The sequence below is a fragment of the Lygodium microphyllum genome, chromosome 14 (genome assembly GCF_053477565.2).
Source record: "Lygodium microphyllum isolate KBCC chromosome 14, Lygodium_microphyllum_v1.1.10, whole genome shotgun sequence".
Lineage (NCBI taxonomy): Eukaryota > Viridiplantae > Streptophyta > Polypodiopsida > Schizaeales > Lygodiaceae > Lygodium > Lygodium microphyllum.
In genome coordinates, this window is record NC_141148.1 from 95262475 (window position 1) to 95406653 (window position 144179).

General features: G+C 41.4%; 1 protein-coding gene across 3 annotated transcripts; it reads right to left on the minus strand.

Annotated features, from left to right (window-relative positions):
* Positions 1-3024: 3024 nt before the first annotated feature.
* Positions 3025-114065, minus strand: LOC148025873 (uncharacterized). 3 transcript variants are annotated; one of them, XM_087693130.1, is made up of 24 exons: positions 113925-114065; positions 112249-113220; positions 111944-112065; positions 107536-107630; positions 107281-107412; positions 97239-97521; positions 97073-97121; positions 96789-96913; positions 86816-86904; positions 86516-86713; positions 53609-53641; positions 37964-38062; positions 37734-37823; positions 37571-37646; positions 28515-28608; positions 28345-28414; positions 28079-28255; positions 6478-6600; positions 6255-6338; positions 5980-6164; positions 5435-5573; positions 5283-5342; positions 4062-4105; positions 3025-3918 (listed from the first exon to the last, which is right to left on the minus strand). In XM_087693130.1, the coding sequence occupies exons 2-24, from the start codon at positions 112962-112964 to the stop codon at positions 3915-3917; spliced, it is 3087 nt and encodes a 1028-aa protein (XP_087549256.1). In that variant the 5' UTR covers positions 112965-113220; positions 113925-114065; the 3' UTR covers positions 3025-3914. The 3 variants fall into 3 exon arrangements, with proteins under 3 accessions (XP_087549256.1, XP_087549255.1, XP_087549257.1); XM_087693129.1 differs by having other exon boundaries at positions 4062-4124; XM_087693131.1 differs by lacking the exons at positions 111944-112065; positions 112249-113220 and having other exon boundaries at positions 4062-4124; positions 113925-113944.
* Positions 114066-144179: the final 30114 nt, after the last annotated feature.

Sequence of the window (144179 nt, forward strand, 5' to 3'; positions counted from 1 at the left end):
TAGTCAAAGGAATAGGGGATTTTGAAGGTGGAACAAGCTCCATCAATGGAGTTGTTGAAGTTGAAGTAGAGACCAATCTTAGTCGCATCCGCTCTCTTCGAGCAATCATGTTAACTGCATTAGTAACATCTGTCCATGCAGTCTTGTCTTGATTTGGAGGTAGCATCTTCTAGGCAATCAGCAAGCTTTTCTTGTAGAATGGGATCTGTAGCCTTAAGGAATAATTCAATCTTCTAACCTTCCATACTTTGTTGGTCTTTAGCATCAAGTTGTCCAAATTTACTTTCAAATTCACGGTATAGAGCTATTGCAGCTAAACCTTTGTTGGGTTTTTCAACCCATTCACTGAAACATTTCTTCGTCATAAGGCTAGAGTCTTCTAAGAAGAATTCTTCGCGTAGGGCTTTTTTGAATGCAACCCAATCCGCATCCTATTAGAAAAGGCCATGGGTTCTTTCTTGAAGACCATGCTTGACTAGTCTGGAAAAATAACGTCTCCATGCATGTTGCGGTACGCCAAAGAAGAGCATTTTCTCAACATACAAACGAATGAAAACAGAGACATTTTGACTATTAAATTATTTTAATTCATGCCCAACTTCTTCTAGGACCTTGATAGTTGTGCAATCAATCTTCTCTTCTTCTCGCCTTTGTTGTTATTGTTGCAACATTTCGATTTGTTGTTGTTGAGTCTACTACAGTATGCGCACCAATTGTTATAGAGTATCTCGTGAAGAATTCCCCATCTTGGAGTTCTCTTACACCGACCTTCACATCGGGTTTACTAAATCCCACTCTAAGGATAGAGAGAAGGAAAGCATCCCACAATGATGTAGTTGCCCATAAAAGAATCTATTTTTCAAAACAAACACATAAACATGGCAATCAATTAGTAACACCAAAAAATTTTGGATCAACATCAAATATCAATTTGTACCCTCCACATATGACAAATACATAAAATGCAAACACCAATAGGTGAAAAGTCAAGCCCAATGAATAGCATCGACATCAAATATCACAACCCTCTTGTGAGAAGTACATGTGGAAGACTTGATTTATAACTCATTTGCCTTCAATAACCCCCCTCATGCCAACAATTAGACCAAGAAAAAATACTATCATATAAGGGAACCTTTGTGTATATTATTCTTAGATAAATTAATCAACTAAATGAGGAACATATTATTGTCCTTCCCTACACAATTATCTATTGAGAGTTCTAAATATTTTTTGACGTTAGTTCGTATTTTACTTAATTAATAAACTCAATTACTCCAATTTTAAATGCTCTACATAGTCTTGTGACTATCTAATAAACCATGGTTTGCACTTTTCAAATGAGCATTGTCCAATGTGGATATCAAGATAAGCCTCAACATATTATATATCAAAAACTTAATTTGAGTCATCATGCCTGATACTCCATGTACAATTTACATCCCACCTTTTTGTGCAAAGCTTCTTTACAAGGAATACTCAACCCTATGTGCACCACCAATATGTACCCAAAATGCATAAGCATTGGCATCCAAGCTAGTCTTTCTAGCCATAGCTATCTCAAGAGTACCATATCATACTCAACATTAAGTAAACACTATGACCCTACCAATCCCTTCAACTTTGAGGCATTGCACAATCACCATAAGCATACACACATTTGAGAAGTCCCCTAACATTCATCTATGTCCCAATGTTCTAACTAAAATATTGTTCATTGCATTGATTCTAACTAGCGTTTTATAAGAATAAGAATTTTAGAACCATCAAATTCAAAGCAACAAAGAAACCTATTTCTTTGATTTTGAAACTTATAAATGTTTCTTCAAACAACATATTTTTTATAATAAATAACAAGAGTTTTTTTATTTCACTGTTTGCAACCAAAAGGCATCTTTTTTTACAGAAGTGTTGAGCAATCTTAAACATGATGATGATGATGATGAATCGAAGTAGTAGCTCATTAGAATTTTTAGATTTTGGATGAGACTTTCTCGAATTTTGTTTAGTTATTGAACTCTATTACTCTAATGTCTATTCTTGCTTCTAAAGTCCATTACTACAAAACTTCTCATTTATAAGTTGTCTATGACAGATTATGCTCCATTTTGGATTAACACTTTGTCAATCTGTCTTTAAAAGAGAATCTTGTTATTACAACTTGAGCCATTCCATATTATACATGGGTTATTAACATGTTTATCTCAATTTTCTGTGTGATACATACAAATCATAATGCTACTATCTAAACCATAATATAGCTTGTCCAAAGGCTAACTTTGACACGAGTTAATAATGGATCACAAATGTGTAACATATTGCCATCAATTCACTCTCACGTAGTATTAGTCATGCTTAATTAGCCTTTCTTATTTTAAGAGAATGTACCATAGAGATATAAAATCTCTTTCCCTAGTTAAAACTATAAAAAATCCCTTTATAAATAGACTTGCTTTCTTATTATACTCCTTGTTGAAGGAAACTGGAGGAACATGTTTTTATGTTTTGTTTCTTACCATTTCTTGCTGCTATGATCCATTTCACCAAAGTAACATCCACCTCTCTCTCTCTCTCTCTTTATTTATTTATTTATTTGTTTATGAGAAAATCGTACCTACCCAATTATGAACATGTGGCATCCAAGTGTCAGGATACTGTGTTTGAATTGAAGCTTTTAGGAGTCTCAGCAAATGCCTAGGATAGAATTAATGCTAACGGGGTTAGTAAAAAGTGAGGTTTGCTTGCATGCAATCGCACAAAACAAGGCACTCGCAGAGTAAGGAATGAACTGTCAAAACATCTATTAACCAAACTGCGACAAGCCAAAAGATCACTCTCTCTCAATTATGATTCTGGCCACTATTTTTATCCTTGAACCTTATTCCCAATGCCAGACCAGAATTTGCTTCCAACACAGAAACCTGGAGTCTTTTTAGAAACAAAAGCGACTGCCAAACCAGACTCTTTAACTTCAACTTACGAAGGTCACTCAGGAATTCCTCGCTTTACATGCGAGACCGAAACCTTGAAACGTGTGGAGGAAGCCATGTTGTATAGTGAAAAGTGTCGCAAGTTTACATGGTTCAAATGATAAGCGCTTGCCTTGTTTCTGCCTATGCTAAGCAGGGGTGCCTTGAGTGGGTAGCTAAAATATGCTGACATCTTTTTGCTTTACTGTCTCTTTACAAATCCCTTTGATATCACCATTTTGCAAAGCAGTCCCCCCAAAAAAATGATTTAATCTCTTCACATTCAAGGTTCCTATGCCCTTCTCATTTAATCCTTTCTCATTTATACCTTCACATTTATAAACTGTGCCCTTCTGTAACTTCTCTTTGGGCAAAGTTAGAGATGCAATACTCAGTTTCTAGAGTTTCAAGGCAAACTGGTAAGCTATTTCACGTGCGGAGGGCCCTCTAGCACCATAGTATTCCATTTGTGCAAGACTTCCATCAGTGAGGGCAATCAGAACAAGGAACTGTACAGAGCCATTGTGACTTCATTATTGAAACACGGTTTCTCTTTACACCTACCAAATAGCAACTGCCCATTCCATTTTCAACTGATGGAACTTCAGCATCAGCAATATAGCAGCTCCTTTCTCTCACTGGAGCTCATTTCCCATGGATAGCAACCTGCCTTTTGCATGGCAGGTGAAGTTGCAACTTGCAACTGCAATTTTGGCATTTTTCGGCATTATTTCTTGTGTTTTTGAAAAGCTTTCACCAGTAAACTGCTGTGCATACTTTTTATTCATGCATCTTCAACCTTCAGCAAAAATCTCTGCAGGGATCATCTTCAGACTCACTTTGAGAAACCAAATTTTACTTGCGACCTGCTGCCTCCTTCACCGTATTGGTCATTCCATTGCCTTAGCTCGACCATGCTTGCTGCATCAAAAGCTATGGATGTTCCTATCTGCAAAACATGGAGCAGGGACAAACAAAAATGCTCAGTCAGTCAAATCACTGTTCTCAAGCATTGTGGAACAGCAAAAACGATGCAGCCAGTTTAAAAAGTCATTGTCATATAGACCCATTTCACCATTGTCAAATCCTAACCTTGTTTTTTGACTGAATGAAGTCCTCAAAGCATAAAGGCCTGACTGCAGTGCAGTTCATTCCCTGCAATCAAAATTAAGAAATCAGTAGTCACTGGTGTCTTCCTCTTATTACAATCAACTAGAGAGGCAGTAAAACATTCATTGATTTTCTATATCCGCCTTTCCTGATTTCATATTATTCCTTCAGATTCAAAGCACTAACTATGCAGCCAAAAAAAAAAAAAGGTGAAAAGAACCTTTTTGATATTCAGAGGACTTATAAATTCAGATCTGATAAGTCTAGTTACAATTAATGCACTGGTTGAACTTTGAACACACAAAGAACACAAATGACTGAAGTACACAGACTCACTGGGAAGAAGCCTACAGGCGGTATTTGTTCAACCTTTGAGCAATGTATAAAACCCACCCCAGAAAGAAGCCCACCAATTGTAATTTTCAACCTGTTTGGTGGTGTGGATAGGGGGTGGGGGTTTTCAATTTTTATGAATTGATCTTATCAGGTAAGTTGGATGACATATTTTTCATTTTCTTGTGTCTATTCACACATCACACCAAGGATTGCTTTGCACTACCAAATACTGTTCATACTATTGTGTCTCTATTTGAGAGGATTGCTTTGCACTAATAGATACTGTTCATACTGTTGTGTCTCTACTTGAGAGGATCATGTGATATTACTAAGCAATGTGTGAACTGCGAACCTCCTGTGTGCTCCTCACCACAGAAAGTTTTCCTGGGTATGGAAATTGCTTTGCGCTACCAGGTACTGTTCATACTGTCGTGTCTCTCCTTGAGAATGTGCCATTACTAAGCAATGTGCCAATTGCCAACCTCCTCTGTGCTCCTCACCACAGAAAGATTTTCCTACGTATGAAGGTCTCGTCCAATCTCCTCCACAAGTCAGCCAAGAAGGGTGAGGAAATGCCATGTTTATGCAAATGCTCAGCAGCAGCTAGTACACTCTAATCGAGACATCTGGATCCTCCTCCCCAACCTGATATTTCTTATATTTTTCAGGTGGATTAGATACTGGAGATACTGTTGATATGGAAAGAAAGGATCACCCCTGCCCGGTCCCCACCCCCCCCCCCCAAAAACACACACGAAGGACCAGGCAGGCTTACTTGAAAATTCATATTTCCCTTCAGAAAACTGCGATATAGTTGAAGTACTTGACTAAAAACTCTTTTCATTATACAATGCATGGTATGTGCACCTGTTCTTCAGCTCGTAAAAACTCTCGAACTGGTGTGTAGGCTGCAGCAATGCACAGGTTCTGTGCATATCCCAAATACACCATGTAAAATGCATCAGTGAATGGGGAACCACAAGAATGGTGAAACAATAGTTTGATTATAACAATTCCACCTTCAAATCACTGCCTGAGTAGCCCTCAGTTTGAGCTGCCAGTGCACCATAATCAAAAGAGTTGTCCAAATCTTCTTTCGCCAGTATGATGCGTAGTATTTTTTCCCGATTCTCAGCATTTGGGAGGTCAACTAACAATCTGATTAAAAGGCCACAGATGAGATGAGTACAATATAACACGCATTCCCTTTCAAAGGAATGTCCCAGCTTGGATAAAACCTCAAAATGCATATGCCTAAGTGTCCATACTAAGAATGCTATTGAGCTATAAACTATTAAAGCAAACTCCAACAAGAATTGCATGCTTTTGCAGTCCAAGTATCACTAAGAATAGATAAAATACTGGATGTTGATATTAAAAAGACATGCACTATTAGAAAGATCTTCCTGCAAACACACCGTCGTTCTCCACCGCCCCCCCTTTGGGCACCCGCCCTTTTCCCAGCTTTCCAAAACCCCCAGGGGCCAGCCCTTCGCCCACCCTTTTCCACAGCTTTCCAAAACCACCAGAAAATAATGCAACAAAAGCAAAGGGGGGAGGAAACCTTCGAGGTAGCCTGCGAATCACAGCATCATCAAGATCAAAAGGACGGTTTGTAGTGGCGAGGACAAGAATCCGTTCATTATCTTTCGATTCAAGACCATCCCATGCAGCCATGAATTCGTTTTTTATTCTCCTAGTTGCCTCATGTTCAGAAGATCCCCCACGAACTCCAAGCAGGCTGTCAACCTGTTTAATACAGGCAAGCATTTCTGAAGTAAGAGAAACAGTGAAACACACAAGTCTGTTTAAGCAAATTCATATTCACAACAGAATTACCTCATCAATAAAAATAACAACTGGGCATAGCTTTTTAGCAAGTGCGAACAATGCTTTCACAAGTTTCTCATCATCACCGTAGTACTGGGGTCATGGAAAATAAAGCCAGACACTAATTAGTTCATCTTGGGTGTAAGGAAAAGACATTAGCAAACCTTAAGCACACACACATGTAATACAGAAATACCTATGAATTCAGACATAAGGAGTGGTTTCTTTTTACCTTTGAAGTAATGCTAGAGGCCGAAATGTTGATAAAGTTAGCACCAGCTTCTGTAGCTACAGCTTTAGCCAAAAGTGTTTTCCCTGTCCCCGGAGGACCAAACAACAAGACTCCTTTGCAAGGCTGGAAGACAGAAAGAAAAGGGTAGCTCATTTTAACCACATTAAAACAAAGGCTTCCAAACAGCCACCTATGATTGGCAAAAAAAACAGTTCTCCTGAAAAAGAACTGAAGGGCTACTGAACAGTATATTTCTAAGATATTTGATAGATGAGGACTATGCTGCGAAGGATCAGAATTTCTCCTTTTACCTGGAACAAGGGAGCATTGTATAAAGTTCTAGAATGTGATTCTAGTTGCTTTTGTTACAAAAAATAGCAAAAACTATTTTTGCCTGGAGAACTTTAAAGCTTACTTTTAGGGTAGAACATGGCTAAAGAGAACATGCGCATCTATTTGCTAGAAAAAAAAAATCAAAGCATGCCTGTTTAATCATGATGTGCCTTTCCATGTCCAAAACTAATATTTGATAGTCAAATGTAGCAAAGTCAAATACCTATTGGACAAATCCATTGCATATGCATACTCTCCGAGGGGGATGGGAGACGGTACAAGGTGGTTTGGAGACTATAAGGAGATTGTTCTCTCACACACCTCTCTTACAATGAGGAACTTGATCATGTGATAGAATCGTTACGATCTTTACCGGTTGCGCATACATTATACATGAATCTCACCCTTGCAGCCTCTTCCCTTGAAGATGTCATATTACAAGGACAAGGCTTTTGGAGGTGGTTTCGTTGAGAGACATGCATACCTAGACATATACATGCCACACGAGATGCATGTAGCCATCTACTAGCTCAAGGTCTACTCTCATCAGCTCAAGATCAAGATTGAGAGAGCAGCCCACATCCCCAAAGCCAAGTGGATCTGCAGGCTATGCCAAGAGGAGGTAAAGAGCAAGGAGCACTACATCTATAGATATAGAGGCTACAGTACAATCCGGGCTAGATACCTCACACTATTTAGAGAGACCTCCCTTAGACTAGTCATGGAGTCCCCAAACCAGCACTGCTTGGGCCAGCTCTTGGGTGAGATTCAAAAGCTCTGCACATCATTACTACAGGCAAGCACACTGCAAAGAGGGGGTGACAATCACAACTCACTAATTCCTTCTAAACAATGACCACAGACACAACGCCTACAAAGAGAGGGTGACATGCTAGAGAGTTGAGGAGATCAAAGTAGCATGTGGACCATGGGTGGAGGGATACCAAACACAAAGGCTCTATTGATGAATCCCCTCAAGACAAAGTATGCAAAGTCGTACAAAATGTAACAAAGTGAAAGTCTTTTACAAGGCCTAAGTGAATAGCCAATCGAGAGATTTGTAATGCCAAAGCATTGGCTATCAACGAAAGGAAGTGATGTGGTCTTCTATCTCCTCGATGTAGAGTCCAAAGAGTGTATAGGGAAGAGGACATCCATGCTTCACTCCAATGGTGCTAAAGAACACGTCTGAAAGTTCTCCTAGGAATCTCACTTGGCCTATAACACTCTTGTATAGTGCATAGATACCCCAAATCATATCCAATAGGATCCATAGTGTTTGCAACCTCTGCAAAAATCTATCTCATGGGACTATATCAAAGGCTTTGCAGAAATCCACAAAGCAACAATAAAGTCTCTTCTTTCTCACTTTTCCATGCCCAATCGTGCCTCTTAGGGTAAAGATGTGGTCAAGTGTAGAGAACCCCCATCTTGATCAAACATGTCGTGCTCTCTCTACAGTTTTCATGGAAGGAGACTTCAGAGGCTAGGCTTGCACGGGCATATGCAGCTTTGCGTACTCTAGAGCGGCAATGTGCACACATACAGTTTCAAGAGCCTCGTACCAAATTGTGGCTTTTTGACACTTTGGTTACACCCACACTACTCTATGGGGCAGCCATTTGGGACCCAAGCCTTTATCATACTAGAGGATGCCACTTATGGACTGTGATGAACCAGAAGCACAACATTATGATGGCTGGGAACACATGGAAAGACCGCTGGTCATGATGATAGCACGTATGATAAGGACAAAAGCCTCAATACCACAGGAGAACATCCGGGCAGAATTAGGCGCTGCACCCTTGTTAGTTGAGGCATTATTCCAAGCAATTACTTTCCTCCAGAGGATATGGCAACTCCCTAAAGACTGATATCCTAGACTAGCGCCGGAGTCTTCAAGACAGCTTGCAGCTGAGGGAGATAGACAGTGTTGGTATGCACATATGAGCACATGGCTGAATTTACATGGCATGAGTACAGATAGACTACCATCGTTTGATTACAGCCTTGACTGCCCTACTTTGAGCCTCAGTAGTGCAGAGCTAAATAGTGTGATCAGGGAAAACATCACTAAAGTGGAGAAAGAAAGGACTTGGTCCAAGTCCCCCTTTCCCATTAGGCACGAAAATGGCACAATACCAATGTCACTTCTTGCAACTTTCTCATGACAGCTTCATAGTGAGGCTGAGATGCATGGATGCTCAACTTTCCCATGGACTCCAAGTTGCTATTGGTCAAATCCGCACCTCATCGCATCAGCCGATGATTGAGACAGGTCGATGGAGCCATATTGCAGCCAATGAGAGGATGTGCCAGCTTTGTGGATGGGAGCCAAAGATTGAGAAGCACTACATTTGTAGATGTATTGTACACTATGATATCCGAGGCCGCTATCATTGCCTCTTTAAGGAGGGCTTTGGACCACTAAGATGGGTGATGGACTATGAGGACCAAAGATGTTTGGGCCTTTTCTTGCTGGAGCTCCAAAGATGCAAAGCATTATTGTTACAAGATAGGAGGCGACCCCACCATCATCCACCCCTCTAGAGAGCAGTTACAAACTACTTCAACGTAGCTGAACCCCCAGTCGCGACCAACCTAGACACTACATCTCCTACTGATAGGCGTTGCCGAGATATAGCATCACGAGGCATCACAGTTGACAGAGCTACAACACTACGCAGAGCACAACTCCCTAGAGTACCTACTCGACAACATAGGCGTGCCCTTATGCGCCACATTCGCATCACGATTGCTCGTTACAGAGGCAGATTGACACAATGACTAAGTCAGAGGTAGCTTGCAAAGTCTTGGTGGATTCCATAGACTAAGGGGGAGATACCCTACACTCTTGATCTTTTTAAACTTAGTTTTTACCAAATTTTCAGTTTCCATTATTCTAATTCCAATATACCATGTAAACTTACACATAAATTTTATCTCTTCTTATCTGATGAGAGATGATGACACCAGTTGTATTGGTTATGGTCTCATAGGCCACTCTGGCCTTTTAGAGAAGTTAATAGATCTTTCTTTTCGTTCTACATAGGCATTCGATTCTGTCTCCATTGCTCCTCCATATATCTTGGCCAATGTGTGGCCCACCATGATGGTTCTATAGCTACCACCATCTAGGGGATCTCCAAACTCGTGGACACTAGATAGACATGATGGTATGCATGGCTCTATCAAACGTAAAGGCAAGGAGAAGAGTCAAAATGTGCGCTGCATAAATGAAGTGCTCACTCTATATACCTGTGTATCCATCCATTGTCCATGTTGTAGGCACTCTATCACTCTCCTTACCATATCATGTGTCAAGAAAGTGGATGAGACAGGACAAGGCTCTAATAGGGGTGAGAAATCAATGGCTAGTGTGGTACATCATATAGTCTCTCTACCTAGAGGTGTAGTGTGTCATATCTTCAAGTCCTTGATGGGCGTAGAGTGTCATGGCTCCTATAGTCTATAGCAGTAACATCTTTGCTCATGAATAAGTAATATAGATCCCAATACCGTGCCTCCTCATATGCCTATATTTCACTTTGAGTCAAGATCCTCACATCTACTTGCAAGCCCCCTCCTCTATAATAGACCGTAGCCCTCTCAAGATCCAAAGATGTCTATACAGCTCCATGCACTCATCATTGTATCTCCTATCCTGGGGCATGGTCCCAAGTCATGTAAGTCTACTTGTGTGTGTGGAGTGTAGGAAGCTTTGGAGAGAAGCTAAGTGCAAGATGAAGGTGAGCTAGGAGGTAAGAATACTCAAACTATGTGAGTCCGTTACAAAAGTGATGATTGTATATCTCACCTTCTATTTGTGTGTGAAATAGAAAGTGGTGGGTTGGGTGGGAGCCATCGTTGGAATCTGTGGGGATAGGAAGGTCGACATGGCAAGGGACAAGTACGTATGATCAACTCCAATCAGGGAAAGGGGGATGGTGAGGGAACTAACTAGCTCCATCATCTCAATGGAGCCTAGTATGTAATTGACTGTGCTCAAACCAGTGGGCTTGAAGGAACTCTAGTAGGCACTCACCATATCAAGTGTTATCTCCTCCACTCCCAACTTATACCATGCCTATGCATGCATCCTCTACATCCATCACCTATAGGTGCCCTAGATCCTCAAAACCATCTATGTCACATTGTTGATCTCCATCCTCGCATTAAAATCTTCTCTAAGAGAATCTCTCCCAGTTTGGAATAGTATACAATCTCATCTAAAGCATCTATAAAAGGGGACTCCCCCTTTGCTCCTCCATCAGTCTCTCACTCCTGCTACCGAGGCTCCCCGGCAGCATATCTCGATTCCCTCAGGGAAAAGTAATAGAGCATAACATATAGCATCCCATCTTAGAAGACCTCTACTTTGATCCACATATATCACACATGAGGGTTCCATATCACGATGCAGTCTAATCAATATTGTCACTCCTCTTGACCCTCGGATGGTGCCCTAATGTCTCATTTCTCCATTCTTCAAGTTCATTCTAAGTTTTGTGACTTTGTCTAATAAACAGCGCCACACCTGGTTAATGTTGTTGTCCATGGTTTGTTTTGCATTAGTAAACAGCATTTTAGTGCTTTCTCAAGGGTGTTCACCTTGGCATCCATGTTCATCATCGTGTCACCTGTGTGTAATAATTCTAATCAGTATTTATTGGATTCAGGTGTGGAGGTACATTTTCAAGCAATAGAAGGTGTGTGGCTAACATAATGTGCCAGATTGGGCACACAGTATAGAAAGTAGGGCAAATGCTACAAGAATGATGGGAGGACCTGCAAACTATGGTAGGGAATACCTGTTAAGCAAAAGTGAAAGTAGCATCAAGCCTCATATGGGCATGTTAAAGGTGGCGATAGTTAGTGGCATTCAAAGCAAGGGCCACCAATGGTGCATTAATGAGCCGATGGGTATAGGAGTAGTTAAGATCATTGGCATGGCGCATGAATGGAGAGAATATCACAATAGATAGCAAGCTATATAAGGGAGAGACCTGCCCAAGAAAAAAGTGAGAGGGATCAAGCTCGACTATTGGATTTTCTATGTGTCCCTTCAACCAACCATCCTAAGTGCTATAATAGTGGCAAAGATGTCTCTTTTGTCCTAAGTCATGACTCTTGGCAGTAGTACTGCCCTCATCTTTGTATTAGTGGTCATTTTTGAGTTTATGAGATTCTGTTGTCCCTCTTGAGTATTTCATCACTATCATTTTCATCTAGCCCTTGACCAAACTAGCTTCAACTGTCACCCAATGATGATCCCTAACAAATATGATCATTCTGGTTAACAAAAGTATCCTTCAAACACACCCAGTCCGTGAGTCCTCAATGTTGCCTTGGGCGAGTCTAGGGATAGACTGCCAATCTTGCAAATGCAAAGAAAGCATGTCCTAGAAACCAACATATCCATAGGGGATCCAAAAGATCCATCGGAAATGCGAAAGGACATCAAGACACCTCATCTCAAAAGTGTAACATCAACAATCGAAACTATTCCTACTCATGCCATCCAACTAAACCTAGTGTGATCATCTTGTTGTCCTTCCCAAAAGACTAGCATAGAAACAATCAACAATTTGTCCTACAAAGAGTTGGCATACAATCGATTTTGATGCCAAAATCACCTTCTAAAACACCACCTTTCATGAGCACACCAAATGAGGTAATAGAAGAGAAGATGGTACAATAACTAGCTGATCAGTGTTGAGCACATGCCACTAGGAGCACAGGATTCTAGTGTTCCCATGCACAACGCCCCGGTCCTAAAGAAAATAGCAAGCAATAGAGACCCAAAGTTGCTCTCTTATATGAAGATAATTGAGTTAAATGGCAATATTTACATCAGACCATTAGGTCAACTAAGAAAAACAGAACAAACATAAATCAAGCTGAAAGGCCTCTAAGACCATAACACACAAATATCACACAAAAAGGACAGCCGGAGTGGAGCAAACAATATCCAACCAAGAAGTAGCAATGTCAAGAAGAACCATGTCAACTAAAACCATAGAGGAGATCTGCCATAACAATAAACCATGAACACCGGCCACATGACCATGGATACCGGAGGTAGAATAAAAAATAAAGACATTCCAAGTATGCCAAATATGCCACACAGCTGTCCATCTAAGAAAACAAAAAAGGCAAGAATGATCTAATTGCAAGGCGGACATAGAAGACATCATTAACATGATCCACGAACGAACTAATATCCACTGCTAAGTCACTGAGGACCACACACGAAAAACAAAACTCCAACTCTATCAAGCAGCAGGGCAAGAGACGAAGAGATGAAGCAATGTCTCATCGCATGTAGTGCAAAATACACAGTGACCATAGGAGATCTTATGAGCATGCAAGACGTCCCCAGTTGGAAGACCCCCAATAAGCAACCTCCACATGAAAACTTTACCTTGATGAGGAGCCTTAGACTTCCAGAGTTGAAGAAATCTTTCCTGCCACTTTTTTTGCTATCCTGAATATGCCATATTTTATTGGCCTTTCCAATGGCCCATCTCTTGACCTCGACCATCTAATGATAGATCTAATTAGCTGACATGTTCTCATAAATCATCAAGTAGCACAAACATCCAATCCCAACAAGGAGACCAGAGTTGTAAAGCAGACAATGGAGAGTATCTCGAAAGCTACTCTTGTAAGGATGACCAAATGTCATGATAGCCATGAGGCACCCGAGAGAACTGACGAATGCGCCGAAAAGAATAAAGATGAGGCTGCCCAGGAACGACACCATCATGAACTGTCTACAACTCCAAGCGAGCCATCCAATTAAACTTATCTCACTGCATGTCTTTATCAAGCCAGTCCAACAACCTGGAGATAGTTAGCACTTCTCCTTGCAGCAAATTCTTCTTCTTATGAAGATCAAGAGGGTGCCAAACAATGAAACACAAAATTTCTTACTAAGATGCAATCAAATGAGAAAGGATAAAAGACTAGAAGACCTTAATAGGCCTCTGGAATTCAAAACATGCCACCAAAAAACTTGAATAACCGTGCGACTATGCGAGATACTAGTCTTTTCAATGAAAAATTTTTCAATATCTGTCCAAGGATGACTATGCACACATAAAGCCTGCAAAAGTAAAAATTTCAAAGCAACCATATGGAAACTAACATCGAATAAAGCTACTTCCCCCATCCTTTTAGGAGTAGTTACATGCTACCAAGAAATCCATAATTGGCCCAAATGATTCCTTTTTTTTTTCCACAACATGAACCGGATAGGTTGAACCAATTCCAAAAGAGACTTCTTAGTTCAAGGAACTAAGGGTAGAAAAAACAAGGTCATACTAATCATGATGCATTGAGCAACTTTAAGTCTCACATCAAGAGGTCAGCCTTGAGATTTCCAGTACATAAACCAATCATGTATACGGGATGAATCCAATCAAGCAAGGCGGGAAGCGCTACATCCACACCAATAGGATAACCCAAGTATCAGATAATATCTCCTTTAGAAATCACAACTCCTTGCCAACCCAAAGCTTGCAAATCACTCTCCGTATAAGAAATCAATGTAGATTTTTAGGCATTAATATGAAGTCCTGAAGTTAAAGCAAAGAGATTCCACGTAGCCATTGCCCAACTTGCATTAGTCCATTAGCCTTGAGAAACCTAAAGGAATCATCAGCCAAAGATTGACCCAAAAGTTGGGCACCACTGGGAAGAGACAAACCAACAATCTCGCCTTGATCAACCAACTTATCCAACAAAGAGAGCATTGGGTAAATGACCAAGGCAAATAGCAAAGGACTACGAGGGCAGCCTTTTCAAAGAGAACAAGACAAGGCAATTTCATCAGTGATCCCCCCATTTAGTACAATGCATGCCACAGCACCCTGACTAATAGTATCAACAAGAGAAGTCATGCGAGGACCAAAGCCTATGGTAGACATCAGCTGTCGCAAAACAACTGACATGATCAAATACCTTTTCAAGATCAAGCTGAAGCATAACAACCTGCTGACCAAAGACTTTGGCATAATCAATCCCCAATTGAACATTCAAAATGTTATGCATGATATTACGTCCCTTAATGAAACCATATTGACGTAAATGAACCAAGTGCGGGAATACTTTCTGCAATCTATTGGCAATGATTTTAGAAAAGATTTTACACAAAGAACCCATGACAGAAATGTGTCTCCATTGTTTCAAGGAAGTCAGAGAAGGAACCTTGGGCAACAACTGAATTACTGCAATCTTCCAATCTGAAGACATCGAACCAAAATTCCAAACTTGCTGATACAAGAGAGTTAATGGGTCCTTAAGCTGCTCAACATCGGCTGAAAACAGCTCATTAGGAAGCCCATCCTAGCCAAGGCTTTTCCTACATGGTAAATGGGACAGTACATCCTCTACTTCAGCCTCTGAGATACCAACCTCTATCAAATTACCACATTTAAGCTTAACCTGACTACTAACCAAGTCACAAATATATTGACGAGCACAGAAAACAAAATCAAAAAGAATCTCTTGTGGACCCAACAAAGATTTATAATAGTCAATGCACATTTGAATAATGGAGACATGTTCAATAACCATATCACCTTGGCTCATCCAGCTAACGCACAATATTTTCCCAAACATATTTTTGGTGTAAAAGCTCATGAGATTAATAGTTATTATTAAGCAAAGCTTTCGCTCGGGCCAGCAATCTCTCTCTCTCTCTCTCTCTCTCTCTCTCTCTCTCTCTCTCTCTCTCTCTCTCTCTCTCTCTCTCTCTCTCTCTCTCTCTCTCTCTCATATTCCAATCTACCATGTAGATCTACACATAAATTTCATCTCTTCTTCAAAGATAATGATACCAGTTGTATTGGTTATGGTCTCATAAGCCATTCTGGCCTGTTAGAGACGTTAATCTCTCTCTCTCTCTCTCTCTCTTTTTCGTAAAAGGTAATTATATTAATTACGAAAAAAATACAAGATTACTTGATTACAAGATACATGACGACAATCTAAGCCATCATGTGAAGAGGTTCTAAGTACTACAAGTTACAATGTCATGGCAAGGACGCGGAGGAAATTGCCATATGCCAGGGACGGAAGTCCTCCGTAGAGAGCAAATCAGAACGATGGAGAAGAGCTAACTGCCAATACAAGAGGCCCTTAAGCCTCACAATATGCCGCTGAACATTATAGGCGGAGTCAAACAGAAAAGCATTCCGAATGGTCCAGTTATGCCAGCAGCCCCAATATCGAAGAAAGTGATACATGAGCTTCATATGTGGCTGTGCGGGAGTAGGGTATTTGGGCTGGCCAAAAACCCAATCAAAGGGGCGCAGGGTGATACCAACCACCCCTCACCAAACAGCCGACAAAAATAACCAGACTTTCTTAGCGACGGGGCAAGAAATAAATCGGTGGCGGGCGGATTCCATAGTAGTGGTGCAAAAGAAACAGGTGCCATTGGAGATTCGTCGCTTGGAAAGAGCCAAAGCAAGCGGAAGACCACCAATCATCACTCTCCAAAGAAAGACTTTATATTTAAAGGGTGTCTTGTTCAACCAGCCCTCCATCACAGTTGCCCTCCACCATGACCGGGATTTACGCAATCCCCATAAAGCATTCGCTTTAGTAACTAGCCATTGATGATCTTTAATCAGAAGATGATACACTTGGTTAGCAGAAGCTTTGCTCAAATTCAGCCTGCCTTGTAGGACCCAATCCTGCCAGGGATGATCCGAAGCAAGGGCAGGAAAGGGTTGTCTGCTCTGGAGCACCGTCAAAAGCTGTTCCCATAAAGGCCTATATCCACGAGGGATCCTGAAAAGCCTCCTAGCTGTACGAAACGATATAAGCACATTGCGACTGGCAAGGGTGGTATCCGCAACCGAAGATAAGCCCAAACGTGCCATCCGGTTGAATTGTGGTCTAAGCTCATGTTTACCTTCCCACGAAAGTAAACGCGAGACTGCCAGTAATTCCAATTGAAAAGAGTTAGTAGCTAAGCGATCCTCCGTTGGATGCCACTGAGCCTTTTGAAGGACGTGTTTCCAGGAACATACCAAATGAGTAAGCAGCGATGAAGAAGAACTGGAGAACCGCGAATCAGCATTAAGAACATGCCACCAAGAACTCCAGATTTGGGTATTGCCATGCAGAAGCCCATGGCCCTCAAGGAAATAACGGGCTATAGCGACCCACGGATGATGATCCGAGCACATGGCGCGGAAAAGAGACCAACGGAGTGCCTGCATGTGAGTTTGGGCATCTAAAATAGCTCCGCCACCCATGCGTTTGGGGGTGCACGCATGCGACCACGAGATCCAGGAAATACCTGCATGCAATGAGTCCTTCTTCCATAGCATGAAGCGAATAGACTGAGTAAGAGCATTCAGAGTCGTAGTAGTCCAGGGCAACAATGGCAAGAAATATGTGAGCATTGGCAACATAATTATCTGGGCTACTTTGAGACGAACATGGAAGGGCCAGGCCTGAGACTTCCAATACATAAACTTAGCCACCATTTTCTGAGAAATCCACTGCAGAAGCTACTTTGGGGAAACATCAACACCCAAAGGGTATCCAAGATGCCTGACAATGGAGCCACGAGAAACAACCAGACCCTGCCAGTCCAAGGACTGCAAATCCGACTCCGTGCAGCTTAGAATGGCTGATTTGAGGGCATTTATACGAAGGCCTGACGCCTGACCAAAGAGACCCCAAACATCCAATGCTTTTCGAAGGTTATCCTTGTCCGCACGCAAAATCATAAAGGTATCATCCGCCAGGGATTGGCTAATGAAGTGTTGTCCTGTAGGAAGCGACAGTCCGGCCAACTGAGAAGAGGCGGCCATATGAGATAACATGGAAAGGACTGGATGTGTCGCAAGGGCAAAGAATAGAGGGCCCAAAGGGCACCCCTGTCTGACAGAACGGGCAAGGATAAATGGCTCAGTAACACCTCGGTTCAGCATGACTCGCGAAGACGCCGCAGCACTAATGGTGTAGATTAGACGAGACATCCAAGCACCAAAGCCCATAGCAGACATAAGTTCAGCAACGAAAGACCAGTCCAGATAGTCAAAAGCCTTTTCCAGGTCCAGTTGAATCAGTACTACCTCCTGATTAGAATACCTGGCATAATCAATTGCCAATTGAGCATTCAAAACATTGTGCAGAATATTTCGGCCCTTAATGACACCATACTGGAGAGGGTGCACAAGGGCAGGGAGATGCTTATGGAGCCAATTCGCCATTACTTTGGAAAAGATTTTGTACATTGAACCCATCAAAGAAATTGGGCGCCACTGTGTCAACTTAGATGGCGAAGGAACTTTTGGAAGCAGTTTAATAAGTCCTTGTTTCCATGAGGAAGGCATGATCCCCGTTTCCCACACTTGCTGAAACAAAGCCTGCAATGGTTTCGCCAGTTGGGTAGCGAAAGCTTCAAAAAACTCATTGGTGAGACCAGGTGGAGAAGCGAAACCGAGAAGGTCACGGAAATAATTCCTGCACATATGCACAATAGTCTGTGGATCCAGGATAAGGTGGCCTTCTGCATCCTCGAGTCTGGTCATATTCTCTCGAGCAAGAGAGGCGTGGAGAGCTCGAAAGAACTTATGGGTCTGACATGCACTATCTTGCAAAGTCTTTGTCAGATGTTGCAATTTGGCCTGCTGATACGATTTTAACTGGAATTCTTTAATAAGATCGGCCACCCGCATGGCCAGGGCAAGCAGAAATGCATCATCCGGAGTGTCCACCAGCAGAGAGCGAACCAAAACCAGCAGGTCCTCCGCTGCCTGTCGACGGCGCCGACAAAGAGAGGCATGATAGATCCCATACTGCCGAGCAACCCGCTGCACATTAGAGAGCAATCTTTCAAATGACGCAGTGCCCTGAGAGGAAAAGTCCAAGAAGAATCTGTCAAGCAATTGCTGCATATAGCCCTGAAAAATTGCATGCTTCAAGTAGGACGAGTTGAAACGCAAAGGGAGTCTCTCCAGAAATTGCTTGAAAGGTGCAATGGGTTGTGCAAGCAACTCGAACTGCAGAGGGAAATGGTCCAACAAGGCATATTGCTGCAACACTTTTATTTCGAGCATCTCAGGAAGAAAATCATCATTCTGCATGATATATATACGGTCCAACCGCAACCATGTTGTTGCATACTGGGCCGAATGGAAAGTAAACCCTGTAGAAGACGGGTGTAGCCACGACCAAAGATCTTGCGTAAGAACAGCAAGAGCCAACTCATGCCACATACGACTTTCCGGCGCATCCATTACCGAGTGCTCCGATGTGGACTGGGAAGAATCAACACACATATTGAAATCCCCCATGAAGAAGCCCCGTCTACCAAGTGACAAGGAAGTCTGCAAGGTCTGCCAAAGCTCCCGGCAAGATAACGAATCATTCGGAGCATAGAGGCCAAGTAACCATAAGATTTCCCCTTCGAATAAAATTTCAACCACCAAAAAGCGGCCATGAACATCATGTTTAATAAGAACAGGCTGATATTTGGCATGTACAATCATGAGCACACCCGAATAATGCATGGCCTGTGTTCCTGCATAGAACAAACGAAAGCCATGGCAATCCACAACTTTTCCGGCGTCACCGTGACTCTTGTGCTCAACAGCGCCCAGGACATCCCACTGATTCTCATACAATGCAGTCCACATGGCATGTTGTTTGTGTCGAGAACAAATTCCTCGCGCATTCCACGTGGCTATTTTCATGTGTATGCAAAACAAAATCAGGTACGAGGCACAGCTTGCCTCGATTTGACTTTGTCGGCGAGAATGTCCAGGACTCCCTCATCCAAGAAATCCGCCAACACCGCAAAAGAGTTCTGAGGACCAGATTTGGAAGTAGACGGCATATCTGTTGGCTTGGGGTTGGAACGTGGATAACGACGGTCCCACGGGGTAATGACGTTGCCTCTGGTATCAAAAGCCAGCTTTGCAGGTGGACCCTTTAGACGATCCGAATACATTTTCCTGGCAGGCTGAGGACGGGGGGCTGAGGAAACCATAGGAGGAGCAGAGCGCTCGGAAGACAACATTTCCTTCCTGCGCATATATGTACGCATGGAATCTTGTGAGGTAGTAGGCACAGTACTCTCCATGCCAGCAACAATCCTATTGCCTTTTTTTGCACATACTTCAACCCAATCAGTAACATGGGAATCCAGACCCGAAACCTGTTGTTTACCTTTGGCCAGAACTTGGGGCGGGTGGATAGTATCCAGCGACAAAGCATCACACACCATATCTTCCATGGGCGGCGCAACATGGCCCGCATCTGAAATGTGTTGCTGCTCTGGGCATTCGGCCATAAAATGCCCCAACTGTCCACAGGAAAAGCAATGGCCTGCAAAATTGCCCCATTTCAAACGAAAGTGTAACAGATGCATGCCAGAGCAATTGAGGCGTAACCAAGCAGGCCTTTTCCTTGCAGTGTCCCATAACATGCACAAGCGGTTACGATTCACAGCCCTGAGACTGGGAGGGACCAGAACCGTGCCCACAGCGGCCATAGCATCCTTCAATAGCGGCCAATAAACAGCCGGACAATTTTCCACTTCTACCCACACAGGGCATTCACGTTGCAGCAGGCGCTGAAAATCTGCCATCGGGCGCCATGGAACCACATGAACCAACCGACGATCAAAAAACAAAGGCAGTTTAGACAGGAGAGCAGCACAGTGCGTCTCAGTTTTCAAGAGGACCTCAAAAAAACCCCGGGACCCAACAAAAATCTCTTCAACACATTCCCCTTGTAGCAAACTCTACAGCCATTGGCGAATACGGGAAAGCAGCGGGATTCGACCAGTGAAGAAGAGTATCACAGCGCGATCATAAAACACCGAAAAGGAGCGTAGGACAGTTTTTGGGTCGACGGTAGCTTCCAGAACATCGTCAGGTGCAGAGTCAGAAAAGGCTTCCTGATTATGTTGAACATATTCGCCAAGCAGAGTGTTGGCAAATTCCAGCAAATGCTCCCAGTCCACATCCTGAGAGTCCACAGAATCAGAAGCAACCTGCGCATAGGAACGATCCTGAAGAACACCTATCTCTTCCGAGGTATGCTTGGTACGTTTACCCGCAGGCTGGATGTCAGGACCCGGGGGCATCTCTTCGGTGCACGGAACCATATCCTCCGGTTCCTCAGCATCAGAATCCGGGCCAAGTGCTGCCACCGTTTGGTCTATGAAATCCAGATCCAAACCAGCCATCTTGTATGACGAGCTGATCTCGAAGGAGGACTGACGCACAGTGCAGATCACTGTCGGCTAAGTTAGAAATCTGCACCCCTGTAAGCTGGTTTCGCACACGGCGGAGGACGACCCTCAGGGACGTCACACGAACAGGTTGCAGGCGTTAAAAGTCTGGGGCGACCACCACGGTGGCTGACTGGCGAGGGCAGCGTCCGACAGGCGAGGGGGGCGACCTACAGCAAGGGCGGACATCAGGCGTGGGCAGAAATCAAGCGGGGGCAGAAGCCCTGACGCACAAGGCGGACGGGCGTGAACCAGGCGCAGAGCCCGCAGTTCAAGCGGGCGACAGAAGGGCTGGAGGCGCAGCTGACGGGCCGCCAGAGGCAGGCGACGAGCCTGCGGGGGACGACACGGGGGCGGTTACAGGCGACGACAGGGCGACGGGGCGGCTGCAGACATGGTGGCACGACAGGCAGCCGACAGGGCGGGACGAAATAGGGCGACGCGCAGGGGCGAGACGGCAGAGGCGCAGGGCCACGTGACGGAAAGGCGACGAACGAGCTCACCCGACGAAGGACAGACGCCCACGACCACGATCCGCCATCGCGCTTCTCTCTCTCTCTCTCTCTCTCTCTCTCTCTCTCTCTTTTTTTCGTAAAAGGTAATTGTATTAATTACGAAAAAAAGTACAAGATAACTTGATTACAAGATACATGACGCCAATCCAGGCCATCATGTAAAGATGGGCTAAGTGCTACATGTTACAAAGTTATGGCAAGGGGGCAGATGAAATAGCCATAAGCCAGGGACGGAAGTCCTCCCTAGAGAGCAAATCAGAATGCCGGAGAAGATCTAACTGCCAATACAAAAGGCCCTTAAGCCTCGCAATATGTCGCTGAACATTATAGGCGGAGTCAAAAAGAAAAGCATTCCTAATTGTCCAGTTATGCCAACAACCCCAATATCGAAGAAAATGATACATGAGCTTCATATGTGGCTGTGCAGGAGTGGTGTATTTGGGCTGCCCGAAAACCCAATCAAAGGGGCGCAGCGTGACTCCAACCGCTCCTTGCCAAACAGCCGACAAAAAGAACCAGATTTTTTTTGCGACAGGGCAAGAAATAAATCTGTGGCGGGCTGATTCCACCGCAGTGGTGCAAAAGAAACAGTTGCCATTGGAAATTCGTCGCTTGGAAAGAGCCGACGCAAGCGGAAGACCACCAATCATCACTCTCCAAAGAAATACTTTACATTTGAAGGGGGTCTTGTTCAACCAGCCCTCCATCACAGTTGCCCTCCACCAGGACCGGGATTTTCGTAGGCCCCATAAAGCATTGGCTTTGGTAAGTAACCATTGTTGATCTTTGATCAGAATATGATAAACTTGATTAGCAGAAGCTTTGCTTAAAGGCAGCCGGCCTTGTAGGTCCCAATCCTGCCAGGGATGATCTGAAGCAAGGGCAGGAAAGGGTTGTCTGCTCTGGAGCATACGCAAAAGCTGTTCCCATAAAGGCCTATATCCCCGCGGAATCCTGTAAAGCCTCCTGGCTGTACGAAATGAGATAAGCACATTGCGACTAGCAAGGGTGGCATCCGCGACCGAAGACAAGCCCAAACGAGCCATCCGGTTGAATTGTGGTCTAAGCTCATTTTTGCCTTCCCATGCAAGTAAACGCGAGACTGCCAATAATTCCAATTGAAAAGAATTCGTAGTAAAGCGATCCTCCGCTGGATGCCACTGAGCCTTTAGAAGGACCCGTTTCCAGGAAAATACCAAATGATTGAGCAGCGACGAAGAGGAACTGGAGAACCTCGAATCAGCATTAAGAACATGCCACCAAGAAGTCCGGATTTGGGTATTGCCATGTAGAAGCCCATGGCTCTCAAGGAGATAACGGGCTATATCGACCCATGGATGATGATCCGAACACATGGCGCGGAAGAGAGACCAACGGAGTGCCTGCATGTGAATTTGGGCATCTAAAATAGCTCCGCCACCCATGCGTTTAGGGGTGCAGGCATGCGACCACGAAATCCACGAGATACCTGCATGCAATGAGTCCTTCTTCCATAGCATGAAGCGAATAGACTGAGTAAGAGCATTGAGAGTGGTAGTAGTCCAGGGCAATAATGGCAAAAAATATGTCAGCATTGGCAGCATAATTGTCTGGGCCACTTTGAGACGAATATGGAAGGGCCAGGCTTGAGATTTCCAATACATAAACTTGGCCACCATTTTCTGAGAAATCCACTGCAGAAGCTGCTTTGGTGGAACGTCGACACCCAAAGGATACCCAAGGTGCCTGACAATGGAGCCACGAGGAACAACCAGACCCTGCCAGTCTAAGGACTGTAAATCCGACTCCGTGCAGCTGAGAATGGCTGATTTGAGCGCATTGATGCGAAGGCCGGAGGCTTGCCCAAAGATGCCCCAAACATCCAATGCGCGCTTGAGGTTGTCCTTGTCCGCCCGCAAAATCATAAAAGTATCATCCGCCAGGGATTGGCTAATGAAGTGGTGGCCTGAAGGAAGCGACAGACCGGCCAACCGAGAAGAGGCTACCATATGGGATAACATGGAAAGAACTGGATGTGTCGCGAGGGCAAAGAATAGCGGGCTCAAAGGGCATCCTTGTCTGACGGAGCGGGCAAGTACAAATGGCTCAGTAACACCTCCGTTCAGCATGACTCGCGAAGATGCCGCAGCGCTAACAGTATAGATTAGACAAGACATCCGGGGACCAAAGCCCATAGCCGACATAAGTTCAGCGACGAAAGACCAATCCAGATAGTCGAAAGCCTTTTCCAGGTCCAATTGAATCAGTACCACCTCCTGGTTAGAATGCCTTGCATAATCAATAGCTAGTTGAGCATTCAATACGTTGTGCAGAATATTTCGGCCCTTAATGAAACCATACTGTAGAGGATGCACAATGGCCGGGAGATGCTTATGAAGCCGATTCGCCATTATTTTGGAAAAGATTTTGTACATTGAACCCATCAAAGAAATGGGGCGCCACTGTGTCAACGTAGATGGCGAAGGAACTTTTGGAAGCAGTTTAATAAGGCCTTCTTTCCATGAGGAAGGCATGATCCCGGTTTGCCACACCTGCTGAAACAAGGCCTGCAATGGTTTCGCCAGTTGGGTAGCAAAAGCTTCGAAGAACTCATTGGTGAGACCATCCCAACCCGGGCTTTTATCCTTGGGCAAATGTAACAAGACGTCCATAACCTCTGCCTCACCAATATCCGACTCCATAATAGCTTGCATGTCCTGCGGTATCTGATTGCGGACCAGGTCATAAAAATCCGAACGGGCCTGAGTGATTTGATCTGAGGGTGGAGAAGTGGTGCCGAGAAGGTCACGGAAATAATTCGTGCACATCTGCACAATAGTCTGCGGATCCATGATAAGGTGACCTTCTGCATCCTCAAGTCTGGTCATATTTTCTCTAGCAGGAGAGGCGTGAAGAGCTCGAAAGAACTTATGGGTTTGACATGCATTATCTTGCAACGTCTCTGTCAGATGTTGCAGTTTGGCCTGCTGATATGATTTCAATTGGAATTCTTTAATAAGATCCGCCAGTCGCATGGCCAGTGCAAGCAGAAAGGCATCATCCGGAGTGTCCCCCAGCAAAGAACGAACCAAAGCCAGCATGTCCTCAGCTGCCTTGCGACGCTGCCGACAAAGAGAGGCATGGTGGATCCCATACTGCCGCGCAACCCGCTGCACATTAGCGAGCAATCGGTCAAAGGACGCAGTGCCTTGAGAAGCGAAGTCGAAGAGAAATCTGTCGATCAATTGCTGCATATAGCCCTGAAAGAGGGCATGCTTCAGGTAAGACGAATTGAAACGCAAAGGGAGTCTCTCTAGAAATTGCTTGAACGGGGCAATGGGTTGTGCAAGCAGCTCAAGCTGCAGAGGGAAATGGTCCGACAGGGCATATTGCTGCAATACTTTTATTTCGAGCAGCTCAGGAAGAAAATCATCATTCTGCATGATATATATACGATCCAATCTCGACCATGTTGTTGCATACTGGGCAGAGTGGAAAGTAAACCCTGTAGAGGACGGGTGTAACCAGGACCAGAGATCTTGCTTGAGGACGTCAAGAGCCAACGCCTGCCACATACGACTTTCCGGCGTATCCATCACCGAATGCTCCAATGTGGACTGGGAGGAATCCACACACATATTGAAATCCCCCATGAAGAAGCCCCGTCTACCAAGCGCCAAGGAGGCCTGCAAAGTTTGCCAAAGCGCCCGACGAGATATGGAATCATTCGGAGCATAGAGGCCAAGTAGCCATAAGATTTCGCCTTCGAATATAATTTCAATCACCAAAAAACGGCCATGAACATCATTTTTAATCAGAACAGGCTGATATTTGTCATGGACAATCATGAGCACACCCGAATAATGCATGGCCTGTGACCCAGCATAAAACAGTCTAAAGCCCTGGCAATCTACCACTTTTCCGGCTTCATCGTGACTCTTGTGCTCAACAGCGCACAGGACATCCCACTGATTTTCATGCAACACAGTCCACATAGCATGTTGCTTGTGGCGAGAACAAATTCCACGCACATTCTACGTGGCGATTTTCATGTATACTCCAAGCAAAATCAGGTGCGAGGCACTGCTTGCCTCGATTGGACTTTGTCAGCGAGCATGTCCAGGACTCCCTCGTCCAAGAAATCTGCCAACACTGCAAAAGAGTTCTGCGGACCAGATTTGGAAGTAGACGGCATATCTGCTGGCTTTGGGATGGACCGGGGATAACGACGGTCCCACGGGGTAATGACATTACCTCTGGTATCAAATGCGAGCTTCGCAGAGGGACCCTTAGAACGATCCGAAGACATTTTCCTGGCGGACTGATAACGGGGGCCAGAGGAAACCATAGCAGGAGCCGAGCGCTCAGCCGACTGCATTTCCTTCCTTCGCATGTATGTACGCATGGAATCTTGAGATGTAGTAGGCACATTGTTCTGCATGGCCGCAACAACCCTGTTGCCTTTTTTTGCACCTACTTCCACCCAATTATTGGCGCTAGAATCCAGACCCGCAACCTGTTGTTTACCTTTGGCCAAAGCTTGGGGCTGATGAGTAGCATCCAGTGATGGAGCATCACACACCATCTCCTCCATGGGCGGCACAGCATGGCCATTATGGGAAGTGGGTTGCTGTTCCGGGCACTCGGCCATAAAGTGCCCCAATTGTCCACAGGAGAAGCAATGCCCTGCAAAATTGCCCCATCTCAATCGAAAGTGTAAAGGGTGCATGCCAGGGCAATTGAGGCGTAACCAGGCAGGCCTTTTTCTTGCAGTGTCCCAAAGCATACACAAGCGGTTACGATTCACAGCCCGGAGACTGGGAGGGACCAGAACAGTGCCCACAGCGGCCATAGCATCCTTCAATAGCGGCCAATAAACAGCCGGACAGTTTTCCACCTCGACCCAGACCGGGCATTCACGTTGCAGCAGACGCTGAAAGTCTGCCATTGGACGCCATGGAACCACATGAACCAATCGGCGTTCAAAAAACAAAGGCAGTTTCGACAGGAGAGCAGCACGGTGCGTCTCTGATTTCAACAGGACCTCAAAAAAACCCCGGGAGCCAATAAAAATCTCTTCAACACAGTCCCCTTGCAGCAGATGTTGCAACCACTGGCGAATACGGGAAAGCAACGGGATTCGACCAGTGAAGAAAAGTATCACAGCGCGATCATAGAATACCGAAAAGGAGCGTAGGACCGTTTTTGGGTCCACGGTGGCATCCAGCACATCGTCAGGTGCAGAGTCGGAAAAGGCTTCCTGATTATGTTGAACATAATCGCCCAGCAAAGTGTTTGCAAATTCCAGCAAGTGTTCCCAGTCCACTTCCTGAGAGTCCACCGAATCCGAAGCAACCTGGGCATAGGACCGATCCTGAGAAACGCCTATCTCTTCCGAAGCATGCTTGGTACGTTTCCCCGCAGGCTGGATGTCAGGACCAGGGGGCATCTCTTCATTGCATGGAACCATATCCTCGGGTTCCTCCGCATCAGAATCCGGGCCCAGTGCTGCCACTGTTTGATCTATGAAGTCCAGATCCAAACCAGCCATGGTAGATGATGATTTGCTCTCGAATGAGGACTGACCCTCTGTTTTGCCGTCTCTCTCGCTTTCCCTTTTTCCTGTACCGAGGCGCTGTCCAGGGGTGCACTCAGCAAGAAGAGCTAATGAAAACCGAGGTTTACCTGTCTCCGTGCAAGGGCAGACAGGCGAAACACAGGCCGGGCGGTCTCCACAGCAGGACGGGACAGGCTGGGATGTCGGTTAGGGGTCCGTCGGCAGCGTCCGGGAACAGGGCGTCAGGAGGATGCTATCCTGAATAGGGCAACAGCGAGAGGGCAGCTGGGCGTTGACAGGGCGGCCAGAACAGAGGATGCGAGCTCCAGGGGCAGGGCGACTGCTCCCGCCGGCTCCAGGAGCAGGACTGCCTGACGACGGCACCAGGGATGACGCCCGCAGCACAGGGCGCAGGCGTGGCTGGTCGAACGAGGCAGAGACACAGGCCGCGATGGTGGTGACGAACTCGAACGCCTGGCGAACAGGGGTGACGACGCGCGTGAGGCAAACGCGGGGTGGCGACAGGTAGGGTTTTGCAGGCGGCGGCGGCGCAGGAAAACGCGCCCGCAGGTCGCGCCAGACCTAGCGAGGGCAGGGCGGCACGGCGCGGGAGCAGCAGCCCGTCATCTCTCTCTCTCCTCTCTCTCTCTCTCTCTCTCTCTCTCTAAATGAGTAGTTACATAAATCACATGAGAAATACAAGAGTCACGGCAAAGTAGCAAAACAAATTATCGCATGCCAAGAAACTGAATCCTCTCTCTCTCTCTCTCTCTCTCTCTCTCTCTCTCTCTCTCTCTCTCTCTCTGTATGTATGTATGTATGTATAAACCTCTCCATACACACACGCACACATACATACATGCCCTCATACATGTTTATATCTCTAAACCATGGGCATTTGCCTTGCCAAATAATGTTACATATGCAGTGTAAGGTAAATTCTGTACTTACTTTTCTCAAGTTTCCCTTTTGAAAAAGTTCTGGTCTTTGAAGTGGCAGAACTATGAGCTCCTTCAAAGTGCTTTTTACATCTTCAAGTGCCCCAATTTCTTCAAATTTCACCCCAACATCATGTGCCAGAACTACGGATGACATGAGTGCTTTTTCATAGTCATTCTCTGCAAGGCCCTGCAATAATAGTGAGAAGACAATGCTGAGAATCTCTTAAGAACTACAGCAATAAGGAGAGAAAAGGACCCAAGTAAGTAGAGAAATACCATCACATGTGACATCTTGTCCTCATTTGTCAACTTTAAGGCCTTTAGCCGTAAAAGAGATTTTTCCAACCTAAAATTTGAAGAAGTCGAATTCATGATGCTTGATTAAATATGACAACATGAGATCCATATAATCTAGTAAACAATCTGCAACAGTTTAACAATCTTACCAGTCCTTTTCAAGTAGAAGCTTCCCCTCATGAACTTGTATCCGATCAAGATGCAAGCATACATTTCTTGCCCAACCAATTACTTTTTCTGCATCTGCAAAAGATTCCAGACATACATTGCTAAAACATAAAAGACCTGCCCCATGTTCTTAAGAAGTGCCACCTCCCTAGGCTCCCCGTCCCCTTTTCTTTTATTCCTACCACCCCTCCCCCCAAAAGAGCCACAGCCATTCCAACCGTGAGGACCAAATGCACATTATCCTTCCCTCACCCTTCTTTCAAACAAAAGTGTTACCACCCTAAATCTTTTGGTCAAATGTTGGACCTACAGACCATCCACTAATGTGTAGCTAATTACCCATTGAGCACAGGACATTCCCACCACCCTCTCTGCCATACTACATAATAAGATCCTAGACATTCTAGAGGAAGACTTGACTTGACCCACTGTCCTACAAGTGTTGTGGCTAATACCACTCATTTATTACTTCATATTACGCTTATCATCATAGCATTTTCCTCATAATAGGATTCCATCAGAAATTTAGAAGACTGCTCCATGGTACTCATTTACTAGGATCAAGACAAAAAATAGTACAAAAACTAAGCACATGAATCAACATCTGACCTAGTACAAGGGGTAACAAACAGCAAGTTTTGCCATCTATTAAGTAAAACAATATGGAGAAACCCTAAATGAAGTATCACAATCCTGATGTTCATGCACTCTGGAGTTTGAATCACCCCAATCTCTCCCATGCACCTTGAGAGTATGAAAACATGTTGAGCTACGAATGGCAGTTGCGATTTGACATATGAAAAGCTATGCTAGCTTGGATGTCCTCACCATTATCAAAGCATGGAGATCTACTTCACTTTACATTCACTAGCTAGTACCAACCACAATTGAAGAGAAGATGTTGCAACCTCTTTTCGTTGACTATTACTTAAGATAAGAATCAAGCCACACCATTGGATAGAGGTCTTTTCTTTCTTTGGGGATAGTTGTTAAAAATATGTATTGGGGTTCCTCTCATAGGCCACTCGTAATAAGCCCTCTCGGCTCTCATCCATGTGACTCTTTGGAGTTTCATCTCACTCATAGCATGTAAAAAACCAATCCTATTTGGCACTCTAGACAGTGTGTGCTACACTCATTGTTCACTTGCTCTTGGTTGTTGCTTCTCTTGGCTCCAACATGCCGTGAGTTGTTGGCGGTGGCTCACTTTGGGGTAACTCTTGTGTGATATTCATCATTATCGAGTTTCTTTCATTTGTCTCCGTTACTCATGTTTTTGTTTTACATTGTCTTGTTACTAACTAACTGATGATCTTGTGATGTTGTAAACACACACTCGCCCTTTCTTTCCCAACCTCCCTTTAGCTGACCACACTTCCAAGATGGTACCAAAGCAAAGGCCCTTCAATTCCTACCCTCAGCGAGATTGGATTGAGGTGGTGTTCATTCTTATTTTACAAGTTCCTATGTTTGTGTTTGATATTTGTGTCTTTTGCATTTAAGCATGCTATGGGTTGTTAACACTCGTGTTTTCAATCCTTCAAACCTCCATCCTCTCCATCAAAACTACATCTCTTGTGGTGACAACCATTGGATGCATTAATGTATGAAACATGTGTCCCATTAGCATTGCATAGGAGCATTGTGTGTCTACTCTTGTGTTTTCTTAGTGGGCATTGCAATTCGTGGTCTCCATCTTCCCCTTCACCAGGCACCTTGTCTTCTATACTTTGCAAGCTACGGTTTGAGCTGCAAACACTCTCCCTCCACCAAATGTCAACTTCCATCACCTGGCAACTGGGTCTCTTCAACTAAGGACTTCTCCTTCCTACTTTGACGTCAGCTTTTTATGCATCCAAACATTTGTGTTTGACTTTGCAGGCTGCATTTGGGTGCTCCATCATCAAGCAACCATCAACTCCACCAAGCACCCTCATCCCTAGCTGCGTTTTGCAGCCTAGGCCCTCCCCGACATCGGACTATCTCCGGCAGCAAGCACCCATTGCTTCATTTTGGCTGCATTTTGCAATTCCTCGCCCATCTACGGTCACATTCCCTCGTCTGGCAGGCTGTCTTATCGATCCTCATCTTCCAAAGTACGCATTCATAGCTAGTGATCATCGTCTTCCACTCCAACGGCCTGAGAGGACTACATTCTGCTTCCTCAACTGTTATCCTTCACTTTAGCATTTACCTTCGATATCCTACTACTGAAGGACTGCATTTCACTCCCTTCACTATAGATTCCCTACAAGTGCTACCACTTGATTCAGACACGACAGTGCAGCTATCTTTAGATCTTCGAATCTTCAGCTCCATTGTATCAGCTTGATTCAGTTAGCATGATTCAATGATTCATCATTCATGTTTTTTTTTTTTGTGAGTTTCTCTTCTCTCTCAATGTTTGTCATACACACTGTGTTTCCCCTTGCAAACCCTACTCTCTCTCTAGTTTGCCTTCATAGCAATCATATTTTGGCAAGCTTCTGGTTGACATAAATGGTAGCATGATCTTGGGCTATTTTAATGCTTTCCTTTGCTATCGTGAACATTTCTTGCGTATCATGCAAGAAGTGACCTAAGCATTTTAACTTCTTGACCTCAACGGCAATCATTTTTTCAACTCACAACCGTATATCAACATAAACATGCTATATCTAGTGGTTGAATGATTGGCACTGTTATAAGCAAACTCAATCTATGGAAAATAATACTACCAATCAGATTGTCTACAAGAGGTACATGGATGCATCATATCCTCCATGGACTAATTGTCCTTTGAATCAATTAATCAATCTCAAGTACTCCAAAATGACAACAATGAACATGGACAATCAATTCTCTAATTTTTGGAAGGCCATTTGCCAAATATAGCCAATGAGCTTAAGTTCATAGTCAATAACTCTTTCTTCAAGCAATCCATATAGTTTATAGAGACACTCAACAAAGAGACTAGCCAACTAATGTTTTTTAACAATTGTCTTCATCCGAGTGAATCAAGCCATCTTTATTAACAATTAACCATGACCAAGATTGCATCATGACCTTGATTTGCATAAGGCAATCCTAGTATAAAACCCATGGAGATACTACACTTTTTTGTTGAGAAATTGTAAAGGATGTAACAACTATCAACACTAAATTTATAAACATTGAGGTTTTATATCAATCTTTGAAAACATAGGCCTAAGGCCCTTCAATTTTAAAGTACCACACACATTCTAGGGTTAGTAACCAAATGTTGTGTTGCATTACATTGAGTTTGAGTGACTCTCTCTTTTTCACATCTACCTTATCGCACATAGATTGCTTGTCCCTCTTTATCCACTAATTGGGAATTATCTTCATCCATGTGTTTAATTAACTTCTCGACTTGTGCACAAGGATTTGTTCCTTTTGATTCCAGACGTGTTGTCTGAGAGGCCTGAGGCATGTAGAAATTTTCACCACAAAGAGGCTGCCAGCCTACTCTCGAGGCTCTAGCTACATCGGCTTTGGTTCTCTCTCATGTGGTGCTCTTTCTTCTATCCACATTGGATCATCTTATGGCTAGAAGGCAAAACACTATGACATCTATCTCCCATTTAGGAGCAGACAAACTTTGCCTCACATAGCTCATGGATACACTCATCTTTCTTGCAAAGTTGTCAGTGTGGGTATGAGGGAAGTTACAAGTGTGCATAGACAATGGAATTGCATATGCTTTCACTATGGAAACTTAATAATATCCATCTAGGCATGTCTTCAAAGGGGGCTTCTCATCAAAGCGGCCTTACCGCTGGTAGAGGGACCCTAGGGGTTTCTTCCACTAATGTGGACTTCTCCTAGCCCATGGCAACGTCTTAGTCCACCTGTACGGAGGTACGATTCTAGAAAGTGGTGTTTGAGAGGGAATGATTGGTGCCCTCTCTAGACATATCTTGCAAAAAAGATTTGTTAGTGGCACCTCTTGGATATATTTTTGGTTTCACTTCCAACAAAATTCAATTACTAGTTCTTGGGAGGTAATTCACAAGTCTAGTCCTTGCTTGATCATTCACTTGGAACCTCATTCAACTTCTTGTGTCGCCTTCTAGACATGGTATGTGGTTGAAGGCTAGTGGATGGTCTTCTTGGAGCTTTTAGTACCTCTTTCCTGAACTATCCAAGACATTGGTGAGCTACCACTTGTGGGAAGTTGTTTCTTTTTCTCCCAACCCCTCTTGATCCATTTTGAGTGAAGGACAAATACATGCACCTCTCAAACCTAGATAGCTAGGGAATTTTCTACCTTAAGTCATTGTGACTTGCAAAGATAGAATTTTCACTTTCATGGAGGATAATGGTTGCCTTTTGAGAGAGGACTTAGATCTAGCAAAGTACACAAGTTGTACTACGTAGAGAATCCAACTATTGCCACACTGCAATGGGAGATGTGTGCTGACCCGAACCCAACAAATATGTTCATTGAAAGGATGGAGACAATATGCCTATCAAAGAAGGCCCCTACAAAGATATGGTGGGATCGAGTTGAGTGGATTTGAATACATCCATCCTTGGGCAAACCAAGCGATGTAGCCTTCTTCAACTACACCACCACAATGGAGATGAGGATACTGGTAAGCATGATCAGAGCAAAGCCATCAATCCCTCGCCACTAGCACAAACACAGCATGCAAGCCCCTTCTAGACAAAGTTATGGAAGAGATTAGAAGATAACTTCAAGCCCAAAAAAATCTCTCTTCCTATGGTTTGTAACTCATAGGAGTTTGACAGTTCACACCTGGCTCCACTATGACAAGGCTCAAGAGCATGTGCAAGATGTGGAAAGTTAGAGGAGACATATAGGCACTATAGTTGGGATTGTCTCAAAGCTCAAGAAGTGTGGAGGAGAACACTTAGGATGATCTTTCATAGCACAACACTAACTATGGTAGCAATCTGGGGGCCAACACCTCGGGTCATAGATAGCATGTGGACATGCGGACTTTCCAGAGAACCATTAAATTATCATTATTAGCCAACACTTGAGAAGGATTCCCAATCTAGACTACTTGCAAACACATTGGACTCCTTGTTATTGTCATGGATGGGAGTGGATTGCTAGCACCATTGCTTGGTTCATTTGGACTAGAAGGCCCAACCATAATAGTCATCTCCAAAATTTCTCCATCGCCAAGACACACTCTAGGGTTTTGGACAGAGATTATTCATCCTCTTCCACTTGTCTTCAACATCGGCCTTTCCCCCTTTATTGTACCTTCCCCTGTGCATTGCATGATTTCATCATCTTTGTGTTAGGGTAGTCGGACGAGTGAAAAATTTTCCCACAAGAGACATTGTCCAAATGGCACCCACTACATGAGCATTCTTCAGAATGTAGCATACTATGCATCCCATTGTGCAAAGTACCACTAGATGAATCCTAAGTTGTTTCAATCAATCAATTACTTTTTGGCTTAGTTTTGAGACTTGAGAGGGGGTATTGAGCTAAATCACACTTTAAGCTGATTAGCATTTTTAAACAACTCCAAAAGGTGCTTAATTAATGAAAAATGCAAATTTGGTGCACTGTTCAAGAGAGTTTCAATAGTCCCCCAAAACCCCAATTTTTGGGGCACCCTTCAACATCTATAAATAGACAAGCTGCCCACCATTCAATCTCATCCTTTTGTGTAGGTTTCTCACTCTACCATGCAGATTTCAACCATCAACCACCTACCATTTGCTGTCCAGCCATCACTGACTACATCCCATCAATATCCTAGGTGGCCTGGTTTCAACCATTGCCTTGATGTTTAGAGGTCTCCATCTGTTGCATCATCATAGCATCTGATCAGCCTGCGTTTTCAGCATTTAGTGCCAAGCGACAAGCTGCTACCATCTCTCCCACCAGGCCACTATTGTAGTACCTACGTTTTTACTATCGAGCAGGCCATCTACATCAGCAAATACCTCTCTTGTTGTCGCCTCTATTCCCTAACACTCTTGCGATCAACATGATGTTTCCTACACTTCGACACTTTGGCTGGTGGTCACGGCACTTGGGATCCGTCTCCGATGGATGTCACTCTTCGACATTGCATTGCTTTGCACTTGGGCATTTTGTACACTCTTACATTCATTTACAACATTCATTCACTTCGGAGCTTCTTCTCTCTATGTTTGTCTCTTTGTTTGAGCATTTTGTGTTTTGTGTTTAGGGTTTGTCTATGTTGGAGTCATTGTGTTTTAGTCTTGGTCATATATGTTGTGTTTTCTCAGTGCAAACCCTAGCATATCGTCACACATCCTCTACTTCTTCAAATTGATGGGGAGAGGGTGCTTCCATCTTACTTCTCCTTCCCGTTTGAGAGAGAGCGGTTTCCTTGTCTTGATAGTGACAGTAATGATGTTCACATCTTTTCACTTTTAGACATTTAGTTATTATGTATTAGCTGTTATGGACATTTGTAACTTCATCCGCACTATTAGGATGACAGGATTGTAAAAGGAGGCTTGGGAAAGTGAACAATTTCCTTGCGAGGACACTGTCCAAGTGGCACCATTGCATCGCATACTCCATAAGCATGAATACTTGCATCTTCCTTTACATTACCCTATACATTGACATTCTATTCATGCAAACATATATATGTGCGCATTTATCCCTTTTCAATCACCCTTATAGTGGTCGATTCTAGATCCACCGTAATCGTCGCATTGCACATGGCAGTCTCCAAAGGCAATTTTTTCCTATGCTTGCATACTCGCTTTGCTTGTCTTGCTTGCTTACCCATCTTGTCTTTCTCTGCACACTAAATCTAAAGAAGAAAACTCAAACTTATCTTCAACCTCTAGTTGAGCCCTATGCATAAGAATGAGATCATACTCGATAACAGAAATTTAATATGATTTGTGGACTCCATGGTGGTCTGATGGTTCTCCGCCCATGTCAGAACCGGAAATAGCAAGCTGAACCTAGCTCGGATTACACATTACTTTCACAATACTTCTTTTCTCCAATGCCAGGTACAAGTCCTACTATTTCGAATTCTATGCAACCTGATTCTGTACTTTCTATTTTCTATTGGATCGAGAGATACTCATCAAGAAGGGACTCTTTAAAATAAGCTTTGATTTGTGAGTAATAAGGAAGACATGTATTTCTTCATGAACTCAAAACTAGATAAGAAGCTAAAAGAAGAACTTATAAGTATTGCTACCCTTTCTTTTTCTTCAAATGATTTTATTTCTCGTGATCAATAAGGAGTAGGTGCATCTTCATCTAGTGCATTTAATGAACAAAAGGAACCAAACATGTTTCCCACAACATCCATCATAAATCTATTTGGGCGTCTACCCATCCCCCCCTCATCTTCTGTTGCACCTTTCTTTCCGCTTCTATTAAGTCCACCACTTAATCCCACACACACCACGCCGAGGGGCTTTGCACATTTAGGCATAGCTTTTAGAACCTCTATATACCCATTTTCGGGTGGTGTATCTGTGATGAAGGCTCGACCTCCCACACACATACTTTCGAGTTATCCCTTTGGAAGTGCATCCCAAACATACTCGAGTGTGGATTGTTTGGTATTACAGTTTGCCTCTATGGCATTACCTAATGGACCATCTAATCATTATATTGTGCCCCAGCACACATTTGGACAAGGCTATCATATCCCAATGCCTCCACCTACACCTATGGTATCATATGGACCTATGTTTGTTCCGTTACCTCCACAATAATCGGCACTCACTAGATAGCACAGATATCCTTCACAATTAGGGTTACTGTTGCATGTTCTTTACACTACAAGATCGTACACCCCAGTGGTGTCACCTTTCTCCATCGTTCCCCCTATATCACCATGAGAGGTGTCATGAGGACGTAAAATTTTTATTGCTTAACATTTGGATTAAATTTTAATCAAATGTTTAAGTATATGCTGTACATGTGAAGTGCAACTAAGATTATTTCATATTTACTAGCCAAGGATCCGAGAAAATCATTGGATGTCAAAGGAAAAAGTTGTCTTAAGTAATGTTGCACAAATAATGGTGGTATCTGGTGCCAAAAATTTGACCTTAGATATCTTATTAGTCCTAAGTGTCAGTAGGTGGCACTAGGGATTTGACATTTAATGGTACATAATGTCAAAGGAAAATTCCAACCTTGTGCAAGCTAACAGAGACAGAGAGGAGGCTAGTTCAGCCAACATTCAAATTTGGGGCAAATTTCATTTCCCAAGGAGTCAGTGAAGGCTGATTGCCCAAGCAAATCAAGGGGCAAATCAATTTGAAGACTCATTAGTCATTATTGACAACAAGGGGCTTTTGGATTGCAAAGGGGATCAAAGGAATCCCATGATATTCAAACTCACTTACAACTAAAGTTAAAGAAATACTGACAAGGGCGCCAGATTTGGGGCCAACAAGGTGTCCAATGTCCGAGATTGATTGGTAAATGTTTGTGTTTCAGCATTTCATTGCTTGCTGTAATTAAGTTATAATCAGGTTATTACCACCCCTCTAGGGAAGGAAGGCTGGTTTCAAGAGGCCATGTACTTCTATGAGTTCATTTTTGGCCTCCAACTATGCTGTCAAACATATATACTTTGAGTTTCTCTAAAGTAATATAATTAAATGATAAGCATACCTCCATGGAATTTGGGAAGACATCATAAAAAGATAGTGCCTCACCCAATGGATCGCATTGTATATTTAACAGCCATTGCTATCTTCGTGCAACTAATGGATTCAAACTAAAGTTTAGACACCTTACACAGTTCAGTAGCATTTCTGTCTGACTCTGAAGACAAAAGGAAGTGCATATTCCCACCCTCTCACTGCCATTACTCTTTTTCTTGAGTTCAACCACAAATTTCTCTTAGATCTTAGCAATTGCACTGGACACATAAAGGCCATCACATGGAAAAAGTATGTAAGGCATTATTCAACCGTGCAGTGAAAAGGGATAAGACTGCATAGAAGGTTTTCACTGGTCATTCCAGCACTGGTTTTGATTATAATTTTTGTCTAAGCAAAGTAAACTAAAAGGATATATTGCACTGACTCTTTCTTGTAAGCTGCAAATCAAAGGTGTCCACTTCTGCTAAGTCAGTGCATGCCATTCCATGATGTGCAAGGGTCTGCAGGAAAGAACAAAAGCATCCTAGCAAATATGAGAGGCTCGAAGGCACAATTGTCAGTCAAATCTGGAAAATGTGTCCTCGCACCTTCTCAAGGAGAATATGGTTTTTTCTTTTCCTTGCAGTTCTTTTATCTTCTTCCAGGTTCTTCTGCCAGGTCTGGAGGAGCTGTGGATCCTGGATATTTCATGTCATCCGATAGTTTTTGAACGAGTACATATCATCATAACCTAGATTGCAATCTAACTTAAACAACTAGATGCCACAACTACAATTCAGATGCAACTTAGCACAATTGAAGCAAACTTGGATCTTACCGCAGGAGGGAATATACGAATCACATTCTTGAATATTTTAAACACTCTATCGATTCCCTTGTAGATCTCTTCATCAGTTTCAATGGATTGTGACCTTGTCTAATAACCATCCCCACCCAATACAAAGGCACAAAACAATTACAGATAAGACAATCAGATTTCAGAAATTGTTTGTAGACAATTAAAAGAGTGAATAATTTGCAAACGACTAATAAGCTTTAATATGACATACAAGACTTCACTCCAATGTTTCATTCAGTAGATTTGCCAGGAGGGTGATGCTAAACATTAGGAAAGCACTTGAGTAAGGAACTATACGTTCACCAAATGAAGTACACTCATATAGTAATTCTTGTAACAAACCAAGAAAAAAAGAGAGAGGCTGAAACAGTGGACACCTGAAATTGGCAGGGGTGTGTGCTATCCATAGTGGGCGAGGCCCAAAATGTTGTCTATTTCAAAAAGCAAGAGAACTCTGACCAGCCAAAAGAAAATCTGGCAAATAGTCAAAAGTGTCTGCCTAATTTTGTGTTAGGAAATTTGCATTCTCACTGTGCAGCCCAATCATTAAGTAGGGTAGTAGGGCCAATACTATGAAATCTAAGAAGAACAAAGTCAATCTCTTGATTTTCTCAGCAAAACAGTGTCCCACCAGGCATCGCAAGGCCACAGGGAAGAGGAGAAAAGACCTGGAGCAATTTGATTCAAAAATTGCCGTAGTGATCATTGGGGAAGGACTTTTGCTTGTTGATAAAGATAACTACAGAAAACCGGTGACTCAAAGAAAACAATGAAACGTGCACCAGTATAGTGACAAATTTGATCCACAATCCTCCACCATAGCCTCACCTTTGTGCAAATTACTGCCCTCTCGTGCAACAAAAGAACACCTCTTTTGGGGATTTTCATATTACCCACCTCTTACCCCAATGACAGCTCCAAATGAGATTATGAATGTTGTTACAGGGTGCTCCATGTCTCTTACACCTGGCTGATGGAAATATATCATTTTTGCAACACATTTTCTCCTAGCAAAACCCACCAAACATCTCCACAAAATATCATTTGGTTCAATGAAGTTTCCTTTTCCATACCAACACCAAGCTAATGATAGCCATCATGCTCATTTTGATAGTGTTGTACAATTCTTTTGTTCCTTCATTTTCAATGCCTACCATTGTTACACTTCCTTCACCTTCAATCTTCCAAACAAGACGGAAACGGCTTTGACCAAGGATACTACAACCTTGTTGAAAAGAAATAAAAGTAATTTTTTAAAACATGTTATGGGAGAAAAAGACTTTGATCCCTACCATAACAACATGTTCTTTAAGAAATTATGGAAATGCTCCCAGTAAAATGGAAAAGAAAAAAAAATAAAACTTTTACAAAAGAAAAGGAAGCAATTCCATGTCATAACAAGCTGCACTCCAAGAAAAGGTGACAAAACCCTTAGGATGGGAAGATGTCTGAGGAAAAGGTGGTAACACCCATCAATCTAGAGTCTAGACCCTGTGATTCAACAATTAATATTCCACCAAAACCATCCACTTTCCTAATGTGACGATTTTTCCTTAGCAATACTTGATGTAGTTCCTAAACCACCTCCCTGAGTGTGTTGTATCATGTTCGCTCACTATACCTCCCGGATTCTATTGTGACTCCTTGGATACATTGTATTGCGGAGGTTGTGCGCGAGCTGAGTTGAGAGTGAAGGGAGTTGAGAGCAGTAGAGTGAGAAGAGTGAGCACGACACTTGATGTTTGGTACAAAAGACTTGTGTATCACATTTTAGGTTTTGAATATATATAGAGTATAAAGTGTAAGGGTGTGTTCACACCCGAACACGGTAAAAAATGCACCACAAGTCTATTCCCAACAAGCTCCCACCTAAAGGCAACGTGCTTGAAGGTAGAGAAAAGAATCAGCTAAGTGTATGTATGTACAAAGCTGAAAGACACATATACTATCTAACCCCCATTATCTAGCAGCAATGAGCAAACTGCTTGGCTGGAAGACCTTTTGTGAGAAGGTCTGTAGGATTATCATCTGTATGTACCTTGACAAGCTCAATACCTTTGCTGTCAAGTACATCCCTGATAAAGTGATACTTCACCTATATGTGCTTTGTCTTTGTGTGAAAGACAGGATTCCGTACTAGCATGATAGCACTCTGACTGTCACAGTGGAGGATAGGAACCTCCGTAATCCCAAGCTCTCTCACAAGGCCTGAAAGCCATAAAGCCTCTTTGCATGCCTCTGTGGCAGCCACATATTCTGCCTCTGTAGTAGACAATGCAACACACTTTTGCAGCCTAGATATCCAAGAGATTGCTCCTCCTATGAACATAAACACATATCTTGAAGTAGACTTTTTGCAGTCAAGATGGCCAGCATAGTCAACATCCGTGAAACCAATAACAGATAACTTCTGCTTACCAAAGCAGATACACAAATCCTTAGTGCCCTTAAGGTATCTTATGATACCCTTCACTGCTTCCCAATGCTTTTTGCCAAGATATACCATGTATCTGCTAACCACTCCCACCGCAAATGCAATGTCAAGACGTGTAGCAACCATAACATACATCAAGCTACCAACAGTTGAAGCATAAGGTATCTTGGCCATTTCAGCCTTACCATCATCTAATGTAGGGCTATCGTCTACACTAAGTTTCACATATGGAGGCAACGGTACACTAATAGCTTCCCCCCCCCCCCCTCCATATTGAAGTGTTGCAAAACTTTCATAATATACTCCTGCTGTGACAGATAAAGAAGACGCTTTTATCTATCTCTGAGTATATGCATGCCAAGAATATGATTTGCCTAACCAAGATCTTCCATATCAAAGCTATTGTGTAGACTTTGCTTCAAGGAGTCCAAGGCACGAGCATCCTTGCCTGCAATTAGCATGTCATCCACATACAATACCAAGAGAATAAGACTGCCATCTACTGCCTTCTTGGTATATAAGCAATGATCAACTTGAGAACGATGAAATCCCTAAGATTGCATGAATGTATCAAATTTGTAATACCATTTGCGTGGTGCTTGTTTCAGCCCATACAGACTTTTGTTGAGTTTATATACCATGTGTTCTTTTCCCTTTGCAACAAAACCGTCAGGCTGCTGCATATAGATTTCCTCATGCAAATCACCATGTAAGAAGACGGTTTTTACATCCATCTGTATGAGTTTCATGTCCTCAGATGCAACCAAGCCCAAGATGGTTCGCAAAGTAGTCATTTTGACTACATGAGAAAGTATTTCATCAAAATCAATTCCATGTTCTTGCTTGTATCCTTTATCAACCAAGCGTACCTTGTACTTCAGCAAAAAGAACCTGAAGTGACTTTCATTTTGTAAACCCATTTGCAAGGTAGCACTTTTTGTCCTTTTGGCAAATTTACCAAATCCCAAGTGCCATTCTTCATAAGAGATTCCATTTCTGATAGCATTGCTTTTTGCCATTTCTTACTATCCTGTCTATCCATTGCTTCCTAGAAGCATGTGGGTTCACCACAATCTGTTAACATGACATCATAGTTGTCAAGTACGAAAGGTACGATACGGTACGGTACGATAAAATACGGTACTAAATGGTACCATGCGATTTTATAAGGTACGGTACGATATTACTATGAAAAAAAATAACTTGATTATTTTGAACTAAAGATAATAGAATAGATATTTCAAGTCTAAATAGCAATGCTATTAGAGTATATAAGATAAGTACTTGAGGGTAACATGTCAAAACCTAATGTTGCATGCGCAATATGCGCTACTACTACCTATAACTTATAACTACATAGATGGAACTGGATACATCATACATGCATGATCATACAAATAAGAGAAGTGTGGACTTGAGAGAGAAGGATGAGAGAAATTGTTTGAATCTTAAATAACCTAATCTCATGGGAGAATCATATTAAATATAAGGAGCATTTAGCTCGTCCCAAAGTGCAGTTTGAATGGGAAATATATATCCATTAAGTTGGTACCTTATGGTACTAATACATAAGGTACGGTACCTAAAGTATGGTATAGTATGAAACCTTTCGTACGTGGTACTAGTGCAACTATGATTGAGAGAGAGAAAGAGGCTAGAGAGAGAGAGAGAGAGAGAAGGTTGAGAGAGAGAGAGAGAAGGTTGAGAGAGAGAGAGAGAGAGAGGAGAGCCTTGAGAGAAAAAGAGGGTGTGAGAAGCTTGAGAGAGAGAGAGAGAGAGAGAGGCTTAGGGGAGAAAAATAAGAAAGAAAGAAAAAAAAAGAAAGAAAGGAGAACTGAAAAAAAGAAAGTTGTAGGCTTCAAGGAGAGTAGCCAAAAAGTGCTTATTTTTTCGTATTAAATCGTACGGATACGTACCATACCGTTGTCATGGGAATGTTTGCCCATGGATGAAAAATCACACTTTCTGTTGTTTCTTAACCACTCTAGAACTTTCTAGAGAGTTCACAAAATAAGTTGTTCTTCCTACTTCAATTACTCTTGATCTTCACTTCTATTTCCATTCCAACATAACGTTCCACCCTTTGGTTTCCTACCTTAAGTCAAAAGTTCCCACCTTAAATAAAGACAATGTCATGACTGCCTTGAAGTTAAAACCCACCCAACTTTGCTTCTTTGACCACAAGTTGTAACAAGTCATGTAAATCACCAAGCATTAAACATGATGTAAGACTGGGTTGTTGGAACTCTAGGCCTTTGAATCTACCTTATAAGCTTCTCTCTCACTAAGCTCAAATGGAAAAACCACACTCTCAGGCTTCATATAATTCTACAAAGTGTATTTGGTCAACTTAGTGCACACATGACATTGTATAAATGACTTAGCATGACTTAAGAAACTTTAAAACTATTGAGTATTGAGCTTATTAAAGAGGAGGAACTAGCCGTTTTTTTCGCCGCAATTTGCGGGCAGATCCTGGCGCCATGGATGGAGGAGGAAGAGAGGTGTCCAAGCCACCACACAAAGGGGAAGCTCAAGCCATGCAACCACAAGCAACTTCAGAAGACTCTACTTGAACTGTAAGTACCTCTCTTCCCATGCATTGACGAAAATGGAAGGCCACTCTTGGCTGTGAAAAATAAGGTAAATCTCTATGAAGAGGGGGCTCTCTCTGAGGGTTCTTGAGGAAAGTTTATTCTTGATTTGTGTATTCTTCTATATGCTGAGTCCGATCTTCCATGCCAAGAGAGGCATCAAATGTACTCTCTTCAGTAACTCAAGAGTTGAATGAGGACTGCTATTGGCTGTCCAAACCTGTAATCTGAAGGGCTGAAGCTCATCTTCTTGCATTAACACATCAAGGGCCATTGTAGAAGCTTGAAGAGAGGAATATCAAGAAATCTTCTTGTCTTGATTATGTGATGAAAGTGGGCTGAAATAGGCAGCCCAAACAAAGAATAGGAGGCAGTACATATCTTCCTCTTCTTGAAGATTCATGATCAGTCATTGGTCTTACTTAACATTGATATGCTTGATGCAAGTTGGCATTGCATAAGCATTGTGGAAGGGGTATCAAGAGAGTATCTTGATTGCTCTATGTACATGCTTGGGCTGAAATAGGTAACCAATAATAGGGCAGACAAGGGCAACAAGATTTCCTTCTTTTCTCCTACTTCTGCATGCTTCTTGCAAGCTATCTATTGCTTGTTACATGCTCTTGAATATAGGGCTGCTTTTGTACGTCATCAAAGTGTCCTCTTGGAAGATTGATGCCATCTATATGGGCTGAAACAAGCAGCTCACACAGTGATTTTGTGGTCAACAAGTCCTTTTTCATCCCTACTGTTTCATACAGTATGATAGACACTTGCATTTGGCTGATCTACGCACTCCGTGTTAGGGGAAGTTTATGTTATCATCAGAGGTGAATCTCGGAAGATATTTGAGCTGATTTGAGCTGATATCTTCAACCATAATCAGAAAACTAACTACAGCAATGATCTTTTGATTCATTTCTTGCTCTTCAGAAGACATCTTGTCAAGATATGCAAGTCTTATGTGCCCCTATGGCAGGGCAATGTTTATAGACCATTTGTAAATGCTTTGAGTTGGATTAAGAGGAGCTTTTTCTCTTTATTCTTGACTGTAATAACCTAACTTTATCAGGAGCTCTATTTGAGGCTTTCTTAAAGCAAGTCTCTTTTGCTCTACAAGCCTTGTAATTGAGTCTTAGTCTTTTGTCTCTATCAGTCTATATTGAAAGTAATCATGCAAAGTTGATTCATACTTTGGCATCATGTATGATTGATGGGATGTAGAGTTGTTTATGTTACATGATAGCATATTGTACTTGAACACATATCTTGTGATTGCTCTTACAATCAATAAAACAAACTTGGTTTGAATAGATCTTAAGAGGCAATACTGTTGTGATCTTTGCTAAGTACATGCAATTGGAAACTCTATTAACATCCTTAAGAACTTGGCTTGAAACCTTCAACCCTTCTTTTATTTCTACCAACTCCAGAGTTCAAGCTCTTGAACCATCATACATTCGTCTCTCTCAAATCCCTGTGGTTGACCTTCAACCCTACATGCTCTGACACCATACCGTACGGATCGTACCGTATGGATCAATCCGTACTACGTACGAAGACAACCCTCCATGACATAATCAACCACATAGTTTACTCCAGAAACAGATCTATTTGGCTGTTTTTGCACTCTAGTCAAACTACGGACCCAATGGTCAATATTTGCTCGTTGTTCATCCTATAAATCTGCATTAACAACTTGTTGTTTTGTAGGTACAGCTTGCTGTATAACTGGTTCAAGTTGTTCCAGGTGCACATGTTCTTGCTGAATTTCTGGGACATCATGGGCAAGATCCTATTGATCATCTACAGCATTATTCCCTGCATTTTCAAGGTCATTTTCAGCATATATTTGCTGCTGTCTAACCAGCATTCTTTGTTGTCCTATTGGTACATCCTCCTGGAATACAACCCTTCAGACCTCCTCTGTTTTTTCGGGCTGTTTGTGCATGCTATCTTCCCGAAAGATGACATCATTGTTACGTACTACTTTTCTTTTCTTGGGATCCCATAATCTATACCCCATTTCACCTTCATCACCATATCCTAGGAAAATACATTTGTAAAACTTTGGCTCAAGTTTGTTGCATTCTTACTTGCATATGTGTACAAATGCCTCGCAGCCAAACACTTCCAAGTGTGCATACGAAGGTGGCTTGCCCGACCATACTTCTTGGGAAACTCCCCCCCCCCCAAAAGACCTATTTGGTGACCGATTAATCAAGTGTATGGCTGTCATAACACCATGGGATAAAGCAGCATGCGACAGCATTGTACAGACCTTGTCTTGAATGGTCCAATTCATACGCTCTACAACACCACTTTGGGGTGGATTATGAGGAGCAGTAAGCTTCCTTTTAATCCCTTCGCTGTCACAAAAGTCTTGAAAGGCTTTGGACACATATTCCCCACCATTGTCAAAGAGAGAGTATTTTAACGTCTTGCTGGTTTGATTTTCAGCAAGTGCCACGAATTTTTAAAATTTATCCAAGGCCTCATCTTTGCGACAGATTGGATAAACCCAAACTTTGCATCATCAACAAAGCTAATGAAATACTTCTTTCCCCCTAGAGATAATCCTGGCATTTAACATATATCTGAATATACTAACTCTAAGGGTGAAGACTTTAGAGAAAGATTTTTTGTGTGACGTTTGAACATGTTTACCATAAATACATGATTATACTTCAAAATTAGCAGACCTCAAAGACAGTAAATAACCCAAACGAGAAAGCAGTTTCATTCTAGATTGACTCATGTGTCCCAACCAGCTATGCCACAAAGAAACAATTGGCTACTCAGTTATAGCAACAACATTGTCATGCACACTAGATACATGCAAAGGATACAAAGTATCACTTTTGGACCCCTTAGCAACAATGCGGGAGCCCTTACATATTTTCTATTTACTATCCCCAAAGATGGTGTGATAGCCTTCATCATCTAGTTGCCCTGTGCTTATCAAACTCTTCTTAAGCTGAGGTACATGTCTCACATTATGCAAAACAAACATGCCATGCTGAAATTCTAGTTTCACACTACCAATGCCTGCAATTTTACATGCATAGTTGTCCCCCAAGTGAACAACACCACATACAGCACCACTGTAGTCAAAGAACCACTCATGATGTAGTGTGACATGAAAGGAAGCACTTGAATCAAGTATCCAAGCGTGAATATCATCCTCAAAATCTGCAATCAATGCATGTGCATCCAAAGAAGAAGCTAGAAGTACATAACCATCACTGTCATTATCATGAGTGACTACATTAACCTATTTTATTTTCACATTGCTCTTTTTGACAAGCTCACTGTCCTTATTTTCAACCTTGTTGGCTTCATTGTTTTTGTTTCTGCCCTTCTCTTTCTTCAGCTGAAAGCAATCCCTTTTGTAGCGTCACTTTTTGCCACAATGATGGCACTCCACATTCTTTCCACAAGATTTACTGTGTGCTCTGTTTTCAAAACTGCTCTTATGCTGAAATCTGTCTCTAGTGTGTAATGCATTTGAAGACTTGTTTGTTGAGTTATTTTGCCTATTGAGTTCTTCCATCACCAAAGAACTATCCACATCAGAGTATAACAGCTGAGCATTCGAATTACTCAAAGCTGTCCTGAAAGTATCCCAACTTTTAGATAGAGTGCATAGCAAGAAGGTAGCTTTGAACTCTTCATCAATATGAAAATCCAAAGCAATCAGCTGACTGAAAATTGAGTTAAACTCATTCAAATGTACAAACATAGTTGTATCCTCTTTCATGCGAAAGTCCATCAGATTTTTTCAACCAATAAACCTTGCTAGCTGAACTTTTCTGAGCATACAATTATTCAAGCCTTTGCCACATTGCATATGCTGAATTCAGCTCCTCAATGTTGAAGAGCAAGTTGTCTGACACTGAGAGCTCAATGGTAGAGCGAGCAAGCTCATCCAAGTCATCCACTCGTCTCGTTCCATGTCTGCTAGTTTGATTCCCTTTGTTTTGATGGGCTTTACACGTTTCTTCAGCACCAAGACCTTGTAGCATTGTTTATGCCAAATTGCAAAATTATGGGCCCCCTCAAGCTTCTTAATGTGCAAAAGATTACTGTTGTCACTATTTCCAGCCATAATTTGCAGCCCCAAATTGACTAACCAATCACCAAAGGCAAGCCCAAATATGACACAAGTGACCAGAGTGCACAAGAGTACCAACCAGCAATGAAAAATCTCAAGATTGCAGAAATTTTCAGATCTGTAAATGAATTTTCAGAATTGAAATGTCGTTTGCACTCCTCAAGCAATTTCTAACACAATTAGAGACCAAGCCAACAGTTACATGTGAAATCCCCAAAATTTCACTGCAATTTCTGCTCCAAAGGCATTCCTGAGCACAAATTTGCAATTTGGGTCAAAAACCCCAAATTTTTTCTAGGATAATCTTTTCAAGCAATTGTTGCACAAATTGATGAAATTCTGCAAAATCCCCAAATTTTTCGCATCTGGTGTGCACAAATTTCACTAAAATTGAAGAAATTTCACTAAAATGTGAAAAGCCCCAAAATTTTACGGGCATTTGTGCACTAATTTTACAATTTCTAAGTCACATTGTCCACTTTTGCATTAAAATCCCCAAATACGAGAAAAGGCCCAAATTTCTGGGTCAAATTTGCACATTGTGCTTGTGCATATGAACGCCCGGCAAAGGGGAAAATGAAAAATTTCAGGAATTTCACAAAAATTTGACGAAAAAGAAGACGTCTATCGAATCTCAGACTCGACCTGTTGACTTGTCCAAGTGTCGTCAACTCCGCATGCCCACGTGTACCGTTAGCTCACCTGCCCGCGTGTGCCTTCAACACATCACGTCAGCGTTGATTACCCAATCTACCTGTTTCGTCAGGTTGCAGCACGTCTGTCCCGTTTGGCGCTTGCCTACACACAAGCCTGGTTACGTTTGCGCAGGTCGAGTGCAAATCATGTTGAGGCTGGTCACTCCAACCTATCACCTGTGCGAATACCTCTCTTGCACCTACCGAACACTAACGACTAGTGCTTGAAGCTCTTGCTCACGTGTCACATGGCCTGACAATCATCACTGGCTTCGAAAAACGTGCACAGTCTATGTGCTCTGATACCAGTTTGTTGCAGAGGTTGTGCGTGAGCTGAGCTAAGAGTGAAGGGAGTTGAGAGCAGTAGAGTAAGAAGAGTGAGCACAACACAATGTTTGGTACCAAAGACTTGTGTACCACATTTTAGGTTTTGAATATATATAAAGTACAAAGTGTAAGGGTGTGTTCACACTCAAATACGGTAAAAAAGACACGGTAAGCCTTTATTCCCAACACATTGATCATCTATAAGTTGTTGTACGTCTGGTCCCTACAACCTGTTGTACTTCTAGCAACATCTTTAGTTCCTAATAAGTCAACTACCTCCATGGATACGCCTCATCATCAACAATTAGTTTCTATAGTCATCTACAAGCTAATCTTCATCAATAAACGGACTAACTTGTGCTTTCATCCTAACCACATGGGGTTGTGGGTAAGGGCTTCCCTTTGAGATTTTTGAGATGACAGATATAGGTTTTTTTTTACTTCTTTCTAGATCATGATATTTGGCAAACTCCGAGGGGATTTTTCATCTCCCAACAACAATACAAGCAAGAGCTTTTTACCACATTTGAGGTGGAGGGTTATCAAGCTATTTCTACTTCAATGGATTTGAACTTGAAGGCAACAATCCATGCAATTCACCAAGATGCTACTACATGGAGTTGATATGGCTTTTCAATACTCGCATTGATTTGTGTTTTCCTATAGGTTGGTTTGCAAGATTCATGAGTGAACCCAAGCTAGTTCATTGGAAGGGTGCAGTGAGAATTCTCTAGTTCTTGAGGGGAACCCTGAATCTAGGTATTTATTATCCAACAAGTACAATAGATTCAGCCTTTGTTCTACAAGGTTGGACAAATTCAAACTAGGCAGAAGATGTTAACCACTGGTAGCCAACAACAAGTTATTGCTTCAATTCGGATATAAATGCTATCTCTTAGAGGAGTAAGAAGCAGCCCACAGTTGCCCTATCATCTACAAAGGTAGAGTGGCATCTTCTACCACATGTGAGATAGTGTGGCTTTAGAGATTGTTAAGAGGGCTTGGTTGTCCTCAAATAGGTCCCACTATATTTCCTTGTGACAATGAGAGTTGCATTGCTTTGGCACAAAATATTGTATTCCATACTAGGTCCACGCACATTGAGATACAATACCATTTCCTTCGGGAGAAGATCTTGGATGAGACTATTGATATGGTGTATTGCAAGACCAAGGATAACTTGGCAGATTTGTTTTACAAAGGCTTTTCCTCAAGCCATTCTTCAATAGCACTCCAAGTCCCTGATCCTTATGCCGTGTCTAGGATCTAAGAGGGGGTGCTAAGAGTTTCAGTCATCCCCTGCACGAGCACAGGCAATGTACTTTTGTATAATTAGTGCATATTTACGCATTTTTTGGATCAGGTTGGACACTTCCATGCAGTCACAAGTCATTTCCAGTAATTCTGAGCAGTTCGACAAGCCATACAAGCTGCATAGGATGCTACATGTGTGCAGCAGTTTTTATGATTATTTTATTGCTGCGACTGTTTTTATGCAGCAGTTGGTCAGTTTTAAGTGGCTGACCTGGTCATTTTTCCCCTATTTTTTGGCCTATTTATTTGCTGGCCTGACCCCGTCATTCTCACTTGCCTTTCCCAGTGAAGAGAGAGAATCTGGCAAAGATACACTCGACAGCCCGTTGTACATATCTATCTTCCTCATTTCAGCATTCATTCACTGCTGATTTCTGTGTTCTACTGTCTTTTTCTCTCTGCCTATCCTCTCCCATTTTCTTTCAATCTGGTCATACACTTCTGCATTCATTGCACTCTGACAGAACTGCCTTCGCCCATAGGGTACGAGAAAGTTCTTGATGCTCTAGCATTGGACGGGCCATCTCCAACATGGTCTGATTCTGTCACTCCATAACACCATTCTTCGATTGCCTATTCATATGAGAAATCTCCATCTTCAATGGTGTATTCATATGAGAAACTCCTTGGAACGAAACTCGCATCCAAGTTCCACTCAACTTCGCAAACCTTAAAGGCTATTTGTTCCTCAACAAACACTTTCCACTCATGGAAATTGGAAAATGCCTCAGATTTGTACTTCAAAAAATAGCGCCACATGTACCTCAAAAAATCATCAACCACGAGCATTAGGCATTTGGCCTTCTCTAAAGAGGTGATTCTCATAGCTCCCCATATGTTAGTATGCACCAACTCTAATTAGAAGCCTATCTAGAAGCTACCTTTGGAAAAGGTTCGCAATGATGTTTGCCCCTCAAATAGCTAGAGCACAAAGTAATAATGGAAGGGAAATCTAGAAGACCCTAAACAAGTCCCTTCCTCAATGCCTGTCTGATGGAATTGAAATTCAAGTGCCCATAACGGGCATGCCGAAGTAGCTCCAAGGTCAAAGAAGACTTCACTACAAGGGTTGTGAGCGTATAGAGCCCACCATCCTAAATATCTGAACATAACACATCTCTAGTCTCACCCTCCACAATAACTTCCTTTTGGGCGAAGACCACACGGATCCCTAGCTATGTCAAGCCATGAAAAAAAAGAAGGTTAAAACCTAAATCAAAAACATAAGGAACTTCGGCTGAAGAATCTTCCTCACTCCTCAAACCGGCACCAATGAGTTGTCACCAACAATGGCATTGTCCCCTCTCAAATGGAGGTCCTCAATCCAATCACAACAATATGTCATATATTCTTCACAAGACAAGGCTTCTCCAATGAGGAAGAAGTAAGAGCAATGTCTTGAACCTCAAAGAGATGAGCAAAGAAAAATTCTAGCTTCATGGCCGATGTAGCCTTTGAATCTTTGGCACCATCCTTAGCTCCATGATTCAACTAGGGTGTTCCTCCCAATATTTGTCTTCAGGGAGTGTGTCTTTCCCATAATGTGGGCACTTGGTCTTTCCTTCGAACTCTTCATCCTTCTTCTCCTTATGCTCCTTGTTCTTGGATTTCTTCTCCTTCTTGTTGCTCCCTCCCCAAGATAGCCCAACTACAAAAGTGCGACTAGCGGATCTAGCTCCACTAGTTCCAATCTCCTTGTATCTAGATCATGCTCTAAAATCATCCGTACAAGCTCCTCCAAGTAATTGTTTCCGAAATCCTACAATGAAGAAGACTGGTACAAAAAACATCATATCTTGGAGATGAAAGGTGTATCGAAAGAATCAAAACCATATCTGTAGATGAATCTTCTTACTGAGGGATGCAAGCTCATCCCATTTGTCATCCATTTCGTTGATACAATTCTTCATGTTCAAGGAATCATCAACAGAAAGCATTCGGTGTTTCTTCTCAAGAGTGATGCGATGGGCAAAGGTCTGGACCTAGTACAAAAGAAGAAAGCCTTGTCCAAACCCCATTGTAGAGAGGATTCTTCTAGCACAAACAAGGATTGAATCATGGCAGCTCACAAAGAGCAAAGAACAAACTTGAGAGTTGAGCCTATCCCAAAGAGCTGTCATGTATGCTCCTATCTTCTAGAACAGTCTAATTGCCAATCTCTATTTGAGTGATGACCTAATCTCCATTCTTCTTCGCATCGATCATTGCGATCTTCTTGATCAAGTCAGCCTTCGCAATGAACTGCCAGTCAAGAACATCGGTCTTCAGAGCTTTGTCATTCCTCATTAGAATCATCAAACCAATCAAACTGCTTCTCCATCTATCCTTCAAAGTATCTACACAAACACACAAAGAATTATGCTGTGTTTTGTTGCTGGGGTGCCTAGATGGAGGAGAAATCAGCTAACTATTGCATTGAGATGGAAATGGCCTATAGATGCTCCAGAATCACTAAATGAGTTGCGAACAGCACCAAAAAGCTTGTGATCGCCTTGATGGGAATAATTGTCACCAGCAATTTGGAGCAATCGTCCCTAGAAAACATAAAGATATGCAAAATCATAGCAAGAAAATTATGGCCTCCTCTTCATAGGTGCTCCTAGTCTTCTCCTTTGGCGACCACACCATGTGAGAATGCACAATAGAAGAGAAACACAAACACAAAGAGAGAAGTGAACCGAGAGACTGAAATGAGTACAAAGAAAGGAAGGAACAGACTGCACTAATCTGAAAATGAGTGATGAATACAAGATGGACTGATCAGTCTCTGCATGCAACCCAAGGCTTCAGTGAGGGCACTGGATCAGCCCCAAAATGGGCCGACTGACTGCAGACCAGTCACAAATGCTGCCGCTTGGTCAAACCAACCTGCCCCAGCATGAACACAGCCGTAAGTGGCACAAACTGAAATTGAAAATAACTAGATCACTGTTTGGCAGCGTGAACAGGCTGAGACACTCTAAGAAACTGAAATGCAAGGCTGGAAACCGAAATGCATGGGCTATTCAAAGCTCCAATGTCTCCGTCAGACTCTAATATGCTTGACTAATGAATTGCTTTGTGCTAGAGGGGGGTCCCATTTAACTAGCCTTGCTCAACCAATTTGTCAATGCAAAGGTAGTCAGATGTGTTACAATGGCATATAATAGTGCCCTGAATGGACAGCCTACTTCTTAATGAAACAAGCTCTCATGGCCCTGACAGTTCACAGTTTAGTATGTACTGCGCTATGCCTCCAGTTAATTACACATTTAGTGACTTCGAGTAATCACTCAGGTAGACAGGAGGTACTTCAAGGCAATGACCATCCAAAGCTTCAAACACCCATTTACTGTCATAAGCATATATTCCATATTTCACTGCACGGCTATGATTTGCCCACAATTTTCCAATAGTTTGCATGTCTGGTTTGGGAAGTTCTTTGTAGTATAATGTAGGAGAAATCTTGTGTTTTGGCTAGCTTTCTCAAGTTTTCACAAAATTGAAGAGTAGAAAACTATAAATGTTTTAGGACAACATCTTTCCTTTCCCACAGGACAATCCAAATATTGGTAGCCATAATTACACAGCTATCTACCTGACATGCAAACCAAATTTTGAAACTCCAATGATGTACTTGCATGGAGTCTTTTAGCTTGGACCTATAACTTTCTTATAACATGTACTAAACTGCTTCTAAGATAAAGTTCAATTTCTATTGTCAAGCATGGCACCCTGTGCATGCAAGCATGTGGATATGAATGTGAGTGGGAGTGCAAGCATGTGGATATGAGTCTGAGTGGGAGTTCAATTTCTGTTGTCAAGCATGGCACCCCGTGCATGCAAGCATGTGGATATGAGTGTGTGTAGTACTGTGAGCATGGGTGTGTGCAGGTGTATTTCAGCCAATTTCTGCCGTCAGAACAAGTTCTTCAAGTGCCTCAGAGATGGCCTGTACTAAACTGCTTCTAAACATAGCTATATTCATACACCAGGAAGAGCACTCGTGTTGGTGCAGACTGACAAGATAATTTTATATACAAAAATACAATGCATTTTTCAGACATCACAGACACTATTCTGTAGAAACAACCCTAGAAGAGAACATATTTCATTACTGCACTGATATTCAAAATTGAAAGAACCATTACAAAGGGCATCTCATACCGTCTCAAAAACGAATGGTGAAAATATTGATTCCTGTGCCAACAACACCCACAAATTGTCAAAGAAATAATACATAACAATAACCAAGAAACATGTATATAAATGCAACAAAGGGTTACATGACATGAAATTCAGAGACATTTGAAAACAAAGCCTCAAAAACAAGAAAATCAACAAGAACACAGCTCTTATATAAATCTTTGGATCCATTGCAAGCTGGAAACACAAGTTTTAACAAAAGGTACATCTTCACTTCCAAACTTCGAATCATCAAAAGCCATCCACATTACTTTTCTGCCAGAATCTAATGCTAAACCAAAGAGCCTGACACCAGGATCAAAAACGCAAAGCATAACTAACCAAACCAACACTGAACTAAATAAGAAACAGAATGCCAACAAAAGAGGACAGAGAGCAAACAAATAAAGGACAAAAAAATTGTAATAATGTCTGCTCATGTCAACTATGATATGAGCTGAAGCTATTAAAAAGGTTCCAGGGAGTTTCTAACAACAGAAAAGGGACCCAATGCTAGGGAATGAATAATACCCCCTACTAAGTCCTCAGGCTAGTACTTGGTCTTTTTTTTCTGGAGTGGGGGTCACCTTCTAAACCAAAAGCCAAGCATCCTTGCATGGTGCACAGTTCACGGTCTTCCTCACCTTCAACTATGCTAAGCAGAAACTTGTTTAAAGAAACCCTAGAGTTCTCCATGAGTATACACCTAGCATCCTAAAGGCTCGAATGTTAACAATCTTCACTTCAAAGCATAGGGTCCCAAGAAGGTGAAAGTTCAGCAAGAGGTGCACTCAGCCCTTGCTGGATGCTACTGCTACAAGAGCATAAGCTCCCCTCCTCTCAAGCTAGTTGTGTCAGCAAGGCACTTCTAGGATGCTCATTCACTTATTGGGAATACTTGATCAATGCCAACCATCAGCAAAGTAGAGTGTGTATTGCAATCAAACCAAGCCTTAATTTCCTATGTGAGGAATCATGGAACCATTGTTGCAAGGCCGTCCTTGTGGGTAAAGCTACATGTGGACGATTTTTACATCAGTATCCTCAAAATCTGTGTGTTGACCAAGGTCGTGTGGCATACAGACTGTATTCTGGTTTGAGGTGGTGGCAAGCTTGCCCACAATTGATTTGGATTGACGGAGACTTGAACAATCTAGAGACGCTAGAGGATCAATAGGGCAAAGGCACAAAGTTCTAGGGCTTTCCACATGGGGAAGAAGAGGCTTGATAGGCCTTTCTTTTCATGATGAGTGCTAGAGATGCTTGGAGAGACTTGCCCTACAGTTAGAATGGCTCACTAGACTTCTCTTAAGAGTCGAAAGTGATCCAGAGGCAAGATTTGAGTGTCTTGACAAGTTCTATATTCGTACTTGGGGTGTCTCACGAGGTGGATAGATTGGAAAATTGACAACCACCACTCTATCATGTCACACTCTAGTTCTTCTGACATCGGATGCACCCACACTAGCCTTGGACCTCTACACATGTCGAATACCAGACTCAGCTTATAAGCATGAGCTAGTACATACACATGGAAGGTGATAGGGCAGACTGCTGACTTCTATAAATGAGTGTTTTAGCACAATCGACTTTCAGTCATGGTGCTCTAATGTAGGCGGCCAGTTTGGGAATCCATCCTCTCACTAGTCATTGAAGAGATGGGATGATCCCTTCACACAGTAGGAGGCTGGAGCCATTCACAAGCTTCCAAGAACAGGAATGGAAAAAATGCCTAGGAGAGAATGGGTTGCCCTTGACAATGGCTTTTCATTAGATTCTCAGCTCTACACAAATGCCAGATAGCCTCTCTGCTCATCTAGCTTTTCTTTTCTTTTTTGCAAATAAAGTGTGGCTAATTATATTACTTCAGAAAAAAACCCTAAATACAAGGAAGTGCTCATGCTCAATCAGACTAGCTGGAGCTGATGCAAAGTCACAGATCTATCAGATGTACAAGCCTCTCAGGGCAGTTTAGGGGGAATGGGGGCAAGAAGCCCTGGAGGGGGGGTATATCGCCATCTGGTGCTGCCTGCCTACATCACGAAAAACGGGTCCTGGTCGCTCCAAGTGCGCAAGAAATGACAACAAATCTCCTGCCGAGCCTTGGACTCGCCCTGCACCTGGTCCCATCGGCCGCGAAGGGAGTGGATGATAGAGGTTTAGAGCTCTGCTAAGGTCGCCTATGCTGAAAGTCTCACTCCACCAAAAACCTCCTGACACCCCGCCTTCCAGATATGCCACCCAATAAGACTCCCTATGATCTCCCATACCTCAAAGCGGTCTGTTGTGGGCTCCAATACCTGGCGGATGGGTAGAGCCTCCAAGCCAACCACTGCGCACAACCCTGCCTCAATAATGAATATCGTATCCTACATCCCAGCCTCATACAGCACGTGACAACCCTAGCTAACTTCCTGCCTCTGCAGAAAGCTCCCCATGAGATACATCCAAGGTTGGGTGCTATACAACAAAGGATGCGGCATGCTCCTCTCCACACTAGCTGCGCCGCCTCGAACTACCAAAGGCAGTGCTTTGGGGTTTCCATAGGCTGTTGTGTGTAGCGCTTACGACCTCCCTCCTCCTACATCTGGGCTAGCTAACTTCCCACCGCCAAGCCTCCGTGTGCCACCAGCCATAAGAAATACGATACCCTCCTCAGCCTCCAACTATCCCATAGGTAGTGCTGCCAGAAGGTCCGTTGGAAAGGCTCTGTGATGCTGTGCTCCTCCCAGTGCCTGAACGTGACTATGGCTTCTTGGCGACCGCAATGGTAGACACGTACTCCAAGAATCTCGGTGGCCTTCCCTGCTATCTTGAATTTGCTGCTTGCTATCCTGCAAAGTGTTGAAATACCAGCGATGCATTGCTATGAAAAGCGTAACTAGGCCATGGTACCCTCAAGGAAGTCCCAATCAACCTTGGCATAGACTTTCTCGAAGTCCAAAAGAAGCCATGTAATCCCTTGCCACTTTTTTGAGCCTTGAAGAAGTTAAAGATGTCCAAAATTGTTCTAATCTTGAATAAAGTCTATATGTCATGGATGATGTCTAGTAAGGGGGGGTAAAGTCTGATGCTAATCATCTTTGCTAGGGCCTTACAGCCAATGACAAGAACTGTGGGGTGCCAATAAGAGAGCTCCATTCGACTTGGGAGGAGAAAAGTTAGACGAGCTCTGGCCCTTGACAGAGGGCAGCAGGATGAGGTGACAGCTGTCCTTTCATGGAGAAGGGTTCGAATGATTGGCCTTCAGGGGAAGACATGGCGGCTGGACCCTTATGTCTTCTGGGAGGAACTCAGGGAGTGGCACCTCTGGATCTGGGAGGGCAGGCCACTTGATGGGCTGGAGTGGGATCCGGAAGAGTGGCTATGGCCGGCCACTACGATCGCCAAGAAGCCACCGAGGTTCCTGGAGTACACTGCCAAGATTGGTGGACACGTACTCCAGGAACCTCGGTGGCTTCTTGGCGATCGTTGTGGCCGGCCATAGCCACTCTCTCGGATCCCACTCCGGCCCATCAAGTGGCCTACCCTCCCAGATCCAGAGGTGCCACTCCCTGAGCTCCTCCCAAAAGACATAAGGGTCCAGCGCCATGTCTTCCCCTGAAGGCCAATCACCCAAACCCTTCTCCATGAAAGGACAGCTGTCCCCTCATCCTGCTGCCCTCTGCCAAGGGCCAGAGCTCGTCTAGCTTTTCTCCTCCCAAGTCGAATGGAGCTCACTTATTGGCACCCCATAGTTCTTGTCATTGGCTATAAGGCCCTACCAAATATGATTAGCAGCAGACTTTACCCCCTCTTACTAGATATCATCCATGACACATAGACTTTATTCAAGATCAGAACAATTTTGGACATCTTTAACTTCTTCAAGGCTCAAAAAAGTGGCAAGGGATTACATGGCTTCTTTTGGACTTCGAGAAAGTCTATGCCAAGGTTGATTGGGACTTCCTTGAGGGTACCATGGCCTAGTTAGGCTTTTCATAGCAATGCATCGGCGGTATTTCAATACTATGCAAGACAGCAAGCAGCAAATTCAAAATACCAGGGAAAAAGAGAGGAGAGTTTATTAAACCGACAAAAGTGAATACCTAGTAGTCTTCAGCTACATAAATAAATCAACTGGTTAGAAATAAATCCTAACCTTAATTTATTACGAGTGCGCACTCTAAACTCATAAACGTTTATTAATTTAATATGCATTTTGCGGAATCACCCGCTATGGAATCACCCATGTACACACTAAATTAATGAAACGCCCGAAAAGGACAGGCGTCCCCATCAACTTCTCGCACAAAGAATCCTCTTTGTGTATGAGCCCCGGTCAATATTTTCCACGCAGAGTCTCCAAAAGACACAAAATATCTTGCATCATCAAGCTGTCTAGTTGACATAAGGCTAGGAGTCAATGCAGGTACATGGCGTACATCATGCAAAACAAAAGAATTGCCAGATAGAAACTACAATCTAACATCTCCAATTCCCACATTACTTCCTCCATTCAAGAGTCATTGGATTAAGGGGCTTGAAGCTACCTGTGCAAACAAAGATGGAAGCTAATGGACTCGGAGTACACAGAACACACAGCCCTATACGTGGAGGATAATGTGGTGGTCCAAGGGATGGTGAGAGAAGGTGACATTCGCAAATACGTACCTTGGGTTCCAAATGGGGCTTGACACCGTTAGTAGTGTACATTTCATGGGTGTTACGCTCTTTATTAGGCTTTGTATCATGTGCCTTTATGCACAGTTGGGCAGCTCATTTAGGGCTAGCTCATTTGTCTCAGGTCCCGTCCTAGGGTCTTTATATACTCCACCCCTCCACTCTTGTTGTATCAGATCACATCCACTTGGAGAGAGGGAGACTAGAGGTACTATTGGTCACCGGTCACCACACATGCAGTTCACATGTGCGGTTGTACAGTACATCTCATGTATTATGTTATAAGTTCCATTGCACATACATTCATTGTTTGGGCTCTTGTTTTCTCTCTTTCATTTTCATTCTTCTAGGTGTTCAGCAGTTGTGATTCTTCCATTTCTATTGCTCACTCTCACACAATATCAAATTATCAACATTCCTGGTTTTGATGTTTTTATTGTTATCTACACCAATTACAGATCTGAAATTGCTAATTTTCTACTGGTCAGAACTGTTCAACCTTGCATTTTGCTGCTATAGGCCACTTGATCGGAAATAAGGTCACCCAGCTAGCCTATTCCTCAGCTGGGCGACCTTATTTCAGGGCTGAAGATGTGTTGTCCTACTTGCACATGCTGGAAATCCAGCATTTTGGGATGCTCTACTATCTCATGCTGGTTTTTCACCTCCTGCTCATTTCGTTTTTGGATGGAACTACTCCGTTTTAGTGCGGTAAACTTTGACTTTTTAAGATATGATTCTATTCACCCTTGCATTTTGCATTTTGCATTTTCACTATAGAGTGTGTGTGTTGGTGGTTGTGATATCACTTTGCTAATGTTCCTATCTCAATGCTTGTTTACTGCTTGTGAGTGGGGAACTGTTTTGTGAATTGTGGAACTATTGGTTGTCTGGACAGGTTGACATGTACCTAAGGTATCTCCCTCTCTTTCTTCTCCGTGATCATCTTGCATATCACTAATCCTTTTTATGACTATGGCTTGACATTCTTCACAATGACCTAACCTTAATTTTCTAAGGCTTTCTTTTCGAGCTGGTTGACAAGTACCCAAGGTATCATCTCCTTCTCTTTCTTCTCCATGATCATCTTGCATATCACTTATCCTTTTTATGATTATGGCTTGACATTCTTCATAATGACCTAACCTTAATTTTCTAAGGCTTTCTTTTCGAGCTTGGAGGATGCTTGGTCTTTGGTGCTGCACAGCTGCTACATTTAATGCATTTGCAGGCTGGGCAACAGCACTTTCCAACAACTTGGGCGAAGCTTCAGATGTTGTACAAGGCTCCTTCACCTATAAGTGCCATTACCCTTTATGGACAGCTCTCGCAGATGAAGTTTGATCCAAAGGATATTGTTTAGTCATTCTTTCTTCATGTCACACAAGTACACATCAGCTTTGACACAAGCAGTCCGCCCTACCAAAGACTCATCTTGTGGGGATTGTGCTCTACAACCTCTCTCCAAAGTTTGATGGAGTGGCCAATGCTTAGTGGGATGAGACATCATCAACACCCATAAGTTTTCTATATCCACCTTGATGGTGCTTGAGCAAGAGACACCTTTGCAGTTACATGGGAGGCTTCCACTGCACTCAAGTGGCTCTAGTGAGGCCTTTACAGCTTCAAAGAGGGGTGACAGGAATAAGAAGTCCAAGGCCCAATGTTATCATTGTGTTAAGAAGGGACATTTGCTCAAGGATTACAAAGGGTTAGTGGCTTCGTGGAAGCAAACAGAGAAGAAGAAAAAGCAAGATAAGGACTCCTCCATTGAATCATCCTCTTCCACAGACTCGGAGTTGAGTCCTCTAGCCCCAACCAAGGCCACATTGCAAAAGGGATCATCTTCTTCAAACCAAGGAAAGAACTTGGCAGCCCCTCCTATTTTCTAGTATAAGTGATGTGGTCATCTCTCACATCTCTCCAAAGCCAGAGAGGAAGGGGTGGTGAGGTGGGGCCAATGAGCCTCATCCATATAGGTATACAAGTGCACAAGTTCCAAAGAGGGACTTTCCTAACACATCAACCAAATTCTAGTAGATTTTAAAATCCTAGAGCTAGAATTTACATCCACGTTCGACAAAGAACGGTATTGGCTCCTAGTTCGAGCTCACATGAGGGGACAGATTGGCAATCTTGGCCAAAAGCGGGGAATCCATGTTCACGTATGCTCAAAGGCATTTTTAACAAGAAGTTCATATATGCTACTGTGAGGCATTGATGTGAAACACAAAGATCTATTATGATTCTTCTCTATTTCAGGTTTTGGTATGATCAACATCGACATCAAGTTCTCTCCGCGACTTGGTGGTGGCTTGATCACCCACTCCTTGGGTATCCATGATCCTATTCTAGTGGTCTTTGTTGTATAGACTATGATGCGTCATTATCATTGTATCACTATATTGTATCACATCACCCACGATCTAAGAGAGAGTGTTAGCAATCTCGTGAGCTCATGTGTGATTTCGGGCTTGCCTAAGCATTAGTGAGGTATTTAGGCACTTTTTAGTCATTAGTATGATGCTTACTTTGGCATTTATTGCTGGCTGACCAACATTAAATGCTGGCCGACTTGCTGCCATTTATCACATTATTTTGGCCTATATATTATGGGCTTACTCCTCAATCTCATTCATTCATCTCTATTGGAAAAAGATAGCCCGTATTTTGGCATTTATTGCTGGCCAACCAACATTAAATGCTCGCCGACCTGCTGCCATTTATCACATTATTTTGGCCTATATACTATGGGCTCCCTCAATCTCATTCATTCATCACCTGAGGTTCTATTGGAGAGAGGTAGCAAATACCTATGCCCACACAGCCAGTGACTCATTGTTGTATGCGACTCTCTTGTGTTGGTACATGGATTCCATTTCTTGAGCATTGTTCCGAGTTCTCTTCTTTGCAATGTCCTGTGTTTTCTTTTTCTTTCTCTTTTGTCTTGTGTTCAACAATTTATTTCTGTTGAGAAACCACATCATTCCGTACAGTTTCCCTTCTTTGTTCCCATTTGTAGTTTCAATTTCCAGCCCCAAAAAAGCTTTCTAGGGTCTTCTAAGAGTGTCCGAGCACAGTATGAGAGACTTCAATGGGCAAGACTCAAGATTGTTAGTGCCTATATATACGACACCTCCCATTCATTTTCCTCCTTCCCCCTTCTTTCACTCACTTCATGAGACCATAGTCTCTCTCTCCTCTCCTTCCACCATTATCTCCTGTTGCTGCTAGGCGCTAGCCTCCAACGTCATTTGGGTTGTGTTTTGGTGGCAGCCTCCTCCTCAACCGGCTCTTCCTCGACCACTATCAATGACGGCATCTGAGTTTGCTAGTGTTTGCGTTTTGCACCTTAGTGGCTCATCCACCATCAAACATCACATCATCTAGCTAGTGATGTCATCTTCTAACTCTACCTGTGTTTTGACTTCTTGGTGGCTCCTCTACAATAGGCAATCTTCTCCAGTTGGCAACAACCCCAAACCACTGTTGCTTGCATTTGGACAGCCTGGCTCATCCTCTTCTTTCTAGTGTCGCATCACAGTTGCCACTTCCATCATCAGAGGCTACTACATTTGTGTTTTCAATTTCTAGCTCTTCCGTCTTCTCCAACATCACTCCCCAGCAATTGGCATTAGTCATCAGGTCTACATTTGGTTTGCAGACCTAAAGACTTAGAGGCTCCTCATCCTCTGATGGCAGTCTCCCTGCTGCTCGAGGAATCACTAGTCATCATCATTCAGTGGCTCCTCTCTTTGATGGCAATCTCCTTGCTCTATGCAACAACTCATCATCCCTGCGTTTGTAGACTCAGAGGCTTCTTCAGCAATCACCCTGCTCTAGGGCATTCTTCGTGCTATAGCATCCTTGTATCAAATTCACTTCATTATTTCGTTTCACTTATTTGAGTTTCTCTTCTCTTCTCTTCTCAATGTTTTCCATACACACTCTGTGTTCCTCCTTACAAACCCTATTGGCTCTCTAGTTGCCCAATCATTTCTTGACATGGTATCAGAGCATACCTGTTTTCTTGACAATTTCAGTATCACGTTATGCTCCCATTGATGCATCCACTTCTGACAACAAGGACTGTGACAATGATGAGGATGGGAATGGGGATGTGACAAGGATGGTCGAAAATAGGAGACGAGGGACAAGGGACTAGGTCAGCATTTTAAAAATCCAAAATATACTTAAAAATTAACAATGTTTTTACTTTACCTTTGTCCAAAATGTGCATCAGAAAAGTAAATACAAAAGTGTAACTTAACACTAATTTATACTAAGAATACAATACAAATAGCCCAAGGGGCTACCCCCAAAGGCAAATTGATTAATTCTTACAAAATAAGTCCAAATAAGTTGCAAAGAATGCCAAGCATATGGGTCATGACTCATTTCAGAAGTTAGCATTGATAATCAAATTTCAATCAGTACAAACTTGAAACATACAAATGAAGGGCTAGTGGGAGGTGACTAACGTAGACAGACTACTCTAATAAAATCAAAATGTCAAATGACAAAAGACTCCAGCAAATCAAAATGACAAAAATGGCATGTCATAAATGCTAAGGCCCAAGATACATGGAGCAAGTACAAATCAAGGTGGGCTATCAATCATGCCATAGCTGCAAGCATCACTTAGAATCATCCTCGTCGCCTTATCACTATGATACTCCTCATCCTCATCTTGATGGTGCTCCTCTGGCTCTTCAATTTACTACTATTTCCATTCCAAAAAAGGATCTGATTTGACCATCATGATTTTACCAAGCATACGCAAATTGGTACTCACCAAAACCAAATTATTTCTCTTTTGTGAGCCAAATTGATTTCTTTTTCTAATGCTAGATGGTTGTAGGAGCTCCACAATTGCTCCAAACAAGATGGACTAACTGCTGACTAAGTACACGAATGGCCAACTCTTGCAACTTAGGCCCATCAACACAAAATCCTCCCACCATAACATTGTCCCGATCTTAAAATGGTCAATCCACAAGTGCATCTAGACAACCAAAGGAGCCCTCTTGCTCTCTACACTCAGTCAGTTTATTTCTAATTTTCCTCCTTATGCCAACATTAAGCACAATTCTCTCCAAGACAATCTTCCAACCAGCCTGTATTTCTTTATCTTTCATTGGATTGCCACCCTGAAACTCTAGATCGAAGACAAATGTTGTTGCATGTAAGGAAGAAACATAGGAATTCCATCTATTGGTACATAAGTCATGGATGGCCTCATATCTATATCTACATCAGGATCTAAAACCTTTAATCTCTTTGTCATCCTATCCATGGCCTCATAGGCCTCGCCATTGGATGGTTGCATACCATCCATAAGCCTCAACAAATGCATTATTGGCTGTACCATAGAATCAATATGCTTCACATCCTCCCAAATCACAAGATTCTCTATCAATTCTTTGTGTTCTATCCCTACAACAATGATATCCAATGGTAAGTAATAAATTCATCACTAATGAAGAGTTGTCTTAAAGTACCATTGCATGTGCTCAATTGACCCAACATACGGAAATTGGAATCTCCATATGCATGCTATCAATACACCCATCAACAAATACATAGCAACATGCCTGCTCTTTCAAGTCCATCGCATGGGAAGTTGCTTCTAATAACCTTTTTGCTCTTCATCCAACATAAACTGAGTCTCACTTGCATTCAACACATTCTCACCATCACCGAAAATAGTGAAACAATCCATATCTTGAAGCATCTTTGATTTGTCTATCAAGGCCTTTGATAAAGCATCTGAAACAATTTCCAATTGTGGAGCATCATATCTAACGTCCTCTAATAGAGGCATATCCTCAAGCTCATGAACTGTCTCATAGGTAATAACTTTATCCTGCAAATCATGTGCATCCAACAAGTCATCAATCTCCCTTTGACTCCCTGCATCAAGTAAAACATGATCTTCGTAAATCTCTTCAGATACATTAAGAAAATCTATAGATGCAATGGCTGAATCTTCTAGTACAAGATCTTCCAAGGCATCTATGCCTAACTCAATATTAAACTCTAGCTTATATCCCAGATGTTTATCCTCTTGCTCGCTATCTTGTTTTTGCTCTTGCCCAATCTCTTCCATAACATGCTCGGGAGGTGGCTGATTTATAGCTTTAGACAAATCCACGTTTCTTTTTGTCACTTCCTTAGATATCCCTACATTATCTTCATTTCTCTTATGTTTCTCTTCCATAAATACATATGTGTTTTGCCCTTTTGCTAAATATGCATCCATTGAATATGCATCTATCGGTGATTCCCAGTCAGTTATGTCATAAATTTCTTGCCCTGCATGAGATATTTCACTATCCGTAACTTTTCTCTTTTCAGCTACACGCAAATTATGTGTCCATATTTTAGCCTTTGGACCAACCATCACTTGGCCATGCATTCTATCCAACTGTAGACCAAAAGTAGAAGCATATACCACCGCATAAGCATTTCGAACAACCAAGTCTTCCAATAACTTTTGCATACCTCCCTTTTCGAAATTCAAAGAAAAATGCAATCCCGTTTCTTGTGCATGGATCTTGCCATCTTTCCAAAAGATGAGCTGTCGTGCCAAGGCCTCCTGATAGGCAGCACAATCCTTTCTCTCATGCTGCAAACTATCACACCATATACATCTCAACTGTCTTGCCCGTAACAATGGGCAAGCTAGAGACATGCAATCTTTCTCTTCTTCTATGCTTCTTCACAAGTGCAATAACAGCTTCCTTGACATGTCTCCACTCTGTTTTTAAACCTATCTCGATAGTCTGATCCTCCAGCAAATCGTCAAGCTTCTCTTGAAGCTCAAGATCAGCTGCCTGTAGAAACAATTCAACTTCCTCACTTGTAAAAGCTTGCTGTTCTGCTAGATCCAACTGCTCAAATTGACTTTCAAATTCTCAATTCTATAGCCACAAGACCCTTATTGGGTTGTAAAACCTACTGCATTGTTATGTGATAAAGGGATGAAAGTGGAAACCATTCATATTTTAGAAATAAGGGTGCAAAGACTAGTGGTTGAAGAGAAAAGGAGGGGAGGAAGAAGAAATAAATCACACACCAAATGACTTTGGAGCCAACCCTTTGTATTATTGTCAAGAATAACAATGCTCAATCAATTTAACCCTTGTTGAGACAATTAATCAACTCAAAATCAATTTTCTAGCATAAACCCTAAACTTGAGTAAGAAAATATTGGAATCCTACTGCACATAAAGCTATGTAATGGGAAAAAGCATCAAATATCATTATAAGGGCATGAATTTTGATGGGGAAAGGTCAATCTCATCACCCATGAAGTAATATCAATCAATAAGAATAATTGAAAATAAAGGAAACTATGTATGGCCTAAATTTTTTACTTCATCCATTTTTTATGATCTATTGTAGTAGCACATAGATGCTCATCTAGTCAGCATCCTGCAAGTATAATTCAATAATTCGTGCTTTCAGTTCATGTACAATAACACGTACAAAATACCGGCTCCATGCAAGTTGAGCCATCTCAAAGAATTCCATCTTCTGAGCATAGGTATGTACATATGCAGATACATTCCTGCCATTGAATAACTTCACCTCACGCTCAACTGCTTGCAAAGCATTCATCACAACACTTTCTGTTTGAGCAGAAGCTTGCATCACCTGTTGTTGTGTTGTACCTGCATAAGCATATTCATATTTTGCACCAACTGTTACAAAACATCACTGAAGATTGTGTTCGAAGGTTCTCCCATCTTGTCTTTCCTTCTTCTGACGACCTTTCACGTCGGGTTCACCAATGTCGGAGGGATTTTGTCGAAAGGTCGAATCCACCAAAAATCAGAGGTAGAAGGAAGTAGAGATAGGAGATGGAAGAGAAGATAAAGAATACACAAGAGGTAAACAGGATAATGACAAAGTACAATGAATCAAATCAATATGTATTGGCAGAACCTGAAATCCTTTGTCTGGTACTACTCAGAAACACTCTCCGAGCATTAGATCTCTTAGAGCTCCCTTGTAGAACAAAAACGTGGATGAGAAATAACAACTCTTTCTATGCTGCTCAGAACCCAAATCTGATGGCTTTGTTGGCTCCAGAAGGGGAGTAAAACCCTAAGACACCTAACCACGGATCTCCCAGATCACTTATTCTTCCTCTTCCAATTTAAACTACAGTTTTCAATCTGTCAACAGCGACCGCGACGCACGCAATTTCGCCAATCTGTTCTTTTTTATGAAAAATCTCATAACTGGCTGAAAAAGCAACTTGCTTTTTGCATGCCATCCTAATCTAGAAGCTTTTTTAACTTTTTTGAATTTTTTACAATAAATAATATCAAAAATAGGCTAAAACCATCCAAAAATCTAATATTTTTGGATAATCCATGCAACTCACACTAGTACTAATGACTTAGATCACATTGACTCTCTTCATTAATAAAAAAGTCGGATGATGATACATTCTATGCTTTTTCACATTGTGTCTGCATAGCATCACGACATCCACTACCTCTGAACCTGCACATCCTCCGGTATGTGCCACTGATGCACCACCCGGATCAAACACCCATAATGTCAATTTGCCGCTTATCATACATATAAAAAGACATCCCCTTCAATCATTATTCAAAATACTCAACATTTATATAACTCTTGAGCCATACCTAGCACCCCTTCTAGGGTCATAAGGCCTTGGGTGCACATCATACACTAGAGGCTGTTGAATCTCCATATACATGCTATCAATGGACCCATCAATAAATACATAGCAACATGCCTGCTCTTTCAAAGTCCATCACATGGAAAGTTGCTTCTGATAACCTTTTTACTTCACATCCAACATAAACTGAGCCTCACTTGCATTCAACATATTCTCACCGTCACCAAAAATAGTGAAACAATCCATATCTTGAAGCATCTTTGATTTGTCTATCAAGGCATTTGATAAAGCATCTGAAACAGTTTCCAACTGTGGAGCATCATATCTAACGTCCTCTAATACAGGTATATCCTCAAGCTCATGAACTGTCTCATAGATAATAACTTTACCCTGCAAATCATGTGTATCCAACAAGTCATCAATCTCCCTTTGACTCTCTACATCAAGTAAAACATGATCTTCACAAACCTCTTCAAATACATTTAAAAAATATGTAGATGCAATCTCTAACTCTTCCACTACATGATCTTCCAAGGCATTCGTGCATGTCTCAATATCAGACTGCAACTTATACCCCAGCTGCTTGCCCTCTTGCTTACTATCCTGTTTCTGCTCCTGCAAAACTTCTTCCATAACATGCTCGGGAGGTAGCTGATTTGCAGCTTTAGACAAATCCACGCTTCCTCTTGTCGCTTCCTTATATATCCCTGCATTATCTTCATCTCTCATCTATTTCCCTTCAACAAGTGCATTTGTGTTTTGTCCTTTTTCTAAATATGCATCTACTAGTGATTCCCAATCATTTATGTCACCAATTTCTTGCCTTGCATGAGATATTTCACTATCAATAACCTTTTTCTTTTCAGCTGCATGCAAAGCATGTGACCATATTTCAGCCTTTGGACCAACCATCACTTGGCCATGCATTCTATCCAACTGTAGACCAAAAGTAGAAGCATATACCACCGCATAAGCATTTCGAACAACCAAGTCTTCCAATAACTTTTGCATACCTCCCTTTTCGAAATTCAAAGAAAAATGCAATCTCGTTTCTTGTGCATGGATCTTGCCATCTTTCCAAAAGATGAGCTGTCGTGCCAAGGCCTCCTGATAGGCAGCACAATCCTTTCTCTCATGCTGCAAACTATCACACCATATATATCTTTTTCCTGGCTTAGGGACTATTGGCCGTCCCCTTTTCTATTGTCCTTTCTCATTCAATTTTGCAACCTTCAGTTAAAGACCTCGCATCCCTTTAACCAATTCATCTAAGACATCTTCCCTAACAGAGGAAACAATAGCAGGTACAGTCATAGGGTTAGCCACAGAAGTAGGTGGCTTACTGGATACATCAACTGTCTTGCCCGTAACAGTGGGCAAGCTAGAGACATGCAATCTTTCTCTTCTTCTATGCTTTTTCACAAGTGCAGTTACAGCTTCCTTGACATGTCTCCACTCTGTTTTTAAACCTGTCTCTGTAATTTGATCTTCTAGCAAATCATCAAGCTTCTCTTGAAGCTCAGGATCAGCTACCTGTAGAACCAATTCAATTTTCTCGCTTGCAAGAGCTTGTTGTTTTGCAAGATCCAACTGCTCAAATCGACTTTCAAATTCTCTTAACAATTATGTAGCCACAAGACCCTTATTGGGTTGTAAAACCCACTCCTGAAAAGTCTTGCACGTAATCAAACTAGTATCTTCAATGTAAAATTCTTCCTTAAGTATCTTCTTGAAAGCTACGCAGTAAACATCCTGCAAGTATAATTCAGCAATCCGTGCTTTCAATTCATGTACAGTAACACGTACAAAATACCAGCTCCATGCAAGTTGAGCTACTCCAAAGAATTCCATCTTTTGAGCATAGGTATGTACATATGCAGATACATTCCTACCGTTGAACAACTTCATCTCACGCTCAACTGCTTGCAAAGCATTCATCACAACACTTTCTGTTTGAGCAGAAGCTTGCATCACCTATGGTTGTTGTTCTACCTGCATAAGCATATTCATATTTTGCACCAACTGCTATAAAACATCACTGGAGATTGTGTTCGAAGATTCTCCCATCTTGTCTTTCCTTCTTCTGACGACCTTTGACGTCGGATTCACCAATGTCGGAGGGGTTTTTGTCGAAAGGTCGAATCCACAGAGAATTAGAGGTTGAAGGAAGTAGAAATAGAAAATGGAAGAGAAGAAAGAGAATAGACAAGAGGTAAACACGACAAAGACAAAGCATAATGAATTGAATCAATATATATTGAAAGAACTTGGAATTCTTGCACTACTCAGAAGCACTCTCCAGGCATTAGATCTCTTAGAGCTCCCTCGTAGAACAAAAACGTGGATCAGAAATAACAGCTCCTTCTCTGCTGCTCGGAACCCAAATCCAATGGCTCCATTGGCTCCGAAAGGAGGGTAAAACCCCAGGACACCTATTCACAGATCTCCCAGATCACTCCTTCTTTCTCTTCCAGTTCAAACTGCAGTTTTCAGCCTGTCAACAGCGATCACAATCCGCACGATTTCGTCAATCTATCTTTTTTATGAAAATTCCATAACTGGCTGAAAAAGCAACTTGCTTTTTGCATACCATCCTAATCTAGAAGCTTTTTTAGCTTTTTCAGATATTTACAATAAATAATAGGCTAAAATTGTCCAAAAATCTAGTAATTTTGGATCATCTATGCTACTCACACTAGCACTAATGACTCAAATCACATTGACTTTCTTGATCAATAAGAAAGTCAGATGATGATGCATTCCGTGCTTTTCACACCGTATCCGCATAGTGGCACGACATTGCATATACGGTCTGCTACTTCTTCACGAGTAGCATGGCTTACACTTGAGTAAATCTTTGCAGGAAAAAATAAGACACATTTCTTTCATGAAAAAAGAGCTTGAAAAATGTGAAGATGGACTAAGGTGATACGATACAAGATCTTCTTAATGAAATTCAAGACTTGTGTGAGCAGTTGATAAATGTAGATGAGTATTATTCTAATGCACAGATGATCTCTGCTACTTTGAATTCCTTGTAACCTTCTTATTTGGCCTTTGACACGGCCTTGAAACTCACAATGAGAATTTTTCCACGTCCACTTACCTTTCTTCCATTGGTTAGTTTGCTATTGGAAGAAGAGAAAACGAGGAAAAATAGTGGAATGGATGTTGTAGCCTCTGAACATGCTTTTATGGCAAGACTAAGAGGCAAGGGCAATCAATCTAGGAATACTCCATAAAGTTTTGGTTGTTCAAGCACTTCACAAAACAACGAGAAGCAACAGGGCATGCAAGCCAAGAAGGACAAGTGTCATTATTGTAAAAAGCCAGGTCACTACATCACAGAATATTAAAACACATTGCCAAGGAGAAGGAGGAGTCTAGGATGTCTATATCTGATGCATCTTCTATTGCTACCGCTACAAAGTCCACTTCATTTATTGTTGACCGTGACTACTATTTTTACACTTGTAGTTATGATTCTACTTGGGCAAATAGAGCATTCAACACTACAGAGAATGCTAGCACTTGGTTCTTTGACAATGGTGCTTCTAAGCACATTACATCCCACAGGGATTTCTTTACCCCTATTGTTGCAACTCGTATTGGCAAATCTATGCAATGTGCCAATAATGCATCTTTTCCTGTTAGAAGTGTTGGAGAGATTGTCTTGAAAGCCATTGATGGCTCTACTTTGCGTTTGCAAGATGCATTATATGTGCCAGGGATAAAGAAGAATTTGTTGTCCATTTCTTCTTTAGCAAAGTGAGGATTGCAAGTCACACTTGATGATGACAAATGCATGGTCACGAATAAGGAACTCTTGACTCGTATTGACTAGCACATTATGTCATGGACTCTATGAGTTGGAGGCTCATTTGATTGATCAATCTTCTATTTGGCATCTACTATTACTCCTGCGATGTCACAAGCAGACTTATGGCACGCTTGTATGGGACATGTTAACTATGACAGTTTCATGCTTATACAGCGTACTCAAATATTAGATGGTCTCTCTCTTGGAGAGACCTTCTGAGCATATTTGTGAGAGATGCATTTTCAGAAAAATGCATCGGTTCTCTTTTCCTCGTGATGTTACTTTCAAGGCAACAGCCAGGCTACAAATTGTACATTCAGATGTGGGCCCATGCACACAAATTCATTGGATGGATGTATTTCGTCACCTTCACTGATGACTTTACACGCTTTTGTTGGGTCTATTCATTGATGAAAAAGTCAAAAGTATATGATGCATTTTTCGCTTCTATTGCACTCGTAAAAAATGAATCTGGTTGTCGAATTAAGACTCTCTATTCGGACCAAGGGAAAAAATGCAGGTCTTCTTTGCTTAATAATTTTTTGAAGCAAAAAGGCATTGCATATCAGTATACTACTACATATACTCCATAACGGAATGGGATTGCAAAAAGGAAGAATCGATTACTCATGGAGATGGCCAAATGTATGCTAAAAGCTAAAAATCTGCCACATGGTTTTTGAATGGAAGCAGTTATGTGTGCTTGTCACATTTTGAACAAGTACCCTACCAAGGCATTGAAAAATGTAACGCCTATTGAGGCTTGGAATAGTTGTATTAGCCACTTTTGGACTTTTGGGTGTCTTGCATATACTCATATTCCTAAAGTATTAAGAAAGAAGTTGGACAATAAGGTTGTCAAGTGCATATTTGTTGGGTACAGTAATGAGAGCAAAGGGTAAAGATTGTATGATCCTATTTCCAAGAATATCTTTGTCAGTAGGGATGTGATTTTTGATGAAAAATCCGAATTATCTCTTACTGGTTTTGACACATTTTAGGCTGCAATGATGTGTTTGAAGGGCCGCTGCCTATTTCTTTTGGCGATACAATTGGAGCTTCATTACATGAACAAAATGTTCAGCCAGCTATTCCATTAAACAATGCAGAAATTCAGCCTATGGCTGATCTAAATATTCAGCAAGATGCTGAACTTGAGGTTCATGAAGAGCATGTACATAATCAAGAGGCTAGACAAATGCCTAGATGGTACTTGCAGACTTTAAAAGACAGTCATTTGGATGCTCCTCTTGTTGGTCATACTAGAAGACAAGCACGTCTGCATGATCATGCTAATACAATGGAGTTTGTTCTGGCAGCACGCACACTTGAGGATGAGGAGCCCGATTGTTTCAAGGATGCACAACAGAGTGTGCATTGGATGGTAGCAATGCAAGATCATGAAGAATCAAATGTGGGATTTAGTGACATTGTTTGTTGGAAAGAAAGCCATTGATACTACATGGGTCTATAAGCTAAAAAGAAAAGCGGATGGATCCATTGATAAGTACAAAGCCAAGCTTGTGGCAAAAGGCTATGCACAATAGAAGGGCATTGACTATGAGGAGACATTTGCTCCTACATCCTATATGACCGCGATTAGGTGCATGATTGCTTTGACTGCCTATTATGGTTGAATTGTGCACCAACTTGATATTAAAACTGCATTTTTACATGGGGAACTTCTCAACATTCAAGAAAATTTTGCAGCAAACTTTTGAAATGCCAAATTTGGGGACTTTGTATTACTATTTGGGCATTCAGTTTATTCGCTAGAGGCATTGGATTGTCACACTCCATATACATTGGTAAACTCCTTGAGAGATTTGGCTTCCAAGATTGCAAGCTAGTTAGCACACTAATGAGACTGGACTCAAGCTGTCTTTACATGATGACAATGATTTGTTTGACATTCATACATATGCTTCAACAATTGGATGCCTCATTTATTTATGCTACACAAGGCCAAATATTCAGTTTGCAATTTCAGCCCTAAGCAGATATATGCACAGCCCATGCATGTCACATTGGCAAGCTATGAAGTGTGTCTTTTGTTACTTGCAAGGTACTAGGACTCTTGGATTGCTTTACGCCAACAGGAAACCACTACAATTACATGCTTACAATGATTCAGATTGGGCCAGTGATTTTGATTCACGTCACTCTACAAGTGAAATTTGTTTCTTTCTTAACTCATCTTGCATTTCTTGGCTTAGCAAGAAACGGTCCATTGTTGCCACATCGTCTTGTAAAGTTGAATATAAGGCAACTTTCACTACTACAGTTGAATGTGTATGGTTGACATGTTTGTTGGCTGATCTTGATGTATATGTCACGAAGCCTACTCCTTTGTTAATAAATAGTCAAAGTGTCATTGCAGTGGTACAGAACCCAGTTTTTGATGCACGCATGAAACACAAAGATTCACTATCACTTTGTCAGAGAGAGGCTACATGCAAGGGATATCAACCTTGTCTATTGTCAGAGAGAGGCTACATGCAAGGGATATCAACCTTGTCTATTGTCCTACCAACAACAATGTGGCAGACATCTTCACCAAAGCTCTTCCTCGCGACAAATTTAAAGCATTTCGCAATGCTTTAAATTTGATTTCCTTTGATGGATGATCCTTGTATGCTAATCACTTTTCACTCCAGAGGGGGTTTGTTGGGTTTGACTCACAGCTACGCTCACAGAGGAGTGTCAATGATTCGTAGTAGGACACTAGGGCACTTTTTACTCTCCGTAAGATAGGTTTTTTCCCCTAGTCTCTATTTGTGTGTTTCTGTTACACAATTTGGTCACTTATTGCACTTTATATACTTTCAAGTATAAACACACCTTAAGATATACAACCCTAAGGTTGAAGGGTTGTACTTTGTACTTCACTTACACACTAGAATCGAATCGTGTGTTGAGCTCTCTCTCTCTCTCTCTCTCTCTCTCTCTCTCTCCTGTTCAGTCTGTTTTTGAGCTGATAGCTGCCATCTCCAACTTCAACAACTACTTTTGCAATGCTCAACATACATCTCATCCCACCAAGGGTATGCGTGAAACCTCCTACTTCTTTTGCCATGATGATCACCTTGATGAGAGTGGCTACCCCACGCTTGGGATGTTGATGCCATGAGATAATGAGGAATATTGAAACCAGAAAGAAAGAGAGAGAAGAAAAGAAAGAAAGAAAGTTATATTAACGTCTACAAAAGGCCAAATTGGCCCTACAAGATCAAAATGTTACATCTAAGAAGTCTGGGAATTTTCCATCTCCCAAAAAAGTTGTCATCTAGTGCTATGACTAACTAAATGGTAAATAAACACTAAAAAATACATAGCTGATGAGTACAAAATGACATCTAAGCCTCATGGGTCTATCTAGCATAGAAAGACTAAAGCAACGAGGTAGGGTCTCCTAGTAGCGGTGTGGTATCATCTATATCTACAAATAATGCCTCCTGTGAGGAAGTGGACCAACTAGGCATGGGCAACGAGCTCTACATCTCTCTGTGGCCATGTCTAGGGCAATCCTACGTGGTGGGACCGTCAACCGAATAGATGAGGACTCTGTAGTAAAGGGAGTAGTCAATGTTTTATAGAACTCCATGAGTGTGCATTGGTGTGCGGCTCCATGTCTCTACTACTGGGTCCGTAAGAGGTGCTCTCTGTGGTAGCATAGCTCTAGTAAGAAAAGACAGGGACATCCTGAGAAATCCATAACCCTAGATAGTGGCTCAAATCCCTCTCTCCGAACAAGCAATGGAAGCACCCTCAAATCTAATAGTACACTAGGCATCTGCATAAGTAGTGCTTCTCCTCAAGCTGACAAAGCTGAGGAATCTAGTTTTCCAATGGGAAAGAGTCTATCCCATATCTACATGTCTCGAACCAAAGCTAGTGTGAGGATGTACAGAGCTCTCCAATAGCACACAATACACCATGAGACAAGTGTGCATCAATGTATCTCCAATGAACAACAAAGCCGTCAAGTGATATGTATAGAAGATGCTTTCGATAGAAAGCCATCTTCGTCCCAAATCCCCCAATAGGTGTTACCCATGTTCTAGCTGTGTGTATCCGAATAATGTCCATCTTGATGATGTAGTTCTACTCCTCTCGGCTGAGCTCCAAGTGAGGGCAATCCAAGCTATACTGTAGAGGTGGGAGGTGATCCTTGTGTAATCCATGTAGCTATAACCATGCCTCTCTTCGGGCATACCAGCACTCAATATCACCCTATAATGCACTCTAGTGCAAAACGAGAGTATCTCTGCCTTGAGAAGATCCAAAGCCTATGCAAGAAAGGCACAGTCTAGAAGAGGGCCTCTGCCACTAGGAGTGGTGCTCCCATAGTTGCTTTGATAATCTCATATGGTACCAAGGGCTTACTTCGAATCATCCGTAAAATCATCAGTACCAGGGATCTCTCCATCTGCTCCCATCCCTCATACATCTCCTCCCCCTTGGGTAGTGGCTAGCCCTATGTGGCTCTCCTCGTGTAGTAGAGGCTCGATCCCCATATGGAGGCCCCATACAAAAGTGCTAGTGTGACCAAAAGTATTGAAGAGCCACAGCTTCGTCCAAGGCTTCTAAAACTATATCCATGCGCACTAGCTCTCCATCAACCCTAGAGCTACATGGCCTCGTGTCAACCTATCCTCTACTGCTCTCCTCAAAGTGAATCTCGACCCTCAAAATGTAATCCCCAAGTAAACATATCTCTGGACCAACTCCACTATCTCCTTGGACCTCTCCATATGTGAAATGGGATACTGATCGCCAAATCCACTCAGACCATAACCTTGGTTTTTCCAAGGTTCACTGCATCCCTGTCTTGACAGAAGGCTTGCAGTGCATCTAGGTGGCACTAGAATCCCTCCAGTGTGCTAGAGATGAGGACTATGCCATCGACATACAATAGTGTGGGTATCAATGTCTCCCCCCCTCCACGCCCGCCAGCTCCCTCCCCCCTAAGTCCATCAATGTAGTCTAATATCTCATCAATATAAAGGCCAAATAGAATAGGTGAAAGTGGGCATCCATGTCTAACCCAATGGTGCTTGATCTCCTCTTCGTACTCATCCTATAATAGATACGTACACTACTAGTATCCCCCATCTCATCTCAAGCGGAACCTCCAACTCCTGTAATCTCTACATTAGCCTAGCTCATGGTGCTATGTCAACAATCTTACAGAAATCCACAAAGCAACAATATACCCACCTCCCCTATGCCCTACTCTCCTCAATGATAGCTCGAAGTGTGAGGATATGATCAAGAGTGGAGTAACCCCTCCTACACCCTGCTTGTCCACATGCCTAATGTTGGTGCTTCTCTGCCCATTTGCTCAATTCATGCTCTAGTATCGACCCATAAATCTCGGTTAGAATGTGGCCAACAACCATGACCATCCTATAGTTCATAGGAACCATGGGATCTCCAGCTTTTAGGATTGGTACTATAGTACTAGCTAACCAACTAGCAAGGAAGCCTTCACACAAGGCCCTGTTGGATAGGTGGGCTAGAACAGGTGATCTGGCATGTGATAGGTGCTCTGCTACTAGTCCACCATGGTCTTGGGCCCAACCATTCTGGATTCTACCGATGGCCTCATGAACCCTCGCTATGCTAAAGGTGGATGATGTGGGCTTATTCTCTGGTGGTTGGGACAATGAGGGCTGCCCATGTACTTGGTATAATAAGATAGCATATGCATGCCACGTATCTGGGGAGGTGATGGGTGTATGGGCTCGGGGCTCCTAGAACGCCTTCCATGCCTCCTTGCTATCCTGTCCCAAGAATAGTTGGTAAAACTCATGCTCCAATCTGGATAGAAATGCCCTCTTCCTACACCGCACTAAGTGGCAAAAGATTGGGTGTGTCTGGTCATGTGTGTAGGTCCCTCATGCTTCACGTTACTAGAAACGAAGACGGGATTCCTTGCACTCATCATACTAGCTATTCTGTGGAACATTTTTGCTTAGGGGGGTAGTATGGGTGCGTGTGTGGAAAAACTACACAATGGCTGAGGTCTAAAGTGCTCCAACAAGCTGTGCTATAAAATCCTTCATGGGTATACGGGGATCCATCTCTTGCAAGCTCCAATAAAGACGATCCAAGTAAGCACTCATTGTCAATCTAGTGAAGTGGTATCTAGGGAATCTTGTGTGGCTGCTCATCGGAGGGATCCTATCATGTCTGCATGCGATGGTAAACTATAGGAAGGCATGGTTGGCTGCCACTGCTAGTGGATACGGAGACATTGTATAGGCCTGTATGTCAGTGATAAGGGATAAGGACCCTAGGAGATAGTCTGTATAGATCCTCCAGAGGGGGCTCCTCCTATACATCTAGATGCATGCTTATGTGCAAAGCATGTGACAGCGTCCGATCCGAGCCATCTATCCAAGACATTAAGGATGGCTAATCCATGTGCACCTCCCAAGGCTAGGAGGTGATCACCATAATCTCTGCATGCAACAGTGTCTTGTGCTACTAAACCCCATCTCCTCTGGTGTTATCTCTTTGTATATGTGGTCCTCACTCTGGAAGAAGGAAACCTATTCTCTATTGTGCAAGCATTGAAGTCCCCCACCAACAGGACATCTCCAATGCTGGAATAATGCATAATATACTCATATTTTGGTAAATATGATCACTCTCTCCCTTGTGGTGCATACGGAGAATGTGTTGGAGCAAAGTAGCACATTGTTGTATATATATCACAAGGGCGATCTATGTGTATCCGGATCCACATGAAGCGAGCCTCCTCATCTCTTTGCATAACCTGGAGCATATACTGCAGCTCCTCTCTATACAGCACATCTACTCCTCCACACCTCTGGTCCCCCCCCATGATCAAGCTCTAGGGCGGCATGTCATCTCCCATCTACAGCCTCTCACCTCTAGCAAGTGTGTGCCCGGAACGGTGTGTCTCTATATATAAGATAATGTCCTTGTCAGTGAAGGTCTCTTGGAATAGCCTTGCATCCGTCCTCATGGCTCCATTATAGTTCCATATTATGAACTTTAAATGTGCCTCATAGACCGCACCCCATCATTGGCGGCTATCTATGATAATGATGCACCCTTCTTTACATACTGCCCATTTGCCCACTTTGTGGGCCTTCATAATCTGTGGCATGCACTCCCTGCAGTGGACTACTTGAGCAGGTGTGACATCATCCTCAAGATGTACTTTTTCTCCTTTGAGAGCCTTCTTTTTGGAAAGAAAGACTCATTATGACTCTAAATCAACAAATTTGATGAAAAGGGGCCGGCCCTTTTCTAAATTCTTCCCTTCATGCCATGTGCTTTCCACCATCAAGGGATCCTCTACTTGCATTCTTTCACATATGCTCTTGGCATCTTCTAAAGGGCTGTCGCCCTCTTTCCATCCAACCACCCTGACGTGCAAGGCTCTAATTTTCCTTCTCTTCCCCTCTTCAAGTGCTACATTCACAACCTCTTCTTTCTTTGTTGGCATCTTCTTTGCCACTTTGACAATTCAAATCCTGGAGTTAGTTTGACTACAAGGGGAAGCTTTGGCCATTTGGTTGAAGGCGGAGAATTCATAGTCATGGTGTGCTTTTGATGAGGTTGTTCATGATCATAGTTGCTTGGGTTTCTGAAACGGGTTTCCAAGGTTTCATAAGAGTTTTGTAAAACATTAGACATTGGATTTTTAATCTAATGGTCGCAGGTTCAAGTCCTGATAGAAACGAGTTTCATTCAAGATGGAAAAAAACTATATAGCTTTGTATACATATAGAACATGACTCATGTAACATAGGTAGCACAAATTGGCAATCATTCATGCTTCTTATACTATACAAATAAACATTCAACATAACATCAGTATTTATATGCATCATGATCCATTATCCATGACTAATATTAACTTAAAATATCATAGGAGCATAGATGGACAATAACTCAAAGAAAATCCTTGCAATCAATACTAATGATTCATAGCAATCCATGTCAACATATCAAATGAATCTATGACAATGTCAATAACAAAAGTTCAAAAGCTTCTTTAGGATAGGCCTGTTCCATTTGAAAGTTTAAAATATGTTTTTCATACATTTATATAACACCAAGGTATGAAACAAGTTCCCTATCATTACAAAACGGTTTTTAAGCAACTATGTTCATGATAGATATAGAGACTCGTTTGTTTGTATTTTCCATGATCAATTTTTGAGTATGATTGGCATGGACTTAATGCTTCTTCATTAGATGTCTTCTAGATTGGGAGTCATGGCCCACAGCTAAGAGTCTTGGAGTAGTTCCAATGGTGCATTCGAGTATTTTAAGCATCTTCTTCGAGCACTGGCTGTCATTGTTGTATGTACTACGGTGGTATAGGTTTTTGGCAGATCATGTTGGGTATTTTACTCACGCCTTACTTACGCCTACGCTCATATGGGAGTGTCGGTGATCAGTAGGACACTGGGGCACTTTTTACTCTCGGTAGGAGAGGTTTTTTCCCCCAGACTTATGGTCTTATTATCGTATGTACTTATGTGCTTATGTTACACACATTTAGGCACTTAGTGTGTGTCGGGTGTGAACACCCCCCTACAACCCTAAGGTTTAAGGGTTGTACTTTGTACTTTCAGATTACACTCATTCAGTCTATTCTCTTGGGTGTCGTGCTTCAACTCTGTCTCTTTCACTCTCACACTGTCTACTGAATCTGGCTGTATCTCGATCCTCTGCTCTCACATTTGGTATCAGAGCTCAGCTCTGAACTCAGCTTCTGCCTGCAGAGTGCAAGTCTGCAGTCTGCAGCACACGCCAGTCCTGCTCCAGGCCGCTGACACACAGCTCCACGCAACGTGTCTCCAGGGCACAGGGTCTGACGCTGCCTGACGTCAAACCTTGTCAGACGTCACGTCAGCACAGGTACAGCCTGTCGTCAGTCCTGTCAGCAGAGTACAGCTCGTCGTCAGTCAGCAGTCAGGCGCTGTTCCTCAGCGCTGCCTCAGCACAGTACAGCTCGTCGTCAGCCTCCACCAGTACCCTGCTCGTCAGCAACGTCAGCGTCAGCGTCGTCAGATTCGTCAGACTCGCGACTCGTCAGCCCACGTCAGCTTGCGACTCACGACGGCAGCTTGCGACCCTTTCCTGTGCCTGCGCCGCCTGTCTACTTCCACGACAGCAGTTCGCGACCTGCGTCTGATCTTCACGTCGCCTGCCCTGTCCACGCGCAGCTCGCCTGCCCGCGTCAACATCGCGCCTGGTCCGCCCGTCAGACGACCTGCTCCACGTCAGTACTCTGCCACACGCCCAGGTAAAATTTTCAAAATTTTTATTATTTCAGCCCAGAATAAAATTCTGGAAGCGGCGGTTCACACGCGGTTGGCACAGATCTACTGGAAAAATAAATTTCATGCAAATTTCTGGACTGAATGGTCAGAAATTTTGGGGCTTTTGTGTATTTGGAGAACAGATGCATTTAAACTGCTGATACAGTCACAGAACGACTGTTTTTGACAGAGATTTTGGCAAAAATTTTGGGGATTTATTCATAACAGTGTTGCATTACACTGTTTGCACCTTGGGAAGCGTGCAATAAAGGACAGTTTTCTGACAGAGTACGCCCTTGCACATCAATTGCAGAAACGTATTTGCTGCAATTTCTGGAAATTTGCAGATTTCCAGTTCGTACTGCTTTGACATTGCTCATTTTGTCTTTGGAAATTTGTCATCATGGCAAATCAGGGAGGTGATGTTTTTACGTATGTATCCAAAGAGGACAGACTGGACGGAAACAACTATTCCCTTTGGTCATTTATGATGAAAAATGTATTAGTGGCCAAGAATTTATGGGATTATGTCAGTGGAGAGGAAACTCGGCCGGGAGTTGTAGCTCCCGCTACTCCTCCTCCCCATGGCGCACGTGGACAACGGGGACCTCAGGCCGCTCCACCTCAGCCACTTCCTCCAAGAACTGCAGCTCAAAAAGCTTGGGATACCCGTGATGCACAGGCCTTGTCACTGGTTGCTCTGGCAGTTCAGCGGTCCATCATACCTCATATCCGTTCGGCATCTTCTTCACGAGATGCATGGTTGACTTTGGAGCATATGTTTGCAGGAAAAAATGAGACACGGATCTCTTTCTTGAAGAAAGAGTTGGAAACTCTGAAGATGCATGAAGGTGATTCTATGCAGGATCACTTAAACAAAATTCAGGACTTGAGGGAGCAGCTCATGAATGTAGATGAGTATTTTTCGGATGCACAGTTGATATCCACCACCTTGAATTCCCTACCTCCTTCGTACTTGTCTTTTCATACTGCATTGAACCTCACAATGAGGATTGCTGAGCACCCACTCACTTTTATTCAGCTGGTTAGCTTGCTTCTAGAGGAGGAGCAAACACGGAAAAATAGTGGTGTGGATGCTATAGTCTCTAAGCAGGCTTTTGTGGCAAGACAGAAAGGCAAGAACAGCAAGGTGAAAAATGCTCCACAGAGTTCTGGCACATCGCAGAATCAGTCACAAGGGGGGACGCAAGCAAAGAAAGGAAAATGTCATTATTGTAAGAAGCCCGGCCACTATATCACTGAGTGCAGAAAGCGCATTGCCAAAGAGAGAAAAAGGAGTCAGGAATGTCTGTTTCTACTACTCCTTCCACTGCTAGTGAGTCCGCGTCCTTTGTTGTGGACCGGGACTATTGTTTTTACACTTGCAGTTATGATATCTCTTGGGCCGATAGAGCACTTAGCTCTACAGAGGATGCTGACACTTGGTTCTTTGACAGTGGTGCTTCTAGACATATCACATCTCGCAGAGATTTGTTTGCTTTAGTTAGTGCACCTCCCATTGGGAAATCGGTACAGTGTGCCAATAATGCATCATACCCTGTTCGTGGTATTGGGGAGATTCAGCTCACAGACATTGATGGCTCTATTCTCCGCCTGCAGGATGCTTTGTTTGTGCCTGGAATAAAGAAGAATTTGCTTTCTATTTCTTCTTTGGCACGTTGTGGTATGCAGGTCACTTTTGATGATGACCGTTGCATGGTTCGAGAAAAAGAATGCATGACATTGGTCTTGACAGGATCTTTGTGTCATGGATTATATGAGTTGGATGCTCTTTCAGTAGATCAGTCAGCATACTTGACATCCACTCTTACTCCTGCTATGATACAGGCGGAGTTATGGCATGCTCGTTTAGGGCATGTAAACTTTGGCAGCTTGATGCTTTTGCAGCGTACTCAGATGCTGGATGGCTTACCTCTCTTGGAGAGACCTCCTGAGCACTTATGCGAGGGATGCATTTTGGGGAAAATGCATCGTTTCTCATTTCCTCGTGATGTTGCTTTCAGGGCAAAAACCAGATTGGAGTTGGTGCATTCAGATGTTTGTGGACCTATGCAGACCATGTCATTGGGTGGTTGTTATTATTTTGTGACATTCATTGATGACTTCACACGTTTTTGCTGGGTCTATTGTTTGAAAAAGAAGTCAGAAGTGTATGATGCATTTTTGGCTTTCAGTGCACTTGTTGAAAACCAATCTGGATGCCACATTAAGACTCTCCGTTCGGACCGAGGGGGGGAATACATGTCCTCTATGCTGAATTCTTTTTTGCAGCAGAAGGGCATAGTACATCAGTATACTACAGCTTATACTCCACAGCAGAATGGGGTAGCAGAGAGGAAAAATCGGTCACTCATGGAGATGGCCAGATGTATGCTGAAGGCAAAGAGCTTGCCTTATAGTTTTTAGATGGAAGCAATCATGTGTGCTTGCCACATTTTGAACAGATGCCCTACCAAAGCCTTGAAGACCATCACACCATTTGAGGCTTGGAACAGCCGTAAACCTTCTGTTGGTCACTTTCGTACCTTTGGGTGTCTTGCCTATGCCCATATTCCACAGGTACTTAGAAGAAAATTGGACAACAAGGCTGTTAAGTGCATTTTTATGGGATATAGCAATGAGAGCAAAGGCTACAGACTCTATGATCCCGTTACTAAGAAGGTTTTTGTCAGCAGGGATGTTGTTTTTGATGAAAAATCAGAATTATCCTTGGCTGGTTTGGACACATATCAGGCTGCCCGTGATGTTTTTGAAGGGCTGCTGCCCATTACTTTTGGTGATTCAGCTGGAGGTTCACAAAATGAACCTAGTGTTCAGCCAGCTGCTCCTATTGAAAGTGCAGAAATTCAGCCATTGGCTGATCGGAATACTCAGCATAATGCTGAAACAGAAATTCAGCAAGAGCTTGCACACAGCCAGGATGCTAGACAGCTACCTAGATGGTATTTGCAGACTATGCAAGATAGTCCTTTGGATGCACCCATGGCTGGTCGTACTAGAAGGCAAACTCGTTTGCATGATTCAGCACATACTATGGAGTTTATTATGGCAGCAAGTACTTTTGATAATGAAGAGCCTGAATGTTATGAGGATGCACAACACAGTGTGCATTGGAAGGCAGCCATGCAAGCTGAATTAGATTCTATTACTAAGAATCACACTTGGGATTTGGTGTCCTTGCCATTTGGGAAGAAAGCCATTGGAACAAAATGGGTCTACAAATTGAAAAGAAAAGCAGATGGATCCATTGATAAATACAAGGCACGGCTGGTAGCTAAAGGCTACGCACAGAAAAAGGGCATTGATTATGAGGAGACATTTGCTCCCACTTCCCGTATGACGACCATTAGGTCTATGATTGCTTTGGCTGCACATTATGGTTGGACAGTTCATCAGCTAGATATCAAGACTGCATTTTTGCATGGGGAACTTCAGGAGGAAGTTTATGTACAGCAGCCCATTGGTTTTGCAGTTGAAGGCTCAGAACATTTGGTATGCAAGCTCAAAAAGGCACTATATGGTTTAAAACAAGCTCCTAGAGCTTGGTATGAAAAGATAGATGCTTTCTTGCTTGGTTAGGGGTTTCTAAACAGTTCATCTGAGTCTACCCTTTACGTATGTAAAGAAGGGGGATCTATGCTGATTTTATGTCTTTATGTTGATGACCTTTTGCTCACTGGAACACATGCTGGTCAGATTTCAGCATTCAAACAAAATTTGCAGCAAACTTTTGACATGTCTGACTTGGGAGTTTTGCATTACTACTTGGGCATCCAGTTCATACATACTGCTTGAGGTATTGGGTTATCACAGTCAAGGTATATTGGGCAGCTTCTTGAGAAATTTGGCTTACAGGATTGCAAGCCAGTTTGTACTCCCATGGAACCTGGACTGAAACTCTCATTACATGATGACAGTGATTTGTTTGATATACATACATATGCTCCTGCAGTTGGATGCCTTATCTATCTATGCAATACTAGGCCGGACATACAGTTTGCAGTTTCAGCCTTGAGCAGGTATATGCATCAGCCACGTATGTCACATTGGCAAGCTGTTAAACGTGTTTTCCGCTACTTGCAGGGTACTCGTTCTCTTGGGTTGCTTTATGCCAAGGGGGGACCACTGCATTTACATGCTTACAGTGATTCTGATTGGGCTGGTGATTATGATACACGTCACTCTACTAGTGGCAATTGTTTCTTTCTTGGCACTTCTTGCATTTCTTGGCTTAGCAAGAAACAATCCACTGTTGCCACATCGTCATGTGAAGCTGAATACAAGGCAGCTTTCACCACCACAGTTGAATGCGTATGGCTTAGACGCTTGCTAGCTGATTTGGATGTATCTGTTACTGAGCCTACTCCTTTGTTCACTGACAGTCAGAGTACCATTGCAGTGGCACGGAACCCAGTGTTTCATGCTCGCACGAAACACATTGAGATTCACTATCACTTTGTCAGAGAGAGGCTACATGCAGGTGATATCAGCCTTGTCTATTGTCCTACCACCAGTAATGTGGCAGACATCTTCACCAAAGCTCTTCCTCGTGACAAATTTGAAGCATTTCGCGATGCTTTAAATTTGATATCCTTTGGTGGCGGATGATCCTTGTACTCTTGATCACTCTTCACTCCAGGGGGGTTTGTTGGGTATTTTACTCACGCCTTACTTACGCCTACGCTCATATGGGAGTGTCGGTGATCAGTAGGACACTGGGGCACTTTTTACTCTCGGTAGGAGAGGTTTTTTCCCCCAGACTTATGGTCTTATTATCGTATGTACTTATGTGCTTATGTTACACACATTTAGGCACTTAGTGTGTGTCGGGTGTGAACACCCCCCTACAACCCTAAGGTTTAAGGGTTGTACTTTGTACTTTCAGATTACACTCATTCAGTCTATTCTCTTGGGTGTCGTGCTTCAACTCTGTCTCTTTCACTCTCACACTGTCTATTGAATCTGGCTGTATCTCGATCCTCTGCTCTCACAGATCATTGTTGTGGTACAAGACATGGTGATGATTCCTGGGGGTTTGTTTCTCCCCATCATTGTATATTTCATTGTACTCACCACCCACGATTTGAAAGAGGGTGTTAGCAAAGTAGATTTCATGGGAATTAGGCTCTTTATTAGGCTTTGTATTAGGTGCCTTTATGGCCATTGGGCATTTAGGGCTAGCTAATTTGTCTCAAGTCTCATTCTAGGGCCTGTATATACTCCACTCCCCCTTCTACTCTTGTTACATCGGATCACATCCACTCGGAAGAGGGAGACTAGAGGCACTCCTGGTCATTATACGTGCCATTAGCCTGTGTGGTTGTACAGTACATCTCCTGTATTCTGTTATGGATTCCATTGCCCATTCATTCATTGTTTGAGTTCTTGTTTTCTCTGTCATTGTTCATTCCTCTCAGTGTTCAGCAGCTGTAATTCTTCCAATTCCGTTGCTCATTCTCACAGACATGACAGCTGCCCAGTAGTCTTTAAAAGTGATTTGACTCCATCCAACAGAATATGCATACTCAAGCACTACTCGTCTCTCCATAGCATGTAGACTACTCAGGGGAACTCTTAACATTGTCAGGAGCTTCACAATTATTCTTCCATATTTCAAGCTCCCATAGCCTGTTTTTTCACTGCAGTATGGTATCCCCTAATGGTGTTGCCTATCCATCCACCCAAAACTTAAAACCTTTGGCTTATTTGCCTTAGGTCCCCAAGACTGCCCTGAAGGGGCTGTATTCATATGATTTCATTTTTTTTTAGCTCCAACTAGACAGTCAAGCACTTACACTTCTTTGGCTTTCTTCTGAGAAACATAATTAGCCACAACGTATTTCATCTTTTTAAGAAAAAGATCCCTCTTTTAGAGAGAAAGAGGTTGTCCTTGCCATAAATGAGAGGTGAAAAATGTGCCACTTCCTTTTCAATAATGGGAAGAGGTTGTCCTTGCCATGAGTGAGAAGTGAAAATGTGTCACTTCCTTTTCAATAATGGGGCATCCTAATAAGTATTACATCCATGAGAAAAGGACTATGATAAAAAACTGAAGGCAAGAAGGATGAGATAAACCATGTGGAACAGATGTAATTCTAAGCTTCACTTCCCTTTTTTGTTTGTAAAATCTTCTTAGATTGTGCACATGGAAATCTATACTTCTGCACTTTGAAAGTTGTTCAATAAACACAGTATGATAATTTCAAAATAACATGGAAAACTTGTCCAGAAAGGAGCAGGTCATGAAACAGTCAAACAGATACCTTGTCACCAACTTGAGAAATAATTGAAGCATCAAAAAGGTTTCAATAGTTTAATGAGGGAATTGTCAACCACAGACAAATTAAAACAAGCATTTCTCTGGCACAGAACCATCTAAAACCTGAAAGGAAAGGGATAAGGATCAAGTAAATAACCAAGCCAATGTTGACATTAGGGGTGCTCAAATCCTCCTTCAGTCGACTAGCTATAAATACCACAGGACCGTTCACTTTTCTAAGCAAATCTCCCACTTTCTGGAGAAAAATACCCCTTTCTTTCACAGGTGCTGCTCTAGCAAACCAGTGTTGAATATCAGGAAAGTATACTATTACTGGATTACCATATAGTACCATCTGCAATGCAAGGAAGACACAAAGTATCGTCATCTAAACCACTGTAAACCCTTGAAAGAACAGCACAAAACCTACTTATAACCTGGCAATTCATAAGCATACCTTGCAAAGAGCCTCAATAGGAAGCTCTGGAAACCTAGCTAGCCAAGCCTCATCAGAAGCACTTGAGTCTACTTTTTCAAGTTCATCAGCTGCAAAAAGGAAACTCGTTTTGACTTTTTTTAAACTGAAAACAACAATAAAACAAGATGGCACAAATTATCAATAAAATTTAAATCTAAATTTCAACAATGTTCCTAATGCTGTCCAACTACCATGGCCTTAACAGAAGGGTGTGGAGACAGAGTCTTCAATGAGGTAGATGATACCACTAGACAACCTAGCACACTGGCAATATTACACCTGACTGCAGTCGCACTGTAGCACAAAAAAAATAGTGCATCGATACATATAACAGGTTCTAGATTATTACATAATTGATATCATAAGCTAAAACCTTGCTGTAAGTGTGGAGGCCTCTTCAATGCCAATGCCACTAGACAATCTATCCTACTGACAATAAATGTTGACTGCAATAACATTCTTGCACCGAAAAACAATGGCATTCTTGCATCATAGAATGAAAGCACCATGGACTCCTTAAACATGGACTCCTCTATGTCAGTTGCCTACCTTTGCAACAACAAATGCTGATTACTAGGGACACAAAAAAGAAAGATTACTCTAAGCTAGGAAAATCAATTGATTCATCATTTTTCTACATAAACTTGGGGCCTTGATGCATACTTTGAAGCTCTTGGCTAAGTTCTACACATCCAGTATCTTGCCTGTCAGCCTTCAGGTACCCATACATGTCCCTGCAGTCCCAAATTACTAGCAGGCCCACTATGCATATAAATGACTCTACTGAAAAGCTGCAAATTCTCCAAAAATTCTTGATGAGATTGATGTATTCTGGGCTCAGAACTGTCTTCTGCATGTAGGATAATAAGCATACTTAAGGAAAAGGAGAAATGGAAAGTGAAACAGAATGAAAAACAGAAACAGCAAAAAATCCAGTAATTACAGAGGTATGTGAAACACGGTGTCGCAGCACGTAGGGTTGAAGGTCACCACAGGGGTTTGGCAAGAGAAGAATGTATGGGGGTTCAAGAGCTTAGATTCCGGAGATGGTAGAGATAAGAGAAGAGTTGAAGGTTTCAAGCCAAGTCTTGAAGATAAGAGACAGCAGGATGAAGGTAGATTCAAGGAGAGGAGTAGACAGAAGAAAAGGGGTTTGAAGAAATTGAAGACGTAGAAAAATACTCCCAAAAAGAAATAGAAAATGAGGAAGAATACTAACAGAGATGAAGCCTGTCAGTTTCTTTTAGCATTATGAGAAGATATAACTCTAATAGAGAAAAACGTGTACAAAATAATACCTTCCTCTATGCTGCTCAAATCGCCAATCTGATGCTTCCATTGGCTCCGATAGGGGGGTTAAATACTAGGACACTTGACCAGAATTCTGCCAGATTACACTTTCGTCTCCCACTTTGGAGTGTTGTTCACTGCTTGAAAACAACAATCGCGCGTTGCGCGATTTCGTAAATCTCTCTTTTTACATAAAATCCTCTCAAATTGGCTGAAAGCTACATGCTTTCTTTTACATGTCATCCTAATCTAAAAGTTGTCTATAGTTTTATGGATTTTTACAAGAGATAATATCTAGAATATCAAAATTGGCTAAAAACTTGTCCAAAAAAATCTAATATTTTGAACCATAGACACTAACACTAATGCTTAAAGTGGCATTGACTCTCTAAATCTAAAAGAAAGCCACACTCTAGATTTTTTTACACGGTGTGCACGTAACGGCACGACATCCACCCCCTCCTAACCTGCACATCCTCTCGCATGTGCCAAAGTCTTATGGATTTACAGTGTCAAAAGAAGTATCTTCTGCCATGTCAATGTCTTCATCTTCTGCATCTTCTTCTTCCTCTATGTCTTCATGCTCTTGAATTATATTCAAGTATTCTAACTCATATGTTGAACTTTCTCTTTGTTTGAAGAGCTTGATTCTTTTTCCAACTACGGGTATCTTTATACTAGTCCCATCCAATTCAGCCAATGAATATGTAGCATTGTCATAAATGACGACCTTTACCATATATGGGTCAAACCAATGCTTTACCATCTTCCTAGAAGCACTGTACTGAATGTCTAGGCTGCTGTCATAGACAAGCATCCAGTCATTTTCTTGAATTGCTCTTGGCCGAAGTCGATGTCGCTTATCAAATTTTCTTTTGTTCTTTAGTCTTGCTGTCTTTAGCTTCTTGATAGCTGCTTGAACGTCTTCAGACCTTCTTTCTAGCTACCATATGCGCAAAGTCAGCAACTCTTCTCTATTGATGCCTTCCTTTGAAAGTAGAAGACTCCATGTGAGAATAGATTCTTCAATTGGCATAATTGGTTGTTATCCATGCATAAATTCAACTGGCATATAGCCAGTCACTGAACTGTGAGTAGTCCGGTCAGCCCATAATGCAAAAAGTAGCATTTTAGGCCATTCTTTGATCTTTCCTCTACAAGACTTTGCTAGAGCTTTGAGAATAGGTTGATGACCTCTCTCACTCTTTCCACTGCCTTCAGGATAAAAGGCTGATGTCAAAGCCAACTTGATACCCAATTGAGTAAAGAAGTTGCATGCCTAATCAGCATCCAATTCTCCTCTATCTACAGTTACTTTACCCACACAACCATTTCTGCAAAACACATCTTCAAGCAAAAAACGACAAACAGCTTGAGTGGTCTTGGTTGTTAAGGCTTTGCCTTCAACTTGATTAGTTAGATCCTCTCTTGCAAGCACTAAATACCGCATATTCCATATTCCATATTCCTGTAGGCATGGTTACAAGATCAATAACCCATCTATAATGTATGAATAAGAGATAAGTCGGTTGTAACCCATCTCGATGCTTGACCATAGAATACATCTGACACACATAACAAGTTTCAACAAAATGTGCTATGTCCCGACACATGTTTTGCCACCAATATTTTTCTTTGACTTTACTAAAGGTTCACCATATGCCTCTATGGCCAGCCCATAGGCTTTCATGAAATTCCTTCATTACCTGTTGTTGCAATCTTTTGTTACCTAAAACTTGGATAGGTACTCCTTTCTTCTTCTTTTCGTGCTTCCATAGATGTCCTTCTTTAAGAAAAAAGCCATAAGCTTTCCTCTTGATATGCTTGAACTCCTCATCAATCCAAGTCTCCTTCTTCTTCATTGTGCTCAAATATTGGCCGATCTTCAACCAATCTTCTTCACAATCTTCTTCAAGGAAATGAACTAGAACTTAAGCAATGCAATGAGCATGCTCGCTTCTAGTTAACCACCCTGTTGTTTTCAGCTTTGGACTAGTATATGCAGTAACTGAAAAGGTATTTTCAGCAACCATGAAATGAAATTCAGCAACTATAGATTCTTCAGCTTCATCTCCTTCCATCAGCTCTTCTTCATTGTCATATCTTGCACGTGATCGTATGTTAGCAACTAGATTCACCTTTCCTGTAATATGCTTTAATTCGGGGCTAAGAGATTTAATATATACAATCTATCTTAGCATAGCAATGTCCGGTGTAGAGCAGTTGGCAATCATGCCCAAGAGTGGAAGACAATCAGTTTCTACCACTACAAAAGTACCTATAAAGTATTCACGATCACACTTTAATGCTGCTACAACTCCCACAATTCCCTTTTTACTTGTGCATACCTTCTTTGACATTCATTGAGAACTTTTGCTCCAAAACGAATTGCATACCTATTACCTTCAAAATCCTCTTGGCCAACAACCTATCCTATCCCAATGGGACTTGTATCCACACTAAGGATGATGGGTTGACCATTTAAATAATCAGCCTTTTGAGAGTGGGGCTGAAATTAACAGCTTCTTTAATTTACGCATAGTGAGAGTATGCTCATTACCCCAAAAGAATCTTTGGACTTTTCTTAATAATTGATAAAGATTTTCGACTACATGAGCAAAATGTGGTATCCATATGAGATAGAATACGCATGCGCCAAGAAATCTTCTTACCTCTGAAATATTTGTGCATTTTTCTTACATTCTGTTGATGGCATCTATCTTGATTGGTAAAGGTTTACGTCCATAGGGACTACACAGATGTCCGACCACTAGGACTTCTTCTACTCCAAAAATCGACTTAGCTCCAGAAAGAGTAAGATGTACCTCTTCTAGCCTTGTCAAAATCCTGTCACAATCATGAATATGGTTAACTACAAGTGTCCTGCAGTCATCTTCGTCAAGCTCCTCATTCTTTTCATTGACTTCACATCCCTTGATAGGTACATCATCAAGAAATGGAAGAGTAAGTTCTGGAATAAAGTCCTTTCAAACTTTGTGCATGGCATTCATCATATGGGCTACGGAGTTTGTTACACCTTATGGTAGAGTGCGCATGCGGACCAATCCAAGAGGTGTCTTCATTGTGGTAATGTCTTGGCTTTCTAATGAAAGCTGAAATTGGTCATATCCTGAATATAGGTCGCCCATAGAATAAATTGCTCTACCTACAAAAGCTTCAGCAAACTCATCAACAATTGGACCCGAACCAACATTTCGGATTATGACATGGTTAACAGGCTGAAGATCTTGGATGAATCGTAAAGATCCATTTTTCTGGGTACGGTAAATCACCGATTTGAGTAAGGTGCTGAAGAAGGTTCTAAAATCTTCATTCTGATCTTCTCATTTAGAAGTTCCAATAATTTGGGCAAATGCGCCCTTGGAACAAGAATGGGCTTGAGGTTCCAAGGCACATGTGGGACCGTAAAAATGACCATAGAAGCCACAATATTTGGATCCACACAGCCTATTTCACTTGGTTGAAATGCAAAAGCTTTTCCATGTTTCATTAGCATTTGCATAAAAGAGTGTTTTTCAGCCGGCGAAAGGAAAGAATTTTCACCTATTTTGAGCTCCTTTCAAATGTGAACTTGTGACCAATGTTAGAAAGATCACGAAGACCTGGCTGATTTGCTGCCCTATCAGCGATCCCTTCACTTTCAAGAGGCAGTGGGACTGCCACACGTTTGACTTTCTTATCCACCATCTTGTATTTTGTCTCCACTTGCGCTTCAATCTTGTTGAGTAAACCAATGTCTTCCTGCTCAACAAATTCTTGAATTGTTTAATAAAAATCCAATGTACATACTTCTATGGACTGATTTTCAACCTGATTTTCTATATGAGCAACTGCATATATTTCAGCCAATGTGTCAGTAGTAATCAGTCCAAAAAAAATGCCCGAAATATCTTCATTTTCAACCATCATGTCATAAGTTTTCAGCTCCCTTTTTACAGGACATAAGTATTTTCTTTCAGCTTTAGTCATGGCTGGAAGAGACTTATAACAACCCATACTATTGGCTGTACATACATACAGATTTGCGCGATGGTTAACACACACAGTAAGAAATTGGACAGCTCGTTCATTATCCTTGCTTCGGATTCAAACATAGGAAAAACCATCATCAAGAGCTTTTGTTTCCAAGCGGGCTTCAGAAATGTAAGGTTGCCCAAGAATGATAGGGTAACTACAAGAGTCTTGAAAAAAAAAGTAAAAATTGTCTTTTATGTCTCCAAAAGTTACCTGCACATTAGGACATGCAACATATAACTCTCCAGAAGAGTTATTTGCAGCTCTCATTCGCCAACTTGGATCAACATCTATGGGCCATCCGCCACTTTCATAGAGACTCCTTGCCATGACGTTCATCTTCGAGCCATGGTCTAAGAGTGCAATACATGGTGTTTCTTTTTCTCCAATTTTGACGACTGCGTCCGTTGTTACTCTTGCCCAATGCGTACGGGAGTAGTGACTGCTTGGAATGAACCGAGACTCTTTCTCATCATGCATATGCTATAAACGGCCTTCTTTTTGAGAGGTGGGCTGCCCAACTAGTTTGGACCAATCGACCATTACATTTTCAGCTTTCACTTCTTTAATTTTTGCATTCATGCTTTCTTTATCTTCAACTTCAATTGCTGCAATTAATTCTTTAACTACTTCAAGTTAAATTTCTTGTGAAGTCAATTTCTCTTCATCCTGCACAAAACTCAAAGAACTTGCAAAAAAGCATGCACTGTTTCTTCAGCTTCATCACCAACATATTGTCTTTTCCTTTTGATTACATTAATAATTACATCATGGAATTCACGTTTGGCAATTCCAAGAATTTCACCTAAGGTGAATTCAATTTTGCTTCCCAGAATTTGTTCTTCTAGGACTCGTTTGAGATCAGTTGTAGATTCTATATTAGACTGCAATTGGTAGCCTGGCTGCTTGCCTTTCTTCTTTCCTTCGATCTTCTTTGTTTGCGGCGTATCTTCCATCTCTTGATCTGGGGTTATATTTTCAGTACGCTTTGGTTGTTCAGGCGTTCTTCTAATTACCCGTTTTGGAGGGCCAGAAGAGGAAGGCCCTGGTTCATCTTCTCTTCTTCTCTTTTCTTCAATCAAAACTTCTTTATGATTGACGTCGGCCAAATATGGAAAGGCGGAAAAAGAATCTATCGGTTCTTTCCAACCAGTTATTCCTCGAATGCACTGACTGGCATTAACCAAATCTTCTTTGGTTGCTTTACCACATTCCATTTGATCTAGTGCCTGCACCCATACTTTAGATTGCACATTAGCTTTACATGCTTTCAAACTTAATTTAGTTGGCTCAATTTGCAGCCCATAGGTAGCTGCATCAATTGCTGCATAGACATTCTTTACAGCTAAATCTTCTAATCTTTTCTTCATTCCACCATTGCCAAAATTCAGCTCCAGTGAAAGACCAGTTTCAGCTGCATGAATTTTTCTATCTTTCCAAAAGACGAGCTTCTTTGCTTCAGCCTCACGGAAGGCAGAACACTCCCTCTTATCATGTTGTTGGCTGTCATACCAAATATAGCGCCTCTTAAAGCCTTCTCTCATGGGTCTTTGAGTTGATGATCGTCCTCGCTCTTCAACTTTGGCATCCAGCTTCTCCACCTTGAAACTAATTTCTGTAAGATTCAAATGAAGGTCACGCATGCTTTTGATGAGTTCATTCATTACATCATTTTTAGAAAAAACAGAAGAAAAAAGAGTTGGTTGATTAGTCAAAGGAATAGGGGATTTTGAAGGTGGAACAAGCTCCATCAATGGAGTTGTTGAAGTTGAAGTAGAGCCCAATCTTAGTCGCATCCGCTCTCTTCGAGAAATCATGTTAACTGCATCAATAACATCTGTCCATGCATTCTTGACTCCTGATTCGGAGGTAACATCTTCTAGGCGATTAGCAAACTTCTCTTGCAAAATGGGATCTGGAGTCTTAAGGAATAATTCAATTTTCTGACCTTCCATACTTTGTTGGTCTTCAGCATCAAATTGTCCAAATTTACTTTTAAACTCATGGTATAGAGCTATTGCAGCTAAACCTTTGTTGGGTTTTTCAACCCATTCAGTGAAACTTTTCTTCGTCGTAAGGCCAGAGTCTTCTATGAAGAATTCTTTGCGTAGGGCTTTTTTGAATGCAGCCTAATCCGCATCTTGTTGGAAAAGACTATGGATTCTTCCTTGAAGACCATGCTTGGCTAGTCTGGCAAAATAACAGCTCCATGCATGTTGCGGTACATCAAAGAAAAGCATTTTCTCAACATACAAACGAATGAAAACAAAGACATTTTGACCATTAAATTGTTTTAATTCATGACCAACTTCTTCTAGGGTCTTGATAGCTATGGAATCAATCTTCTCTTCGTCTTGCCTTTGTTATTATTGTTATAACATTTGGATTTTTTGAACCTGAGTCTGCTGTAGTATGTGCACCAATTGTTGTAGAGTATCTCCTAAAGAATCCCCCATCTTGGAATTCTCTTACACCGACCTTCACGTTGGGCACCAATGTCGCAGCACGTAGGGTTGAAGGTCACCACAGGGGTTTGGCAAGAGAAGAATGTATGGGGATTCAAGAGCTTAGACTCTAGAGACGGTAGAGATAAGAGAAGGATTGAAGGTTTCAAGCCAAGTTCTTGAAGATAAGAGACAGCAGGACAAATGTAGATTCAAGGAGAGGAGTAGACGGAAGAGAAGGGATTCGAAGAAATTGAAGACGTAGAAAAATACTCCCAAAAAAAATACACTAACACTAATGCCTAAAGTGGCATTGGCTCTCTAAATCTAAAAGGAAGCCACACTCTAGATTTTTTTACACGGTGTGCGTATAGCGGCACGACAACGGAAGTGGAGACACAAACAAGAATATCATGGAAATGAAAATAGCAGCATTTTGGAGTATGATATTCATCAAGGCTGGATTAAAATGTTCGTTAGACACAAAACTGAAATAATTGCACAAACCAAGCCTTGTGATTCATCAAGACTGCTAATAAGCAAGATGAGTAAACACAATAATGGAGAGTTCACACAAACTATAATGCACCTACCTCACTAACATGGGTATCTACTAATGTACATAAGGCAGCAAGATCATGATTGCATGACCTCTTGAGGCTCAATATAGAATTAATTCATCTTCTCATCCTCTGCCTGCTATGAAAGCACCCATCTGCTGGCCCAGGTTATGATAGACAAGCTAAATCCCATTAAGAGTTAATATCCTGCTTTAACCTGAGATTTAAACAACAGTGGAGAGTAACTTATAGGGTTTCAAGACTGATTAGCTGCTGCTGCACCACCGCCTCCTCCAGTCCCCTGCCCCCTCCCTCAATCCCCCTTGCAGCCTACTGCATCTCCAGCAGGTGGGAAGCTCTTGGCCTGCCCCTCATCCTTCTCCTTCCCCTTCATCCACTGGGCCTGCCTCTCACTACCTCCCCCCTTTACCTCCTATTGCATGGCCCTCCCGCCACCTCTCCTGTGCTATGCCACTCACTCCCCACCCTGTTCACCCTTTCTTTCCTTGTATTTTGGCCTCTTTTCCTTGTTACCCGGTTCCCCTTCCTTCCCCATGCCTTCAGCCTTCTGTCCCCTTCTGCTTTCTCATCATGGTATTCCTTCAAAAGTTCAGCAACAGCTAAAGGGTCCCATTATCTCTCATGATTACAAGAGCCTACCCTGGCTTGAATGGACTGTTGTCTTCTGCACCCCTGCCAACCCTTTTTTGGTTATCTCACCAACTTATCAATGAGCAATTTGAGCAGATCCAGCAGCTCCTCTCCACAAGTATAGGAAGGGATTTTCATTTCTGTTTCTCACAAATCTTTGAAGAAGTTTGCATCACTTATGCACAGAAGATCTGAAGGAGAGCCTTAAGCTCGATTTCAAAGGCAACACAGGTGACATTTTAGGAGGGACATGAGGGTGATTGGGATCTCTGATTTTTGTGGAAAGAAGTAAACAGCAAGGCATTGCCAGATCAAAGACATTTGGGTGGCAAAATGTGGAAAGAGCATAGACCAATAGACCACTCCAGCCTCAGGCACTCTGATGCACACATGCTCAGAGACCATGTAGACTCTTAGAGGTAGGTGGAGAGATAACAATTGAGACGAAGTGTATTTGCAAAGAAGATGGCTATCCCGCAGTTCTTCTTGTAGGCTACCTCCTAGTTTAAGAACTTGGGCAATAATCCATCCTCCCACAAAGCAAGATGGGATAAATTTACTATGGATACTAGATGCTCCTAGTGCTAGATCCTTGGTTCTATGCCTACAACAAGCATGGATGAGTTTCTACCCTATCAATGGCATTATTTGAGTACCAATAATATCCTATATTGAATTGATTGTAGGAAGAGAAAGACAGAATCCTTGCTTCTTGAAAGGCTACATTATGAATATCAGCATTACTCATACTAAGTGCAGTAAGAAAAAGGTAGAATCCTGACCACATTAAGAAGATAAAGTTAGACATTGCCAGCATCTGATCGTTAAAACATTCTCGCGCTTCTTTGAAGCTAGAAAATGGAAAGTGAGAAGCAGAATAGAAGGTGATACTACTCATATGAGTTTCTTGTTTAAGGGTTGAATCCATCTGTCCAGAGAAGTGTGATAATTGTGTATAGAAAAATATCCTACCATCACAAAATACTTCATCAGCATCACTATTCCCATGCTTGCCTTGAAATTTCACACAAACTTTCCATGGAAGGCCATCGGATATTGAAGTTACAAATCCCTCTTGGCCAATCCTCATCTTTGACCTGATCAAGCAAATTGATCTTTTAGCAAATATTATAGAGGCACAGAGGTAGGAGGGTTAGGACCCTGCACACTTCAGTTTTAATCACATATACTGACTCAGCACTGTACTAAGCTGACCTGTAAATTCCTATAAAAGCGAATTGGAACTGACAATGCACCTGATCTTTGCTTTTGAATCCTTAGGCCCACTGAACTTTACACGATCACCTTCAAATTATCAGATAGATATGTATTTAAGGGTAGAAGATTGAAAGAGTATCATGAAAATCATAGCAAAACTAATACCATACATGGATATTGAAAGTTACTGGTGTAACTGAGTACCTATTATTAGATCATGCCACAGTTTCTTCAACTCATCACCCTTTTTCCCCAGCTTCTTAAGTTCATCTTCACGCCCTGTAAGCACCAATTTCTTAACCTCCTCTGCCCAGTAGTTGTTCTCCATATCCATTGTTTTGAAACAATGCTTTTTTGCTTCATTATTAGCTGGAGCATAGGGTGACTTCCACTGTTCACTGAGTTTTTCTTCCAGCGTTTTACTGAGTTTTTCTTCCAGCCTTTTAAAGTCCTTCACATCAATGATCTTAAGTGGATGAACAATCACCTTAAAAAGGAACAAAGCAAGAATCATGAATACCCAAACCAACACAATAAGAATCATAAAAAACCTAATTTGTACATGTAGCTACATTAACTTCAAATGCAAGCCTAAAGACCAACAGCCATTATGAATAATATTAATTCTCATTTCCAAGATTTAGATGCCATCAAAACACAAAATGGCGCAGTCTGGTTACACAAATAGCATTAATATACAGCATTTTTCCTGGCACAATGCAGTGCAGAAGATAATAGATTAGTAGGATTAACTTACATCATTACTTCTAGATGAGTACCTACAATTCTAATTGAGCAAAGAAGCCCTCATTTGGCTACATAATTTTTTCAAAAGCGAACTATGAACTCCAACGATGACTATAAGAAACAAAGCTTTTGATACTTCTAGCCTTGAGAAAACAAAGTATGGAATATGACTGAACCTTTTGATGCTTTCTGGACTTGAGATACCAAAGCATGGAATATGACTAAAGAAATGAAGAAATTTGATGTTTTGACAGTATAGTGGTTGTCGGTGGATCTTTAATCTTAAGAAAATCAAGAAATAACATTTGGATCTGACAAGTGTTGTTCAACTTGGATTTGAATATCCTAATCAACCCAATCTTCTCTCACACCCCCAAAATTCTTGTAATGTTCTCCCCCCCCTCCCCCCCCCAAACCACCTTTCCACATGAACTAGATGTGCCTATGTTACACAATTTTGGGCACTTATCGTGTTTCACACACTTCGGGTGTAAACACCCTCTTACAACCCTAAGGTTTAAGGGTTTTACTTTGTACTTGCACCTTACACTTCAAATAATTGCTTTGGGTGTCTCGCTCTCACACTCTACACTATCTACTCCACTCTTAGCTAACTTTGATCTCTTCCTGTTCTCACAAATGGTATCAAAGCAGTACTCTGCTTAGCTCAGCTTCTTGGCCACTGCCAGTGAGCTGCCAACTTGCAACTCCAGAAGTCTTGGCATTAGCATTCAGCCACAAGCATCACCAACCAATCTACTCCGCCACGCAGTACCAGATCTGCCCCCTATCCACTTCCAACAGGAGCCGCCCTATTCCCGCCCTCTAACCTACGGCGCCCCATCAGCAGGCGTCGCCCAGTCAGCCAACGCCTCAAGAACCTCGACTGTCCCGCTCTTGCACCCGCCTGCCCTTCCCACCTTGAACCTGTGCCCACCTAGGCGCCGCCTACAACCTATCTGCCTGCCACCAGCACAATTGCGCCCTCCTCCTAGAGAACATCTGCCCACCAATCGCCGCCTGGCCTAGCCCGCCCACCACCCAACTTCCTAGCGTGCCACCTGCACAGGCCGCCATCCCGCCTCCAACTCAACCTCCACCTGCATCCGCCAGTCCAGCAGCTCAGAATCGGAGGTACAAGAACTTTTTTATTTATTTTTTAATTCAAATTCACTTTTGGGGAAGGGGTTTTTTGCCCGGGCAGGCAATCTTAAATTCAGCACGTCTGGGACATGATTACAACAGAGATTTCTTGCATTTGGGCCAAACAATTTGGGGCTTTTGCAGCTAGCTCATTGATTGACACATGTACATCTGTGACAGTCTGAAATAGACTGATTTTGAGCATTTTGGGACAATAAATTTTGGGGCTTTTGCATCTACAGTGCTGCTGAGCATTTATTGCGCCTAGGACTGTGTGCATTTCAGACAGTTTTGACAGAGTGTGCTTCAATTTGCTAATTACAGCAAGGTATTTGCTGTAATTTCTGGAAATTCTGAGATTTCCAGGTTGGTCCAGCTTGGGACATTGCTTTTTTGCTCTCTGATTGTTCTTTTGCTCACAGGGACAAATGCTGATCAGATTTCAGCATTCAAACAAAATTTACAACAAACTTTTGAAATGTCAGATTTGGGGCCTTTTAGTTCATTCATGACGCTAGAGGCATTGGATTGTCACATTCGAGATACATTGGTAAACTTCTTGAGAGGTTTGGCTTACAAGATTGCAAGCCAGTATATACACCAATGGAACCTGGACTGAAGTTGTCATTGCATGATGATAGTGACTTGTTTGATATCCACACATATGCTCCAGCAGTTGGATGCCTTATCTACCTATGCAACACTAGGCCGGACATACAATTTGCAATTTCAGCCCTGAGCAGATATATGCTTCAGCCACACATGTCACATTGGCAAGTTGTCAAGCGTGTTTTCCATTACTTCCAAGGTACTACGACCCTTGGATTGCTTTATGCCAAGGGGGGACCGCTGCACTTACATGCTTTCAGTGATTCAGATTGGGCTGGTGATTATGATTCTCGTTACTCTACTAGTAGCAAATGTTTCTTTCTTGGCTCATCTTGCATTTCTTGGCTTAGCTTGAAACAATCCATTGTTGCCACATCATCATGTGAAACTGAATACAAGGCAACTTTCACTACCGCAATTGAATGCATATGGCTTAGGCCCTTGCTACCTGATCTGGATGTATCTATCACAGAGCCTACTCCTTTGTTCACTGACAGTCAGAGTGCCATTGCAGTGGCACGGAACCCAATGTTTCATGCATGCATGAAGCACATTGAGATCCATTATCACTTTGTCAAAGAGAGGCTACATGTCGAAGATATCAGCCTTGTCTATTGTCCTACCACCAATAATGTGAGAGACATCTTCACCAAAGCTCTTCCTCATGACAAATTTGAAGCATTTTGCAATGCTTTAAATTTGATCTCCTTTGGTGGACAACCCTTGTATTTTGATCACTCTTCACTCCAAGGGGGTTTGTTGCGTTTGACTCACACCTACGCTCACAGAGGAGTAATGGTGATCTTCAATAGGACACTGGGGCACTTTTTACTCTCCGTAAGAGAGGTTTTTTCCCTAGATTTATTCCCTTTATTTTATGTGCCTATGTTACACAATTTTGGGCACTTATCATGTTTCACACACTTTGCTCATACCCTCTTACAACCCTAAGGTTTAAGGGTTGTACTTTGTACTTGCACCTTACACTTCAAATAATTGATTTGGGTATCGTGCTCTCACACACTACACTATCTACTCCACTCTTATCTGAGCTTCGATCTCTTCCTGTTCTCACAGAGATAGCACATAATGAGATGCCATTACTTTTTATTTTCCCCGCCAGTTTGCACAAAGAGAGAGAGAGAAGGAGAAGTAGGAAACAAGAGAAGTGAGGAGGTGGTAAAGAAGAAGTGGTGAAGAAGAGAAGAGAAGAGGAAGAAAAGAAGAGGAGGGAAAGAGAGAAAATAGAGAAGAAAAGAAGTAGATGAAAAGAAGAGGAGGATAGAGAGAAAGAGGGTGAAGAAAAAGAGGGAGTGAGACGAAGAAGTAAAAAGATATCGTCTTATATCGCAAAGGGCAACACCACTCCGGCTCACAAGAATCTCATCTACCTTCATACCTTTCGTATCCTGACACAAAGCCTCCATCTCCTGGCTAAGTCTTGATCTCGCAAGAAGCCATCAATCCATTCAGAGTTCAAGACTGTCAACGCTTGGAGCTAGTGCCATGGATGTCTTCTCGCAATGGCCCCGAAGAGAGGGTATTCTGGAGCAAGGAGCACGGAAGCTACCAACACAGTCACGAACATGGCCAACACGCCATCACATGCGACACAAGACCAAGTTCCTTCGTAAGTTAGCATTTATTCGATACACGACTAGGAACGCAAATAAAGAAATTTAAGTTTGGTAAAGAAATTATAGCAAAAGGAAATGTTAGAACATGTAAAGGCTATTAAATTAGAATTTAATAATTCAAAGTTAGGATAAATTGCATAACATTACATTGCATTGGGTAAATTATCTCAAGTTGCTTGTAAACAAACAATTGCATCAAGAATAAATTCTTTTTGCATTTATAAATTGTACACACATAGGAAAAGGTGGAAAGTTGCATTAAGAATAGTTCTCTTTGCATTTTTAAATTGTGCAAACATAGGGAAAGATGGAAAGTTGCATTAAGAATATTTCTTTTAACTTTTACAAATTATGTTGATGTAGGGAAAAGTGAAAATTGTATCAAGGATATTTCTTTTTGCATGTATGAATTTCTTAAATATCAAGAAGTATTCTCTTAATATACATAGAAAATTAGCTTTTCTTGGTATCAAAAAATCATTTAAAAGTAAATTAAAACAACGTAAGTAGGTGATCAAAAATTGTTGATTGGTAGTACTTTTCTTTCAGGAGTGAAACTCCGTTACTATTAATTAAGTTAAAAATTATGGCTACACAACCCTTTGAAAATTATTAAATCGAATATGTAGTTGGTCTTAAACCTAGGATATTCGGACAAATTCGCTTGTCAACATGACAAAGCGAAATATGAGTCTTAGATTATGAGATAACAAAAAAGAATGTTGAAATTCTCCTTGGAAAGAAACACAAAAAAGGGCTAAGAATTCCAAGGGAGAAAGTACTCGTTTATCGACTCACGTAATCTCCAAAGAAATCATGATTCCAAGACCCGATTAATCCTCACAAATTAAGATAAATTCTAGATCTGTAATGAGGTTAAGCAACCAACCTTGACAAGAGTTACGAGTGAAATTTGTAAACAAAGACTAACAACAACTAAGAAAAGACCCAATGAAGAAAAGTTAATCAAAGTTTAAATCTCAAAGTGGGCGACTTATGAAAGACAAATCCGAATAAAAACTAGGAAAAACTCCAGAAGAGAGCAAGAAGAGGACGGAGTTAGAAAGAATTGCCTCTAAGTTAAGATCTTGCTCCATTGCCTTTTGTCAAAAGTGGTGCAACAATGGAAGCATAAACATGTGCTGAAATAAACTGCTGAACACAAGACAAAAAAAAAATGAGAGAATACGATACAGATGAGAACTCAAATGTATGCTCGAGAAATGGAATCCATATACCAAGACATGAGACAGTGCAGATACAATGTGAGTCACCAGCTGTGGAGGCACTGGCACCTGCTCCCTCTCTCCAAGGACTGTCCAGTGATGAATGAATAAGTGGAGGAGGGAGCCAAACAATATATAGGCCAAAATAAATACCTACAATATGACAGGTCGGCCGACTGGCTGCAAATAATGCCCAAACCTCAATAAATAATGACAAATAAAATGCCTAAATAATCTATGTGCCCAGCCTGCTGAACCACAAGTCCAGACTCAACCATGAGTTGACTAGTCTGCTAACATACTCTCTCAGATCATGGGTGATCTGATACAATACAATATACAATGATAATGTTGCATCATAGTACATACAACAATGTCCACCAGAGTAGAACCATGGATACCCAAGTAGTAAGTGCGCAAGCCGCCACCAAGGTGCCTTGGAGAGAACCTGATGTCGATGTCGATCGTACCACCTCCTAAAGATAGAGAAGATCATAGTAGCTCTCAATGTCTGTCAATAATGCCCCTAATGTAGCATACGTGACCATCCTGTCACCAATGCCGCAGTGCATAAATGGCCATGGATTCCCCATCTTTGGCTAGATCGCCTAAGTGTCCCCTCATGTGAGCTTCAGACGAAAGCCACCCGCTCTCTGTCAAGTAACTAGCCCATCATGAACCTGGATGTCAATCCCAGCTCCAAGATTTGTACCTGCCAGACTTCGGTTGATGCGTCAGGGATGTCCCTCTTTGGATCCTGTGCATTTGTATAGAAATATAGATGAGGCACAGCTGCCCCAACTCACCACCCTCTCACACTCCCTCTCTAGCACTGGAGAGTCGTAAGGGATGTCCACATCACCACCACTAGAAAGCAGCTGAGGAAGGGGCTACTAAGCCCTTCCCTCGATCCGAAGAAGAGGATCCCTTCCGCACCTTGGGCTTCACCTTGGCTGAAGGATCGGAATCGGAATCTGAGGCAGATGAGGACTCATTGGAGGAGTCCGCATCCCGCTTCGTCTTCTGCTCCTTTTTCTTCCTGGAAGCCACTAACTCTTTGCAGTCCTTCCTTAAATAACCTTTCTTGCCACAATGATAACACTAGGCCTTCAACTTCTTCATCTTTGAACCCCGCTCTGAAGCTGCAAGAGCCTCACCGGAACATCCATAATGTGACGGAAGCCTCCCCTGTAGTCGCAAAGTAGCCTCATGCTCAAGTAGCATGGAGGACATGTGAAGAAAACTGACAAGAGTTGTAGATGTTTGCGCCCGTAAAGCATTCGACACTCCATCAAATTTCCGAGGAACCTTGTAGAGTACCATACCAACAATATGTGCCTCTGATAGGGCAGACTACATAGTGCGAAGCTAGTCCCGGAGTTGGGTAACACGAAGTAGGAAGGATTGAATCATATCTTTGGATTCAAACTTCAGTTCCTGGAGCTGGCCATAGAGAGTAACAGCCCTCATGGTGGAAGGAGCCTCGTACATCAACTGTAACTTCGACCATACATCTGAAGCTGTCGTACAGGAGGTGACCGCCGGTAGGACTTCTTTGGAAATACACCGAAGTAACGCCAAATAAGCACGGGCATCATCCAAATCCCATGTAAGCACAGTCTCCTCATGGTTGTCTTTATCAAAATCACATGGAACTGAAGAAGGTTATCGAGGATGTGCCACAGCTCCGTTAACCACGTACCATAATTGCTTTTGAATAAACCAAGCCTTCATCACCGCACTCCACATGTAATAATCAAGTCCATGGAGCTTGTCATCAGTGGATGTGCATGGAGGAGCCATCTGGAGAGGATTTAGAAAAAAATAGAGAAAAGAAGGGATTGGGAGAGGAAACACAGCCAAACCACGAGCACAGACTGCAAAAAAAAACAAGAGTTCACATGCAGGATAACCCAAAAACTGATCAAAAGAAGCCAAAATCTGCTGCACAAAGTCAAAAAATCAGTTCAAAGCTACCAGAAACAGCAAAAACAGCCTGTTTTGCTAGTCGCCCGGCCCAAAATAGTGCTGAAAACAACAAAATGCAGGCTGCACACTGCATAAACAGGTGTAGGGAACTAACGCCATCAGCCTGACAATGAGAACACAGGCAACAGGAGGTGTTGGACAGCAGATGATGGCAAATCTGCAGAAAACGCAGGTCAAACAGGTCGCCTATATGGAGCAGCAGCCACCTAATCAGCAAGAGGGAAAACAGTCCTAAAATCAACAATAAAACACAGCAGAAACACAAAAACTGAAAACTCATACCATGTCAGAAGTGGTTAGCAATGGAAGCATAAACATGTGCTGAAATAAACTGCTGAACACAAGACAAAAGAAAATAAATGAGAGAACGCAATACAAATGAGAGCTCAGATGTATGCTCGAGAAATGGAATCCATATACCAAGACATGAGACAGTACAGATACAATGTGAGTCACCGGCTGTGGAGGCACTAGCACCTGCTCCCTCTCTCCAAGGACTATCCAGTGATGAATGAATAAGTGGAGGAGGGAGCCAGACAATATATAGGCCAAAATAAATGCCTACAATATGACAGGTCGGCCAGCAGACTAGCTATAAATAATGCCCAAACCTCAATAAATAATGACAAATAAAATGCATAAATAATCTATGTGCCCAGGCTGTTGAACCACAAGTCCAGACTCAACCATGAGCTAACTAATCTACTAACACCTTTCTATTTGTTAGGAATAATGCTTGAAGGAAATTGCAATGCTTGTAGCAATGCATATAAGTTTAACTTGATGCACTTGGGAAATTAATTGAATAATCAAAAATCCTGATACACCAAGTCTGCAACAGGATAAAAAGGAAAGCGCACTAGACCTCCCCCATGGCTAGTTGCAAGTCCCTTTTCCAAGGGGAAACAAATTGCCACCTCCGAGAGTTTTGGACCCACCTTGATGACAAGAGGTCGCTCCGCAAGGGAATCCTTGGGCAGAGGAGTTGAGGGTACCAAGGGGGCTTAGGCCGATAAACACTTAAGACTCCTAGGAACTATCCAAGCTCCTACGTGACTCAAGATGGACTTCCTAAGGCCCGAGTACTAGTTAGGGATGGAAATCTTGGAGAAATAAAGGCCTTTGTATCATTTTTCCCTATAGGCAGAAGATGAACACTTGTGTAAGAATTTTCTATTAAAAGAAAGAAATTGTCTTCAAAAAGGATTGTTTTCATTATTTATGTGTTGTGAATTTAAATTACGTGAACAAACATAGTGACTAAAAGGATTAATTAAGGAAGCTAATTTTTTGTATATAACTTAAATATGTTAGGTAAGTAGATAACTAAAGCTACCCAATCGAGGGAAGCAAGAGGGCATGATTCCCGATGGATCCACCCTAAGGTAGGGTAGTCTTGGCAAGTTGAGAGCTTCTCACAAATTCGACGTGTTAGAATATAGGAAAATTTGACTCTAAAATCAATAAGGACCTTGACTCTGTATCATTTTAGGGAAACGAAGTAAGACTTTGCCTTACAGACAAAGGGGTTGACATTCTCCTACTCCCTCTCGTCTCTCTCTCTCCTTGAACTAAGTGCTGAACGAGTCGGCTTCGGTTCTCGAGCAATCTAGCGCAAGCAATTACTCGAAGACCGACACTAGTTAATCCCGAATAGGAGACCTTAGCTTACCTAGAAACCAAAATTCAAGTCGATTCTCGTGGTAACGGCCAATACCTTCCGTTATGAAGTGGACTCAAGAGAGTTTAGGCAGCAAACCTCATGTTATTCGAAAGAGTACTAAGCAATGTTACATAGAAAAATCATCTCGATGGACCACTAAATCGTGCCACAAAGGGTATCCCAAGCGGGCACATGACAATTCCAAGCAGACCTCTAGTGCTCCCTCATCCTATTCAAATCTCAAGACTCATACACTAATTTTCTCTTTTGGGCTTTCAATCAAACTTGTAAATTAAAAGGTCTGCAGGTATATCAATGCTAGTCTAAATATTGTCCATAAATTGCACATGCTACCATCTTTACAAGGTCAGTGATAAATCCATGGGTTTGGTAAAGATGTACAACTAGTATGTACATAACATTGAAGCAATGACTTCTAGTGCTGCAATCATCTCAATGAGAGTGCTTGAAACTCTTCTATGTATGTCATTTTTTAAGACTTGGGCAATGCATAAACTTTTCAGTCTGACACGTTGCATTTCTGCACAAAGCCTGGCAGTACCTAAGATGCATTGAAAGAGGGAAGCCCCTCATTCCCATCATACAAGCCTTCCTTTCCAAAAACATGCTTAGGAATCCAGCATCCCTATTGTCATCTTGTACAAATTAGATTCAGGATTGAGAATGGTTGTAACACTGGGGTTAAAGACGTCTTAACATCTCCCTCCTCCTAGCCTCAGTTCGATTTACATGAGGTGATACAGGCTTGTTGGCCAGAGAACTTGTTGAAATCATCGATGGAAATTGGAGCTCACATCTTATCAAAAACGTGATGTGTAGTCTGTTGGTGTGTATATTCAGAATAAAACCCTGAAAGAGCAAGTAGCTTCGGACGTCAGTCTTAAATGTCTGTTCTGCTATTGTTCTCTGGCAGCAATGACAACTTTTTCTTTGATTCTTTTTAACGTGTTCATTTTTTCACTCTATGCTTCTGTTAGTTCCCTTCTCACTTCTTTGTTCTCACCATGAATGGAGTTAAGATCCACACTATAACTATAGAGCACAGGAAGCTTGAAAACTTAGATAGGGCAACAGTAAAAAATATTTGACAAAAACTCCTCTTTGTATGCTTAATGGGTACTGACACAAAGGCCACCTTAAATATCTCATCATTGTTCATAAGACACAAGTGGCAGCTTCATCACAGAAAGAGCATACAAGTTAGATCATACCAGATCATCCAAGTTTTTACTTGGTATAGCATCAGCACTTGTTGTTGCATCATCTTCATTGGCAACCACTTTGTCGTCATCATCATCCTCTTCTTCAAGCAATGATACCATAGCATGTGCACCGTTAATATCCTATTAAAGAAAATACCCTGTCATTCAGTTTTTCTCTGACCAGAAATGAAAGCAGAAATCAGTTAAAGAAAGCATATTGCTAAGCAGTCTGAGAGTCCTGCTCATATAATCAATTCAATCAACCTTTGCAGACAAAAAGTTGCTGTCTAGAACCAACAGAGATGCTTGAAGCTGATGTGCAAGTGCCCTCACTAATGTTTCCTGATAAATTTCTGTTCCTGCAAGAGAGTGAATCCAGCTCAGACAAACATCATAAAAGCACAAAACAGAGACATTGACAGACTGAGCAGTATAATATCAGACATGCTCCACTGTCATAGCTACAAGTTTTAACAGGTGTTTTGAATTATCAAATTTTCTCTGTATAACATTTAGAAAAAAGTTTGCAGAGTCTTGAAAGCAGTTCTCTAAGTAGAGACTTGTGGGATAAAAGATTGAATACATGAGATAGGACAATCAATGAAAATATGTACCACCACCCATACAATGGGCTGAGCACATGGCAGATTCAAGAATGATCCGAGCAACATATCTGGCCACAGCATGATAGCTCCATAACTCATAGGCCCATGACAAGGAACTGCTTAGCAGCTTCAAAACAGCTTGCCTGTGCTCTAGTAGCAAGCTTCTAGTCAAGCCAAGGAATGATTTTCCAGTTTCATAACACCACCTCGCAATCCCTATGCAATGAAAATGGTTTCAGAGGGTGCATTTACAAGCCCAACACTGCAAAAAAACTAATAAAAGGAGGAAATTAGTTGCATTTCTGCCCCAAGCAGGTGAAGAATTGAGTCCATTATCAGGTATCTGAGCACTGATTCATGGATTAACAGACTGTCCACCAATAGATCTAGCAAGATTATGCTTCCAACATATAGTTTAACCAATTACGAGGCCAATGTTTATGGTTCTTGAAGTAGGCTTTAGCAGACTAAAGATATTTGACCATGCACACTGCCCAAAGTCCAGAGAGCCAGTCCTCAAAAGCTGTGATGTTTCATTTGTGCAAGGTCAACCTGTCCATCCTTTACTCAGTTTCTAAAAATGGGAGAACCTCACCTAGACACACATCATCCCCATGCAATGGTGTATACCTGACTGACAGATCATATAATGCTGGGGAACAAAGCAGCAATCAGAAATAGGGATAAATTTTGTTTCAAAAGCAAATAGGTTACCATATAGAACGCACATCATTGTCCCTTATGAATATACTCAGATTATCAATCTCAAACCTGGCCTAAAGAGCATGGCTACCCCTCTTGGAGTTATTCCCACTCCTATGTGAGTTTCCTCAATCAACAGTACTCGTATTGCCTTTCGTGCATGGATGCAAGGTGATAAGGTAAAGCACTCTAACATATCAAGGGACTATTCATTGTGTTTTAAGCTTTGTAAGTGATCCTGCATAAATAATAGCAGCATATCTGATTCAGAGAATGAATATTGCTCAGATTGTCAAGGTAATGCCCAAAACCCACCCCCCAGTTTTCCTCTCCTCCTCCTAGAATACCATGTATATTCCATCACCAATATTTTATTTGACTAAGTAACCGAAAGCAGATAATGACGGGAAATGGGAGAGATTGTTGTACATTGGAGAGTGTTAAATTTATCGTGTTCCTCTGAAGTTCTGCTGTGAACACTCCCTTATCCATGGGCACGTTTTACCTTCTAGCTGGAGAAGGGTCTTTTCCCCATGTGAACACCTATCAATGGGTGTGGTACTTAGTACCTTAGGGATTGTACTTTCACATCATTCTCACCTAGTGGATGTGACATTCCAGCACTCTCTTCTCTCTTGTTGTTCACTTGTTCACTATAAGTGAGTGTGTGTGTGTGCTACTGAGCCCTAACCTAACAATGGTATCAAAGCAATACCTTTCAACCACCACCATCATCACTTGAGCTGCTGTTGAGCCTTGCACTTGGCTGCTCTTCTCCTTGCTCGTCATCAACACTCGGCTGCCCATTGAGTTCTCTGACCTGCATCGGCAGCCTAAAAGTCAAGCCCACTGCCCAAATGACTAATTATGCTCTTGCCTGGTCTATCACAGTCACCTCAAAGTCAGGCCTGCTGTCCCAACTGATCGTGCTCTTGCCTGGTCTATCACAGTCGCCTCTACCCCAACCAACATCTACTATGCTGCTGAAAGCGCTGTCTAACCCGCAGACAAGTGCTCCTCTGTCCACTTTTGTGTGCCCACAATTCACATCAACAATGCTAGGTCAGGCCTACACTGACAATCACACATGCAACTTGATTGCGCATGTCAGCCACCTATGAGATTGCTTCATCCTTGTCACGCCGTCAAACTGCACCTGACGGTCCTCCAACAACCTCCACATGTGCTTTGTCAATCGTCTTCAAAAATGCATTAAAATATTCATGCTCCTAAGCCTTAATCAGCATTTATCCACGTAAAATAACTCCTGTTCACAAACAATGATCCTAAAAGTACAAATTTTGGAGACTTCCCAACACACATCAATTTCCCCCAAATTTCATCAAAAATTTTGGGGCTTTGCATTTGATACTCAAAAATTGCTACATTCCGCAACAAAAATTTGGGGCTTTCACATTTGCACCCAAATTTCACAAAATTTCAGTAAATGAATGTGGGACTTCTGTGAAATTTCTTCAAATTCATCGACATTGAGAAAATTACACCACCTACATCGACATTCACACACATTGGAGCCATTTCAATTGCAAATTCTTCGTTGCCATCATTAATTTTGCAAAAAATTGTAAGGTTTTGGCCTTCTCTTTATTTTATTTTTGTGCAGCCCCTACATTTGTACTTTGGACAGCCATTGGTCCAAATACCAACGATTTGCAACAAAGCAATGGCAGGGCAAAATGATATGCCTAATATGTTTAGGGACTTTGACAAATTGGACGATCCTAATTATCCCATGTGGACATACATGATGAAGCATATTCTTGTTGCCATGGGAGTTATGTGACTTGCCTGTTGGCAAGCGTGCTATAGGCAAAAAGTGGGTTTGTAAATCAAAATATCGATCTAGTGGTAGCATTGATCACTACAAGGCACGTCTTTTGCCAAAGGGTATGCCCAACAACATGGGATTGACTATGATGAGTCACCAAAGAGTCAAGATTTTGCACGTTTAGAGTTTGTGGCTTGCCATATTCAAATGAATTGGGTTCTCTAGATCTTCTTTGTGTTGTGGCTTCACTTTACTATCTTGGATGGGTCTCTATGTATCCAATCGGGGTGATTACCTACTTTCAAGATCTAGTCAAGGTTTCAATGTCAAGCCTAGGTGATGACTATCTTGACAAAGGCAAGAGGATAAGACAAAGAATGAGAAGGGTTGGCTGAATGAACAATGGATATAGTGAAGTGCGAGGGGCCAGCTATAAATAGCCAACTAATGCCAAAACTAGCCGACTAGTTGGTCAAGCCCAAACACATGAATGTGTCCACCTTGTTATGAATGAAACACAAGTGTGAGACCTCCACTTGAAGTATCTATGACAAATACAATGCCAAAGCTCCAAACATCTTCATCCAACTCACAATTAGGCAACAGGAGATCATTGTACATGACACACATGACAAATACAATGTCAAAGCTCCATATGTCCTCATCTAACTCAAAATGAGGTTCACAAGCAGGAGATTACCATACATGACACCATTTACAGCTTCACATATTCTAGAACTTGGCTCAAGCTTTTGTAACATTCTCTTTCAAGCACATTGCCCATAATAGTCTCACCAAAAGCATAAGGTACTCTCTAAGCAACCACCCAAACCCTTTGGTCAGGATTTGAGTTAACTAAAAAACATCATCTCCTCATCTTTCCAATTAGTTCAATAGGATGTAAACATATTGCATGCACACTACAAGCTCTCTCGTGGTGGCAATACAATACATCATTAGCTCGTACTGTGGCTGAATTCTTCATTCAACAAATAGGCCTCCTGTAGCTCCTCAATCCAATCATGATGCAGTTCCGATATAGATGATACTCGCATGCCCACATCTGTGAGAGTGAATCAGCCACTACATACATTATCTTTGCCTTTCATGTGAGAGATATCAAAATCATAATTTTGCAAGGTTGCCACCCATCTCCTTTGCTTAGGAGTCAAGGTAGATTGAGTTAAGAGTTAACAACACGCGCGCGCACCCCTACACACACACGTGCATATCTTGTTTCTCTCTCATCACTCCTCTCTCTCTTCCCTCTCTCTCATGGAAGATTAGTTAGAATATAGGTCTGTAGGTTGGGTATGTGTGTTGAGTGCCGAGTATAATTTTCATATAGCTTTGTAGGTGGCTAAGTAGGCCATTGTCTAAGTAATATATCATCAAAGTGAAATCCAAATTTGTTCATTCTAACTTTTGACTGTAGAAACTAATAAAGCTTAACTCTGCCATGAAACAACATATACCTCTGAATGATAAGCTTACTATTTTGAGAAGGATTAAATTTCACAGTCATCATGATGTGTAAACCAAGGCAAACCCATGAAGGAAAAACATTCATATTTACCAGCTTGACCGTGCAAGAGAATTAAATGGCTGGAAGTGGGTAAAAGTTCTCCAAACTTTGAGTAATTAAACTCCTTCAATCTAGCTCCTGCACACTCTAATAATACATCTCTAGTATTTTCACTGCAAGGAAAATGCAGTGAGACAAAAGACCATCAAAAACTTGAAGAAGATGGCTAGAAAACCCAAAACCAAAGCTTCAAAGGCCACTAATTCAAGCTGAGCATTTACTGGCTGCACAAACACCGAGATCTATCACAAAACTTGAGAAAATGAGGTGTTCTGAGATGCATGAAGCCAAAGTACCTGATGTAATAAGGAAAATTGTCAAATGTGTCAGAAATGCTGTCCCATGCGATCCATCGTTTTCCTAGCTTTCTTATAAATTTTTCCTTTAATAACTGCAGTCTGTCATAATCTTTTAACTTCTTTTCATTTTTCTCAGCTGCCGATTTTCTCCTGTCTGACCATTTCTTGTTATGCTTCTTTGTAGTATGGATCTTCTGGTCCTTTTTTCTTTCTGAATCAGGATTCTTCTCACTGCCAGTCTGTTGTCCATCTGTATTGGTTGAAGAACACTCATGATTCTGAATCATCTCACCTTGGCCATTTTCTAAGAGTGCAGTTGACTCTGAGACCTGATTTCCAGGCTTTTCCACACCAGAGTTGTTTTCCTTCCCATCCTTACTAGCACTTAGCGGACCCACATTCTTATGCTCTATGCTGTCCTTCTCATCAGATCTGCCACTAAATAACCGTGATGTGGCAACACTGTCTGCTAGTGAACTATCATAAACCACGGGTCGCCTCAATGTTGCTGAAAAATATGGTAGTGATATTGTAAGCCAAACCCTGACATGTTCCTTTTGCAAGAGGTGCCTTGCCCAGCAAGCACCTGAGACATTCAAGACTTTCGACCTTGTACCTCTTACAAGGTGTGAAGGCACCCTGCATGCTAATGAAGAGTGTGCATTCAGTCTTTTCAAAAGTTTGAGACTTTCCTTAACTGTGGACCTGTACATGTTGCCTGTAAGGAGGCAACCAGACTACTTTCTTTTGACTTAAATATCTGAGCCTTTTTGAAAGACATGGTCCATGAGTTAACCAATTTGTTGTTTGTGTATAGAGCTTCTCAAGCGGATGCATTAGTAATGCATCAAGAGGAACCTACTTGCCTGCTGCACATGGTGCCCTCAGGATGAAAACCCCTACAATTATAAATCAGGAATAGGGGAACACATACATTTCATCCTCCACAATCTTCCATGTAATGTAATTCTGCAAAATGATTAAATCAACCTATAAGAAGAAAGACTCAAAATTTACTGGAAGCAACCACCGATCAAATGATGGAAAAAACCCCATTGAATTTGGTGAGGTTGCAACTATGACTACATCAAGCGATCAATAAATAATGGTAGGCCATAATCACAGTAATGAGCTGCATTTGGCAGAAGAGAGGACAATAATTTCGAACCAAATAAGTTTATATAAAGCCCTACATCGTCTCACTGCTGCCCGTGCCAGGGTAAGCCATTGCACTTCTATATCCACAAGCATAACTGATATGTATATTCGTATGATAACGTTAGCATGGTATACTTTGGATGAAAGATTGCACATGCTTGACGGCAAACAGCAAGGCAAATTGGTGAATTTTCAGTCAATGTACACTGCACCATGCGATACAGCATTGCCCCTTCATTAGTTGTGCATGGCACCAAGGCAAATCCTGCATCTTCATAATTTCGAGATGGACAAAATAGCGGCATTGAGACTCGGTCTTTCTCTCATAACTTTGTTTCACATGTAAAAACTGCTGATTCCAAGCAATGCAATGCAAAAACACAACAAAGAAGAGCTCACACACACACACACACACACACACTCTCTCTCTCTCTCTCTCTCTCTCTCTCTGCCTGCGGTAATCTTCGAAAGCGTACATACATCGTTTCAGCGTAACAGAGAAGAGAGGAGCTCACCTCGAGGGACATGCCGAATGAGAAAAATCCAGTCGCAGGTTTTGTGGATCGTAAGTTCTCTGTTACGATTCTTGAAGCTTGCCTTCGCTTGGGCATCTAAATACTAATATGGGCCCACCTTAGAAAAGGGCCTAAAAGTTTGAAAGACAGCACTTCATTAAGCTGTTAGGCAGATTAGCTTAATGGTAGATAAATTCCCAATCTGTGTTGACTCGTGCCTTATGCAAGTTACCCTAGATAGATGAAGGCTAATAAAAAAGCACGTGTCAAAGTAGAGGTTGCATAGCCCTTGGTTCAAACATACTAGAACACTGGCTTATTTAGTAGAAGCTAAGATGACATTGGCTTACTACTAATGACTTTGGCATTGGCCTATTATATTTATCGATAGAATATTATTCTTTGCATTTATGAAATTACTAATCTAGAAAGTTGTATAGGGTTCTCTAGCCTACAAATCCAACAATAAATTAACCTCTCTAGCATTGGTCTATTTACCTTAAGCACAACTTGGGCTCTATCACTCTCCTCTTGCTTGGTTTCTAATTTGTGAGATTAACTAATCTAGAGAACCTCTCTCTCTCTCTCATGCATGAATGGAACTCCTAACATGGATGGGATTGCTAATGTGAATGGAACTACTTTGACATGAATGGAGCTACCCTAGCATGGATGGAGTTGTTGCTCATGGTTACATTGGAATGTCTATTGTGGATTTCTCAATGGAATGCTAGTTTGATTGTCAAGTTGGACTTGGAATGCAAATCCTCACATGACTGGTTGAATGCATGACCATAGGACTGAATGATGTGCTGATACTCCACAATCATGCAATACACAATCAAGATAACCTCTAAGAATGCAATGATTGTTATTATGATGCTTTGTATTCTAGATTATGCATTCTATCTCTTTGTGATTCTTTGCTCTTTACCTATGTAGCCATGACATGGTGGTGTTATATTTTCTCAATTATAATCATGAATGTTGATAGGAATACAATTGTGACTAGTTGCTCATGTGGATGCTTGTGTGATTATTATGGGATAAATTTACATTCATAATACTATCTTGAATGAAAAAGAAAGCTACAGCAACTATCAACACTACAAGATATAGGCCTTATACCGATGTTAAAAGCGACGAAAATGTTAATAAAGAAATTTACCCCGTCGTCACAAAAAGCGTTGTTATTGGTGATGCCATAGAACAGTCGATATTAGCTTCGGTATTAGCGTCGCAAATGCGACGCTGATAACGACACTTTGAGACGCTAATAACGACGAGTGCAATAAATTTGCGACACTAATAGCGACAATAACATGGAAGAAAAAATTTTGTGGCAGGGCAACACTATGTGCTTTATTTGGGCCATACAAAATAGTTTCTGCACTGTGTACAATGCTCGTGTAAGTAAAGACAAAGTGTACTTAAATCATAACACTAATACATGAAATAAATACATGATCGCATAATGAAAGTGATTGGTACAATCATGGCAAGATATCACTACTACATAGAAAATGTCTACACAGATCACGTGACCAAAAAAGAAGGGTGTGTGAGCTCCAGGGATCCAAGGGCGAGCTATAGATCATCGCCCGTCGAAAGCTCGTCCCGCCGCAAAGGAGCATCGAACGGACTCTACAAAAAAAGAAAAAACTACACATCAGTCCACCATACAATAATGCATTCTAATTAAATATGGTAACTACGAATAAGAAAGATGAGTGACTTACAGGGCCGCCGCGTCCATACAATCGGTCGATCAATGCAGTGAGACCGTGCCTCTCTGCATATCGAGTCTCAAGGCCAGTCGGATCACGATTTGTAATGGAGTGCTGCAAAGAAAACAAAATACTAACTATTAGAAACATGATTGTCAATACAAAGGATATTGCAAAAAATAAGTAAGCAAAACAAAAGAAAAACTTACAAAGTTCTCCAAATATGTCCTATGGCCGCCACTCCCAAGATGATGGACCACTCCGGCCTCTTGTCATGCCCTCGCTGCCTCGTGTTGTTGTCTCCAACGTCCTGGAGAATCTGTAGCCTCTTCCCTGAGTCGGAGCCAGTCGTCCGTGTCTAGCCACGCGAGCTTTACAGCCCCACTCTTGAGTGCCTTGTGTGCGTCCGATCGTCTGTGTTACATATATGCATGCATGCACTCCATCATCCAGCTTGTAGAAAACCTATCTACTGAGCTGATACCGGAAACTCCTCATACAAGGATGCTACTATGTAGTCATTGCTCCCCTCCGGTATGTTTTTCCAATGATCCAAGACGTTGTGCCGAAAAACTTATTGGTACAACTCTCTCATGCAAGCCATCACCCTCCTCCCCTCATCATTCATGATGATGGCTCTTGACCTATCATCTACAAGGTAGGCATACCCCTCAGGGGTATGCCTAAGATGGGTCCTCTCCCACCTGTGACCACGCTTCTAGGCATATCCAGGAGACCCCTGTACATCTAGTATACCAACGGGGGTAGTATTTATCGGAGTAGTACCCATAAGGGTGCCACCTCCAGATGGCTGAGCAAAAGTCGGAGTGATTGGAGTAGACGTCCCCACAGGTGTGACAAAACTCGGAGGTGACGCAACTCCAGTAGAACGACGAGAAGGAGACACCGAGTCCGTGCCTTCACAGCAACCACCTAAGCCACGCTCTCTCGAACCGCCACGAGAGCGAGGAGTAGCACCTATATCCTGAGCCGACCCGTGGGCTCACTGCATCCGGATCTCTGCAGCATCCCCCTAAAGCACTCCCTCTGTCTGGACCAAGTCTGGAGCGTCAACCTCGTCTCCTCAAAACTAAAGCATCAGATCGCGCCGCCGAAGTAGATCTAATAGAGCGGCCTAACAATGTCCAAGACAACTCCTAGTCCGCCATGTCTCTGAATTTCGCCATCTAATCTAGAGACATGTGCATAAAGATATCCTGCAACTCCTCATCGCTCATCCCTCAACTCATCCTGATGATCTAAGTGTCCACAAAGGTCACCTACACAGACGAAATGATGTTAGCATAATCAATTTAAATTATACAAAGCATGGTAATATAAATCTTTAAAAAATGATCTTACTTAAAATGCATATCTTATGTACCCTTATAAGCGATTCATCAACGAATTGAGTAAGTGGATGCTCCAAGTATGAAGTATCCTATGGTTCCATGTCAATCTCCTGACACAACTCGGCATAAACTGGAAGGTCGATAGACATGTCACCACAAAAGGATGAATCCGCCTTATTCTTAAAGAATTCTTGGACTCTTATATTTCTATCATTGTTACCCAATGTTGGCTCCTTTACATGCTCCAAGCTTTCGGTGGCCTCCACCCCTTGCAATATCGACCCCTCTATTTGCATATTGTCCTCATCTATGCTTGAAACATCGCTTTGATCATATACTCTTGCACTTTCGGGAGCTGAAGGTATAACATACCACCATCGAGGTTGTTGGGGGTTTGGATAGAAGATTACGTGTTCACAAACACTTTGTCAAGCGTTTTTTTGAAAACTGAAAAGCCCTAGTCAAATTGTAGTTAGGTTTGATTTTTTCTAGCTTAGTTGTTTGCGTGATAGTTTGTTTCGTTATTTCGTAGTTGGATTTCTTGTGTTTGTTTAGCCTAGGATTTGCTTCTGTCATTTTGTTTGATTTTTTGAGTGTGAAACTTGATAGCCTTGGTCAAGCTTGGTATTTTTTTGAACAAGATGAAGCTTGTGTTTGTCAATAGCTACTAAACATTGAGGAGCTAGGTATGTTTTCTTGTTGAGACATTTGCATATCACGGGGATAATGGGTTCACAAGCACTTCACATTGCACTTGTTGATGCACTACACTCGGGGGTCGTCTCCTGTTCTTATCAAATACTTCCATGCCATGGGTTGAGATTATGCATGTTTTGCACCATCATTGAGCACTAGCACGGCATGAGGTCCGCTACAGCTATATGCAGTAAGTTTTAGATGCACGCGCACCTGTCATTGAGCACGCACCATTTGGGATGTTCATCACAAAGCTAGGAACCTCTAGTTGAGAGTGTAAGGTGGTTGGGAGAGTTAGAGGGTCGTGAAGGACACCATCAATTGTGAGATGGGTTGTTCTTATCTGGTCAACATCTTGAGGACCATCATTTTCTAGAGTGATTGTGAGATTTTGGATGGGTGGAGCGGAGTATATCATATCTTTTTTATGAGAGTTGAGAGGTGAGGATAATGAATTTTAAATTAATCAAGAAATTTTGTTTACATTTTGCATGACACACGATCACATGTAGATAGACTAGGCACAATTTCTTCAATGCATACATTATTTTTGTGTGAGCATTGTTTGAATGGTAGCATGTCATGGATTCAATCAATTGCATATTTTTTCAAATCATGAATGATTGGCACAATGTTCATTTTAAAAATGATGCCAGGAGGCATATTCCACGGTGGATTCCATGAGGTTTTGCGGTGGATTCCGTAAAATTTTATTATTACCGAGGCTCATACACAAAGTGGATTCTTTGAGCGAGAAGTCGATGGGGACGCCTATCCTTTTCGGGCATTTTGTTAATTTTATGTGTATATGGGTGATTCCATAGCGTGTGATTCCGCAAAATACATATTTAAATTAATAAACATTTATGAGTTTAGAGTGCGCACTCGTAATAAATTAAGGTTAGAATTGATTTCTAACCAATTTATTTATGTAGTTGAAGATTGCTAGGTATTCACTTTTGTCGGTTTAATTATATTATTTTTCTAACAATTGTGAATGCTTCAATTGATGTGTAGAGCAAGCAGAGGTGGCATTGGGAAGCATTGGAGGATAGTGTGTATTCAAGTTATCGTCAAATTTTAATGGGCGTGTATCTTAGGCATGGCGCCTATATTTTGTCACGCTTATTTATCAAAGCATTTGATATTTATTTATTATTTTTGTATGCGCATGGGCGCACGATTTAAATACTTGTATTGGACATTGTATTTGGGTACTGCCTAACTTCTTGGGCGCCCATTAACTTTAATTCTTTAGTGGCACAAAAGCAAACTCAAAAGCTAAAGCATGCTATTTTGTAAATTTGCTATTTTTTGAGCTTGAGGATGAATAATATATTAAATATATGCTTTGTGGAGCGCTCACACAAGGTATGGGGGGAGATTGCACCCAATTGGTCTCTTGTTCATGTCGTGCAAGCTTTCTTCATTGGTTTTTGTGTAAAAAGTAGAGTTCTTTTGTTCTTGGGGACCTTCTGACGCTCACTATGCGCACATACGGTGACCGATCTGTGCACCAGTGGTATCAGAGCGAAGCTGAGATCGAGAGCTTCTAATCGCTTACCATCACGCGCGAAGGCAGAGCTCCTGGAACGATCGAGCTCTACAGTCAGTCTCGTCGCGAACGGTCGATACCAACGTGTTCTTGCCAGTCAAGAATCCCCTTCTGTACCCTCTGATCGCGAGAGACTAGCCTCTGTAGGCGAAGGACTGGCGGCAAAGTTCCTTCATCAAGTCGTGGACTTACAGATAAGAAATCCTCCATATCTCTCAAAGCTTTAAGGCTAAGCTTAATAAGCTTTATAAGAAGCTTATTTAAAAGCTTTCATTAAAGAATTCGTAAAATGGCGGCAGCGGCATGTCCTGATCGACGTCAAATTGGCCGTCAACATACTCTTGTCCACGAAAATCATGCAAAGTTAAAAAAGCTTTAAGCTTTAAGTTCTTTAAGTCCTCCAAGTTATCCAAGCTACCAAAGTCACTAAAGTCATTTCCAACAACTCTTATAGCGGCAGTTCATACGCACAAGCACACAAATCAGTCTATTGCTCTCTGAAAGACCCCGTTCACACTTGCAGACTTGCTGAATCAGTTTCAGCAAGAATAGAAGTTCACACGTAGGTCATACGCAGTTTATATGCAACACTATTCTCTTGGAAGACGGTTGTGACAATGAATTCCGCATACGTAAAGGAGAAAGACTACAAAAGCCAAACAAAATATACAAGCCTTGTAAACCCGCCTTTGAGCTACGCTCATCCCACTAATAAGATTTCGAGAGTGTGAGGTCTTTTGGATTTTGCAGGATGACTGAACAAAACATGGACGATCTTATGGCTAAAGGAGATCTACCCGAACCAACGATGGAGCAAAAGTTGGATTTGATTATGATGCAGCTCGAAGAAGAACGAAGAGCCTGACAAGCTTTGCAAGTTCAATTGGCCAATTTGCAATGAACTACCACCGACCAAGATGGATCGCAACCCGAAGATCTTATACGACGTACCATCGATGCAACACTTGAAGCCCAATCCATTCGCAAAGAAACAAAGATAAGTAAAAGAAACTTCAAATTTCATACTTTCAATGGATCACGCAATGGAAAGATTGTACTTGCTTTTATTAGTCAATTTGATGATTACTTCCATGAAGAAACATATGCTGAGAAAGACAAAATTAAATATGTCACTAACCATTTAATTGACCGAGCATTCTTATGGTGGACTGTGGTCCGCAAGAGCGTTGATTGTCCCACTACATGGGAGACCTTCCAAAAGAAAATTTTGCAGAATTTCCTTCCTCCTCAATTCCATGAAAAAACCATCAAGCAATGGGATCTTCTACAACAAAGAGATCGCGAACCTATTTCCCAATACACTGAACGTTTCTGGAATGCCCTACTGCAACTACGAATGCTCGAAGATGTACTTGAAGCAACTCATAAACGCAAGTTTATGTCTGGCCTACTTGGACATTTCTATGCTAAAGTCAATACATTCAAGCTAACAATCCTTGAAGATGCAATTTCCTTGGCTCATGACACTGAAGAAAAGATTCGCGGACGAGACAAGCGACTCCACAATAATTTCCAACTAATGGTAACTTTGGTTCCAAACAATTCAATTCAAATTTTCGAAGATTCAATCAAAGTCGTTTTCTTCAATCTTCATTCTGTAAATCTTGGACACGACCACCTGTCTTGCCATCAAATACCAATACAAACCCTAAGCCATCCCCAGAGTCAAACCCCAACATTCCTAAACTTCCTACCATTACCAACAATGTATCCAAAGCCAAACCCATAGTTTGTTACAAATGCCATCAACCTGGACATCTAGAAGCCAATTGTCAATCCAAAAAGCCACCTGTCCATATCAATTATCTGGGGGCGATAGAAGAAGAAGAACGTGAGAAAATGCCAGACTTTACGGAAGATGATGACGACATTGGTACTACTTCGGATACTTTGCCAGGTATGCCAACTCCCCATTCTTTGTTAACAATGAAATGTTTTGTGCATGGTAAAGAAAAGACTATTTTACATGATGATGGGAGCACACATGACTTTATTTTTGCAAAGTTAGTCAAAGAATTGAATTTACAAACTGTTTCTACACATTATCGTATCAAACAATGAAAATCAGCTAAGAAATCAAGTTATTTTAGCAATGAGCATATCCCCGCACTTAATCAAGGAGCGTCCTTGTGACCTTAGAAAAAAGAAAATAGAAGTTTAAAATATAGCTCAGCTTGATCTTCCATAGTGCCTTCAAGAAACACCATCCAAACATGACCCCAACTCATAACCTATATCTAATAAAGAATTGTGACAAAAGGAAAACACCTTTATCCATTAACAGAGCTTAGAAAGAGAAAAGTATGACAAACTTGTAAAGGATATAAGAGGTTTTGCATCTTGAGCTGTCCATCCATCATCATCACCATGAATCTCCAAAAAGATAGCCTCTTGAACAAGTTGAATATCCAACCACGATGACCCCATCACAAAGCAAAATAACCATCATACACACACCACACACACATAGACAATCATAAGGAATGCCTACAAAATAGCAAAATAAGAGCAGATAAGATATCAACAACAAAATCTCACATGGATCTAAGTGACTGACCAACCACCCCAGGCAATCCACATCCTGAAAAATTTCGACATGACCTCTACATGTATGCAATTGAAAGCTTCTTGAAATATATACAAATAGGCACCCAATATCCTTGTATCAAGTAGAAAAAAAAGAGAGTACACATTGTAACCTTACTCAGAGAAACATAACCAAAGAAAGATTGGACTAATCCATATCACAACATACTAATGACTAGACCATGAATAACTTAAACAATCAATAAAGACTCAAACTGGTCAGCACATCACCCATCCCACCTAGCACTTCATTTATAAAAGGAAATTGTGCAATGTGAGGAGAAAGAAAAAAATTAAATGAATGTTCATTTTATAAATTAATTAACAAGGAGTAAACTTTTATTAGATGATAAACCTTAATAAGAAAATGACAATTCATTTTATCCACCAAAAAAAACTTATTATAATACTTGTTAATATCCTTGGACTACATCCCGACTTAGGGTCTCTAAATGCAATTTTATTTTTAAAAATAATGTGTGTAACACTTTTTTGTCAGTGCGTGTACTTATGACAGTTGATTCATTTTATTATAAATTCAAAAAGTGTGTTTGGTGCAAAAAATATGTGCTACGTGAACGTTTGGTTTATTTTAATTAATTAAAATGTGTGTTTAGCATGAATGCACATGGAAGATGTGATCAATTGGTTTCTTTTAGCAATTAATTGTGATGTTTGGTGCCAAAAAAAAAAAAAAAACTAATGACTAGACCACGAATGATTGGAATAGTCAATAAAGACTTTGACGTAGCGCTTCATTTAGAAAATGAAATTTTGCAATGTGTTTAGAAAGAGAAAATTTAAATGCTTATTCATTTTAAAAATTAATTAGCAAGAAGTGAACTTTTATTAGGTCATAAACCTTAATAAGAAAACATAGGTTCATTTTATTCACTTAAAAATACTTATTATGGTGCTTGTTAACATCCCCAAACTATATCCTAACTCATGGTCTCTAAATATAAGTTCATTTTTTTAAAAGAAATTAATGTGTGTAGCACTTTTTTGTTAGTACGTGCACTTATCAGGGTTGGTTTATTTTATTATAAATTAAAAAGGCGTGTTTGGCTCAAGAAACATGTACTACATTAACATCTAGTTGATTTTAATTAATTAAAATGTGCATTCAATGTGAATGCACATGAAAAATGTGACCAACTGGTTTTTTAAAGCAATTAATTGTGATGTTTAGTGTTTAATAAAAAAGGAAACAAGATGGGGTACGTAGAGGGGAGTGTGAATACAAATGAATTTGAATGCACACTCAACAACTCTGACATGACCAAAAAAACCATAACTACAACACAATCCAATCCAGCTAGAAAATGGATATCATAAGAAAATAATATAAAAGTACCATGTCTAAAATTTTTCAATGTATTTGGGTATTTTTGTTTTAATTTTTTAAAAAATAAAGAATTTAAATCAACAAGACGTATATCAGTGGATTGTAACAATTGGAACCACGTTATATTAGGTTGTGTTTTGGCTTTTCTCGCTTGGAGGTTTGTAATTATTTTTGTTTCCCTTTTTTATTGTTTTAGCATGGCTGTGTTTGCTTTTTATTTTTCATTTACTTCAATCAACAAAATATTATCTAAAAATTGAACATGAGAATTCACTTTATTTTTTGACAAAATTTCAATAAATTTTTGGCTCTTTTTTTATTTTAAAAAGTTTTTTTCAAGAATTTACTCATTTGAGGAATTAGTTCCTATTCAAATAAATATTTTTCCATTTGTTTTGAAAAGTTTCAACTCATGTCATTACATCATAATTATGGAAGGAATCCGCTAAAATTTTGTATTTTTTATTTTTATGATTTTGTAAGGATTTTATTGAGTTTTTATGAAAATTAAAAGTTTATGAATTTGTTTTATGTTTTTCGATTTTGATTAGCAAATTTTCACTTGATGAAAAATTATTAGGATTTTTTAGAAGTCAAAATTTATTCGCTATTTTTGTAATTTTCTCATTTAATTTTAATTTTAAATTTTTTGAAATTTTTTAAATATTTTTAGGGATTTTTCAGAATCTAAAATTTTTGGGAATAGGGTTTGACTATGTGTAAACAATTGCAAGCTTACCACCACACCGAGAAGACTGCTTGTGCATCCTCCCGCGTGAATGATTGCTGACACAACACACACTCATGAGCATGAACACACCATGCACGAACATGCGCTACCATGAACATGCAAAAATTGTCTAGCACAAACAGGCATATGAACGGCCACAACATATCCGGTACACAAGGCATTCAGGTGATGAAGAGGGGGGTCACATGGGTGAGGGATAAGAAAAATGTTCAATTAAGGGGAAAATGATTTAATTAAGGTGGGGGAGGGAATTAATAGAGGGTGGATTAACATGTGGGAGGGTGAGGGATAAGAAAAAGGTTCAATTAAGGGGAAAATGATTTAATTAAGGTGGGGGAGGGAATTAATAGAGGGTGGATTAACATGTGGGAGGGTGAGGGATAAGAAAAAGGTTCAATTAAGGGGAAAATGATTTAATTAAGGTGGGGGAGGGAATTAATAGAGGGTGGATTAACATGTGGGAGGGGAATTAATGTTGGGGAGAATTGGGTGGGGAGGTGTCGACGGGCAGGGGGTAGGGGGCAATGGAGGGAGGTGGGATTGGGCCGATGGGTAGGTTAGGCAGTAGTGGGCAGGGGGGTAGGGTGTGGGTGGCAGGGAGGGTGGGTGGGTTAGCCAACTGGGTGGCGAGGAGGGAAAAGCAGGCAACAGTGAGTGGGAAGGAAGGGGAGAGGGTGAGGGTGAAGGTGAAGGAGGAGACGGAGGAGGGAGGAGGATGAGGGGAGAAGAAGGAGGAAGGAGGGAGGGAGGTGGTAGGAGGAGGGATCAAGGAAGAGGAGGAAGAAGGGAAGGGGGATGGAGGAAGTAGGAGGAGGGATTAAGGAAGAGGAGGAAGAAGGAAAGGGGAAGGAAGTATGAGGAGGGAGGAAAGGAGATGGTAGGAGGAAGGAGGATACGTAGGGCGGGAGAGAGAAAGAGAGGGAGAGGGAGAGAGAAGGAGGGGAGGGATGGGGAGACAGTTGGGAAGGGGGGAATTTATTATTTTTATTTTTATTTTTTTTGGTGAAAAAGAGGTGTAAAGGGTGTCCCCCCTCTACGCACAAATGTGGGCAAGGGGTAAAAAAATTATGTTAATGGAAACAGCTAGGGGTGGGTGAGAATTCGAGTGACTAAACGCCACATTACAAAAGTAGGCCATGTGTATGGAGGTAAAAACCGACTGTTTACGTGACACACACGAGGGGCAAAAATGCAAAAATAGAACGGAAAATTTAATTTGGAGAGATCCGAGTATCGGATGAAGATGTCGTAAAAAGCAAAAATGGGCAAGATGGCGGAATGAATGGCATGAACAACACATCCGGCATGTTTGTCAGCAAAGGGTTCATGTGGAAAAAAATAAAAAATCAACCACAAAAAAATTACACAAGATTAATTTTGCAAAATCCATCAATTGAAATGAAATGCAAAAAAAGGAAAATTGTACGTAATGAGGAGTCGGATAGGCCTATCACATCAAAATGCAATTTCAACAAGAATATGTCTCATCCATATGGAAAAAATGGTAAAAACATACTCAAAAATCTGAACAAAAATTAATTCCAACCCATCCATAAGTTGGAACAAGGGGCAACAAAAAGAAAAAATGTTCGAGGAATGATGGGCAATAGGGTATCAAGTCAAATTGTGATATTGGAGCAAGAATGGCACGTTCACATGAAAAAAGGGCAAAAACGCATAAGGAAACACAATTTTAAAATTTTTTTTTTTTTGTTAGTTGGAACAAGGGGAAGGAACAAAAAAGATGTCCAAGGGGATGAATAGCTCAAGGCTATCCAAACATATTGTCATGCCAATGAGAAAAGAGCATGTTCACATAGAAAAAAAAGGAAAAACAACATAAAAAGAAACTTACAAATACACAAAAATAAATAACGGCCACTCCATGCTTCGAAAAGAGGGACTATCAAAATATAAAGTGTCTGAGAAAAGGGCCGGAAGATCAGGGCTATCACATCAAATTACAGGAAATTGGCATTTGCATAGAAACACATCTTAAGTACGTAAAATTAGCTAGTTCAAAGGGACAAACATGGCTATAAACTGGGATATGGATTCTGGTAAATATAGGATGTGTGTTTACATGGAAAAGCGACAAAACAAAGGATAAATGCAAACGAACAAGGAACGGCCCCGAGGATAGGGTGAAAATGGGACAGGAGGTTGAAAAAGGGACCCCATCAAAGAAAAATCTAGACATGGTATACATGAATGATCAAATAGAGACATTTCCATAAGGGTATGCAAAATAGACGCACAAGGACGTATCCCCACACTTTAAACCTTATCGAGGAGGGGGTACTAAGCTACAAGAACCTAAGATTTGACAACAAAATGGCCTCTAACATCCCCACACTTAAAGCAGGATTGACACTTGTAAGCAAAAGGGGTAGGGTTAGAAAAACTTAACTCGATTTGCAAATGGTCGAGGTGAACCGTCGTGCTAACACGTGAAGGGTCATAGTCATCACGACGACAAGAGGTACCATGGCTCACCACAACACACTCATCCAACATGGCAAGGACCATGCAATAGCACCCAGGGAAGTAGCATTATTGATGAAGCTACAATTCAGGTATAAATGAATGATAAAGGATACAACACGCATCTCAAAAATTGCTCATGTGAAGTATATAATCAGACACTCATCCCATAATGCATGTCACTCGATAGATAATAATTGAAACCCATATCTCACACCCAGTTTATAAGTGAACAGGAGGGATGGTTTAGGAGTATATTGTTAGCGTGCACAATTGATAGTGCATCAATGCATCCCAACCCATTTAGCATAAGTGCAAGAAGGAAGGCCAAGGAGCCTTATCATGTAATGCACCAAACAAAGTGAGATGTGTAGTGATGATGGTGGAGGCATGTCCCGTGTGTGCATAGGAAAATTAAAACATACCTGACTCTAATTATCATACCGTCCCTCAATCCTCACCTTTCAGTTTTTGATAAAGGGGAAATCAATCACGCTCAGCCCCCCTCTATCTCACACTCTGTTGATAGATGTAAGAGAGGGCATCCTATTCTTGATCCCCATTGATGTTATTCTCACTATCACTTTTGCAAAGGTTGTATGTCTTGTGCATAATTGATGGTGCAATAGTGCATCATCTTGCCCTATGCTGACATACGGTGTGAGAAGGAAGGCCAGGCAACCTTATAGTGTCATGCACAGGAACAAATTGTGCTTTATGCATTGAGAGGCCTAGTACGTGTATGTAACACTCCATTCACATATCTCATCTCTCTGTTGGATTTAAAGGGCAAAGACTAGTCACTCACCCTACCCTTTGTCTCACACTCTCTTGATAAATAAAGAGGGCAGCCCATACTCACATCCCCATCTAGTTAAAATGAAAGCTAATATCACTCAAAGTATTTTGGTGAAGATTAGCTTCATCTCATTGATAATGTCAACTTATATTGGTTGATGCGGAGGCATACCCAAGGAGATAGCGAACAAGTGTGATACTTGGATTGCATATTGGAAATGTCTCTGTTGTAGCAGTCAGATGCAATGAGAAAGTTGCAAGATATAGCGCATCAAGGGAGGCAAATTTGGAACTGCATCTTAGAAGATCGACTAATGATTCAGCTATCCTGGACTACGAGGTATTACCACCTTTTTCATAGCTAGCTTCTTGTCCAAGGGTATATGCTACATTTTCTTGAAATAAGGCGTGTAATGACAGTGAATTTTTTCATTTTCTCCTATAACAATTTTGATTTTTATTTATTTATTATCATTATTATTATTAGTATTCAAAGAGAATAATGGCACAAACACCATGTATTAGAATCATCCTTGCCACCTTTGTTGAATCAAACGGAAAAGAAGCAACATAGAGGTGGGAGGTGCATATGAGGGGCTAGAAAAAGGAGGCCACCTCATCAAGGTAAGCAGGAGGGCTATCAGGAGCAATAGGCAAATCCTTATCAATCAAAGCAAAATTTGCTGAAGGGAGTATTGACGGTGATTGTCACGATCCTTAGGGAGGGTAATACTTCTTTAGGCTATAGCCATTAATTAAGAAGGGATCATCAAAAGTATCAATGACTTGCACTTGGATAGAGCCATTAGGGTTGATAGCAAGTACCTTATAGGGGCCTATCCAACTCTATTGAAGCTTGCCTAGAAACTTTCCAAAATGTGAATCATAAGCAAGGACTAAGCCATCTTTCTTAAACTCCTTTTGCTTTATGAAGCTATCATGGTAGGCCTTTTTTCGTGCTTGTGTGGCTTCCATACACTCTAAGTCCATCCTATGAGAGTCTTATCCAGACATTCCAAGTGCAAGAGACAGCACTGCAAGGACTCACCATCTCCTAAGTGCTCTTTGATAGCCACACGCAAATAGCACAATTTTAGTTCAATAGGGAAGACGGCATTTGTACCATACACTAGGTAGCTAGAAAGGGGACTGTCCTATAGTAGCCTTATAGGAGGTTTTGTATGCCCAAAGGGCCTCTATAAGTTGATCATCCCAATCATAGTGATGTGTAGCAATTATCCTTGTCAAAATCAAATAGAGGATGTGATTGATAACTTTGACTTGCCTATTGGCTCTAGGGTAGTAAGGCATGGACTTGCGATGGTAGATCTTATACATCTCGATCAATTCTTTTATAATCTTGTTGAGGAAGCGAGTATCTTTGTCACTTACTAGCTCTAGGGGATTGCCAAAACAGATTATGATATTCTCATACATGAGTAGCAATTCCCCACTTCTCAATGGCTTTAGGGGAAGGATGGGGGCTGTAGTAGCATAGTGCTAGATTTGGTAGGCTTTTCCATCCATTGACAAGCATCACAACATTTGTAATAGTCATAGGCATACTTGTGGAGGATTGGCCACCAAGATCCTATGAGCAAGGCCTTTTTGACTGTGTCTTCTTCTACAAAGTGTCCTCCATCACAAGGCTCATCATGGCATGCTTTTAGCCCTATTCCAATCTAATCTCCTACAAAACATCTTCGCATAACTTTCTCCTTGCCTTTCTTGTACAGAGTACCACCTAACAAGGTGTAGGGGGCTGATTCCAATGGAAGCTTCTTTTTCTCACAGCTGAAGTTACCAAGAGGATACTATTGAGTAGCCAAGAGATTGGCTATGTCTATATACCATGGGGTTATAGTTTTGATTAGAAAAAGGAAGCATCATGGAGGTGTGGATCATCATGCTCCTCTTTGTCCCTATGAGGGATTCACGATAAATGATCAACTAGGACATGGAAGAAACTAGGCTTAGTAACCACTTCAAAGTTGAACTCTTGAAATAGAAGGAGCCATCTCATCATTCTTCCCTTTACATATATCTTGTTCATCACGAAGGACAATGCCTCACGGTCCACATAGAATTTGAAATGTATTCATAGCAGGTAGTGTCGAAACTTCTCTAAGGTAAACACCATTTTCAAACACTCAAGCTTTGTCACTGTATAGTTCCATTCTTGATCAGTTACTTTTTGGCTTGCATAATAGATGGGTTGATCTAACTTCGAGGAGCCTTTTTGGCATAAGACTGTACCTAGGCCTTTGAGTGACACATCAATATGCACATGGAACTCCTTTTTCCACCTTAGGAGCTTATACAAGGGGATTGCCTTTGTTGGAAAGTGTGCAATGTACGTTCTGTAATAGCCCACATGGCCAAGGAATCCCCTTAAGTATTTGAGGTTGGTTGGCACTGTTAGAGATGCAATCTTCATAATCTTTGCAGGGTATGTTGCTATCCCTTGTGCAGAGACAATGTGGCCTAGAAGAAATCCTGAAGAAGAGACTCCTAAAAAGACGCATTTGTCAGGGTTGAGAGAGATCCTAAACTCTTAATAGCTGTCAAAGCATTGTTCTAGGTGTTCCCAATGCTCATGAATTAGGCTATATGCATAGAAGTCATCTAGTTATACCTCAATGAAATTATGTGGATGGTTTTGGAATGTGCCTATCATCACTCATTGGAAGGTAACAAGAGCATTACAAAGGCCAAAAAACATCACTCTGTAAGCATAGGTTTCCCATTCTATTGTGAAGGTTTTTTTGGATTGATCTTCTTCTGCGGTCTGAACTTGGTTGTATCCACTGAATCCATCAAAAAGGGAATAAAGCTCATGGCTTGCCACTATCCAAAACTTGGTCTGTGAAAGGTATAGGGAAATGATCCTTCTTAGTCTTGGAGTTCAGCTTTTGAAAGTCCACACATATTCACAGTTTTTCATTCTTCTTAGATACTACCACAATGGGCAAAACCCATTCACTATTGGCCATTGGATAGATAAACTCAACTTCAATGAGCTTCAGCAATTCGGTTTTCACTAGGGCAAAGTAATTTGTGTGCCTCTATCTTTGCCTCACAGGCTTGGCATCAGGATCTAGGTCGATGTAATGTTGACATACCGTCGGATCAATCCCCTTTAAATCTCTTGTAGGACCATGCAAAAACATCCAAGTTCTTCTTCAAAAGGTCATGCAAGATCCACAACTCCCCTTCCAAAAGACTGATACCCACCTTAAGGTGACATTCAATACCATTTGCATCCACGAACATTAATTGCTTTTCACCTTCCACTTCGTAAATGAATGTCCCACGGACTGCTTCTGGGTAGAGATCTCACTCCTTCAAGAGAGAGGTCTCCTCTTCTGATGCTCCATTGGAACCAACTTCCTCTTTCAATGAGGGGTGGGCTGACTCCTTGGGATATTGAAAGGGTATCATTTCTATTTCATGTTTAGTTTGGGAATTAGTTACTTCTTGGCTCGAGAACTTGTCTTCCAAGGATACATCTAGGAACGTCACACAATAGGAACCTTCTAAGTTCTGCTTGGGCACTGAGGATTGGTGGCTATTGGCAAGGTGTATCATCATCATCCTCTCTTAAGGAGGGTATCTTTGAGAGACAAGAGCCACTACTAAAGGAAGGCTTATTCTACTTAATCTATATCTTATAAATATTTTGCATATGAGGAGATCCATCCACCAATCCAAAGGGTACCAAAGTCATTCTGTCTAATAGCATGGGATCTTCAGCTTTTGTAGCCTCTAGAACTTCTTCCTCATTGATATCCTCTTCAAGTTGGATGGATTCTTCCAATGCACTTTTATAATCTTCTTCTACACTATCATCAGCGTCATCCTCTTCAAACTCAATTTCCACCTTTGTCTGGGCTCTGCAAGAAGCAAAGAACAAATTCTCTATTGTATCCTTTGCCTCTACTCCTGTCTCTAACTCTACTTCTGTCTCTGGCTCTACTTTTGTTTTTATTACATCTATGTAATACAGAGAATAGTATATCCATACCCCTATCTCACTATTAGAAGTGATTTCTAAAATCATTCTTAGGTGAGCCATGAGGTATTTATCCATTGACAAAGACTTCGCTTCTTTCAGGGAGGAGTTGGCTTACAGTGCCCACTGTCAGGGATTGTGCCTCTATTTTCTTGGGAAAGATCTATTTGATAGCTTCTTCATCTCCTTATGTGCCATCTATTCTCTCATATTGGAAGAGTCTATTAAGACATCAATGGAAGTGGATCCACTAACTTTTTATGAACCATACAACTTCGGCACCACTTTGTTGGTTACTCTACCTAGGGTTAGGGTTCATTTGAACCAATCTATCTATGCTCTTGCTTCAAAAAGCCATGGTCTTCCCAGTAGTAGAGGATATGAGGTCTCGTAAGAATTAGATTTTACCACCTAATAGGTCAACCAATAGTCTCTTCCTATAAGGGTTATCTTCACATATGGGAGAATGGCCAAAGGCTTAATTTTGCTTTGGTCTACTAGTCTGTTAAGCCATTATGTAAGTTGCATATCTTGCAAGCCTAGATTCTTCATTGTCACATTCATCATTATGTTCGCTAATGAACCTCCATTAATTAATATATCCACTATAAAGCATCCTTCAATCCACATGCCAATCTTTGGGGTACCAGGATCCAAGAAGGTGTTAGCCAAATCCACTTCTTTCACAGGTTCTGGGATCTTACTGGACTTAGAGGAAATGGTAGGAGCAATCCTTAGGCCTCTTCTTCTTGTCAATATTCTTTTGAATTTCTTTTGACAAATAGGAGATAATATCAACAACTATCAGAGTGTCAAGTTTGGTTTGAAGGTGTCTAAGTCTTTGACCAAGTATATTCTTTAATAGGATGCATGAGCTTCTCCAATTGGCTAGGAAATGGGGAAACCCCCACTTTTATATTTCCTCTATAAGTGGCAACATTTGCACTCCTTCTACTACTAGAAGTACTTCTGTATCCTCTATCTCTAGGATCTCTGGTCCTATCTCTATAATTATCTTTGTATCCTTCTGTACTGATGGACCTTTGTACTGTACCATTCTATTATGTATTGTTATATTTCTCCTTGGGAAGATTGAACTTCATTGTTTTGGCAAAGGGAACATTCTCTTTTGGAACTGGGTTTTCTTTTCTTAGCATGTGTTATTGCGGCAACTTTCAATACCTCCAAATAGGAGGCAGGTTCTTGGGTCTCCTATTGGGTGTCAGGGTTAGCTTTCATAGGAGTTGGACTGGATAGTCTTTTGCAGTGTGGCCTTCTCCTTTGCATCAACTGCATAAGGATTTGTAGTCCATGGACCTTCTAGGTTTTGGACAGTTTGGTGAGAAATGTCCCTTTTCTCCGCATCTATAACAGAACTTTTAATCTCCGCAGATTGCCGTCCTCTGCAACTTTGAGAGGGAAACCTCCTTGGGCCAAAATTAGAATCAAACTCTCTAGGCTTTGGTACGATATCATGGGTGGTTTTATCTTGGATTCTAACAAGTTGAATCTTGCTTCTTCATCTTTCTTCCTTCATGCATCTTCTTTAAAGAGCAAATATTCTCTATATGGTTCTTTCTTAAATTGATACAAACAAAAGGCTCCAAGGATGGTTGGTTTTTGGGTACATTTAGTGGCTAAATGTCCCGCTTGATGGCACTTTTTGTACCATATGTTAGATTGTATCACATCTCTTCTACCTCTTGCAGGACAATATATATTGGCAGTATTCACCTTCAGCTTCTGCAGTTGTTTTGTAATCACATCCATCAGCTCCTTCTTAATGCTAGCGACTGAATTGGATAGGTAGTCCTTCAAATTTTCTCCTCTTGGAGTACTTGTAGTAGGGTTTTGGGAAGTCTATATGATCACTGTATAGATTGATTGGATTGATCTCTAGAGGGTCCTCTATTTTGAATTTGATTCAGAGCTCTTGCTGACTGGTGGTTGTTGATTCCAGTTGTTGGTAGGATTCCACTATTGTTGTTGAGTTGCCATTGGGGGAACTATTTGAGGCCGCTGTTGTTGTGATTGAACCATCATTTGAGGTATTACCATCTATGGCCACCACCGTGGATTAGGTGCACTATATTGCATCATTGTTTGCATCTGAGGGTAGGGGTAGGGAGTTGTCCCCTTGGGACTCCATTTGGTGGGTATACCATTATTGGCATGGGAGGAGGTAAGACTCCTCTTCTTGAGGTCATCAATAGCCTTGCTTCAACTTCATCACATAGTCTTCCACCTTTCACTGCAACTTGCAAGTTGATTGGTCTTCTCAATTCCACAAACTTAGAAACTTCTATTTGTAAGCCTCTAAGAAAAACTCCCTTTTGGATGCATTCATCCAAGTAATGGTGTGTCAATCTCCTCAGTATGGATTCCATTTTAGAAACATATGCTTCCACCCATTCACTAGAGGATTGAGTTAGGTTCATGAACTCCTTTCACATATGTTCTTCAAAACCTTCATGCCTGAATTTATTGAGGAAGGCCAACTCTAGGTTTTGTCCCATGTGCCAAAAGTTCATGCTACTTGTCTCTCATACCATTGAAATGTTGTGTCTTTGAAAGTGGCGGGAAACATCACCCGGGGATTTTGGCACTGTTGGCTACAAATGTTAGCATGAACTTAGCTACATGAAGATCAAGGTCTTCATTGTACTCTCCCTTAAAGATGGGCAACACGACCACATTTGTTGGCTTGCCATCAATATTTTGAGGATGGATCTGACTAGGAAGGGGACCTTGAGTCACCATGGGGACTTTTGTAAAGAGTGCTGCTAGGGTCTCAAAGGAGGCTTTTGCTACTTTCTTGTTCTCAACTTTGATTTTTGTCTTATCTCTTTTCATGTACCTCTGGACTTGTTCTAGTGCTTGCCTCTTAATCCCCTCATTCATCAAGAAGTTAGCTCCCTAGTTTATCTGTACTCAACATAATAGAATCAGAAGGGATTCAGTCTCTGGAGGACTCTCTTGCAAACATTTCTTATACTTCCTTCTTTTCAATGTCTTTGAATTCATCTTTCATTCCACTATAGAGGGAAAAATATACAATTCTAAAGGTATCGAAACTCATCCTTTTAAGGATCACCATAGTGCTCTTAATAATACAAACTTTAGAGGGTTTCAATAGCATAGGTTATGAAGAACACTCTATCTAGTTGCTTCCAGTGGGTTGCTAATTGGAACAATAGAAGGTTGTCAATGCAACAAGCATCCCACATATCTTGTTGTTGAGCATCCACAAGCAGATTCCAGCTCTTTTTCTTCTTGTTCTTGTGAACTTCAATTGACCACAACTCTTGAAGCTCTTCACAATCTCCTACTTTTGATGATGTCTAGAAACTCTTCGATGAAGGCCAAATCACCCGTGGATGATCATTCTCTCTATTTTTCATTAGTTTTCTCCCAAACAATTTGCCACCAAGATGCATGTCTTTGTTGCTTCAGTAGATAGGGAGAGGAAATAACGTTAGGGGAGTTTTGAGGTCTTAGAAATGCCCTGTAAGCAATCCTAGAGAGAAAAAATATTTAAGGAAATAAAATAATTTTTATATATTTAAAAAATATATTTTGATAAGTAAATATATCAAAAATTGTTAATAAGTCATTGTTGTGATATTCTCGTGGTCACATCAAACCTAGAAATCTAGGCCGCCATAAAGATGACAAAGATTATCATAATGCAGATCTTACTCATCCTCATTAAAGTGAAAAATAATATTCAATTTAAATTTTATTCGACGTTTGATTACTTCCCTCCATTCTCACTCTCTTATTTCTTTCTCGTCCTTACTAGTTTCTTCTTCATTTTCCTTCTTGTTTCTAATTTGCATAATTTTTCAATCCAATCTTCTAATCACATCCTTAGCTATGGATCAGTCATCCAATGATCTCTATAGCTCTAGTAAAACATCTCTCTATCATCTTCATATTGAGTTGGATAGTGAGTATGAACCAATAAGGAAGAGAACAAAACCGATTACAATTATAGAGTCTATGAAACATATAGTTAGGCTTGAAGGAAAGAAGAGTCTTGATCTTTGGTTATATGGCAGGCTATATCCCAAAGTTCCTATAAAAAATAACACTCCACCTTTCTATAATAGCTCTTCATTGTTGAGGTTCATTGATGATGGTTATAATGGGTTTCTAGGTTATACACTTCACTTGGTTGTAGAAAAGAATGTCCTCAAACTAGAGAACCATCTTCTATTAAAGCATAACAACGAGTTACTGCAAAAGCTAGAGGGCTATTAACAAAGGATTCATTCGTTGGAGAAACACATCAAATTTTATCAATGAAAGCAAACTATTTTAGGCCTTCAAAATCGATAGAAGGCTCTTAGAAATATTGAGAGTCTCAGACGAGGAGGAGGTGGTTGTAGTAAAAGAATCCAAGCAGCAAGGTACATTTTTTTCAACTTTCAAAATATTAAATATAACTTTATTTATAATTAATTATATTGATTTGTGATGTTGATTTTGTTTAGGTCTTTTCTTCAACCAAATGCAAGTGAAAGAGATTCTTTGAAAGTATCTCAGTTTTGTTATCATCTTCTTCCTTTAGTAGTTTCAAAAGATATTTTGGAGAAGAAGAAATTTAAAAGGGCAAAGAAACAATGCTTGGAGTCATTTATAAAGGATCATTCTTTGGATACTAAGTTAATGCAATAGATACTAGATAATATTGGTATTATTCAAGATGCTTATATACAACTTTTTTAGCTTTTATAGTCAAATATGATTCAAGGACAAGTACGTAATTGCAAACTTCCAAGGCCATCTATGGTTAGAACTATTAGAGAGAGAGTGAATAACAAAGTGATGGAGATTTTGGGTGAGCCTTTCCATATCAAGGCTAGCTTCAAGGGCAAGAAAAAGGAAGTTGTATTCAATGAATTTAACAATATTTTCCTTGAGTTGCCCACCCTACAATGTTTAATGATTAGATTCTATGGCTTCTCACTAGAAGAGGCACAAGGAGTGGCTAGATTTGTGGTTAAACTTGATGAAAGTGAGATTCCAAAATGTATAAAACTAGAGAGGATATCTATTACCCTGATGAATAGAGAACTTTCATCAAATCATTGCAATCACTCAATGTCATTTAGTGTTCAATCGAAACACAACATCTAATAGCTAGGAGCATTCAAAGTAAATATAGAGGATTTTGATATATTGTATTGGGTTTTTCATAGAACACCAATACTTGATGTTATTAAGAGACAACAAGTAAGAGAAGAACTATTTGTTGAAGGATTTGGAAACTATAAGATTGAGTGGCACATAGCTCATTACTTAAAGACACTTAAATGTATGTATAATGTATCAAAGGGAGCCAACTCTAGTTCTCCTTGCCTATATTGCATGTCCCTAGCCATAGAGTTGAACTCAAGAAATTGGAATAGAGCTCCCTCTAGGCACAAAAAAGATCCAAAATTGAAGCCAGTCCTAGATATTCCTTTAGTGAATGCCCATATCTGTACACTTCATGCGCTTTGTAGGATAATTGAAAAGCTTGTTCATCTTTATATAGGATTTGCATGGAAGCTGAAGCCATTATTAGCTAGAACAAATGCTATAACAAAGATTGAAAAAGTCTTATCTACAATTGGTTTGTATGGTGGTAATGTTGTTATTGAACCACATCTTCAAAAGTTTAAGGATGGCAATTGTGTCTCCAAAAGGTGGTCTACTGGTGGAGTGAAGGCTAGAAGGTTCCTAGACTTTCATGGGAGACTTGATAAGATAAAATCTAGGAATGGTGGCTCAACTATTAGATACAATTAATAAAAGTACCTACATAATGCAGTTAAGCATCATGCTAATAATGTACAAGATTGAAATAGAAAAGTCAATGTTTAGGAAACACTAGACAAAGTATTCTTTTATTGTGATAAAATTGAGTGGAATGATGATGATCTCAAAGACTTCAAAAGCCAATTGAACGTTTTTAAAAAGGCAATGACAGAAGCTTGGGGTAATCAACACTTCACTCATTATATGGTAAGAAGCTTGCATATATATGTCTCTTTATTGTCTGACTCATATAGGGTTTTCTAATTGAATTTCTTTATTTGTTAACTATGCAATATATTTTATATGACCATGCTCCATATTTTATCAAAAAATATGAAACTCTATCTATATGGTCAATCCAAGGTATGGAAAATTCACATTTTCAAGAAAGAAGAAAATATTTAAGATACACAAGACATGGAGATGGAAGATACAAAGCAAAAAATTTATTAGAAGTTTTTCAATGGTTCTACAGACAAATTTGGCACAAATTCAAGATCAAATATACAACTGCATCATGTAATACACTATCTTTGGCAAGGACTATATCCACTATTACCCAAAGAAGAAAAGAGGGATATTTAAACTCTTATGCAAAGCAAAGATATTCAAAATGGTTACAAACTAGACAAAGAGATGGAAAAAATAGAAGAGTCCTTAGTTTCAAGCAATTCACGAGGTCCTCTAAAGGAATCTTGTATTTCATCCCACTCGATGAGACCTCTACATTTCAGAAACTCTTGTTTCCTATAGCCTAGAAGGAGCTTCGAATTCTTGGCATATCGTACATGGGAGAGAAAACAAGAGCTGAGAACTCGAAAGTATCCTACCCTAGATCCAATGTATCCAGGCATGAAGCCAAAAACTCTTACAGCTTCTTCCTTCTCCACCAAAATTATATTGTCTGAATCTCTATTGAAAAATTGGGATCCAATCACCTTGGACATAGCTTTCAAAGCCATTATTGGTAAGCTTGGAGAGCTTGACAACCTGCTATGATAAATTGCAACTGTTTGATTATTTAAGCTTCCAATATAATTACCAAGGCCTTGACTTTTGCCAAGCTTCAATGGCCTTGAGCCCTTGGCTTGTCCAAGAAAGCTGTCAACATCTTTAATTTCTATCTTTACAATAAACCACAATAGTATAAGATGTCAGTAGATAAATATTCAATAATATTTGTCTATAATGCATAACATACTCTAATATAAATCACAATGGATATCTTAGAATTATCTTTCATACTTTAGGGTTTTCATCTTCTTCAAGAAGACTATCATGATAAAGATTTATTGAAATTTTTGGTTTCTCCTCTAATGGATACCCCATGTTGTCAATACCAAGTCTCTATTGAATTTTTAAAAACTCTTCCTCTATAGGTATCTCCCCCCTTTTCATATTCCACGATCTGATTAATACATGAACACAAGGCTACAAAGCTATCTTGAAAATTCTCTCCCTCAACTTCAAGAGTTGCTATCAATTCCTCTTCATAACCTATAAAACTCTTATCATTTTGACCCCATGCTACAAGGATTTCCAAGCAGTAATTTTCTATAAAAGATTAAAAAGGTGTTGAATATCATTTAGCAATACATATCTCTTTTTGTTGATGAGATAACTAGGAAATGTTGGGGCACGTTCAAGAGGACCTATTTCAATCTATGCACTCAACTCTATCTCCTTTTCTTCCACTTTTGTAATGTTCTCACTTTTAAACAAAGCAACACCAAATCCCTACACTAACTAGTTCTCAATATCCTCTTCAAACATTTTTCCCTTCTCTTCAACTTATTTATCTTTGCTTGCAATATCTTCTATATTCTTCTCTTGTATTGCATCTAAAAAACAACTATCCATATATTGAAGATATAAAAGAAATCCAACATCCTTCTATATGAGAAGACATTGATGCTGATTCTGATGAAAAGGGCAATCTACTTTCCACTTCTTGAATTCCTCATCAATAAGGCTAAACCTTGTTTGCATTGGTAGTTTCCATTATATTACTATAATGGACAAATCTGTCAATCTCTAGGCCTTCCACATGTCTATCATAAAACTCCCTTAAATCCTTCGGTTTATCTTCAAGATCCTTCAAGAGCTCTTGCTGCAAATCAAAGGGAACATTGAGCATATCTCTGATGTAAACAAATCTAGATGAATATCCAGTTGCATGAAGAAAATCAAAGAGCTTTTCATCACAGGTATCCTCTAAATCCTCTTCCTCCATTCCCTCTAAAGAAAACTTCATTTTAGTCTTCTTGATTCCTCACAAAACCAAATCTAGAAAACAATAAAGTAAACAACTAATATTATCCAAGCATAGTGCAAGTACAACTGAATGATAATGACTGATAGAATGAGTGCCTTTTATATGCTTACAGTAGGTGGTATTGGTAGGTGGAAAAAAGTGGAAAGGGACCATGGTAATCACCAATCGTGGTTTTAATAAACTATGCATACATGACCTAGTCTAAGGATTTATTTGAAGTTTGTTTCTTTGCCTTGTTTGTTCCAAACAAAGAGGCTATGGTGGATGTGATTGCACATTTCTCAACAGTTAAGTCTCATCGTAAAGGAGAAATGTTGGTTGGTGATGGGATTGGTAATTTTAATGTAAAATGGCACATGAGTGCACTGACTTAAAAACTGTCAAATGTATGATTGGAATATGTAATGGGGCAAATGCAAAATATCCTTGTATTTATTGCATGGAAAGTGTTGGGTCTAAAGATTGGAGAAGCTTGTGCCCTATAAGAAGAGCTCCAACTAGAGACTCTATAGATCTAAGTAAAAAATAAAAAACAAGGAAGATATATGGGATCCAATTCATTCAATTCCTCTTACAAATGTTCATATATGTACTTTGCATGCATAGATTAGAATTATTGATAAACTTCTCAAGTTGCATCTCGACTATGTATACTCAAATAAGCCTTTGTCTTTATCGGATGAGTGTATTGACAAATGTGAGGCATTACTCTCCAAACTGGGTTTTCATGGAGGCCAAGTTCACTTAAGAAAAGATCCAACACTGTTAGGGAAAACAAGAGATGTCTTGGCTGATGTCTCAATGGGAGGCTCAAAAGCTTGATGTTTTTTAGGTAACCATACAGGAAAACATGTGAGCATTACTTGGGAGCATTGGAGAGAGCTATGTGGGATAACGACAAATGTTGCAACCACACCATGACTTGAATTTCTAAGGATGGAGGTTTGGAGACACCTGATATCTTCTTAAAGCTCCTCAAGTAACAAACAAAAACCTGCATGTATCCAAAAGGGTTCAAATGTTCGATTACAAATCTTGTTCAAGTAATGAAAGAGGCATGGGGAGAAAAAGATATCACATTTGGTAAGAGAGAATATTTAATCCAAGCTTTCTTCGATAAAATTTCCATTGGCATAAAATGATCGTTACACTCTTATGAATTTGCAGCATATCCTTCATATCCATGGGCCTTATTTTGTGGAGAAGCAAGGCCCCCTAGCAACTTATAATGGCCAAGGCATGGAAAAATCTCACAATCAAGCACGTATAAGTTTTCTTCAAAGTACAAGACATGGAGGAGGAGTTACAAAAAGCAATGCTCTTGAGGAGCTATTCAATTGGCTTTTTTGATGAGAGCTTCAAAGAATGAATACTTCAACTTGAGAATTCATAGTATTTTTCAAGAAATAAAAGTATAAAGCTAGCTCTCAGGAGCCTTTACATCATTCTCCCCCTCTGAGATATTTCCTCTATAACATAGATATTTTCTTCTCTTGTAGCCAACTATTGATTTTATATCAATTCATTTTGTTGCCAAAGCATAAGATGAGAGGGCCAGAAAGTATCCTGCTCTAGAAGCAGAGAAACTAGAACTATAACAAAAAATCCTAATTTTCGTAGTCTTCTCCAAAAACATCACCTTGTGTGCATTGTATTGTAACCCAAAGAAACCAAGTAGCCTTGTAAGTGCCTTGATACATAGTATAGGCCATGTTTTCGCCTCTGAGAAGATGTTATGAAATACCAAGAAAACATGCGGATCAATCCTTGCTAAGTAATAGCCCAGTGCAATAACTTTTAGTGAACTAATACCAACTCTTGTCCCTTTATCCCGTCCCAAGGAATTTGTAACGTGCCCGTTTGTCCGCTTATGGGACACGTCTTAGCAGCCCATTGGGAGGAGGGTCTAGAAGGCTCCACCTGGCACTCGCAAGGAATGACACAGGGTTTGCGATCTAGATCTTCCCGAGTCTGCCTCGAGTGGAGCCGTCTAGACCCTCCTCCTGATGGGCTGCTAAGACGTATCCTACAAGCAGACAAGCGGGCACGTTACACTTGGTATCAGAGTGAACCAACGGGATCTAAGATTTATAAGGGAACTTAATGGAAGAAAATAAAGGGGAATAAGGGAACAGCCAAGGGAAGGTGAGTGGGATAGAGTAGTGTTTTTTGTTGAAAACATTTCCTTACTCACTTATGGATACTGGGTTGTAGAGGCACGAAGCATGGAGGAAGTTCTTGGTGTTCCAGGTCATGTTCATGACTGCAATGCATGCTTCGGATTATCGTCAAAGGCTAGGCATGATGAATATTCTGGACCGCATCTACAATCCTTCACCCCTATATGCGGAATGGAGATGGACGGGAGAGTCAGGAATATACTACATAGTAGCCCACCGACTCGCATATCTTTAGACCAACTTGAAGAGAATCAAGTGGATGGAGGATTTAAAGATCATGAAGCTGTTCATCTTTGTTGAAGCTCATGCAAACGCAACCCTGTATGTTGGCAATCGGCAAATCAAGCAGAACAAGTATGTGTATGAAGAAGTGACTCGGGTGATCCTTGCCGACAGAATCAAAGTGCTAGGGCGCTATGAGAAGAACGGGTATCAAAGGAAGGGATACCCCAAGCTTCCTATGACTTATCGTTTCCTGAAAATCCATGACACCACTCCATATTATTACTCAGTCCCTGTAGCCGATTGTAACACAATCCTATTTTTCCTAAACTGATGTACCAATCAGCTTGTTCTACTTTCCCAAAATAAATGTACTCAAAGGGCTATGACCTCATGAATGAACAAGACTTTTACTATCGCCTATCTTGATTGTAAATGTTAGCTAAGGTGTTAAGTGATTAAATAACTTGGCTAAGAGCTTGCTATTCATATTAACGTAATATGGGAAACGTTTGATGAGTCTTTAATATAAAGAATCTTATTGTCCAAACGCAACCCCAAGCGCAGGTTCCAAGTCCGACTCCCGCACTAAGTACAGCTGTGATTCAAGAGAAGAGGTTCCTTGTCAAACAAATCAAGCCACCTGAGTTCGATGGCAAGGGAAGGACTATTCAAGCCGATGCCGAGATCTGGATTGATTCCATGGAGGACTACTTTGAGGCAGCAGGAACTGTACCTGCTAATCAAGCCATGCTTGCCAAACTTAAGCTTACAGGTGAAGCAAGACTTTGGTGGAAACAGTGGTGCAGAGACCAAGCGATCTCGGAAGGGACAGTCACTTGGGAGAAGCTTAAGGAAGCTGTGCGAGGGAGGTATCTACCACCTACCTACCACACACAGAAGATGAACGAATTCTATGAATTGAAACAGCTTGGAATATCCCTTGATGCATATCATTCAAAGTTCGTCTCTCTCTTAAAGTAAGTGCCTCCAATGGATATGACACAACATGTGTCAAAGTTTTGTGCTGGGTTAAATCCACCCATAAACACCCACTTGGAATCAATGTGCCCAATGGACCTACAAGACGCACTCATTCAAGCTGCACCAATAATACAGGAGGTGCAGACCAAGCCAATGAACAATAGGACTTGGCCTTACAAGGATCAGAACAAGGGAATGTATAGGGCTCAGACTAAGAGAGTGCAGGGTCAGAATCAGGGACAAAGGAAGAAAACTAGGACCAATGATGTCAACAACTTTGCTCCTACACAAGGTAATGACCGCAATCTACGTTGCTTCCATTGCAACGAGCCTGGACACTTCAAGAGGCAGTGTCCCAAGCTTAGAAGAGGACATCGCCAAGGGCAATTCCATGGAGTCACCCATGGCCACGGAACCACTGTCATGGCCAGAGGGAGGACCTCCAATGTTTCCAACAAGGAGCCGGGTGATGAAGAAGATCCATCCATGGATGCTGACATTGAGAGGGCAACAGTCCACGCCGCTCTGCACAAGAAGGGTCCGAATCGCCAGTTCTTGGTGATCCAAACTCCATCAGATTATGAAGGTAAAAGCTTCAAAACCCTAATTGATTGTGGCAGTACACATTTCTTCATTTCACCGATCTGTGCAAAAAGGCTAGGGATAACCACAATAGACGCACCTACTTTACTTATGGAATTGGCAAATGGTTGTGAGGTCTCTTGTACTAGGCAAACTGCTAAGGTGAAATTCCTATTGGGTGGGAAGCCAACTTCGGTGAGATTCATGGCAATGAACCTAGGTGTCCACGAATGTGTACTTGGAATGGATTAGCTAATACCTAATGATGCCCACATCCACTGTGGAAAGGGCCAAGTCTCCTTCCGAAATTCTGAAGGGGAACTAGTTACAACTCAAGGAGAGGTTGGTAAGCCAAAAATACAGCTGGCAAAAGCAACACAGATAATAAAAGGAGTTAGAAAGGGCCTACCTGTCTATCTGATTAAACTGAATAAGCTAGATCAGAATTAAGAATCTAGGGAAGCTCAAGGGAATACGCGGACGTATTTCCTAAAGAGCTGATAGAACTTCCTCCTCACAGGGAAGTCGACCACAAAATCAAGTTGGCACCAGGAGCTGTACCAGTCTCGCAAAGAGGCCGTATAGGATATCCATCCCGGAAGCTATTGAACTGAAAGAGCAACTCAAGCAACTATTAGACCAAGGCTACATCCCGTCCTAGCAGTTCACCATGGGGAGCTCAGGTACTATTCCAGAAGAAGAAAGATGGAACGCTTCGGCTATGCATTGACTACAGAGGATTGAATCAATCAACTATAAAAAATAAATACCCCATTCCAAGAATAGATGAATTACTTGACCATCTTCAAGGTGCAAAGATCTTCTCTAAGATAGATCTTAGATCTGGATATTATAAGATAAGGATCAAGGAAGAAGA

Bases quoted from the DNA above. Each gene is read 5' to 3' on its own strand.
- LOC148025873 (XM_087693129.1), bottom strand. From the start codon at position 112,964: ATGTACAGGTCCACAGTTAAGGAAAGTCTCAAACTTTTGAAAAGACTG. The intron at 97,522-107,280 runs GTATGATCTAAC...TTCCTTTTTAAG, and splicing joins GTAAAAACTTGGATGATCTG to GTGATTGTTCATCCACTTAA. The intron at 38,063-53,608 runs GTATGAGATGCC...GATGGTTATTAG, and splicing joins CACCATTCGTTTTTGAGACG to ACAAGGTCACAATCCATTGA.